Source organism: Oryx dammah, unplaced genomic scaffold, assembly GCF_014754425.2.
Source record: "Oryx dammah isolate SB20612 unplaced genomic scaffold, SCBI_Odam_1.1 HiC_scaffold_11, whole genome shotgun sequence".
Classification (NCBI taxonomy): domain Eukaryota; kingdom Metazoa; phylum Chordata; class Mammalia; order Artiodactyla; family Bovidae; genus Oryx; species Oryx dammah.
In genome coordinates, this window is record NW_024070195.1 from 27,809,900 (window position 1) to 27,954,078 (window position 144,179).

Sequence of the window (144,179 nt, forward strand, 5' to 3'; positions counted from 1 at the left end):
TGTATTTAGAGAGCAATCTCATTCATCTCATTGGGCTTCCCTGGTGGTAAAAAAATCTGCCTGCAATGCAGGAGACCTGGGTTTGATCTCTAGATTGGGAAGATCCCCTGGATAAGGAACTGGCAACCTACTAGAGTATTCTTGCCTGGAGAATCCCATGGATGGAGGAGCCTGACGGTCTTCAGTCCATGGGGTCACAATGAGCAACTAACATTCATCCAACAGTGTTAAACTTTATGGGAAACCCTTATTCTTGGGAAACAACAATGTTTAAGAAATCCTCCCCCTCTTCTGCTTTCAGGAAATGCATTACTACCAAGAAACACTCTTCCCCATGTGACTTTGATAAGACCCAGGTATCCGCTCACCGACCTTTGGCCATGCCAGACACACACCCTCCACATTCTGATTCCTTGTCTCAAAAATGATGAGTTGAAAAGTTTGTACCCACTGACTAATCTGAACAAAATACCTGACTTGACCAAAGTGAAGTGAAGTTGGTTTCTTCCCCCAAACTCTCGAACTTTGGGTTACTCTCAACCTGAGCCAGTGTACAAGCCCTCCTTAACCACCCTTCCGAGAATCAGCTGACCCAAAGAAGAGCCATTTCTGGATGAATTGTCGATCACTCTATGTCCTCCCCGACCCCAGACTCTTTCTAGCCTTATTTACTCCCTATCTCTTATTCAAGTCCTTTTCTGCTGGACCATTGAAATCCTGCAGATCTTCCAGCTGGGGTGTCTCCCTCCTGCAAGAGGCCCCCCTTCCCATTCTGCAATGATCTCTTTGAATGAAGTTTCTCCTTAACTAAGTTCAGATCAGTTTTTATTTAACACAGGTTTAGTCTCCAATACTGTTCTTTTTACCCCTCTTTGAGGAAATTGTCGACCTTGTTTACATAGAAAATTAAGTTCAGTTCACAGACATGTTCAAAACATTCAAAACACTTGACCGTGGATGGTTGGGTGTTAACTAGGACTACCATGATGCTCATTTCACAATATATACAAAATCCGGTCAGTATAATGTACACATGAAACTAATAAAATGTTGTAAATTATATCTCAATTAAGAGCAAAACAAACAAAAACACACTTGACTATGGTTTCCAAAAATGCTTGGAATACATCTAAAATGTCAAGTTCATATGAATTTCTTGGGGGTTCAGTGGTTAGAACGCCATGCTTTCACTGTGGAGGGCCCTGGTTCCATCCCTGTTCAGGGAATTAAGACCCTGCAAGCCACACAGGACAGCCAAAAAATAAAATTAATAAACATTTGAGATGAACTTTTGCTGCTGAATACTTGCTAGTGAAAAGTCAAGTTCACTTTCTAAGGAAGCCATATACTAAAGATAAAACATGATATGGCAAATACTTGAATATCAATTGGCTGTCAGACCCACTCCCAGCCAGTGCTCCTGGGGAATTTGAAACTTCAGACATCAAAGAAAGTGGCTCTGCCATGATCTTTGGTTGGGTATCTTCACTGAGGACTTCAGCAATCCTGGATTTTGAAGGCGCAGATTATCACGCTTACCCCGAGGTCTAAGGGGTAGGGGGCTGGGCAGCCTCCCTCTGGAATCTCAGCGATGCTCTTTGTCCACCTCTTCCTACAGACATGTACCTGCTTTTCTAAAGAGATTTTAAAACATTTTTTTCCAAGCTCCCAAAATTATTTACCTGTTTCCAACTAGAAGGGAGCCCTAAAAAGAAAGGAAAACATAAAGAGTTCTAAAGGACAGATAGGAAGAGGCTTTGAGGACTGAAAACCCCAAATGGTTTCATCATTTTCTGGATTAAAAACTCTCATTGGCTCTCTACTGCACATACTATGCAACACAAGATCTAGAGTTGGACCACAGGTTTGGAACATTCCTGCCACCTCATCTCCACCCCTACTCGTGGCTCATCTGGTCCTAACTCACCCCATGGAAGCCACACTGGCCTCTGACAGTTCCTGCAGATGCTAAGCTCTCTTCCTCCTCGAGGGCTCAGCACATGCTGTTCTCCCACCAGAAATGATCTTCACTGTCCTCTTGGATTAGTTAAACACCACAATCCTTCAAGTTATTCTCCGTTTCATTAGTAAGGTTTACCTTCTCTCTCCTTGCCTAAATTAAATCTTTGTCATCTTGTCTCCATAATAGTACTTTACATTACTTGTCAATTCATTAATTCATTTTGAATAACTGAAGTGCTGAGGTTGAGAAACTCTAATTTGCTGAAAGAGTGTTGTTCATTGTTCTTTTCCCAAAGACTTTTTGAAAGACTTTCCCCCTCTTAATCTAAGTGTCAGAAATAGTTGTATTTCTGCCTAGCAATTGTTTTGGCTTAGTCTTAGGTGCAAACACAGTGAATTGAATAAATGATCAATTTCCATTTTGCTATTAAATTATGTTTGTTACCTACCTGTGGTAAATGGGACTTCCCAAGTGGCTCAGTGGTAAAGATCTCCTGCCAGTGTAGCAGAGGCAGGAGATGAGGGTTCGATCCCTGGGTCGGGAAGATCCCCTGGAGAAGGCAACGGCAACCCATTCAAGTATTCTTGCCTGAGAAATCCCATGGACAGAGGAGCCTGGCAGGCTACAGTCCATGGGGTTACAAAGAGTTGAATGTGACAGAGCACACTTATAGTAAATACTCATAACTCTATTTTTAATTTTAGCTTCATTTCTGGCTCTACTTTTGATGATCAATTTGTGTCTCCCAGCTGTTTCTAAATTGTAGTATGTTATTATCTGTATAAGTTCCTGAAAACTGTATTAAATCTTATTTTTAAAGCATCTAGGGGTATAAATGAATAAATGCATAAAACAAAATAAGGTATTTTCATGCTGTGATCAAGGACTTACTAAAAAATAAGTACATAATAAGAAATTCTACATAGCCACTGGAAATGAGCATGAGTATCTCAGGTTTAGGATTTGAAATTAATATGAATCTTTAAATATTTAACATAGTGACTAGCATGTACTAAGTTCTCAATGAGTATTTGTTGACTGAATAAATAGATGAATGAATTTGATTAGTCTCCATTCTCATCATGACATTGAAATGATTTTATAAGAAGAATTTCTGGGTTCAAGAAAGTCCGTTATTCAATATGATCTATTGCTGAAAATTAGAATTTTAGCTTGACCGATTTGTAAAGAAATCTGGAATTCCCAAAGTTACTATTATTTGTTCTAGGAGTTACATGTCCGTATAACAGTTAAATACATGCTTTCATTGAGGGTACCCAGGTGATAGAGGAAAAACTTATACACAGTGTGCTCTGAGCATAACACTGCTTTTTCTTACATGTTCTAAGAAAGTCACACGCAATCTTCACCAAAACCCTTTCAATAAAACCATTATAAATCTTCTGTTTCAAATCCGTTATAATAGCTTTATAACTTCTAGGATAAAAGGCTATAATTTTCAGTGAAATTCTGTCATTCATTAAGAAAATAAAATTTATCCACTATAAAATGGAAGTTAACTAATTAGAGAAAACATTTAGGAAGTCAGAAAGAAAATGCAGCTTTGCCATACCCTCTCCACTACTCCAGAAAAAAAAGAAAGCATCTCAACTGCTAGTAAATAGGCTTTATAATTAGGATAATTAGGAACAATAAGCATTTATACCCATTTCAGTGCTTTTTGAGGATATGATACTATGTATCAAGAATGCTCTGCTGTGCATGAGATAATAAGTTGTCAGTTTTATTTTGCATTGCTCTTTCATTTAAAATCTTGGTTTTAGCACCATGCTTACAGGATTTATACACTGGAGGGCGAATGTGACAGTGACTTTTTCTGTGTTAATGCAGGAGATATTTTGCTACTGTCACTTTTTTGCTGGCACTGTGAATCTGAAAACACTTCTAGGGCACCCAATAATTTATGATTGTCCATTTTCTTAGAGTCCAACCTGCCCTTTTTGCCAGCTACCTGGGTTGCTTCTGGTGTGCTTGAAATATCCATTTTTTGCTTCATCTCTATGAGTTGCCAGAATAGCTGCTGCTTTTGTTTTCTGCTCACATGCATCTTGTCCTGGTCTCTCCCGGCCATGCTGAGACTCTTCTTGGGAAACACCCAGTGAGGCTGTCTGAAAACTGTCTGCTTAGACACACTCCACATAGCACCCCAGCTTCTGCTCAGGGCTGGGTCTTCTTTCTCCCTCCTGCACCCCCAGGATGTGGTCTCATCTTAGAGGGATGCAATGATCACTAACCTTTCTTCAATACTTCTTTTATCCTCTCGTTCTTTTGTCAACCTGAGGACTATTTTTGGGGGCTGCCGTATGTGTGTGTGTGTGTGTGTGTGTGTGTGTGTGTGTGTGTGTGTGTGAGTGTATGAGGAGAAAGATAAAGGTCCTGACTGACTTTTAAACCTCAAGTCCTAGGACTTCCCTAGGTTAGGACTCCACGCTCCCAGTGCAGGGAGCCCAGGTGCCACACCTGGTCAGGGAACTAGACCTTGCGTGCTGCAGCTGAAGATCCTGCATGCCACACCTGAAAAAACCAAAACAGAAACCCGCAAGTCCTCCTTAGGGCCTAGGATTTTGCAACTGAAAACTTGTATAGAGATGCAACACCTTTGCTGCCTGCATCCACTTGGTCCTTCCCTGAGGCAATATGGGCAACTTGTTAGGTGCCCCTGCAAATGGAGGAAAAAATTACCAGAAATACAAGCAACGTCAGTTAGTTTTCAAAAATCACATCCTGCCCTAAATGTTTTTAACTTACCCAGAACCGTAAAATCTCCTATTTCTGGCTTCCACCTTTCCCTTCCCTTCCACCTTTACAACCCCTTCCTTGATTTCCCTCCCTCCCCACAATCCCCTGGACCTGGGTTTGGTTTGTGTCGGGGTAACTTGAGCACATTTACATCAGGATGCTAACCATATCTTAATGGCTGGGATCATCATAGGAGACTGCAAGAAACTCTCAAGAAAAACACTTAATTCCACTATCTTCAGTCTCTCAGACAGAGCCTGACATATATAATAGAAGGGATTCAATAAACTGAAGAGATAAAAAGTATGGTTTGTCCCAACTCTAAGTATTAATGACAACAACTAATACTCAAGTAGCAGTAGCTACGCCCCTACTCTTGGCAATTTGGATATGTCAACTCTTTGATTCAGACAGTAATTCTGTGAATAGGTATCTATTATTATCCTTATTTTACAGATGGGGAAGTGGAGACACAGAAAGATTCAGCAACTTGCCCAAGATCACACAGAAGCAAATGAAAGGTCCATGACTGGAACCCAGGTAATTTGGCTTTAGAGTCTATGCTCTTAGTCACTGTCTCAGGCCACCTCTCATATATTGACTTGGCTTTCATAGGGAGATGGCATATTCATTGTGTAAAAGATGCTGATACATTTTAAAAATTACTGGTCAAAAACACCTCCAAAGAACCCAAAAGAAACAAAATATAGGGCATTTAAATTGGTTATTGAAACGGCTTTAAAACAAACAGTTCTTTTTGTGGGAGTTTGACTCCATCTTTCACAAGTTTATTAATTCTAAGTAATTAATGACAGATTTGGACAAAATGCCTGGGCCAGTAATAGTTAATCTAGAAAGCCTTTTCATTGCTTTCTTACTAAAACATTGAAAATCAGACTTTGGTGAACTTTCTTCCTTTGCTATAAATTATGATACTGATACTGATCATAATTTTACTTCTGTGGACATTTTGATACTTACCTTGTTGCTTTTATTGTTTTATATTAAACGCACCTAATTGCAACTAATGTGATAGAGTGGAAATACTTTCTTACTCAAATAAAAAGTGTTATCCATAAACTGTCATGGAAGAATCCAGCCAGACTGAAGCAACGGGTTTCAAAAAAAAAAAAAAAAAAAATCAAAAGTTAAAGTAAAAGGTCCTTTGGCCCATTTTGGACAAAGAACACACACACATTCATTTACTCATTTATTTAAAAAGTGTTGAGTACCTATTATATACAAGGTAAAAGTTGGCATGTTAACAATGTCTATTAAATATGATAAATAATTACTCTGAACATGACCAGTCCATTAATTCATTTATGTCCTAATGGCTGGTTAAGTTAAATAATGGGTGCTGTCCATTTAAGGCTCTGAAGACACCCAAAATCCTGGTAAATAATATGTGCTGTAGTTATAGTTATACTTCTGTTTCCAAAGTTAATAAATATAACACCCCACTGAGGTGTTAAGAACCCCAACTAGTTACGTCTATGGGTGAAGTAAGCTGGTACTATAAGCCGGATCTAATTTTTTTGTCTGATTATGGGTGAACATTTGACATGGTATATAACTACATTAATCACCTAGCAGATATGCATATCAAAACGCCGTATTAAGTACATATGTACGTTAATAATAAAAGGAATAAAAGTCAATGTGGAAATTTCATTAAGGAAATTAGTAGCCCGCATTATCTGTATATAGCTTTCCTACAACTTATTAAACTGAAATAGTCATTTTTTGTTTCATGTATATATTTTACAATATGGGAATTTTCATGTAAAATGGAATCAATTTATTTTGTGATGAAATTTGGAACTGCAACAGAATCTCAGCTTTTGTTCTATTTTATTTAAAAAAGTTAAAGCCATGAATAATGGTAAGATTTTAAAAAATGGAACTAGAGAAACACACGAAGTCACAATGCATTATTTTACATTTTCTTTAAACTCTTCTACTGTGTAACTATAAAACTGCTTTATTATAGAATTCCTCATTAGGGTCTTCTGTTAACTGAATTTAATCTAGAAAATTTAAATATTCATTGGTTATGTTCCTCTTTTCTGTACAAGATTGAAGATAAAAGTTAAATGATTTTAAGAATTATCAGGTAAAAAACATTTTCTTGTGATCTCTTGATGAAAACTCTCAAGCAATTTCCTTTCCATTAAAAATAATAATAATATTCCTTATGGGGTTATACTGTGGCTGAGACTTTCTGAAAGTAAATGATGTATGTTAACGAGAGGAGAATATTTTCATGCTAAACAATGTCAGGGGTTCACGTATTTTTTAAATGATATTTTTCATTGACAATGACCTACATTTTTATTTGCTTACAACTTTGAAAACTGTTAACAGTAGAAAGGTTAGTACTATGTGGTGCCAGTTAGGTTTCTCTGCACATTCAGGTTTTAATGGACTGAACTTTCATTCTACTAGCCCCTGGACTTTGCAGCCAGGAACCTCTTGTTTTCAGTGTTTTAACTAAAGGACAATAAGGCTTAAGAACAAGCTATGAAAAAAAAGGAAGCATCTTAAAAGCAAAAGTCTTCTCTGATCATTGTGTTTTCGTTTTCTTTATTGAACACAGACCTGAATGCTTTGAGCCTCTAAAGGTTTAGAACACAGCTACTGGGCAGGTGGAACAACCACAAAGGTAGACAGGAATAGTGGCTTTCACTATAACCGTACAATCATTGGCCGCCAACACTTCGAGCGGCCTCCACTAGTTCCCAGGGCTCCTCTCCTATATCTGAGGGGCAGGGCTTCCTGGAAAGTGCTGTTCCGATTCTCATGCTTTTCCAGGTAAGACAATACCACAGCTTTTCTTTAGAAGCCTAAGTAGCCAAGCTACCCTTTCCTACATCCATCTTGCCCGCTATGTGCAGTCTGTTTCCTTAAACTGTTAGGTTGGGAATGGGAGAAGATTGGATAGAAGAGGTCATCTCTTATCTCTTAAACATTCTGCTGAGCTTTTTCTTTTAAAAAATTGGTCTTAGGATGGGGTGGGAATAATCATACAAAGAGGGGATAGAGTTTTTTGGAGTTTTTAAATACCACCAAGGCACTGGTAGTTAAGTGGGCTAGTCGGTGACCAAGATTTTTAAATTGCTGTCAATTTACAGGACAAAGATTCATGAATGCCCTTTTCAGTTCCCAAAGCATTTATTGATGGATTGATCGCCAAATTGGTCTATTTAGTGGAAAGAGGCACTCTTTCGTTATAGGGGATTAAGTCGAGAAAGACGGGCGCTGGTGGTGGGTTCCAGTTTGGTCATGCTTTCTGATCCCTAACTACAGAGTTGGATAAGAAAGTGCATCAGTTAGATGTGAAAAAGCATGTGCTGCCTCTCCAAAGTCCAGAAGTGCTTAAAAATTGTGATGTGTATAATTCAGAACAATAAATTACGTGCACAAAAGGAGTTTATCATAACATAAAATTAAAAAGTGACAACTTCATCACACAGTTACACTGCTGTTTTCCTTTTTTTTGTCTTTTTTTTTTGATTTTGTCCTTTTTTGTTTCATTTTTCATTTCCGTTTTTGTTTTTTTATGGAGGGCTGGGGGAGGGCTGAGATTTTGTCCACTGAAGATTAATCACCCTCAATGATATATAAATTAGAAAAAATATCAGCAGCAAGACTCTCTGGAAATAGATTCTGTTTGATGTAGTTAGTCTGTCTTTTCTGTTTTGCCCTCTTTCACGGCTGCCTCTGAAGTTTTCCGCAGGGGGGCTTTCTCCGAGGTGCCATGTCCTTGGCCAGAATCTGCCGCTCCACCATTTTTGTGAGTAGTGTGTTTTTCCAAGTAGTTCAGCATTTCACTGAGGACTGTTTGGAAAGTGCTTAGGGCTGCACATATTGCTGGGGTCCCAAAGCCATGAGTGATCAAACTGGAAATGAGAAACAGTAGGAAAAAGAGATGAGCAATTTGCAGTATGATGTGGGATAACAAATCATCCCTCCCTCCCCATTCAATCTGGAACATTACATTAAAAAGCATTTATTGTGTTCCTAAATGGTGCCAAGCATTGCGGAAGGCAGACGCAAGTCAATGTATTGCTCTGAATGATAAGAAATTTAGGTCTATTTGTTATAATATGTCATTAATAGACTTGATTTGTTGTTGTTTAGTTGCTGAGTTGTGTCCCACGCTTTTTCGACCCCCATGGACTTCAGTTTGCCAGCTTCCTTTATCCATGGGATTTCCCAGGCAAGAACACTGGAGTGGGTTGCCATTTCCTTCTCCAGAGGGTCTTCCTGAACCAAGAATTGAACCTGTATCTCCTGCACTGGTGGGTTCTTTACCATTGAGCCACCAGGGAAACTCTGATAGACTTGGTAGGCACTAATTAGCATTTCCAAGTGTTTGACACATGCCTTGACTCTGAGTCTCTATATCATTAAGAAAGCCAGTAAATACAACTTTCTATTGTGAGACTCTTTGCTTTTAAGAATGGCACATACCCTTACATAAGCAGAGATCACACAATAAGAGACCAAAAGTGGCTGAGTGTGTCTGACGGTTAGCTGTTCCTCTAACTTCATTCTTTTCTCCAAAGTTATGAAGTTTTATCTGAGCATAAGGCATCCTGCTGGAGGCCACATTCCCAAGCTTCCCTTGCAGGTAAGTTGGACCCAGGACTAACCTTTCCACAACAGACCAAAAGAAGTGATGTCTGCAATTCCCATCTGCTTAAAATGAAAGGTACTGCCCTCTATTTTCTCTCAAAATAGCCATGCAGCTGTGCAGATATGAACGGAACAAGATGGCAGGAATCTACTCAACTCCTGTCTCCTATCTGTTTTGGGGGGGGGGGGCGGTTTCAGCAGGTAACTAATTCACTAATAACCATAACTAATGAGCCATGTAGGGAGGGCTGTGGCAACCTCAGCATTAGTAGCCCATCCAACCGTAACAAACATCCTCTCTAGTTGAACAAATACCTAAGCGTAGAGTCACTCTTTCTGCAAACAGAACCCACCCAAATTATTCACTTGTGTGTTGTTACTGAAGTGACATTGTCGGGTTGCTCCCCATTACTCATATCTTGTAAAATATAGAAAAACGTGTTGGATGTATATCTTGCACATGTTATTATATCCATTTATCTATAAATAACATAGCAGATAAATGGTACATTCAGTAAATGAAGTCATTAACTGCTTACAAGCCCTAGTTGTTACAGTTATTGTGACATTGTGCTTAGTCGCTCAGTTGTGTCCAACTCTTTGTGACCCCATGGACTGTAGCCCTCCAGGCTCTTCTGTCAATGGGGATTCTCCAGGCAAAAATACTGGAGTGGGTTGCGGTGCCCTCCTCCAGGGGATCTTCCCAACCCAGGGATTGAACCCAGGTCTCCTGCATTGCAGGCAGATTCTTTACCAGCTGAGCTATCAGGGAAGCCCATTGTGACATTAGCAGTTTTAAAATCAGTACTATCCTTCACAATATGTTAATTTGCTAGTTATCCTTCTTAGGGTATGTAATCTTAAGGGACAAAAATGACAAGCTCTTAAAATATTGTAAATGATGAATTTAGGATCAAGGCAGCTACTGATATGCCTCAATGGTGACAATAGTAAGATCCAGCACATGGAGTTATTACTTATATTAATACACACAAAGAAGGAGGATACCAGACTATTAGGAAGTGTTTCAGCAAATGGTAGAAATTGTTGGCTGTGGGATGTTCATGGTGAGGGTGAATTTTTCTGCATGTCCATTATATTTTACAGGTTGCTACTATCTTTCATGCTGGCATTTTACAAAGCCTACCTTATGCCTTAGTCATAACTAACACATTAAAAAGTAAAAACCAGACCTCAGTCACCAACTATTTAGAAAACAAGACTGGTTAATGCTTGGGCAACTATATACACCAAAGTTTGCCTTTTATGAGTAAGGCATCACCGTTGTTGAAGCATATACATATACATATCTCACACTGCTGAACAGGAAAACTGACTTCGGCTCCATTTCTACAATGATAACAGTTAGAGGGGAATCCAAATGTTTTAGAAGTTATCAGGAAGACAGAACATAAATGGAGTTGATTAAAGTGGTAGAAGAATTATTCATGGCGGCAACCACATAAAGAACAAATGAGGCCATCTATTAACATCTAGATGCTTGGCCCTGAGCTCAAACTATTGGGTTGACCAAAAAGTTCATTCAGTTTTTTCCATAGGATGTTATACATGCTAACGGGATACCTCTTTTCTCATGCTTTATTCCTGTTCAGGGCTCCTTGTACCTTTGAAAGTGAAAGTGAAAGTCACTTAGTCATGTCCAGTGTCTGACCCATTGAGACCCTGTGAACTGTAGCCCACCAGGCTGCTCTGTCCATGGAATTCTCCAGGCAAGAATACTGGAGTGGGTTGCCATTTCCTCCTGCAGGGGATCTTCCTGACCCAGGGATCGAACCAGGGTCTCCTGCACTGCAGGTAGATTCTTTACCATTTGAGCTACCAGGGAAGCCCATTAGATGAATTTATTTTCCTCTCTAGTGCCATGTCCTCTCAGTTTTGACTCCTCTTTCAGAAATTACAGAATTTAGTTCCACTTGGGTAAATATTAAGGTTAGTAGCCAATATCTGAGTCCTGACCATATGCCAGGCTGTGTTCTAAGTGCTTTCTTCTGCACCTCTGATATAATCCAGGCAACAAATCTAAGAAGTATTATTATGTCCATTTTATAGATGAAGAAACAGATACTCAGACATATTAAATAATTTGCCTGAGAAATTCTGTATTGACTCTGTGCTTATTTACATTCCTCTCAGGCTGTGGGTGTGTTTATGACTTCCTTTTGAGAAATCAGTCTGTTGACCGTTTTTGCTCAACTTCTCTAACTAAGCTTTGTTCTATGGGCTGGCTTATAGCCTGAAAGATCATTCTTACTCATTTTCCTGTTTAAGATCAGGATTCTAAACCGCCAACTACAGGAACTTCCCTGGTAGTCCAGTGGCTAAAACTCTGCTCCCAGTGCAGGGGGCCTGGGTTTGATCCCTGGTCAGGGAACTAGATCACACTTGCTACAGCTAAGCATTCACATGCCTCAATTAAAGATCCCACATACAGCAACGAAGCTCTAAGATCCTGCACACCACAACTAAGACCTGGTACAGCCAAATACATAAATTAAAAAAAATATTAAAAAAAATCTTTTTAAAGGCCAAGTACAAAGTAGATGGGTCTATATAAATGCTCCACTTCTCCATGTTGAGAAGAGTGGTTGCCATAATGAAAGATTCTCAGGTTGGCATCCCTCCTTGGCTGATGGTCTTTCTTGCTTCTAAAATATGTACCTGGTCTTTTGTAAGCTGCATTGTCCCATGTGCCCTGGGTTGAGAACTCTTTGCATAGAGTCTTCACACTGCCTTTGACCTTAGGCACTGTGTAATTTGTGGGAAGTTACATAGCCTTGTAAGATGGTCTGATGAAAATATCTGCAAATTTCTTTCCAGCTCTAAGCTGCAGTTCACGTGTATAGTGCTTATGGTGCACTTCTTAAAACCAAGGATATGACAGAAGGTTATGGACACTGAAAAACCACTTAGCTCAACAGAGAAGTCTAAAACTCTGAAATATTCAATGTAAGAAAAGGAAGGATCTGAAGTGTTATCTTCAAAACAAAAAATATACTGTAAATGTTAATTTCCTTGATTTCACATTACCTGCACATCAAAAAATATGCATGGAACACTACATAGGATAATGCTAAATGCAAAGTATAGCTCTGTTCTAGCAGTGTTCAGTGAGGTTTATGAATCCAAATAATTTAAAGTAATCTGATACTGTATGAGAATCACAGAACAAAGTGTAAAAGCACAGGATGATTAAAAGAATTTCTGGGGACGTCATGTTTTTCTTTTGGCCCCAACCATTTCAGAAAAATAGGTATATCTCTCATTCACAGTGACACACAAAAAGAAGAAAAGGAATAATGTAGAGTCTACAGAAAAACAAGAGAAAAACAGAAAAAGATGAGGCTGACTTTCAGTCCTAGACAGAAAATAAAATCATGTGTAAGGTAATACACCATAGTCAAATCTTCAAAATCTTTGATAAGGCCATATTTTTGCCCTTAGAAAATATTTTTTAGCCACAGATTTAACGCTTAAGTTATATTTGGCATTTGCATCTATTTTTATCAAATTAATATCAGAGAGCATTTCACAAGTAAATATTACCTGGGCTAAGTAGTAGCCATGATGGCTTGAAGTAGGCTATCAAAATATAAAAGTCTTTATAAATTCATATTCATCTAAAAGCTTGTCCTCAAGTACACAAGTGAGAAAGACAACCAACATTGTGCTAGACTTATCATCTTTGTGCCACACTTAACACATTTTGCTTGACCCTGGCAGACAATACAAAGGTTGTATCAGCTTTCTTAATGTATTTGCATTTTACTGCTCTCCTTTCTTCACTCTTTATAATCATATGTTCTATTATTTTATTTTTGAAAGGCTTATCTCTTCTCTATCCTTAAACCTACATGGGTCATTCCCACTTGTGTTTATCCTCCCCCTTTTTTTTCAAGCCAATCTAAAAACCACTCACCCTTCAAAGCTCCTTGGATAATATTGAAAAAATGAGTCAGTTTCCTGGTCCCCTCATTAAGACATAGAAAAGGATGTGCTTCTACCAAAGGACAGAAACTTGCCAAAGTGATGAGAAAACTTAACTTGAATTCTGAAGAGAAAGGAGTAACATTCCCCACCCCAGAATATAAAACTAGAGCCGAGAGAACACAATGAAAAGAAAATAAGTGAGGGCAAGATCTCATCATCAAAGAGGAAGCTATATGGAGCCATATCAGTTATAGCATAAGTGATCGTCCAAGTTTCAACTTTGACCATGCCTGAAAGGGCAGTCATGGAGGTCCTCCAGTACCAGCAGGAGGGCCTGGGCTCCTCTGGCTCCGAAGGGAACAGTAGCCTCCAGGTTCTGCCCTTGCCCTCAGGCTTCTAGAGACTTCTCAAAGCTATTCCTCAACTCTGGGACCCTTCCTTCCGCTCTGTGTACATAAGCTGTGAGCAGATACCAGCTCTCATGCATACACGTGTGTCTGCCCAGTGCAGGGGAAGATGGTGCTCGTGGCTTCCTCCAGGCAGCCCTCAACCCATCACTCCCTGCAGGGCCTCAGCATTTGCACATCCCCTGCTTGAGGCCTGAGCCTTCCTGCTCTCAGCACCCTGGGCTGTGGGCTGCTCCTAAGCCAGGCCCTGATCTCCCTTCTGCCTCTGGCTGGGTTGCCTGTCCTGGCCAAGTGAGTTCTGACAGTGCCTCCCCTTCCTGGGGCCTCCAAGAAAAGTATTTTTACACCTCTCTCTCTCTTCTTTTTTTATTCAACTTGTTAATAAAGAGCTTGTAGTGAGAAAAAAATTTAATATAAGATTTAGTATATTAATATAAAATCTATATTAACAGATTTTAATGTAAGCGGCAAATAAGATGTTAAATGTATCTCCAACAATCTGTGGCTTGAATTCTTACCATAAACTGGTAATCAAATGTTAGAGTCTAGCCTTCAAAGAAAACCAAAACAGAACCAAACCACCAGCCAACAGCAACAACAACTAAAATAAACAGGACTGAGCCGGAGCACTAGTATTGTCAACCTGCACTCTACTTGACATTGTCTGATTGCCACCATTTGGGTATTTGTCACTTCCAGGAGGCAGAGTCTTGAGGGAGAGGAGGCAGAACTCCCATATATGGAATAATTGAGTTAATGAAGACTAAAGTTTCCTTGATGAAAGTGAAAGAGGAGAGTGAAAAAGTTGGTATAAAGCTCAACATTCAGAAAACAAAGATCATGGCATCCGGTTCCATCACTTCATGGGAAATAGATGGGGAAACAGTGGAAACAGTGTCAGACTTTATTTTTTTGGGCTCCAAAATCACTGCAGATGGTGACTGCAGCCATGAAATTAAAAGACGCTTACTCCTTCGAAGGAAAGTTATGACCAACCTAGATAGCATATTTAAAAGCAGAGACGTTACTTTGCCAACAAAGGTCCGTCTAGTCAAGGCTATGGTTTTTCCTGTGGTCATGTATAAATGTGAGAGTTGGACTGTGAAGAAAGCTGAGCGCCAAAGAATTGATGCTTTTGAACTGTGGTGTTGGAGAAGACTCTTGAGAGTCCCTTGGACTGCAAGAAGATCCAACCAGTCCATTTTGAAGGAGATCAGCCCTGGGCGTTCTTTGGAAGGAATGATGCTGAAGCTGAAACTCCAGTACTTTGGCCACCTCATGTGAAGAGTTGACTCATTGGAAAAGACTCTGATGCTGGGAGGTACTGGGGGCAGGAGGAGAAGGGGATGACAGAGGATGAGATGGCTGGATGGCATCACCGACTCATGGACATGAGTCTGAGTGAACTCCAGGAGATGGTGATGGACAGGGAGGCCTGGTGTGCTGCTATTCATGGGGTCGCAAAGAGTCGGACATGACTGAATGACTTAACTGAACTGAACTAAAGGTTTCCTTGGTTTCATCCAGGAGTCTCTGCTACCTCAGCCTGTAGAATTTAATTTTTTTGGTTGTGCTGGCTTCTCATTGCAGGCACACAAGCTTAGTTGCCTTGAGGTATGTGGTATTTAAGTTCCCTGACCAGGGGACCTGTGTCTCCTGCACTGGAAGGTGAATTCATAACCACTGGACCACCAAGGAAGTCCAAGACCTATAGTTTGAATTTCTGTTCCAAGAATGAGGAAGAAGAACAATGCAGAGACAGGCTTAGGTGAGGGAGTACTACGTTAGCAAGTGAAAGATTAAATGGTAACTAAGATACTTTGCTTTCTTTTCAAAGAGGTTAATCTTTAAAACTGGCAAGGGTATTAGTGGAACTGCAACTTTTTTTTTTTAAGTATAGGAAACTCCTATTTAAAGATAAAGAAAACATAGGTGTTTGTTTCTGAGACACTCGAGTGGCTGAGTAATCTTTGAAAAATCACAGAAGATGGAACAGATGTAGTGAAATAGAATACTCCAATACACTGGCCACCTGATACCAAGAGCCACCTCATTAGAAAAGACCCTGATGCTGGGAAGGCTTGAAGGCAGGAGAAGGGGACGACAGAGGATGAGATGGTTGGATGGCATCACTGATTCAAAGCACATAAGTGTGAGCAAACTTTGGAAGATAGTGAAGGACAGGGAGGCCTGGCGTGCTGCAGTCCATGGGGTTGCAAAGAGTCAGACACCACAGAGCGACTGAACAACAAATATCTTAATAATCAAAGCAGGGGGGGAAAGAGACAGATTTTAGAAATTCTAAGTTATTAAATTACATTTAATTAGTCCCATAGTAAATTTCTTATAATGAGATATTTTTAAAAATCATGTATACCCAGTTTGAATTTACATACAGTAATACTAATCCTTTTTAGGGATGTAATTTGTTGAATTTCGACAAACTTACAAAGTTGTGTCATGACTACCATTAGCCAAAACATTTTCTTGTGATTCGTTTTGGTCAATGACACTTTCCTCACCCCAAGATCCTGGGAATCAGTGTTCTAATTTCGATCTATATAGTTTTTACTTTTCCCCTGAATGTTATATAAATTGGATCATGAAGTCTACAGGCTTTTATCACTGGCTCTTTTCACTTTGCCTAATAATAATTTTGGGATTCACCCAGATTGTGGTGTTTATCAATAGACGATTTCTTTTTACTGCTGGTAGGTTTTCCATTAAATGGAATTATTGCAATTTGTTCATGTAATGAATACCTCTAAGGGGCTAATATTTTTTAAAAATATAAGTAATCACTACACTACTGCATGGGTTCAGTAATAATAACTGAGTTAACAAAAGCTAAACGTTTCTCAGTTTCCAGTGGAATGCCGCAAGACTTTCTCATTAATCCTACTCTGCTCCACATCTTAATTGACAACATGATTGACAGTGTCATGGATTTGTAACTTAATGGCTGGCATTAGAATAGAGAGGAAAATTGCTGCATTGGATAACAGAACCAAAGTTCTGAAATACCTTTATGTGGTAAAAAGCTTAGTTGGTGGGCTAAATCAATGATGTGAAATTTAGGAGAGATTAAAGAAAACACATCCACTTGCAGTATATTGAGAAAAAGGAGACAGCTGACTTGAGCAATTTTCAGGGAAAAGGCTCACCAAACAGTAAATCAAACCAAAAAAACGAGGGTCAAAATGTGAAGTTTGGATGCTAGCTAGTCAGGCTTATAACTACATTCACCTTGAACTATTTTCTAAGTAGATTCCAGCTCATTGATTTAATTTTTCCATGACTAATTTCACACCGAGGCGCAGACAGGTTTTGACAACCACCTGCTGAGAAAACCCAGACTGTTGTAGATTACCGCACCCGATGTTCTAGAAAATGTAACTTATATTTAACAGTCATCTTCTTAATTTTACTCATGGTTTTAAAAACCCCTATTTTGCTAGACTCTTAATTGACATCCTCTAGAGCATCTTTCTGCCACATAAACCATCTTCAAATTGGCTCAGTTTAGGAAGGTAGGTAACACTTTGCTGGATCCAGAGGTGAAACCCTACTTTTGACATTGCCCCTAGTGTTAAAGTATGCTCACATCTCAGCAATGGGAGAGATACCAAATCGCAGAACCACCTTTTCTAGGGAGACTCTGTGTTAGTGTATACACACGTGTACACACAACTGACTTATAGTGTTTTTATTGACCTGAACACATACTACAGAGACAGATTTTAATTTTTTAAAGGAAAGTATATTGCAACAGTTCAAATTGTACTCTCTGTTAATGAGATTAAAAATGAAATAATTGAGGGACTTTCTGGTGGTCCAGTGGCTAAGACTCCGAGTTCCCAATGCAGGGGGCCTGGATTCGATCCCTGGTCAAGGAACTAGATCCCACGTCTCAACTAAGAGTTTGCATGCTGCAACTAAGACCCGGCACAGCCAAATAAAGAAATAAGTATTTTTTTAAAAAAGAAGAAATTGAGGAAAAATGAAAGCGGTCATAGAGGATAGTAGAGAAGAGATTGTTGCTTGAAAAAGAATAAATTATTATTCTTTATTCTTTCTCCCTGTGCAATTTTCTAATAAGACGTTATTAACAACCCATTTTTAACTCCAGCAGTATTTATGTTTATAAACTACTTGACATTAACCATGAGGAATTATCAGGAGACTTCTATATAATAGAAATTTCACAAACTCCCTGTGATCTCTGGCTAAATGAATATTTTTTGCTTGTGGCTAAATCCTTACGTATTTATCTTTAAAATCTCCAAAGCTTCAGTGCTTACTTGGAATATAGGTTAATATAGGATTCTGAATAAACATCTACCAGAGGAACAAGTAAATACAGTTTACATTTCAACAGCCTTGCTATCCGCTAGAGACGTGTTACAAAGCTTTTTCCATACTGCCCTAATTGTCCTTCAGAAATGCTTTATCATTACTTTAATTGATTTGTCTAAACTAATTTAAATTAAGCTACTAAGGTAATTTTCTAAAGCATGGCCTAAAGCAAATTTCCATGGAATCTTCCCCTGAATTCTTCCTATCTTGGCAAGAGTTGGGCCTGGCACATGAAAAGACGGATCAACACCACTAGTATTAGAGAAATGCAAATCAAAACAACAATGAGACATTACCTCACACTTTTCAGAATTGCTATCAACAAAAAGTCTGCAAGTAACAAATGTTGGTGACGATGTGGAGAAAAGGAAAACCTTATACACTGTTGATAGGAACATAGCTTGGTAGAAAATAGTATGGAGGTTTCTCAAAAAACTAAAACTAGAGCTATGATATATCCAGCAATTCCACTCTTGAGTATATATCCAGAAAAAAATGAAAGCACTAATACAAAAAGATACATGTATGCCAATGTTCACAGCATCATTATTTACAATCGCCAACATATGGAAGCAACCCAACTGTCCATCAACAGATGAATTTACAAAGAAGATGTGGTATAGCCACTGCAGGAAAAAATAAGGTCTGCCCTTTTAAGCAATGTGACTGAACCCAGAGAATATCATGCTAGTGAAATAAGTCAAAAAAGACAAATACTGTATGAAATCACTTATATGTGAAGTCTAAAAAGTAATACAAATAAATGACTGCTGCTGCTGCTGCTGCTAAGTCGCTTCAGTTGTGTCTGATTCTGTGTGACCCCATAGACGGCAGCCCACTAGGCTCCTCTGTCCCTAGGATTCTCCAGGCAAGAACACTGGAGTGGGCTGCCATTTCCTTCTCCAATGCATGAAAGTGAAAAGTGAAAGTGAAGTCTCTCAGTCGTGCCCGACTCTTAACAACCCCATGGACTGCAGCCTACCAGACTCCTCCGTCCATGGGATTTGCCAGGCAAGAGTACTGGAGCGGGCTGCCATTGCCTTCTCCAGTGTGACTATAACAATACAAAAACAGACTCACAGATATAGAAAACAAACTAGTGGTTACCAGAGGGCAGAGGGAAAGGGAGAGGGGCAGGTTAGAGTTATAAGATTAAGATATCCAATTATTATGTATAATAGATAAGCAATAAGGATACACTGTATAGCACAGGGAATTATACTCATTATCTTATAATAACATTTTTAAAAGTCTAAAAATACTGAATCACTGTGCTATATACCTGAAACTAACATAGTACTGTCAGTCAATTTTACTTGAATTTTAAAAAAAGTTGGGCCTGAGGGCCAACATATCCTTTCTACCTACTAAGTAAACATTCTCTAATGGCAGAAAGTGAAGAGGAATTAAAGAGCTTCTTGATGAAAGTAAAAAGAGGAGAGTGGAAAAGCTGGCTTAAAACTCAACATTAAAAAACTAAGATCATGGCATTTGGTCCCATCACTTCATAGCAAATAGAAGGGGAAAAAATGGAAGCAGTGAGAGATTTTATTTTCTTGGGCTCCAAGATCACTGTGGATAGTGACTGCAGCTATGAAATTAAAAGATGCTTGCTCCTTGGAAGAAAAGCTATGACAAACCTAGACAGCATATTAAAAAGCAGAGACATCATTTTGCTGACAAAGGTCCATATAGTCAAAGCTATAGTTCTTCCAGTAATCGTGTACAATGTGATAAGTGAAGCTGCTCTGTCGTGTCCAACTCTTTGTGACCTCGTGGACTGTAGCCCACCAGGCTTCTCCGTCCATGGGATTCTCTAGGCAAGAATACTGGAGTGAGTTACCATTTCCTCCTCCAGGGGATCTTCCCAATCCAGGGATGGAACCTAGGTCTCCCACATTGGAGGCAGACGCTTTAACCTCTGAGCCACTAGGGGAGATATACAATCTTCCCTGTACAATGTGATAGTTGGACCATAAAGAAGGCTGAGTGCCAAAGAATTGATGCTTTCAAACTGTGGTGCTGGAGATAACTCTTGAGAGTTCCTTGGAAGGCAAGGAGATCAAAGCTGTCAATCCTAAAGGAACTCAACCGTGAATATTCATTGGAAGGACTGATGCTGTAGCTGAAGCTATAATACTGTGGCCATCTGATTTGGAGAACCGACTTACTGGAAAGGACCCTGATACTGGGAAAGATTGAAGGCAAAAGGAGAAGGGAGTGGCAGAGAATGAGATGGTTAAATAGCATCATCGACTCAATGGACATGAATTTAAACAAACTCTGCAAGATAGTAAAGGATAAAGGAGCCTAGGGTGCTGCAGTCCATTGGGTCACAAAGAGTCAGACAAGATTCAACAACTGAACAATAACAACAGCAACAAGAAAACACTAATTTAACAGGATTAAAAGGAAAATGAAAGTCTCATTACTATGTGCCACTGAAGACTGCCTCACTTAGTTGTGTCTAACAACCAAGGACAGATTTTTTTGGCTTTCTTTTGGGAAACAAAAAGCTGGGCATAGCAGATATTATGCTACAAACTAGAAGAATGAAATTCGAGAGGAAATATCCTGGGACTTTCCTGGTGGTCCAGTGGTTAGGACTCTGTGCTTCTACGGCAGGGGCCACAGTTTCCCGGTCGGGGAACTAAGATCTTATAAACCACATGGCCAAACAAAAACCAAAAACAAAAAGACGAAAAGAAAAAGAAAATTATCATTTAGATAATTAGAGCAAAACCTGATTTTATTTTATCAAACTTTAACTTTCTATCTGGAAAAGTTTTGGTGTCTGTAAAGGTTGAAATAGTTTGGGCTACTCCTTTTGTTATGTTGCATGAATCCAGTGTGTGCTTGCTCTCATGTATCTTTGATTTCCTGCAAAGTTTACGGATGCCACTGTCACCAACCTCAGTTCTGCTTTCTGGCCTCCGGGAGGCATGCAGGTAGCAAGATTTAAAGGGAAGATAAGTCTTTTCCTTCTCTCCTGGATTATTCAGTGACTGCAGGTTTGGGTCCAACTGTAGCCTGAGGCTCAGTCTGTACTCCTCACTACAGTTTTAGGTGGCAGCTGGAAAAATGCCTCCTTCCACTCGTGAGAAAAGCCATGAGGGCAGGAGGCTGGGAAATAGCCACTGGAGAACACCAGCAAAGGATTGTGGGGCTTCTCTGCAAAACCTTAGTTCTTTTCAGAACCATGAGGGGAAGATGCTTCATGTCTCCTGAATATAGGTCATGGAGAGAGACCTCAGCCTGAGAAAAGCAGCTGGGGCCTTTGCACCCAGAGCTGCTTGATGACATCTGTCCTTTGTAGCCTAACTGGCAGAGGAAGCAGAGAAAAAGGGAACTGGCTGATTGTGCTTATTGTCTACATAAATTATATTATCCCATAGGCCCAAGGACTTTTAAAATGGAGGTTGATTGAGGTGCATAATTAAAGTGTATGGTTCTCTGGTAGTCCACTCATTAGCGAGGCCTGTCAGCACACACAAATGTTCTGTGGTTCCTTTGGGTGCTGGTTCTCAACCCTGGATACATGCAAAAATCACCCAGGGACCTTATTTTAAAAATGCCAGTGGTCTGGATGGGAGGGAAGTTTAGGGGGGAAATGGATACATGTATATGTATGTTCATTGCTGTTCACCTGAAACGATCACAACACTAGTCTCCTATATGCTGAACCTAAAACTCCACTGAAGTGTTATCAAATGACCTGCAATAGATGCTTGTATGTTCCGATCTCTTACAGCATTTGGTTTGGGGCCATGCACCTTGGGAAGTGGGCTTCCCTGGTGGCTCAGTCAGTACAGAATCTGCCTGCAGTGAAGGAGACCTGGTTCGATCCTTGGGTCAGGAAGGTCCCTTGGAGGAGGAAACAGCAACCCATTCTAGTATGATTGCTTGGGAATTCCCACGGACAGAGGAACCTGGCTACAGTCCATGGGGTTGCAAGAGTTGGACACGACTGAGTGACTAAACCACCACCACCTTATGAAGTATAATAAATGTTGGCAACTGATTTACACTTTAATTTCCTGCTTAACATTAAATGAAGGTAAGTAATTTAATGTAGATTCACAAAAGAAAGGCATCGTGGTTTCACTTGTCTGCTAAGGAAAACAGTCCTCTGTTTTATTTTTTAGTCTATATTTCTTTCTATTGAAAGTTTTACTTCAAGGGAAATGGGCTTTTTTCTCTTATGTAAATACAGACTATCCCTTTTAACTTAAGTAGTAAATAAGACTTGACCACTTACAGGTATGTTTTTCTTTGCAATTGTGAGTGTAAGTACATTGACTTTAAGTTCTAAAGTTTAATTTCAACCTTACAAAAAGGAGTTTAAGTTTGCAAAGCATAAGATTTTTTTTCCTTCACAATTTAGGCCTATTATTTTCGATATTCTTAAATAAAATGGTCTTCGAAGTTGCCTTGAACTGGCAAAACATCCTCAAGGAGGCCTAATGATTCTATTTCTTAAATCCAAGCTTAGTCATGTAATTTATTTTATGATGTTTTTCTTTGGGGATTGGAGGTTGGAGATTTAATTGAAATTGAAATTGAAATTACTTCTTGCCATTAAAAATGCTTTCACAAGATTAATAAAATAGCCCCTCCTAATTACCTTTCCTACCATTTTTCCATCTCGAGAAAATTTAAAAAATAAAAGCAAACAACAAAAACAGTATACATCTTAGGCTCCTTGGAGAGGAAGACCAAACGTGCTCACATTTAGTAGAGACACATATCCTATCTTCCACGTGTCGCCAAGCCAGAGCACTCAGAAAACACTAGTCAAGTTGACTGGAGTGCATGTTATGTGTGGAACACGAAGAAAAGGAAGATGAATAGCCCAGAAAGAGAAAACTCAGAGAGACATGAGAGCTGCCTTTAGAAATTGGAAGGGAAACAGGATTAAACTGACTCTGTAGGGCCCCCAAGGAGTGGAATGTTAGGAAGACAGATGTTGCCTCAGTGGAAGGCAGGCATTTCTAATAGAGCTGTCAGAGCTAGAAGGGATGCCGAGGCAAGAAAAGAGCCACCTATCATGGGAAGGTTTTCAGCCTGGAATGGGTGACAACTTGACAGGGATGTTGGAGGGACGATCCAAATGTTGAAGGAGAGAGGGCAAACTTGAGGGGCCTTCCAACACTGAGAATCAATGATGAAAATTTAATCACCAGCAAACACAGATATCTAGGAAGCCTAGGCATTTCTTATTTCCAAGTGTTACGGGATTTCTATTTCTAAGAAGAGGTGATGTCAGTACACTTTGTGACTCAAACGGAAGAATTTAAGTACCTTGATCATTTCACTTCCCCAGCCCATGGTTCAGTTAAAATACTATGGCCCTGGGAAGGAACCAAGGGAGAATACATACAAGACCTAACAGAGTTAGTATCATAATCTACATTTAGCAAAATATTTATTGGGCACTTACTAGTGCTAGGAGCTTCCCCAGTGGCTCAAGCAGTAAAGAATTTGCCTGCAATGCAGGAGACATGGGTTCAATCTCTGGGTCAGGAAGATCCCCTAGAGAAGGAAATGGCAACCCACTCCAGTATTCTTGCCTGGAGAATCCCATGGACAGAGGAGCCTGGCCAGCTACAGTCCATAGGGTCGTAAAAGATTTGGACACAACAGAGCACGCACACACATTCATTCATTTACTAGTGCTAAGTACTGTGGTTCTAAAGAGGAAATCTTTCAAGTACCTGCTGTATAGCACAGGGAACTATATTCAATATTTTGTAATAACTTATAAGGGAAAAGAATCTGAAAAAGGACATATATGTATATATCACTGAATCACTGTGCTGTACACCTGAAACTAACATGATTGTAACTCAACTGCACTTCAACTATAAAGGTATTTACAGTAAAAAAAAAAAAAAAGAGAAGAAATCCTTTCCGAATTACCCCAGGGAACTACCTGCACTCTGCTTAACCCTCTATTATAAGCTCCCTCTCTCTTGTATTTTATATCTTAGTATGTCATTGTCTTCCACATTAGAAGTTCTTAAAGATGGGACAATTCTTTAGCCATCTTTGTGCCACCTGCCATTAGCATGGGAAAATACAAGAAAAAATAGGCTCCCAAGGTGGGTGTTGAGAAAGAAAACGTCTTTGTTTTTCCGATAGGCTGTTTCCTGTAAACTAAGTATTAGAAACGGCTTCCCTGGTGGCTCAGTCAGTAAAGTCTGCCAGCAATGTGGGAGACCTGGGTTTGATCCCTGGGTCGGGAAGATCCCCTGGAGAAGGAAATGGCAACCCACTCCAGTTTCTTCCCTGGAGAATCCCATTAGAAACAGCCTAACTTCCTCCCTTTAAGTTGTTTGCTGTGCTTTCACTTGACTTCACATTCAAGGATATTATGAGAACATAAGAACTAAGAAGGGCAAAGTTATTAATTTCTTGAGCTCTCCAAGAAGGGAATCCTTATCATTTCAGAAAATCAGGGTTTTGGTTTCTATCTGAATGGTGTCTGTAGGGGCGTCTGCAGATTTTTATCAATCGTCTTCCCCTTTCCCATAGGTGTTGTGGTGTCTATGTTCTCTAAAGCAATATACACTTTGGATGGCACTCAGTAAATTACAAATAACGAATAAACCTGCCTCCTGTCATTTTGATAGAAACAAGCAGCATTCCAGGCTGTGAGTCAATCAGCAGAAGGGTCACTGCTCTGCCCACAGTTTCCCAGAGCACTCTGATATGTCAGCTACCAGACAAAACTGGAAGTAGTTATTTGGGCTTCACAAGGCCAGTTCATTTCCTAGCTCTACCTGGACATAGTCAATCTGTTGAAAGCAAGCCAGAGTTCTCCAGATATCAAAGCAGCCACCCTGGAAGGTGTAATTCAAGAAGTTCGCATTGGGAAGGAGATTTTGATTAAATAAAACAGTGTAGCACAACTTGATGCTGCTAGTTAGAGTTGTCTCTTTGCCTGTCTAATTACACTGCCTCTTTACTTCTTTCCCAGCCAGCACTCAGCAAAAACAGTGGAAATCATTCTCTCTCAATGGACTACTTTCAACGTCAGATGTAATATACTTTCTTTCTAAGTCATTTTTCTCTTGAGCTGATGCTTCTGTCAAAATTAAAGTTACCACTATCAGGAAATTATGAAATAGATACCCTCCACGCTAACACATTGCTACCCAGATTATTAGTAAGATAATAGATGTAGAATTCCTTTAATTCACTAGAGTACAAGATAGAACTTTACATAACTCTCAGTCACTTTAAAAATGAATTAGAATTATTTTTTTCTTCTAAGGGATAAAAAGCTAATAGCCTAGGAATATTCTAGGCCTATGGTTCTTTCAAGCTGTCTAACTATGAAAATCAACCAGATTTTGCAAATTATACAGATGCCTGACTTCAATCTGAGACTGACCTATTAAATCAGATCTTTAAGAATGTACATCAGGTTTCAAGATTCTTAAAAAGCTTCAAGAGAAAGTCCACTATGAAGCCACATTTAAGAGCTACATTTTTAAAGTGTAGAGTCTTTTTCCAAGGTCAGGCAATAAGCTGGACTTTACAGTCCTATTAAGATATTTTACTGAGGCTACTTTTAATAAATGCATAGTAAAAAACAAAAAACACACATTTAAATTCAGTTTACAGCAGGAAACTTAAAATTGGATTTTAATTGGAAATCTCAACCATGTTTAAACCCTTTGTTTAAAAGAAAATTCTTTAAGACATGCAAAAAAGTGAAGTTGGACACATCTTATACTATATACAAAAATTAACTCAAAATGGATCAAAAACCTAAACATAAGGCCTAAAACTCTAAAACTCTTAGAAGAAAACCTACTAGGGGGAAAGCTTCATGACACTGGAAATGGCAAGGATTCCCTGGATATGACACCAAAATCACAGGCAATGAAAGTAAAAATAGGCAAACTGAACTACATCAAAAACTTCTGTATATCAAAGGATAGCACAGAATAAAGAGGCAACCTACAGAGTAGGAGAAAATACAAATCATATGTCTAATATGGGGTTTATATACAGATTTATAAAGAATGACAACTGAACAACAAAAAGTAATCATATTTACAAATGGCAAAGGATGTGATATAAATATCTTTCCAAAGATATCACAGAAATAGCCAACAAGCATATTAAAAGATGCTTAACATCATAATCATTAAGGAAATACAAATCAAAACTTCAATGAAATATCACTTCACACTCATTAGGGTAACTACTACCCACTCCCCAAATCAAGCCACAGTGGTAAATAACAAGTGGGGGCCCTGTGCACTGTTGGTGGGAATGTAAAATGGTACACCCACATTAGAAAACAATATGACATTTTCTCAAAAATTAAAAATAGAACTACCATATGACATAGTGATTTTACTACTGGACATATATATAAAAAAATTGAAAGCAGGATCTCCAAGACATATTTGCACATGCACGTTCAGAGTAGCACTATTCACAATAGCCAATAAGTGGAAAAGCCAAGCATCCACTAAGGGATGAATGGATAAACAAAATGTGGTTTATGCATACAGAAGAATACCATTTAGTCTTAAAGAGAAGGAAATTTAACATGTGCTACAATATACATGAGCCTTGAGGACACTATGAAAAGTGAAATAAGCCAGTCACAAAAAGACAAATACTTATCAATTTACTTATACAGAGTATTTAGTCAAATTCATAGAGACAGAAAGTAGAATGGTGGTTGTGAGGGGTTTGGGGGATGGGGAAATTTGTTGTTTAATGATTATGGAGTTTCAAATTTGCAAAATGAAAAAGTCTTGGAATTTGCCTAAAAATGTGCCTATACTGAATACTACTGAATTAGAAATCATTAAGATGGTAAATTTTGCATTGTGTTTTTTTTTTTAAACCACATTTTTAAAAAATGATATAATTTAGGAAATTTGCTCTGGGGCAAATTTTGGTTAAGTGATTCCTAGTGTCATATTATCTGCCATTATGAAATCCAAAAGATTTCATCTAAATAAATAATCTGGGATGTAGTTAAAGCAAAATAAATGAAAAAATCTGACAAACATTAAAGAAGTATAGTAAATGAGAGTTAAAAGTTTCTGATGGCAAACTACTCAGCATATAAATAACAACACCAAAATTTTATAGATGTTACTTTTATAGGTAGATATACCAGGTAATGTTGAATGTTTTAAGACATGGTTATACATTTCAAATTGCTGTGATTGAGAATCTGCAGCCATACATCCTCTCGAGAGTTTTATACCCAAAATGTAATCTCTCCCTTTTTTCTTTAAACTGAAAATAAGGAGGGGGTAATTTACCATACATTTAGCTCTTCTGCAGGAAACATCCGATTAGTTTCTCTGGGTAATTCTACACTAGATTGTTACCATATTCTGCATGGGTAGGAACCAAACAGCATATAAAACACACTAGAAAACATTCAGCCCAAGTGTAGCAATGAACATTTTCTCTAAAGAGTCCTGAGACATTAAGCTGGCAGTGACTAAAAATTATTAACAAATCAGCAGATTGTGCCTGTGCTAAGCAAACAAATGGTTGCTGATATTCAATTTACACAATGATGTGTAGTCTGTTTTGAGCCTGATAAAGAACAGACCACTGTCCAATAAAAGGTGCAACATCTGTGATTGGAAAGGACAGAGAGCCCCAGTTCTCTGTATTTGAACAGTGAATTCCTTCTTAGAGTAAATTCGTAACTCAACAAATTTCCTTAAATCCAGAATTAAACTTGTATAAGAATTATTAAGTTTTTAATTGAACTTCTGTTGAAATTATCTTTTTAGTATGTACACAAATAAAAATATGGAAACTATTTGTACAGATATGATAGTAGAAACCTTGAAACTTGGGTCAGTGATGCAGTAAACACTGTATTATTTACCAAATGCTTACGCTATGTTCATTTTCTCATCTTAGCCCACTGCCACTATATAATGGAGGGGTTCTTATTCCATCTAAAGCCAGAGAAAGATAAGCTTGAGAAGAATACATACATTACCCCAGATAACCCAGATCAAATGTACTACGGGTCTGGATTTGAAGACAACTTCTCTTGACTCCAAAACCTTTTGCTCTTACCTCTGGGCACTATACTTTCTCCAGCTTTGGCACATTCACCTTCATTAATCCAATTGAATGGTAGGAGAAAAGTCCTGGGAACATATACTACATTTGATGCATTTTTAGAAGATAAATTCTAAGTTACAGAATTTAGAAGATAAATTCTGTTACATCTTAAGGAGCATTGCGATGCATGAAAACTTAAATATTATTTTTTGACAATCTCTAAATTGCTATGGTTTTCCCAGTGGTCATGTATGGATGTGAGAGTTGGACTGTGAAGAAAGCTGAGCGCCAAAGAACTAATGCTTTTGAACTGTGGTGCTGGAGAAGACTCTTGAGAGTCCCTTGGACTGCAAGGAGATCCAACCAGTCCATTCTAAAGGAGATCAGTCCTGGGTGTTCTTTGGAAGGACTGATGGTAAAGCTGAAACTCCAGTACTTTGGCCACCTTATGCGAAGAGTTGACTCATTGGAAAAGACTCTGATGCTGGGAGGGATTGGGGGCAGGAGGAGAAGGGGATGAAAGAGGATGAGATAGTTGGATGGCATCACCGACTGGATGGACATGAGTTTGGGTGAACTCCAGGAGTTGGTGATGGACAGGGAGACCTGGCGTGCTACAATTCATGGGTCAAAAAGAGTCAGACATGACTGAGCGACTGAACTGAACTGAACTGAAATTGCATATAAAATTCCAATTTACTTAATACCCACTACTTTATATAATGGAATATCCTCTTCAAAGGCATTATAGTCATCAAGAGGTATCAAAAACTTTTTAAAGTTTAATGTATGTTAGTCTTTCCTTAGCATTGTTTTTTTTAAAAAACTAAATGATAGTAATAAAAAAAAGAGGATAAATATTTTAATTGGTGAGAAATACCATGTTGGCATTAGAATTCTAGAGTTTTACAATTGGAAGTCACCTGAAAAATTATCACAATCTTTTTCACATAGCATTCAGGGTATAAATTAATCAGGAAAAATAGTCTATTCTCTTCCAAAGTATCTCAGACAATTAAAGATATGCTTTCAATAATTCTGGGTTCTTTAAAAGTATCCTGGGTTCTTTAAAATATGTTTTTGTGGTCTAACTTAAGAACCATTAACTGAGGTGTACAATTTCTAACTGCAGAGAAATCATTAACATAGTCCTGGAAAAATCAGTCTATGATAGCCTACTAATTTCATCTGTCCATTCAACAATTTATCTAATCAAGATAAAGAACTGCTTAAAGGACTTCAGTATCCTAATCTGAAAGTGTTATTGTTTGAAATAACAGTGCTCACTCTCAAAGTCACAAACTCTTGGAAATCACACAAAAATATAAATTTTCTGATCCAAAGTGCTTTGTGCTTTATTTATCTTTACAATTTGATCTCAGATGCTTGGAATTTCAAAAAAATCAGGCAACATCATATAAATATATGTTATCTCTAAATGGAACTGTGGCAGGACTACAAACATGCCTAGGTTAGTAAAGACTGTTTTAACAACTGAAAAGAGAGTCAACAGAGGGGAGAATGGGGGGAAGGGATAGTTAGGAAATTTGGGATGGACGTGTACACACAGCTATATTTAAAATGGATAACCAACAAGGATCTGCTGTATAGCACATGGAACTCTGCTCAGTGTTATGCGGCAGCTTGGATGAGAGGGCAGTTTAGGGGAGAATAGATACAGTATACGCATGGCTGAGTCCCTTCACTGCGCACCTGAAACTATCCCAACATTAGTAATCAGCTATCCCCCAATATAAAAGAAAAATTTTTTTATAAAGGGGAATCCAACCAAATTGGAAAACCAGTCTTACCTGAAATGGGTTAAGTGTCTCTGAATGTCAAGGTCTAGAATTGGAGTGGGTCTGGAGGATCCCAGCGGTGATCTATCTTGGCTCAAGAGGTCTTGAAACTCTTTACAAATTTGTCTAAAATGAAAGACTCAAAATTAAGGTTGAACTCTTTAAACAGGGTTTTAATTTCATTGCATGGTATCTTTCCAAAAGTTTGTTTTCTCTTTTAAAAGAAGGCTTGATAAAATTTCACAAAACAACCTCTAGAGTTGTTCCATCTACAACCTCTGTAGTTCCATCTACAACATACAGGTGAGGAGGGACGAACTGACAGAATAACACTGAAACATATACATTAACTTATGTTACATAGACAGCCAGTTGGAATTTGCTATAATGATGCAGGGAGTTCAAACCCAGCACTCTGTAACAACCTAGAGGGGTGGGAGGGGGTGGGAGGTGAGAAGGAGGTTCAAGAGGGACGGGACATATGCATGCATATGGCTGATTCATCTTAATGTTTGGCAGAAAATAACATGATATTGTAAAGCAATTATTCTCTTATTAAAAAGAAACATAGAAAAACATACAGATGAGGTTCACAATGGCAACTATGTCTCAAGTACTATAAGATGATCATTTAAATATATTAAAAAATTTAAATAGAGGTTAAAACATTGCTTTAGTTCTTATATTAGGATATTTGAATATTTTTGATAATTGAATAAACTATAAGTTGGCAAATCAACTGCCTTATTGTTTAAACAATAGAACAAGTTACGATAAAGTTAAAGCTGAGGAAGAAATGAGGAAAAAGCAAGTATAGAAAAATTTAGCTTATGCTAAGCAGTTCAAGTACATCACACATGAAGCTGTATCCAGAGAAGTTTCAGAATTTCAACCTTAATGTTTGATTCTTCTTCTTAACTCACTGATTTAGGAGAGCCTCCAGACTTAAAAACAGATGACAACTTCGTAGATTTCCTTTAGGCAATTATTATATCTTATGACAGTTACTGAGTTATTATTTTTATGCTTGATTTCATTCTTATTTAAATTGTTATTTATGAAGCTACAGTAAGAAATATTCTTATTTTTTAAGCAAAATGTCACACTATGAATTATGTAATGCACAAGATGATCTTTGATGAATCATAAATTCTAACTTTATCACTTACGTCATTGTCCTTAAGGACATAATTTTTTAGCTGATGTCTGAATTTAAAGTTCTGTTTTTCCTTTTGACTATCAATGTTACGCTATCAATTAAAACTCCCTAACTATTCTGCTTTACCCTAACACAGATCAGTGTTAATCATACTGAATTCTAAATTCAATGAAAAGGTTTATTCATGTTTTTCATAAATCAAATAAATGTTTTGTTGGGTACATTTTTCAATTCCCAAAACCAACTCATTTCTATTCCTCGCTTTAAATAATTGTCTAATTAATCAAAATATTTGGTTAATCAACAAAGCCCTGGGAACTATGAGGAGTTAGAAGGCTAATGGTATTTAACAAGCCCTTTGTACAACTGTATATTTGGCAATATAATTAAATAGAACAGAATCTGTTATTCATAGAGGTAAAATATGCAACCCAATGTGCCAAGGCAGATCAGTAATTGGGTGTCTCATCTAAAGAATTTTGAATTTTGTATATATTTTGGATACAGTTGTCACAGTCTTGTGAACAAAGGTGAACTAATCAGAATGTAATGAATACCCATATAGACTACTTCATTTCAACTTTGAACATTCTATTTGAAAACAGCCAGTGCTTTACTACTGGAAAAATTAGAAACTACTCAGAACATATGTTGGATGCACTAATATGTTGCGGAAAGGCATTAATTCCAAAACTCTCCTTACTTCATCTACTTATATTAATGACTACTTGTATTTAGTACATTTGCTATGACTGCATAATCTCTGGTTCTTCAGTTCTTCATATGGTCTAAAAAAAGATGGAATGGATATATGTAACCACAAAGACAAATTATTTTGTCTGTCTCTTAATTTCTAGATGTTTATAGCCTATCTACTCTTGTATAAAATAAGATAATTTGAATTAGTGAATTCAATTCTTGCTTAACATTTAATGGTCTGCTAATGTCCAGCTGTGGGTGGAGGGATCAAAGAGAGTTACATGTTCTTGAAATATTGTTTGAAATCAAAGTTCAAAATATCACCTAAAATAATATATACTACTTAGATCCCAGGTAACAGGGAAATACTACTCCTTATTGAATCCACTACTATAAAACAGATGTCTCTGTATAACTTTGACAAATATGAAAGCACTGATGCTTCCTTTACTTCTCCTAACTTCTTCGAATGTTTACTTCTATGAAAGCAAAATCTCAGCATCCGTTTGAATGCACTGGCTTCTAAACACTCAAACAGAGTGATGGGAATTCTTAAGAAAATGGGAATTTGTGTTTGGAATGGCAATGGTAGCATTGCTGTGGATGGTAGGGGTGGAAAGTTATAAAGACATTTCTGGAGGAAAGAGGACAAGGGTTTCTCTGGATCAGGGGAGGTGAAATTCTTGGAATATGCATGATACAACCATAATCAAGTGATTTTGAGGTATAAAATATGAAGGTGTTTTATTTTGGGTAATTAGTATTGGGGGATAATAGTATCATTCAGAGGTATCACATGGCTATATATATTAGGAAATCTGTAAAATCCTGCCAGTTACAATGCTTTGGGAACACTGAGAAGATAGGACCTAACTTCTAGCACTATATGTTTCTCTTAATCTGTAACAAATATTTATAGTCTCCTGAGATTATATTAAGGATAGAAATGAACAAATGACATGTGTTGGGTTGGCCACAAAGTTCATTCAGGTTTTTTGGTAGCAACGTTCAGTTCCTTCTGGAAAACCTGAAATATGGTGGATAAAGACCCCTCTGAGTCCAAAACTGTTGGAAGAGGGAAAGTAGAAACAAAGCAGAAGTGAAGATAACCAGGGACATAACAGCACAAAAAAATCTAGGTTTAGGTCTTTTCACTAACAAGTATTCAGGAACTTCCCCGCCACAAAGCTCATCTCAAAATTTTAAGTCCAAATGCTATATCCCTCACAACATTCTTTCTCTAACTCTTGGTCTTCATTCTCTTTCTGCTATTCCTTTCCTCTTTATCTCCTTGTTTTGTCTTTTCTTTTGCCCTACCTTATGTTTCCCTTCTCTCTGGGGGCAAGATGAGAGAGCTATCTAGTACTCTCAGAAGAGCAATGAGTAAATATATCTGAAACCCAAGCAGTGACAGCCATGAGCAGCACCAACACCAAATGAGGGGTTTGCATTTCTTGAGCAAGCCTGTTGGGTATCCCATATAAAGCTTTAAATTTTAAAAAAGACCTATCTTTCATTGGATGGGGTAGAAGGAGGAATATTTAGTTTTTGTTTTATGCATTTTGAGACCATTTACATTTTAGCCAACATATCATAAGGTCATTTTTTGAAGCAATGTTTCCAACACTATCTACCATATACTCTCTCTTTAGAAGTTTCCCCTAAATAAGAAACTAATTTATAAATGATAAGTTAATCAGCTGGAACTATTAGTTCTAAAATCTGAACATAGAGTTAGGAAATTAAACAAGACTATTAAGACTCTTTATGTAGCAATAACTTATTTTAGTAAAGAGAAGAGAGCAAGAATTAGCTACCACTTGAAAGATTTTGGTCTAAAAATCTGAATGTGACTTGAGCAGTACTTCTACTGGGTTTTCACACAGTAAATGGTAGTTCTTCCTTTAATTATCAAAAATTTTTCAAGTTTGAGGGAATATGGAATCATGTAAGCTTCCTCCTTTCTGCATCATTTCTCTCATTATCTTAATTCATATTTTAATTGAGCTTTTTACAAGTTGCAGAAGTTCTCATACATTCTATCTCTTGCTTTTTGACAATATCACATGAAAGCTGGGACAGTACAGGGATCATTTGCTTAATCATATACAGGAAAAAAATGAGGGCACTGAGGTCGATCCTGGATCCCAGAGGTCTCCCTGTTACCTCTGGGTCCTCAATTTTTGTCACACTCCCTGAACACTTCTAGTGTTTCAGATCTTTATCCCCATTTACTATGGCACAGTGAGTGGCTTAGACCAAATTACATATTTAATACCAACTAACTGGCATATCTGCCTGGAACTTACATCTTCTAAACACACTTTTCTCCTAAGAGTTCCTGTTATTCTGAAGAGGTTTTCTACGAACTTTCATCAGGGTCAATGGTAGCTCCATCACTAATACAATTGGCAAATCTTGCTACGGGTACCATGTTGAGGAGGTCCTTGTTTAATACATCTAGCTGCTGGTGTGGGAGACCCTCTTGTTTTAGAGAATGGGTGTTTTCTAGGCTGTTTTCCCTCATTCAAAGAAAATGAAAAAACAGGATAAAGGCACACAGAGGCTTCCCCATTCTGCTTACTTGGTGGCTAGGATCATCTTTTTTCTTGCTGTTTGTTCTTTCTGTTCCATATGTTGTCTGGCAAGATGTTCTCCGACTGCTTTGGCTGGAAACTCTGTTTCACAAGTGTAGCCAAAATCTCGAGCCAAGTGTAACGCCTCCCCTGTTGGCAGACAGTAAAAGTCAGTTTCTCACTGATGTCCACACTCAACAAGAGGAACACCTTCTTTTCCTCAAGCCTCATTCCTGGCTGTGGGTCAAATGGATCATTTTTCCCATTCACTGTAAACAATCCAAGAGGAAAGGAGCTTTGGAGGGTCGGTGAAGACACAGAAACAGAAGCTACTTACTAGGCAGGGGTATGTGGAAAACTGTAGGAGGAAAACCGGAACCACAGTCAAGCAGTTCTGACTCCCCATAAGGCTCTGACCATTAGACCAGACAGACATCAGAGATCCTATATCTTAATGCCCTGGGCAAAAAGCTCTATGGGCATGTCATTTTGTTGCTGCTCAACCTATAACTTATTCTCAATGCAACTGAAATATTCAGATATCTTTTCCATGATATCTTCCCTTGTGGCTTCCATAATAGCTTCCTTGTGGCTCAGCTGGTAAAGAATCTGCCTGCAATGTGGGGGACCTGGGTTTGATCCCTGGGTTGGGAAGATCCCCTAGAGAAGGGAAAGGCTACCCACTCCAGTATTCTGGCCTGGAGAATCCCATGGAATTCCATGGGGTCCATGGGGTTGCAAAAGAGTTAGACACGATTCAGCAACTTTCACTTTCACTTCACTGCCTTTTCCATGAGACCTATCAAAACATTGACAAATGGTCCACATAATTTTTCAAAGAATTTGGAACACTTTGGAAAGGCAAATAATCGAATTATGTCAATTTCATAACATTATGTTGCTAAAGAAAGCATACTGCATACTTAGAGTACTAGCATTGTCAGGCTTTATGGTGAGCCTCAGTACCTTTTAGCACTATACAGTGCTTCTTCAGTACATTATTAAAAATAATAATATTTTTAAGTATAGTATAATGATTAATAATGTTTGTTCTTTCATATAATCTGAACCCTGAGCAAACTTTTAAGACAAACGGTAAAATAACTTATCGGCAAAGTAAGATTTGGCCACAGATGTCAGTTTGGAAAACAACAGTATTTTAAAAACTCAATCAAGCCAATTCTTACTTGACCATTAAAACTTTAAAAAAGCAAGGTCTTGCTACATATGTACTAAGCACCTATTTTGTTCAAGGTGCAGTGCTAGGTAGGAGTAAAGGGGGTATAAAAGGACACCAAAGATTGTCTCTGTTTCTAGGAAGATGACAATCATATCAATCATAGTAGTCACAGCAACAATAAACCTAGAAAACACCTTAGTAGCACTTCATAAATTATATTGCATCTATATAAGCATTATCTATAATCTGTACATGTTCATTAACATTATACTAATATTATATATAATGAATGTTATCATATTGTATTACAAGTATCAAGTGACTATTAGAGATAAAAGATTTTCAGAGGAGGAGAAGGTGGTACTCATGGAAAGGTGACCAAACAGTCAATCAAATTTTGCCATGAAGAAATTAAAAAATAGTCAGGTTTGATGTGTCAAACCTCATGACACTTGTTTGGTGATTGGCCAAAGCAATGTATTTGATTCTGTTTTATATTCATAGAATAAATAGTAGTTAATAAATCAATACCAGGAAGAAATAAAAATGATTAATATTACTACAGAGAAGGAAGAAAAGTTTATAGATACATACACATAATAGGCTAACTAATTTCAATGAAACATCCCTTAGTAAAGATACTATTTTTTTTCCTCTAGAAACAAAGAGAAATATTAATCTTTCAGATTGGGAAGCTCATATTTATAAAAATGACCCCAAAATTATCAGCAACAGAAAACAAAAAAACATTTTAGGATAGTATAGAGCTGAAAAAATATAATCCTGAGAGTACTTTTCCCTTAAATTTTTCTTAGATACATTTTTTTCCCCTTAGGATCTTTAGTTGTAAAAAATGTAAATAATAATGTTCAATATTTGTTTGTGGGATTTTTTTCCTTGAAAGCTTCTATCTCAAAGGTTTCTCCTTATCTGTCTTAAGGAGAAGAAGGAACAAGACGAAGGGTTCTTTAATGATGGTTTAGTTATATAATTTACGCCCATAGAACTAATGGAAATTGGTAGGGTTCCTGCTCTTGTTTATTTCAGAGAAAGGCACACTTAGCCTATGGACAGCTCCACTGATTTGAAGTGTCAATGTGTACAAATATTAACCATACATCAAAATCAGACTTCCGTTTATAGAAGTGTGTTTAAATTGTATTTATGCTACTATGAGGCAAGAATGTTGCAATTCATCCTTTTCATTCATTCCCTGAGTCTTTAACAGTTTTTTTCATTCCCCAAACCTGAAAAGCCTTGTTCTAGGCCTTGGAAGAGTCTAATTTAATATAAAAATATGATAATGTGGTAAAATGCTAGATCAGATAACGCTTTGTGAATGATCCAGTCATAATTTTCCCCTTAGTCTCTTTCAAAGCAGCGGCAGGTCTTAAGTTAAGACTTTTATATTCATGTGGTAGAAAACATCATTTTTCCTCTATTCAAAATAGAAAAATGACAAAATGGATAAAAAAAAAAGGTCTCTATCTTGACTAGTTTGGGTAGTGCTAATTATTGGAGGGTCACACTTTTGGATAAAGCTGCAAGGTATGAGTAATATTTTAAAAGTGCTTATCACAGGAGTTGATCACCCTAACCAATTAGGAAAGAAAATGTGTGCTTATTTGACAGAAGAAAAGGCACAAAGGTTTTTTTTTTTCAAAAGGGACATTGTAGGGATGGCCCTGGAGGTCCAGTGGTTAAGACCTTGTTTTCCAGTGCAAGGGGTGCAAGTTCGATCCCTGGTCGGGAAGCTAGGATCCCACATGCCTCGTGACCAAAAAACCAAATATAAAAGGAGCAATATTGTAACAAATTCAATAAAGACTTTAAAAATGGCCCACATTAAAAAAAATCGTTTAAAAAAAGGACATTGTAATGCCACGTAGGATGATGACTTTTTCTAAGAAAATGACAGAAGGGAGATAATTCAAGAAATTTCACATGTGAGGTAAAAAATCTTAAAGCTTGACCCAGCAAAGAATGGCTATAGTACCTGATCAGAGAACAAACTCATGTGACCTTAGGACTCAGAAGTATTTTGCAACTAACACAAACACCTTTCACAACTTCATCCTTGTACAGCAAGTCGAGTTATATAAGTTGATATGTCTTCATATTGCAGTATTCACCCAGAAATTGATATTTAAATAAAAATTTAAGAGACTGTTATAGATACACACAAACATATATATATACATGGATATATGTACAATACATTTTTTTCCTCTACTGTTTGTGCAGTAGGAGGAGGAGTGAAACAGTACAGGGGAATGGCAGCATGCCTCTTAATTTTGTGCTAAAACCTGATTCTTGAGGATCTGGGTCATTTTATGCAAAGCTCTCACCGTGCGGAAGTTTTAAAAACAGGTTGGATGGAACAGGTGCTATTTACATTTGCACTGACAGCCAGATTCTTTCTTCCCTTAGCTCTGTTTACTGCTTTCTCCTGCTTGCGAGGTAACATTGTTACTGGATGTACAGCGATGCTACATCAGAAGAAGTGGCGAGTGAAGACACTGATGCGTACTAGTTAAAACGTGTGGACTGTGCCACAAAGCTTTGGGTGTGAAAACCCAAGAATGAATGACTAAATGGGTCCGTGAGTTGAAAGACACATGATATTCAGGAACAATGACAAATCTATAGTTCAATCCTGTACCACAGGCACCACAGAGTCAACAGGTTTAAGAAAAATGAAATATGGGGAGCAGAAAAGCATGTGAATAAGACATTAGGGGATTCAACCGATTGGTAACAATAAAGATCTACGAGCTTCTCTGTCTCTGTGGGGGGACGAAGTACCCATGTGAACAAGTAAGTGCAGTAACCTGGGGTGGCAGAGTGATCCCTGAAGGGTTATATCCCATACAGCAAACATGGCTGCTGTTGCCTCATTTCTGCGCATGACGAGGTAGGCTGCCCCATGGCGGCTGTTTTCCAAAGAGGATTTAATCTCTTCCTTTATTTCAATGCATTGTGCCACCTGACAAACCAGTAATAACCCACCCCCACTTTTTTACACCACCGAGGCAACACAGTAACTTTGGCAAATACGTCCATTGTTATTTCATGCCATTGCAAGAATTACTATTTTAGAAGTAGGTTACATGGGGATAGTAAGAGAGCTTAGAGTATTCTCAGTGCAAGGCTTTAGGCTCTCTAGGCCAAGGAGTGCCATCCTCCCCTTCCAAAAAAGGGGAAACCACTCAGGGTTTTTTATTTTTTAGCAGGAACAGCAGCAGTTGATGACCCACGCTAAGGATCTCTTTCCAAAAGTTGGTACAAGCAAAGTTACAGAATACGGGAAGAACATAAAGAGAGAATTTGCTCCCTGGTTTCAGGGCATTCGTTTTTCACACTGTAAGGCAAACAAACAAACAAACTGAAGGGTAAATATTAGAAAAAATGTAAATGGCAATTATTGATGCAGCCCAGAAATGGACAGTTAATGGAAAAATGTTTTTTGAAGAAAGTGAATTGCTCATTTTCCTGGCATTCTGGGTTTCCCAATATTTTACCTGAAGTAGATCTAAATGCATCTTTTTCAAAGATTTTTAAAAATTGGAGTATAATTGCTTTACAGTCTTGTGTCAGTTTCTCCTGTACAACAAGCATGAAATCAGCCATATGTATACATATATTCTTTTCCTTTGTATCTAAATGCAGTTTTAAAATAGAAATGAACACATCTGATTTCAACCTTTTATCCAGTCATTAAGGACTTTTTCTTCCTTTAAAATTACTGTATTTTAGAGGTAAATATATTTTAGACAACTATCAATAAATATCTAAAACTAGTTTGTACTAAAGATACTTCTACATTATTATTCACTGGATAATTCTCACCAAATGTCACTAACTACATTGCCTTAGAACCTATTTAGGTTTAACTTCTTACTGTAATACTCAATAGTATTCAATGAAAGCAATAATTCATATGTGTTAAATTCTACTCACATATCTACGATTTCAATTTTAATTACATGTATGGAAAATAATACATTCAAATCTATCTCTGGGATTATTCCAAGAAGTACCTATTGGAAAGCAAATTTGAGAATATTTTCAAATCTGGATAAGATATTATATTAAATAAGTTATCTTATAACATCAAGCTGCAATAAATCCTAAAGCTGAAGAACAGGTTTAATGTATCTGTTATAGGCATCCAGAACGATTCTGAAAGGAGTGCATTCTGTAACACTATATATCATACAACCTGGGTTATAGATAAGGGTCTTATAAGGTGGTAGTGTCTCTATTTAATGATGATTTTGTTTCAATACCAATACTTTGTTTTCAAAGTGATAGTTTTATTCCCCATTCCATGCCCTGTACTTAGTACAGTATCTGATTCATAATAGGTACTTAGTAAATATTTGTTAAATGGAAAAGCTTTCAAATATTTCATTGGCAAATTATAACAGTCTTGAGAGGTACCCTTTACAAAGATATAAGTGAAAAATTAGAACAAAAGAGAATTGCTAGAAAGAATGAAATAAAAAAAAAAACAGAGTATATCATTGTATCAGTGAAGCCATTTAATAAAATAGGTAAATTTAAAGGTAGTGTTTTTCAACCTTTGCTATTCCCACAACCGGGGAGTCTGTTTAATACGTATATATACAAGTGCACACACACACACACACACACACACACACACTCACACATACACACATCAGGGTTTCATCCTACATCATTTAATCTCTGGAGCCAGGGCATCTGCATTTTTTGAAACCTCTTGACCTCCTCTCAAGCCAGGTTTGAGAATTACTGTCCTAAGTTGAAAGGAAAGCATTATGTGGGAAGGAACTTTACACCTTCCCCCAAACCAGGATTCTGTGGCTTATGCAAAAGAAAGCAGTCGCTACAGAGTTAATATTAAACTGTAAAGACCTCTGTCTATCTGGGTTCTCTGCGTTCTGCCTTATTGGCTTTAACCCAGAACACACTCTAGAACCAAAAACGGCGATGTGATGGTAATGGAGACATAGCATTCTTGGGGGGAAAAAGTCATCAGTCTATTAAAAAGTACTTTTGTATAAGGAGATTTAATGTAAGACAAAACTTGCTTATCATAACAGTAGGAGAAAATGAATTATCAATAAAAGGTGTTGGGACAACTGGCTGGCCATCTGGGCCAAAAAAGCGAATAAAATTATATCATACATCCAACAACAAAAAACCTCTAGATGGATCAAAGATTTAAAGTATAGATCCACAAAGTAATTAGAAGATAATGTAGGAGAAATATTTTATAATCTTGGAATAAAAAAAGGGCTTTCAAAGTATTATAATAAAAGCTAAAAGCTATGGAATAAAATATGTGAGAAATATGATTATATCAATATAAAAAATTTCTGTATGATATTGACCTGAACAAATAAGCAACCAAACAAAAAAAGTCATAACAGCAAACAGACAAACCAGAGACGGGGTGGAGAGGCTTTGCAACTCATATCAGAGACATACAACCTGTTTTCCTTGTATATAATGAACACTTACAAACAAATGAGAGAAATGTCAAAAATTACCCCACCAGGACAAAGTGAAGAGACAAAAACGCTCATAAAATTCTCCTAAGAATATACTCAATCTCTTTCATAAAAGATGGAGTTTATTTTTTTCCAATCAAATTAGCAAAGATCAAAAAATTGATAGTACCCGGTTTGGACTAGTGTATAGAGGGAGGTACTCGCATATCGATACTTTTTACCTCCATCACTGACAAAACTGTAAATTTAAAACTACCGTAAAGAGCAATCTTCCAGTAATCTCCCAAAATTACAAATGCAAATATCTTTTGATCCTATAACACATTCTTAGGAATGCACTGAATAGATGTACTTGCATATCTGTAGAATTATTTATATAAATGTGAGCTTGCCCATTGTGCCACTGTTTGTAAGAGACAAAGATTAAAAACTCCTATATGATATCTAGTGGAGTACTGGTTAAATACGATGCATTTAAACAATGGAATACTGTGAATGTTTAAAAGAATGAACAACTTGCAAGAACTGAAATAAAAAGAACACTAAGATAAGGTGTGAAAAAATGTGTAGGACAGTATGTATAGATTGCTATATATTTTTTATTTATTAAAAATAATTTATTTTTAATTGAAGGATAATTGCTTTACAGAATTTTGTTGTTTTCTGTCAAACATCAACATGAATCAGCCATAGGTATACATATGTCCCCTCCCTGTCGAACCTCCCTCCTACTTCCCTCCCCATTCCACTCCTCTAGGTTGACACAGAGCCCCTGTTTGAGTTCCCTGAGACATAGAGCAAATTCCCATTGGCTTAGACTGCTATAATTTTTAAAATGAAAACCCAAACTATGCATACACACAATAAACACACACACACAATAAACACACACATACACACACACATCTCTTTGGAAGAAAACAGAGAAACCAATAACATTTCTTTCTTCCAGGAGGGGAACTAAATGAAGGATAAAGTGAAAAGAAGCTATTTCACTCTTTTGTAACTTTTGGGTTTTTACCATCTATATAAATTATCTATTTAACATTATAGTAATTAAAAACAAAACTACTCTCTGACCTAGATCTTAGAAAGTTTTTATTCAAAACTCAAATATTTGTTGCAAATTAAAACCTAAGCAATTTCAAAACTTCCACTACTATTCAATGGGCATTAGACATCACTAGGAATTATACAGTTTAGTTTTATTAGAATACCTACAAATTTTGATAAATCTAAACAATGGAAATAAGCAGAAACAGGAGTGTTTGAAAAGCATATTTGTTGGCATAAACTTTGAAAGAGAGTATAGTAGAAAACAGAAATGAACCTAGAAAAGTAATGAAGAGACATGCTTTCAAGGGAGCATCACGATTCATGAGAGTGAATACTAAGCTGGACCTAAGGGGTAGGGAAGGACTGAGCCAAAAAGGCTTGGATAAACTTGACTTTTTGTGCCTGAATAGGAGTAGGACTCTAAGGACCCCACAAGCACACAGTCAGACACAAAGGCATGAGTGTAGTAGCCTATTTCCTCTACCCCTACATGTAAACACCTTTCTCTCTGAAAATGAAAGAACCATAAGATTCAGGTCAGAGAAGTACTGTTAGGAAGTAAGCAAACAATTTAAGAAGATTCCTCTGAGATTGTGTCTATTTATGGATAATATAAGACACTGAGACCAATCATTGACAATTCTGATAAATATTAGGTCTCAAATATTAGACAAGGCTATCGGATTGTTATCTATCAATAGTCAAAGCAGAGTCTCTCAGATAGAAACTATTCCATGACTTAGAATAAGAAATATACAGATAAGACAATACCTATTAGTCTGAAAAAGAGCCATTTTCCAAGAAAGACCTTAAAATGACTGACTAACATAGGCTGCACTAGCATTTACTTATTGAGTCCAATTCCACTGGCATCTCTGAAATGCAAAACTGTGCCCAAGAAGACACGGTCAATGCCAGAGTGTGTGCAAAAGGGGATAGCAGGGTCCCCTAGTGATTGGGCTTTTCTAGCTGATCATATGACCAAAACGAGCACCAATGAGAACAGTTACAATATAACAAGGAGTCAATTTATGGTCTTTCTTTAATCATATACAGTTTTAGAAGAAAGCTAGACCTTGCTATCCCAGAGGAGGGACTAAAGTGGAAATACATCTGGAGTGGGTGGTGGAGACGTTATATCAGGATGCTGGTCCTTTCAGGCCTACTCACATGCTGTGAGTCCCTGGAGCTCACCCTTAAACTCCACATACCCAGAGAAATCCACTGTGGTACTTGTGTGAATATCATGGTAATATCAGCTTTGTCCTAAAGAGAAAACAATCCTGAGCGTACCCTGTGAGTGTATTATTAATGATACTAAAGGATTTTGGTGTTTTGAAGCCTCAAATAGTGAACAATACCTCTTCCAAACAGCCATGGATTAATAGAAAAAAAATCTGCTCCCTATTATCTCTTTTAAAGGAAAAGAATTCATTGTCAAGTTGATGGTTCTTTTCCCTGTTTTCTTGGAAATGCAGTCATACAGACTCAAGATTAGAGACAAAGGGAAATAGCACTAACTGATAGCACTCCTTTCTCCTATCTTTGGTTGGTTTGGCTGAAGTGGAAAGAAAATATTTTGTAAGACAGTCTAACTAGATTGGCATCCTCTTGAAAGGACAAGAGATACTTTTTATAATTATTCCAGAAAAATGGAAAGAACCAAGGTTTAATGTCATCTTAACTTTGAGGGATTAAGTGGCAGCAGATGGTATATCAGGATGTTAAAAAAAAAAAAATGGACAAGAAAGCTCAACAAACATGCTCAGGATTCCTACCAACATGGGATGTCCAATCCATAGTGAAAAACAGGCCAGCTTCTTTCTATTCCTTGGTTACACTGTTACACTGTTATAACTATAACTATAAATATACAGCTGAATTCAGAAGTAATTCAGCAATGCAACTGTTCAGAATCTGTATCACTAACATAAATTAAAAGCAGAGACATTACTTTGCCAACAAAGGTCCGTCTAGTCAAGGCTCTGGTTTTTCCAGTGGTCATGTATGGATGTGAGAGTTGGACTGTGAAGAAGGCTGAGCGCCGAAGAATTGATGCGTTTGAACTGTGGTATTGGAGAAGACTCTTGAGAGTCCCTTGGACTGCAAGGAGATCCAACCAGTCCATTCTGAAGGAGATCACCCAGGGATTTCTTTGGAGGGAATGATGCTAAAGCTGAAACTCCGGTACTTTGGCCACCTCATGCGAAGAGTTGACTCATTGGAAAAGACTCTGATGCTGGGATGGATTGGGGGCAGGAGGAGAAGGGGACGACAGAGGATGAGATGGCTGGATGGCATCACTGACTTGATAGACGTGAGTCTGAGTGAACTCTGGGAGTTGGTGATGGACAAGGAGGACTGGCGTGCTGCAATTCATGGGGTCGCAAAGAGTCGGACACGACTGAGTGACTGAACTGAACTGAACTGAACTGAGCATAAATCTGAGTGGAAAACACATGATAATGTTGCAAACCAGACCTGGATTCTCCTCCTTGCTGTTCTCATAATCCTGTGCAAAACGGTGAATCTCACTGTACCTTCCTTAGTTTTCTCATTTGAGAATAATGATCACTAAATTTAATTGACACTGACTTTGTGCTGGGAACCCTGTGAACCACTCTGCAAACATCCTGATTTCACTCCCATGGCTATCTTATGAGGAGAGTACTGTTATTGGTGACGGACAGGGAAGCCTGGCATGCTGCAGTCCACGGGGTTGCAAAGAGTTGGACACGACTGAGTGACTGAACTGAACTGAACTGTTATTAACACTTCTTAACACTGATGCTCAGAGAAGCTGTGTGTCTTTGCTTATAGGACACAGCTAGCAAGTGGTAAGTGGTAGAAGTGGGTTCATACAAGGTTATTTGACTCCAGAAACACACTGTTAACCAGAGGTACTATGACTTAGTGCCTTGGACTACTCAGTCTTCCATTTCCCTCCAGGGCTAAAGTTTTATGATTCTGAGTAAATTCTGCTATGAAGTAATACTGTTGTTTAGGGAGAGAAAAACGAGAGGACAGGTACTAATTTTTAACAGCTGCCTCTGTCCCCCATGACATCAAGTGTTTAGCAAATGGATTTAATGCTACAAAAGACATACAAGGCAGATGTTATGGAAGAAAGGGGTGCTGGACCGTCCAAGGTCTGTCCTTTCTTTTACACTACAGAGTTGTTGCTAAGAAGGTTCGGGACATGACATTTTCTAGCATATCTCACACCCACCTCTGGAATTAGGTATGGTCGTGGGACTAGTTATCATGGAACATAGACAGCAGCAGTGTAGGCTACTTCCTGGCCAAGTAGGTAGGAAGCTGTGTCCTTTTACCATCTGATCTTTCTTTATTGTGAGCTGAATGCACAGGGCTTCGAGAACCTAGAGGAGGGCATAGCTAGAGGCAGAAGGATTCTGGCCCCTGAATGAGACTATGAGAGGAAGGAAGGGTCCCGAGGAGGAACACTCATGTCATCTGTGAAGACTGAGAAATAAGCTTCCATTGTGTTAGTTCAGTTCAGTTTAGTTCAGTCACTCAGTCATATCCGACTCTTTGTGACCCCATGAATCACAGCACACCAGGCCTCCCTGTCCATCACCAACTCCCGGAGTTCACTCAGACTCACGTCCATTGAGTCAGTGATGCCATCCAGCCATCTCATCCTCTGTCATCCCCTTCTCCTCCTGCCCCCAATCCCTCCCAGCATCAGAGTCTTTTCCAATGAGTCAACTCTTCGCATGAGGTGGCCAAGGTACTGGAGTTTCAGCTTTAGCATCATTCCTTCCAAAGAAATCCCAGCGTTGATCTCCTTCAGAATGGACTGGTTGGATCTCCTTGCAGCCCAAGGGACTCTCAAGAGTCTATTGTGTTAAGCCCCTGAAAATTTGGAAATTAACTGTTATAACAGATAGCACTACCCTAACCATTACAGATAGTATGACCTTTGTCTGTATATAAGGAAAATGAAGCTTAGTCAGGTTAAGCAACCGACCCAAAGTCAGACAAAATGTCAAAAGTGATATTATAGGGGGTGTACAGGATAGGGTCTGGAAGCCTACTGATTTCTTTTTAACTAAGAAGGAAGCAACAGCAACAAAGGTTTTAGATTTGAAAGAGTGAATAGAAATCATACACATATTTGTAAATGGTCCCCTTTCTTTTGCTGATGGATATTTATACCCTTCCCTCCCCCTATATTGTTTTTTAAAATATATATGTTGTTCAGAAGCTCAGTTGCGTTCAACTCTTTGTGACCCCATGGACTGCAGCATGCCAGGCTTCCCTGTCCTTCACTATCTCCTGGAGTTTGCTCAAACTCATGTCCATTGAGTCGGTGATGCCATCCAACCATCTCATCCTCAGTTGTCCCCTTCTCCTCCTGCCTTTAATCTTTCCCAGCATCGGAGTCTTTTCTAATGAGTAGAATTTGACCTCTAGCCATGACAAACTGAAAAGGGCTTCCCAAGTGGCGCTAGTGGTAAAGAACCTGCCTGCTGATGCAGGAGATATAAGAGACACAGGGTTCGATCCTTGGGTCAGGAAGACCCTCAGAGGAGGGCATGGCAACCCACTCCAGTATTCTCACCTGGAGAATCCCATGTAGCCTGGCAGGCTACAGTCCATAGGGTCGCACAGAGTTGGACTGAAGCAACTTAGCATGCACACATACATAACAAACCGAAAGCCAAGGCATTTATGTTTAAGGACTTAAACTGTGCTTCAAACTCCTGGTGTTGCCTGAGAATGCTACATGAACTTCTGCAAGTTCAGCAAAACTGTCCCAGGAAAGCACCCCACTCAAGTAAACAAAACTTCCCTTCAGCAACACTCTGCAACTTTGACCATCTTGGAAAACCTCAAGTGAGGTGGGAGTGATGAGCAAGAATGATTACATACCTGACTCCTCATATTTGTTTTAACACCACGAACACTGCAAAGATTGTAAAACATAGAGGAGGCAGTTAATTGGTGATTCATAAATAATAAATATATAGCAAGGATATTAGAACTAGGATAATAATATTGGCCAATTCTTTGAATGCTTTCCAGAGATAATATTTTTCCCACTCTAAGAGAGTCTGGGATTATCCCAAGATCTCAGGAAGATCAATAAATTGGGTCGCTGCTGCTGTTGCTAAGTCACTTCAGTCGTGTCCGACTCTGTGAGACCCCACAGATGGAAGCCCACCAGGCTCCCCCGTCCCTGGGATTCTCCAGGCAAGAATACTGGAGTGGGTTGCCATTTCCTTCTCCAATGCATGAAAGTGAAAAGTGAAAGTGAAGTTGCTCAGTCGTGTCTGACTCTTAGCGACCCCGTGGACTGCAGCCCTCCAGGCTCCTCCGTCCATGGGATGTTCCAGGCAAGAGTACTGGAGTGGGGTGCCATTGCCTTCTCCGGTAAATAGGGTTAAGCAAGTCTAATCTGAATTTTCCAGAGAATGACAACTCTTTGGTATTATAGATACCAGAGTGGACCAAGAAGAAGTCATAGCAATGTGATTAACAAGGGGAAATAAAAAGAACTTCAGCCTTGCAATAAAGTGGATTAAAGAAGCTGTACCAACCATTAGTTATATATTTAAACCCTATTAAATGAAGGCATATGGGTAACAAGGAAACAGTTACATTCAGGGGATTAGTATTACATTTGGAGGATTCTGAACTCAAATACTTATATTTTATTGTAGATCAAATATATCTGCACATGTGGACCAAAAAATAAACCCCCATTCTAAAGATGTACCTTACTAAAATGTCCCCTTTCAAACAGCTTTAAAAGGTGAAAAAAGTCAGCCACTTTTGAGTTTATCCCATTGGTTACTAGGTGCAATGATATTTGTAACAAAGTTGTGAATAATTTAAATATTATAAATTTGCATGAAACAGTCCTCTCATATGTTCTTAAAACAGTCCCTAAAATAATGACTCTAATACATTGATTTGACAATGATACTAGGATGGCACTGTTAGTAGAGTGATTCCATTTAAAAGAAATATAGAAAGGAATGATTATAAAAATAATTAAAAACTAAATGATTGAAAACCCAAAGCAAACATGGAAATCTAGGAATATCATGATGAAACCACTACTAGATTAGGGACAAGTTAGTTGTTGGTTCCTTTTTTTTGATAAATAAACTTTCATTTGCTAATTTCAGTCCCCATCATAAGGAACCTTACTGTTCATTGTTTGTATCTTGACAATGGTTAAGTCATGTCTGCATGGAGAGTCTAGTTGGATCCCCATATACCTCTCTTTCCTTGTGATTTTTATCAGAATAGCAACAATGGAAAGGCTGAATTCAAATCATTCCCAGAAAGCAGCAGAGACGTACTGAAATGTCACAGATGGACCTTCAGGAGATGTATTTCTAAGTGTGGTCAATGAGGAATAAAACCAATCAGATATTACTTGTCTTGTTCTCAAGTGCTATACCAAAATGGGAAAGAGCTGAACCATTGCTGAATGCATTGGGCCATCAGGAAGTTAAATTTTTTCCATTTTCATATGTGAAAAGGATCACCAGTCCAGGTTCGATGCATGAGACAAGGTGCTCGGGGCTGGTGCACTGGGATGACCCAGAGGGATGGGATGGGGAGGGAGGTGGGAGGGGGGTTCAGGATGGGGAACACATGTACACCAGTGGCGGATCCATGTCAATGTATGACAAAACCACTATAATATTGTAAAGTAATTAGCCTCCAATTAAAATAAATAAATTTATATTTTTTAAAAAAGCATTCACAATCACAGTGTATTTGTAAAATGCAAATAAACTTGATTGAAAGTTAAAAAAAAATTCCAACTGATTGAAAAAAACTAGTATTCTTTCCTACAAAACCAGAGGTTTACAGGAAAGCTGATGAAGTATTTTTGACAATTAGAAATCTCATTTTAGAATTTCTGGAGAAATGCATCTAAAATGTTGCTGGCTCCTGTAAAAATGTTTGCTTGAGGGGCAAAAATATTACCCAAAGACATGGTCAAAGAAAGGTCCATGAATACCAACTATTAAATATGGTAAAGTTTTAATATTTACTAGCTAAAATTATGTAAGCAAAACATGCTTGAAATAACTAAATCAAATTCACATTAGCACCAAAAGGACCAAGGTCACAAAATATTAGGTTCTCCTCTTATTTTAAGACAACTTGTAGTTTTTAAAACTGTCAGTCATGACGTGTGACTCAACAGTGAGTCTTGAAATAAATTTGGTGGGCTTATGTTCAACATTTAAAAGTAATGGGTCTACAATTAGCATTCTAAAATAATACAAAAATATGAAATAGAATAAAAATACTATAATACATATTAATGTATATAATATAGTATATAAATGAAACTTAAGATGTGCCTGTGTGTGTGCATATGTGTGAGAGAGAGAGAACACACACTTGAAGGTCATAACATAATATGTGGAGAGTTGAGAGATACAAACAGTCCTTTTGCCCTTAAACCTCATTTTTTCAGTTCCATCAAAATGCCTGGCCTGGAATTCAACAAAAAAATATTTCTTTTTCTACATTGTGAATATCTTGGGGATTTCAAAAGCCTCCCGTGAAAAGTAAGACGTATCTGTGGAACTCTGCTCAATGTTATGTGGCAGCCTGGATGGGAGGGGAGTTTGGGGAAAAATGGACACTTGTGGCTGAGTTCCTTCGCTGTTCACTTGAAACTGTCAGAACATTGTTAATTGACTATACCCCAATATAAAATTAAAAAGTTTAAAAGAGAAAAACATAAAGTAAGATGTATCTGGGAAGAATAAAATTAAGTTTCATCATCCAAGGCTGACGTAACTCCTCTGTGAGCAGAGGTCAAATGAATAGAACACAAGTTAGGCATTTTTGTGATAAGAGAGGTTTCCTGGAAGAGTAGATGCCAAAACCATGAGTTTGGTCCTAGGATTTCACACATTTAACCTGTACCCTTTCTGGTAGCATTGCTCAAGGATTCCCTCACAGGGTACTTGGTGTTTCAGTTCAGTTCAGTTCAGTCGCTCAGTCGTGTCCGACTCTTTGCAACCCCATGAATCACAGCACGCCAGGCCTCCCTGTCCATCACCAACTCCGGGAGTTCACTCAGACTCACGTCTATCGAGTTAGTGATGCCATCCAGCCATCTCATCCTCTGTCGTCCCCTTCTCCTCCTGCCCCCAATCCCTCCCAGCATCAGTCTTTTCCAATGAGTCAACTCTTCACATGAGGTGGCCAAAGTACTGGAGTTTCAGCTTTAGCATCATTCCTTCCAAAGAAATCCCATACAAAGCAACAAGAAGAAATGTGAATATGTGCTTTTAGGGTTCTCAAGGTTTTACTGGGAAGCCTGGCGTGCGCAGTCCGTGGGGTCACAGAGAGTCAGATGTGACTTAGCGGAAAACAACTGTGATTATATTGTGCATCTTATACTATTTGCCTGTGTGTGCTGCCATTCCAGCATGTGAATATCCACATTCACAGACACTGTGAATAAAGGTCTTTCTTAGGTCTTTGCTTTTCATACTCACTACATGAAAAGTATCTCAAGGAACATTTAAATCAAGGATCCTTAAACCTCATTATATATCAGGGGGTGTTTTTAAAAAGATATGTGCACCATACCCCCAGAGACTCCATTTCAAGTGGTTTGGGAATGGGGTCAAAGGATTTTTAATAACCGCCCTCGGCTGATTTTACTGTGGATTTGGGTTTGAGAACCAATCAAGTTCTTCTATACATGTGATTCTTGAATTCACTATTATATTTTGAACATACTTTTGTTCTTTTGTTAGGTAGCTATAATTTTAATGATGTTTTTACTTAAATTAAGCAGGAATCTGCTTCTCTTTTGAATCAACCCATGAGTCATTTTTTCTACTTTGTTCTCCCTTTAGTACTTCCAACCCCTATGAGTGGATTATGAGTCAACTTCCTTACCATATGTCAGCTCTCAGTATCAGCACACACAGGCAAGTAGTTCAAGACGTACAATATAATAACAGTTGCTTTCGTTCAGTTGCTAAGTCACATCTGACTCTCTGTGACCCCACGGACTGTGCACGCCAGGTTCCCTGTTCTTCACTATCTTCCGGAGTTTGTTCAAACTCATGCCCATTGAGTCAGTGATGTTTATTAAATGTTCATGGCCAATAATAATATTGTGGTTGTTATCATTACTACAACTAGGAAGTAAAGCAAAGATACCTGTTAAAAGCAAAATCACCAAAGTGATTTTGTCAAGATCAACGTCAAGAACACACTACTTCACAGAGTTGTTCAATAAATAGTGTGTGTTGATGATCTGGAAAAGGACAAGATATTTGTTTTTGTGTTTCACTTACTTTTCACCTCCTACACTGCCTTATAGACAAGTGAGAAATCAATGCAAGAAAAGTGTCAGAGGTGTGTGCAGGTGAGTCTTGGCAAAAAGGTTCTTTCATTCATTTTTAAAACAATAACATTCTAGGTTATACAACTCTCCCTGACATTCAACGGCTCCTCTACAAGGTGTGAAAGATGTCCGATGATATCTTTTCTTAGAAGATTGAACGAGAATATGTAAAGTTTAGTTCTTACAGAAGAAACACAAAAGAAAAAATAAATTGAAAAAAAAAAAAAAAACTTCTGGGAATATGTTTCTACCTCTGTGTCTACCCCATTGGTTAGCCTTTTGGGTCAGCTCACTCGCTCATAAAGCTATGGAACTTCACTGTACCTTAAGAGATGTCTACAGGATCAAGACAATGTGCTCTCAGACTCGTGACCATGCACTGAGTGCTGTGAACTCCTTATAAAGGATTACTGGTTATCCTGTAGGTCATGCTGCACTGAATAACAATTAGTTAAGCCAGATTGATCTGAACTTTAAAATAAACAATAATAAAAAAAGCTCATTTTTTTGGCTGTTATGTGGGGAATACTTGTCTAAATATCAAAATCTTCCATTGCTTTCATCTTTCCTATTACTGCTAAGATTAGTAAATGAAATGATAGCTTATGAATCTACATCTAAGCCTATTAAGTCTAACTGAATCATCACTATCACAATTAGTTGGGAAATTCACCTGTAAATCAACTGTCTGTAACATATAGACAAAAATGAAATGGCATCATCAACAAACCTGAATTTCAAAGAACTGCTAACCTTCCATCATTACTTTGCTGTGCTGAAAAGTCCTACCTTCAACTAAGGAAGTGAGCAGGGTAACATTGGCTGCTTTCCGTCTTCCCGCGGGCAAGTTCAGACCCAGCCTGTCCAGCTTCTCCCTCAGGCAGCGACCCCCATTCTTGGATTTTGCTCTGCCCAAAAACAGACAAAAGCTAGGTTTTGCAGGTTGACATTTAGAGGAAAACAATGAGAAGACCTGACCATCTGAGGTGTTCAACATGGGACAGAAGATATAAGGACTGAGGGTTGAGGAGTGTGGTACCAGTACAGTTAGAAGATCACAGTGCCAGTGACTTCCCTGGCCGCCCCGGGGTTAAGCCTTCGAGCTGCCAATGCAGAGAGTGCAGGTCAATCCCTGGTCAGGGAACTAAGATCTCACGTGCCATACAGTGCGGCCAAAGGATAAAACACCCCTCCTCTCAAAACTACAGTATCAGAAAACTCCTTTGTCTTACCTTCTCAAAATGCCTCCCAGGAGTGAAGCGTTGAGGCATTCAGGGGGAGAGAGGCGTCTCTTCACCTCGGCAATGGTCACCTTATATTTGGAAGTAGAACTGAGAAGGGACAGACGACCAGGGACAGAGCAAAACAAGTCTGTGGGGTTGACCACACAGGTGCCACCTTTGGAGGGAAAAGTATATTATATATTAATGACCATGAGCACAGATACTGATAACTATATAAAACATAGTCACTATCATGGTACTACTTAGGATTTGGAAATACACAGTATGATTTTTCTTATACATTCACCACCTGGGTCATCTCAGAAAGCTGCTCTGAAGATGTCTCTTCCAGTAACACTCAAGCTTTGGTTTTTAAATATCATACAGAAAATGTTTGTGAGGGTATGATTTTCATTTTAGCCCAAGTTAGCATCCTCTGAAGTGCTGGCTGGCCCACCAATGTTCATTTTGCCATCATCCACACCGAGAAACACTTCAATTAGTTAAAAACCTCAAACTATACCAACTAGCCCACAAAGGGTAGGTATGATATAGCCATGGCTTTGTGTATGTGTGTGTACACACATATACACAATGAATAGATATAATTGTATCCATAACTTACTATATACATAAAAGTTTTGAAAGCTCTGTTCTAAAATGATTGAGAACCCCCATCTCTCTTCCCTCGTTTATCTGCCAAGTACAGGCACCAAAGTCATTTAGTCCCCAGGTACCATTAACAATCACGTGCTCATTGCCGGATACTTCCAACCCACATGTGCATGCCTGCACGCTAAGTCGCTTCAGTCCTGTCCAACTCTTTGCAGCACTATGGACTGTAGCTCGCCAGGCTCCTATGGCCATGGGATTTTCCAGGCAAGAATACTGAAGTGGGTTGCCATTTTCTCCTCCAGGAGATCCTCCGGACGCAGGGATCGAACCTGCATCTCCTTTGGCTCCTGTATTACAGGCAGATTCTTTACCGCTGAGCCACAGTGCAAGGAAGCCCTGCAACTGTGCATGGAGCACACGAACTTGAGTTAACAGTAGAACATAGTAATACTAACGTATAAAATGCTAGTGGCCACTAGCCACTAGCCACAACTAGTACTGCTGTGCTTGTTATTATTACTACTACTAGGGAACAAAGCAAAGATAACTACTGTTGGCAAAAATCACCAAAGCAATATCCCCCTGCTGATGCTCCTGGAGTAGAAGCCTTCTGTCTCCAGGATCCAGAAAGCCCCTGGAGCTTTTCTGTTCTCCAGGAATAACGGAGAACATCCCCTAACTTCAGGCAGCTGAAGTAGACTGAGGACCCAGAGCAATCCATCAATCATTAGTGGGGAAAGTTTCCTATTGTCAGACCTTCCTTTATTGCAAAAATCCTGAGCCAGTGTCCACACCACTGCATAGCCCCAGGATGCAAGGCTGCATCCCCGGGCACCAAAGGCAGAGCTTTGGAGGTTCAGTAGCAAGTTCACATTCAAAGGTTAATTTTCTGAGCATACACTGGATTTCTTGAGTTATGGGCAATTTTAAGACCCATCTCCAGAAAAGGGTCAAGTTCAATGTGGTTAATGAGAAAAAAAAAAGAGAGAGAGAGATGACAATTAAAGAAAAATGGGCAGGAGAGTGTTGGCTAATATTTTTACTCAAAGGGTGGTTCTCAACTGGCAGCACTGGCATCTCCTGAGAGCTTGTCAGAAATGCTGAATCTAAAGCCCAGCCCCAGATCCTGAGTAGAGTCTGCATTTGAACGAGCCCCTCAGGTGGTTCTTTAAGTTTTGAGAAGCGCTGGCCTAGGGCTCACCACCTGCCTTCCTTTCTTTGACAAAGCAGCTCAGATGGAATGTTATGTCCATCAGGTCTGTGGCATTCAGAGTCAGGTGTGTTTTCTAGGCACAGGGGTTAAGGAACCTGGGAGGATCTTTAAAAAGCTAAAAGAGGCCCTGGACCTGGATGCAGAGAACAGACTAACTTTGCCCACTCTTAGGGGATTTCTACCCCTGTGCTGTCTGGAATTCTTCCTGCTTTCCTAGGGTTATCCAAGATTCTCCTGAAAGTGCTGGCACCCACCAAGGTCTTTCTCCTGAAGCATTCCAAGGCTATAAATCACCCTGAATGCCTCCTACCCCAAAACACAAGAGAAGATAATAAGAATATCCAAGCAGCCAGCTCGCTACAGGTTGGAAGATGGGCCATGTACACTTGGCTAAATTCCCAATGCTAGAGTTTGGAAACTTGCCCTCAGTTTGAAATCTGAAAGGTAATAGTTTCAATGATCAGATTTGAAATCTTTTTCTTGGTAATTAAACTTGTAGCCAATATAATAAAAAAACATACAAATGCCTGCCTCAGGAGCAGGGAACACAACTTCAACTGTGCTTCTTCACCTCATATTCTCAGAGAAGATTTTAAAACCAATAATAATAATAGTAATAATAATAATTTCCCCAGATGTCTAGAAGTGGATCCCTGGTTGCTCAGATGATAAAGAATCTGTCTGTAATGCAGGAGACACTAGTTCGACCCCTGGGTCAGGAAGACTCCCTGGAGAAGGAAATGGCTACCCACTCTAGTATTCTTCCCTGGAGAATTTCACGGATAGAGAAGCCTGGAGGGTTCCAGTCTATGGGGTCACAAGAGACTCAGACAGGACAGAGTGACTTTGCACACAATGGTCTAGAAACTACCAGTATACTTTCACTGATGCTCTCACTTTGTACTTGTAGATGCAAAATGTATTTTAAGGACTTCCCCAATGGCATATTGGATAAGAATCCACCAGCTAGTGCAGGGGAGACAGGTTCAATCCCTGGTCCCTGGTCCAGAAAGATGCTGTGAAGCAATTAAGTCCATGTGCCACAGCTACTGAAATCTGCGTGCCTAGAGCCTGTGCTCTGCAACAAGAGCAGCCATCACAATGAGAAGCTATGTCGCCACAATGAAGAGTAGTTCCTCGCTCAACACAAGTAGAAAAAGCCCACGTGCAGCAACAAAGACCCATGCCCTCCTCCAGGGGATCTTCCCAACCCAGCGATTGAACCCAGGTTTCCCACATTGCAGGCAGAGTCTTTACCATCTGAGCCACCAGGGAAGCCCAACAAAGACCCAATGCAACCAAAATTAAATAAACTCAAGCAACCACTCAAAAGTTGAAATGAATAAGAAAGTAAGTTAGGTATCAGTGAATCTGGATTTTATTGTCATGTAAGAGTCATGACACGGTGAGCTTCAGAACTTGGGTCATACTGAGTTCATCTGAAGCAGGAATAATAAGAAGATAATACCCTGGAGGTTCAGTGGGTTAGGACTCTGTATTTGCACTGCTGGAGGCCCCATGACACGGCCAAAAGCAAAAAAGAAATGAAATGATAATGTTTTTACTAAAAATTCACACATTTTCACCTGAAAATGAGCCTTTCCCTGTGGTCACTATGAATCATTAGCAAATTTATGTTCTTGCATAAATCTTCGTCTCTTGCACACTAGCCAGTACACAGTGGAAGACACAGGAATCTCACTCAACTGGTCTCAAGTTTATTATAGGTGTATGTGTTGTTTTCCAAGAAAGGAAAGGGCATAGTTTTAGAACTTTCCTATCTTGGCTAATCTATGATAGGTGAGACATGAAATTTAGGGAGCTGCAGAAGATTGTAATTTTTCTAAAAATTAAAAAAAAAAAGTTAAATTGGGCTTTCTCCAACTGGAAAATTGCTCCCTTTGGACAAAGTGAACCCGCGTGCTAAAAGCCAGCTACTTTCAAGGAAGTCACTGAGTCTGCTACCTAACCAAAGGTGAAATCCCTGAACCCTAGGCCTTCTCTCCTGCATCCAGGTTAGTCTTCTGGCTTATGCTCAAATAAGCATTTATTAGGTAAGTCACACAGGCTGCATATTAAGAATATGTTTTATGCACACACAAATTGCCTGGAGGATTTATTTTGTATTCAGGATTAGCCATCAACTCCAGAGTCTTTTATTTTTTATGTCACAGCATCTTTAAAGGGAATTTCTGTTACTTTGATACTTGGCATTGCTGCAGCCTTGGGGAACTCTCTTGTCCTGGCTGAAGATTTGGCAACTTGTAGAGTTTACAGCAGCGTGAGGAACCTGATGTCTTTCTTCCCAGTGCTTTATTTTTTAAGGAGGAAGAAAAGAGTCATAGGTCAACTTAACTAGAGTTTTGCATTTGGAATGAAGGTGGGACATCTCTAAGGGGATCCAGACTACAGATGGCAATGATGAGATTTCAAAGAAGGAAAGGCATGACAGGGTCAAGGATGCCAAGCCATGGACAGTGTTCCTCCCCAGTGTCACTAGCTGAAGTTCCTCATGGTACCTGCACTGCATGTCAGCTCTGATTAATCATGCAATATTCATTCTAGATCCAGCACTCCAGTTAGGGGCATCTCTGCTGCCATGGCCAAAGTCCTCATGCCCAGCTCTCTTTTCCAAAGAGTACATCTCTTTTCCCTGTGCAGAGGCAATAATACTTCCACGGGACTTATTATTTTAAAAATCGAAATTTGGAGATAGAGATTCCTATTTCCAGTGAGGCTTCAAACTCAGATGGGTAGCTATAGTAACAGCATAAGAAATCACCTACGCAAGGTCACTTGTCTAGGACATGGCTATCATAAAAGGGATAACTTTGCCACAGCTATATTGAAAAGTCAGCCAAAGACGGTATGTGGGGCAAAACCAGCACAAAACACAGAGAGGCAGATCCTCCAGCTGCCAGACTTTGTCAGATCCTATGAAGCTAAAAACAGCGCGGGGAGGGAGCTGCGCCTCTCCTGGTGTGGCCGGGGACGGTGTCGGGGCGGGAAAGAAGTAAAACTTTGGCCAACTAGTGAACCATGCCACCTTAGGGGAGTAGTTCTGGGCCTCAGTCTGCCCATCTGAAAAGTGGGATGCTCACATCTGCTCTATTTAACTTGAGGAGGTAAACAGGCAAAACGGAGGCACACGCCCTCAGCATCCTGAGTTTAAGCCACTCAACCCCACCATTGTGCTGAGAAGCCGCCGCGGAGCTGGGTGCAAGCGGTGGAGCGCGACAAGGCTCCGCCCACTTTGTGCGCGGCTACGGAATCGGAAAGCCAGGCGCCGCTGCCTGGGCGCGCTTTTTCTTCTCCTCCCAGGCAATTAGGGCCGAGGAAACAGCCCGGACCCTCTCTCAGGAACTGCGGCTCCCCTGGAGCCCCTAAAGCTGCCTCTAGGCTACTCACCCCCACTGGGTGCCTTCCCGTCTCGGAACCGAGCGGGTGATGGCTAGAGGCCCCACGCGCTCTGCAGGTGCGATCAATACTTCCCGGCGGGCTTCCGGGCGCGGGCCCGTGCGCGCAGCCTCTCCAAAGCCGCAGCGCCGCCCCAATCGCCGCCGCCTCGGTGTTGACATAATTAGACCAAATCTTGAGAGCAAAATAAATGTTCTGTTCGCCTTACAGCCAAACAGATGTTTACAATTCAAATGAAAGAAATACAAACGGCAGGGATTTTTTTTTTTTCCCTCTCTCTCTCTCGTTCTTCATCTCCAGTGATCGCTCGTTTTTTCTGACACATTAAAAAATGTGTAAGCGATTACAGGAGTTTCCTGTCCCTGTTTGTTCTTCGGCTGCATTTCTGCGAGGTGCGCGTGTAAATGGGGTGGGGTGGGATCGTTCTCGGCTGCTTCCTCTCTAGCCTCTCGACCTTTTCCATCCCCAACCCCCCATGAATCCCCTTCCTCCACGCAAAGCCGATGTTAATTGTAATCAAACACCAAAGGGATAGGGGCTTAACTGCAATTAAATAGGCCTCAGGATACTGTATCTGCAGCGAGTTGCAGTGTTTAGGAGAAGGTTATGTAGTAACAGGTATTACTGGATTACCAGGCCTGAGTGCGCTTCTCTGGGTGCGGATTCCACGCAGAACAAAAGAAAGGGGAAGTCTGCATAGAGAAACTACTGTTTTAAGGTGGCGATGGATGTGTAATGGTGTGTTTTGGCGGGGAGTGGGGAGGGTGGGGGTGGGGAGCAGGGGGTGAAATTAATCCCCATTCACCAGCGCAGAGAGTGCTTTGGCTTTTGGTGATGTTCAAAGCAATAACGAAATTAACAGAGGCAGCAGTAGGCTATGGAAAAGTAGCACTTCCTCCCCGTAAAATAGATTTCCTACAAACCAGGCCTCTAGATCCTTTCCTACATGAATTTTAAACTTCTTAAAGGAGACTGAATCCTGGGTCTGCAGCATCTGTATTTGGGTAATGCAAGACAGGTGAAGCTCCTGGTGTATTTCTGACAATATTTTCACAATGGATGAGCCACAGAAATGAGTTTTGACGATTTAAGAGCGATTCCCTGGGCTCTGACGAAAGAAGAGGAACAAGGCTTCTCAACCCGCTTCAATCTTACTCCTTTCAAGAACTGCTGCAAGAGCCAAAAGGCTCTCTCTAACTCCAGTTCCAAAACTCAGGACCCTCGCGAAAACCGAAAAAGCAGAAGAAAGTTCATCTTCCTGCCCAAGCCGCCTGTGGGCAGCCATGAAGGCTGCAGACAGGAAGAGCGATCAGGCCCATCCCCTGTTATTGGCAGACTGGGCGGCTGATGCTAAGCTCCATTTCACGGAAGCTTTTTTTTTTTTTAAATTAAATCAGATCTGACAATGTTTGTACCGTAGCGTAAATGCCTCCGCTGGCGTGCCAGTCACCTCTAAGCGATCTGACAAACTCCAACTCTCTTAAAACGTGCAGAGTTCAGATCATATTAATTCCCCAAAAATGTTTTGATTCAAAGTAGTTTGTATTTTGTGTAGCCACGGGCAATCCGGTAAGCGCTCCTGCCTGCCCGTGGCCGGGTCCGCTCCCTCTCCGCGCGGCCCAGAGGCTACGGCGGTATTTAAGCTTCTGAAATTAGCCTGGGGCTGCAAGGCAGAGTGATCACAAAGCGAAACAAGGGCGCTTCCCCTCTTCATTTTTTTCATTTTTTTCTTTCTTCCTTTTTTTTTTTTTTTTTTTTGAGTTTGCCATCCCGATTTCACACACAAAAAAGACCAGGGCCAAAATGTCACTTTTTCACCCAAATATGGAAAAGCTATGTCTTCTCTTCTAATCTCCATTCTCTTCTGAAAGCCAGGAGCCCCTACCCAATTGAACCCCTACCCCCGCGATTTCAATCTGGATACACTCATTATTAGCTTCATCATCATCATCGTCGTCATCAACATTGTTCTCCCTCTATTAAATTCTCAGAGCAAGAAATGAAAGGGACCAGCATCTGACAAAGGGGAGGAGGCCATGAGGGAGCCTCAGAAGATTCATGGGGAAAAGAAGAGTGGTTTTTCCTTTCTTTCTTTCTTTTTTTTAATGATTAAAAACACAGACGACTCCTGTAAATAGAAGCCTCATTTCTTCAAGAGATGCCTTTTGAAACCCACTATCTGAATATTCAACGAAGGCAAAGCTCCACTCTGTACGTACAACATTAATATGATCTCTGCAGAATTTGCTACTCAGAAATATTAACATATCAAAGCCGATGCCGGAGGCGAGAGAAGCTATCGATACGCGAGCACAGGGTAAAGTAAAGATTATTGGTTCTGATGGTTGGAGTGGCGGAGCTGCGGGCAAAATCGTGCACACCATTAACCGAGAGTGAGCGCGCGGGGAGCTGCACCTCCGAGGCGGTGGCAAATATTTTATCTAGGTGGTAATTACCTTGCCGCTGCCCCTCTTCCCCTTTCTTTGGCTATAGGGCTTCATTATAGGCAAAAACAATGTAACTACTACTTACCAAAGTGAGTCAGGGAAATGGTATTTTGTTCTCTGCAAACAGAAGTGGCTAAATTTAAGAACGGAGACACCACTGCTCCCCTACCCCCAACAAACCCGCACACACAGCACTGTAAACAGGACAGCCTCTCCCTGGTGAATTTGTGTAGGGCATTAAGGGATCTTTTTTTCTAGAAGAGCATCCAGGGGTCTTGAGAAGTAAAAGAGAATCTCTATTTTTTTTTTCCTCCCATTGCAAATTCTAGAAATCATTAGTAATTTAAGTTTATCCAAGAGCTCAGCAGTAGAGAAACAATGGCAAAAAGTTGTGCTTTTCAAATCATGTTTCATATGGTGAGTAACCTGCAAAGCATGGATTAAAAGAGAAACAGACTTTTCTATCTGAGCTATATTGCACAGTGTGGTCATATAGCAGAGCACTTGAGTTAAAGTCCTCCCAATTCTTGATGAACAAAGGTGACTTGAACTATGGATATTAGAATGCTGTGTGCTGCCATGACAATAGAGGCAAGAAACTTCCTTAGCTGTTCTTGACAAATGAGTCCTAAGATGAAGGACGTGGGCCGGCGGCAGGATAAACACTGCCTTTTAACACAAGACTCCCTTGCTATCCATTTGTAAATTGTCATGAACATTGATCGTTTCAGAGTAAACAGACACACAGAGACACACTCCCTGGTCTCTGAGGCACAACCAAGTTAATTGGTCTTTTTTAAAGACACGTGGAAATGGAATAAACTCAGCAGCTAAATTCTGAATTCCTTCGCATGGAGGGGGATGGATCAAGCTTAGCCAAACAATAGAGATGTAACCCCAAGTTACCTCCCATTTTTGCTTGGAGCCCTGCTGTTCTTCTAAAAGATCAATATTTGGTTTAAAATACATTCAGCTGTGGTTTTTAGGTGAATGACACCGAATTCTACAAGAGCAATCAAACATCACCTAAGGAAAACCATTTCCGTGGCTCTGAGAGGATAGGAACGCAGTTCCCATCTTGTGGTGACTGGAGAGCGTTGGCCTTTCTTGGATAGCTGGTGAAGCCTATTCCGTAAATCTCTTCAAAAATTCAAGTCACTGCACAGCAGCCTGTGCAGCCTTTCCAGCTCCCGGCCTGGGTCTCAAATAATTCTAACCCCTTGTCAGCTATCGTATGATCTGATGCATTTGAAAAGGTGGTCTTGGAGCAAGCGCGGAACTGGACGCAATAACGCAGTAGCGCGAGTCGGGCTCTGCGAGGAGCCGGCTCCGGGCGCTAATTAGTGGCGCTGTCCTTCAGCACCACCGACATCTTCGTGCGCCCTGACTGCTTGGCGTCACCTTTAGAGTGGCCGCCTCAACACACTTGTCACCTGGTCCCTCTTTCACTGTGTGTTTTAACCCCCTCGCTCCAACAATATGTATATTTTATTTCAATTTTCACTCGTCTAGGCCTATTTCGTGTCTTTTCAATATGGCTGAGTATTGGCCTAGCTGACAAGCTTAAATCTGGCTCATTTTTTAAAAGTCTTCGTGGAACAACACTGGCAGTGGCCGGGGGCGGCCCCGCGGACAACTTTCAAATCTCCATAGGGTGAAACAACAGATTTAAATAGCCATTTTCCATGTAATGGAAATCCCAAATATCCACTCTGACAATAGTTTCTCAAAGGAAAACATTCTGTTTTCTTCCCACCTCAGTTTAAATGGAGTTTCACACTGGACACTGGGTTGTAAAACCTGTAGTTTAACCATGAAAGAAACCAATGCTGCCTATCCATGCAATCCTTTCTTTGGAAAAGCACTGTAGTCTTTCAACAAGCTTTGAAAGGGATGGAGAGGGACTGAAGAACATTTATTTGGTGCCATCAGGATTGACTCAGTTTTTAGTGGTTCAGTTACTAGAGACAACTGCGGCCCTGGAGCTGGAATTAGTCCTGGTGAATAGGCCATGTCTTATTAATTCGTATGAAGTTGGGATAACAGCTGGTCCCCCTTGCCTTGTGTGCTCCTCGGGTTACTCAGCTTGCTAGGAAAATAAGCTTCAGAAGCTCTGAGTACAGTGAAGTGAGGAAGCCAGTGAAATTGGCATTGCCTTGAGGCTCATAAAATGTCATAGTTCAAAACCTTTTGTCAAAATGGAACGTTTGAGATGCAGCTGTCTTCAGTGTCTGGGCCGAAATCAACAGCTCTCCATTCTTGCCTTCCCCCCACCTTCCCATTCCATGGGTAACTCTGGGTTCAGATGTTTTCCTCAACAGATGGGAACAAGAAAGCTTTATCTGGTACAGTTAACACCACCTCCTCTTCTCACCCTCCCTTAAAGAAAGAAATGTTCTGGACATTTAGAAAAATAAGGGCAGTTACAATATTGGTGTTTCATTAGTTTTCCCTGAAGCCCAGTGAATTTAGCCTTTCATAGAATCCTTCAAAGCCTCAAGCTAACACCAACACCTCAAACACCCAGGCTGTGGCTGGCACATTTAGGGCTAAAAGAGACCAGAAATTCTGCTCGAGGATGTGATGATGGGGGAAGGGTTTGTGAGAAATATTTTTTTTTTCCTTCTTTTTGCTTTTCTCTTTTGCCTCTAACTTTGATTCTGTCACTGTTTCATTGAGGAAGAGCAAATCTCTTCTATCACTCTTTTGGGCACAGGCTAGTTTAAGCCTCAGTGGAGTAAGGGAAGCTTTTTAATGTGGGTATGCCTGCCTGGGACAGGCGTAATTGACCAAGAGTCATTGTTTTCTTTATCATTAGGTGAGGATCTGATGTTTAAAAGCACCTCTGGACTTTCAAAACAAAGTAACCAGTGAGAGAAGAATGTTTAGTTTCATTATGTTGTTACTTACCCCTTCTTATCACACCACCTTGGCCGTTGAGAACAAGCCCACATTGGGCTTCCACAGAGCCCTTAATGAAAGAAAAAGAAATACAATCACTCATGTGGATGCTAACAGATACATGAGTTAAGTGTTTCAATCTGCCCAAACGCTGAACCCCATATCCTCATTACCCCATAGTAGACATTTAAAAGCAACCATTGAGCTGAAGCAACTTTGGCAGCACACACTATTGTAAGGGGAAAAAAAAAAAATGCCAGAAAAACCACAGTCTAAAACTTGTATAAATCTTAAGGTATGCATTTTACAGCACCATACAATATTACACTTCAAAGCACCTGAGTGCCTTTTATCTTGGCATAAGAGAATGAGAAGCCCTTTAAGTCTCCATCAAGGCACATAGCATATATATAGACAGTTTCCACAGCGCTTTCTGCATGGAGCAAATAACACTATAAGTGTCAAGTCTGGCACTGCAGGTTTCTTGGGAGCTCAGAGGAGCTATTTCAAGTGCAGGATTCAAGGTATCTTATGAAGGTACTGTTTTACCCCAGATGTAGGAACATCCTATCATGCTACCCAAAATGTGTCTTATAGAGGGAACACCTTCAGCGTCACTCACTGTATATCTTCAGGCTCCTAGTGGATTGAGGGATCATTTGAGCTGGGAAGAAGGAAAAGGCCTGCTGATTTTTGATTAAGAAAAATAAAAATTTCTGTCTCTCTCTCTCTCTTTTTTCCCTGAATCGAAATGTGTTAAAGGCTCATTTTCCTTTACAAACAAACGAGGTATTGGACTTGAAAGAGGCCTTGAAGGGTGTTAACCTACCCAACAGCCCGTGAAGAGTTAAGTAAATGCGGAGAGAGTCGGTGCATAATAAAAACCCACTTTACAAAACAACCTTTACAGCCCTGGCTCCCTTTTGCTTCCCCATTTTCACCATATTGAGGCAGGCCTGTAAGACCCCCCTTTTCAACTTACTCACGAGCTCTTTCTTATTTTAACTGTTCTGCCTTAAAGTGATTATCAAATCAATATGAAAAAAAAAAAACTTAGAGACTGAGCATAAATTAAAGCGGTGATGGGAAAAGGTGTGACAGTTTCCTTTGTTGGCCATAGCAAATCTTTTTAGGGGACTCAAAGATGGAACTGAAGCCACAAGACTGTTTGCATCTGTTAGGCAGACTTAGACCGCCCTCCAAACCATTGGACTTTCACTTAAAATTCTGTGCAGGGAAAAGTATATTTACATTTGTTGCATTTGAAATGAGGCATATGCTGATGAATGTTTTAAAAAGGAAGAAATAAAAGGAGAGAGACGGGTTTCTCCCACACATCCCCTCCCCATTTCTCTTTTAAAAGTAGCTATGACTGTTTTTCTTTTTCATTTTGACAACTAAGTCCAGGAGGAATGGAAGAAAATAACTTGCCAGAATTACAACTTTCTCCATATAGTCCTATCTATGTCAAAAATGTATATAAACACTTCTATAGACATAGATACATAAATATATCATATACCTCTTTCTTCATTTCTGCTATTATCTTGGAGTGTGTCTCTCAGTATGAATTTTCCCTCAGTGTGAGCAATAAATGGGAAAAAGGAGGTTAAGAATGTTAAAAAAAAAAAAAACACACACTCACACACACAACAAACAGGATGAAAATAAATGTTTCAAAATATCTGAAATGGAGACGGTAGAGGCCCGGAAGCTCTCCAAGGGAGGAAGCCGCTTTTCCTCCTAGGCTCTGGCGCACTGTTAAGATGTTTATTTTCTTAGAAGAAACGAATCTTGGTCTCTTCACTTAACAAACTTTCCCCCCTCATAAGTAAAACATGTTGTTTGGTCGGATGACATTGCATAAATGACCAGTTGAATGGCACTAAGTCGAAAATTGGATAAACTACGGTGTTCTTTTGCACGGGATTCGCTCTTTGTCTGGTGCTTGCAAATGTTCTAATCCCCTCTTTTGAAAAATGCCCGGCTTTGTGCCTAGCACAGAAAAAAAATTTGTTCAGATACAAAAAAATCAGCAGCAGACGCGGCTATTAAAAGAAATAAATAGGTTTTAGTTGAGCTAAGCATTGAATGGCAGATTTTTTTCCTCTTGAGACATAAGGAGATCCTTGTGAAAAATGTAAAAATGCCCTAAGCGTATAAAATTATTTTGTGAATGTAAATGTAGAAAGTCAAGGTTTATGGAGCCAAATCTTTTTTCTTGTGCACCGATCTTGTGGCTTGGGCTCTTTGTTGGGACTGTAAGGGCTTTCACTTTAATTTTAAAATAATCCCTTGCTCAGAGGTAAGTGAGGGGGAAAGATTTTCTGTGCGCAACGAGGGATCTCTTCTGTCTCCAAACCGTGCTCCTCCAGAATCTCCCTTTTCGCTTTGGGGACCTTAGAGAAAGTAGCCAGCTTTGTGCAGACTCACAGGCAAAGCTGTAATTTCAGCCAAAAGAAGTTACAAATTTGTGTCTTCTGGGTCTGTTTGGGACATGTGTAGACTTGGAAATATGGCTGTGACAGTGTATCTACATAATTATAAATTCTATTGTTGGCAAACAATGTGCAAAAATACATAAAGAGAGAAAGTACATCATCTGATTGAGTCATGGCCTTCACTGTATCTGAATTCCTTCCTTCCTTCCTCTTTCTTTTTTCCCTCTTTTTCTCTCTACCTTTTCTTTTTTCTTCCTCCCTTCTTATTCATTTTCTCTCCCCCCCCCCCTTTCCTTATTTCATTTCCTTCTCTTTAAGGAGTTGCATCTTATATAAAAGTTAATGGCTTGGAGAGACAGGAGAAAAAAATAATAAAGTTGTGAATCGTCCAGCGGGTGACGAGAGTGGGCACTCCTCAGGCAGCGAGAATTAGGTTCAAGCCTGCACCCGGGTCAAACGCACCGTGCAAGAGGCTTTGACTGTGGTTCATTTTTGAGGATTTCATTTGGGATCCTTCACTTTTCACAGCAATCTAGAATATTGGTGAAACTTTCGCTGGAGCTCAGGGCTTCCCCCTCATCCCACCCCGCAAAGTGTTGGAGCAAACCAGCCCCCCTAGTTCTTAGTAAGCGCCCCACAACCTCAGTCTGGGACACATGCCTGAAATACGCGGGTAGACCCAGCAAAGCGCCGAGACTGAGGGTGCGATTGGTCATCAACTTATCGGGTCTTACTCTGAGTCCAGTTGGCTCAACCTCAGCCTCCTTGATCTCCCCCACCCCATCCCCTCGGGGACAGAAATGCGGATTCACAAAAGACCTCGGTGCAGACCGACGGGAAATAGGGGCCCCGAAGCTAGCCGGACTCCCGAGCGTCCAGGTGAAATGCCTGCTCCAATGAGAGGGACAGAATGGCACACGCCTCCTCTAATTGTTTTGATCACTTTCCATAAGTGGTGTGTGTGTGTGTGTGTGTGTGAGAGAGAGAGAGAGAGAGAGAGAGAGGAGACGGCTTACAGCCGGAGTATTAACGGTGCGGGAGGGGGAGGGAGGGGAGGGGAGGGCGCAGCCAAATTCGCCGCACGCTTATTTACCTGCAAGTCGTCGGCTCCCGCGGCGGCCAGCCCCAGGCTGGGCCCTGGCAGGAGTCTTTGATCTGGGTGCATTCCGTACTGAGAGCCGTGGCTCATGAGGGACAGGTCGTGACGGCGGTAGGCGTCGAGGCAGCCCAGCTCCCGCCTCTGCTCGTCCAGGCAGGACGACTTGAGCGCCCGCGCATTGTGCAGGTTGATAAAGTCGGCGGGCTCCCCGTGGTGGATCTGCTGATAGTACTGCTGCGAGTGGTGGAGCGGGTTCAGAGAGTAGGCGTCGGGGGTGACGGCCGGGTGGCTGTGCTGAAACTCGTAGTGGAAGGACTGGTGGTGGAGCGGGGTGTACTGGTGGTTAGTGGAGAAGTAGGGGGACGCAAACTCGGTGCCGGTGGTGGAGTAAGTTAGAGGGGAGGAGGAGGAATAGGCGACAGTGGAATTGGCTACGGACTCCAGACAGCCAAGCTGCATCAAACGGTAGCTGTTTGATCCGTCGTGACGTATCTGGAAGGAAGAGGGGGAAAGGGGAGAGCAGAAAAACTTGAGGTTTGTCATTTTGCAACCGAGGCGCGGCTCTCCCGGAGCCCGGGAGCTTTCTCTGGCTCTCCAAGCGGCGCGAGCGCGCAGGGCTCGGGCCGAGCCGCAGCCGGGCTCCGCGCCTTTGCCAGGGAGCGGCTGCGAGCAGGCGGACTGGGGGTGGGCGGCCTCGTCCTCCCAGTCGAGAGCGCGGAAAAAAAAAAAAAAAAATCCCCCACCCTATATAGGTGCGGTGACACACACACATACACACGCGCGCGCACACACGCGCGCACACACACACACACACACTCAGCCCCTGCCCAACTTGCGCAGGGCGCTGGGCTCGGGGAGCCAGGTTTGCCGTTGACTCCAGGACTGCCCGGAGCAGAACGAGAGAGTCCACAGGCGCCTCGGAGCCACTTCAGCCCGCGCCCGACAGCGAGAGGGCTCGGCGGTCCCCGCTGGGATGGTCTGCCAGAGCTTCTCTAAATCATTATCTATGTATTTTTTTAAAAAAAAATCCAGTCTGTGCAAATCGTCCAACTTACTCATTTCTTAACCTTTTGGGGCAAGGAATCCGACCCCTCCCCACCCCTGTTCTGCTTTACTTTCCTAGAATAAGTCCATTCCTAACCGGGTGCGTGTTCCCCAGCCCCCCTTGTCCACCTACCCCCCCCCCCGCATCAATCTCTTTACTTTGCCTTTCTGAGTATCTTTTCTCCATCTCTATCTCTTTCTCCTCACCCCTCCTCCCTTTCTTTATTATTAGGATTATGTTTTTCCCCCTCATTATGGCAAATGTTTCTTAACGTGGCAGAGAGTTGCCCTTCCTGGCGACAGATGTCATAACGAACTTTCCTCCCTTTCCTTCCCTAACTTCCCCCCGAAAGCCAGATTATAATTAAACGTAACGGTCCAATATAGATTAGAGACAGGGAAAGCTGCCACCGCCGCCGCCACCACCGCCGCCACACACACGCGCGCTCAAAAAAAAAAAAAAAAAAGTAATAATACCTCGGCATCGTGGACTAGTCCCGGAAAGGTAGTTGACATGTTGGGTTTCTCCGAAAGCTTACGATGCAATTTCCCCCTCCAAAAAAAGAATCGGGAAAAAAATCCAAACTTCTTGTATTTTCCAATTTTTTTTTAAGGAAAAAAAAATGTTCTATAGATAGAGATCTAAATTGTAATGGCTTTGCCCGGATCAGATAGCTCCTTGCCTCGTACCCACTTAAAAACCTGTAGGAACAAAATTTTCCCTCTGCACAAAAGCAGCTCCCTGGAACAGATTTTGTACTTGCTGAGTATTTCTTTGGCTGATGTCGTAGGTCCCTTGGTAATATAGAAGTTTTGAAAATTAAGCATCAGCACTGAGAACTGGGAGGACAATAGGCAGAAGAGATTTATCCCAGGAGACAAGGAATAAATATTGTATCTTCGCCTAATAAGGAACTGGAGGTTCTTTCAACATTTTTATCCATTTTTTCCAACCTTTATCATGCTTTTCTATACCGACTGAGGTGGGGACTCATCTCTGCAGAGAGCATTTGCACACGTTTTATTGTGAAGATAAAGATCTAGCCCCGCTGTGTGTATATTAGAGATAGAAATATATATTAATTAAAGCTTCCTTTTACAAGTAAGTGTTCATTCCTATTGGTTCCACTCCCTGGTTGCTGAAAGCTGCTTTTTTTTCCCCAATGAGCACCCAAATCAATTTCACCCAGATTGGGGTATCTGCCTTTGCCCAAGTGGGAACAATACTCCTCTCTCCACATTTACATGAATTTGGGTTCTTTCCCCTTTTTTGAAAGGCAACACCTGGCAGTAGCTTACACTTTCAGCAGCTTTAAAACAAATAACCATGATGGGCAGTCCCCAGCTTCCATCATAAAGAAATAGTGTAACTGGCAATATATTTAAGAAAAATATAAGAGAATAAAGACTTGTGACAAGATTCTACATTTAGGTGAAACGTTGTCTTCCAATTCTCAACCCAACCCATTTCCCCCTCTTTTTGTATTTTCCTTCTTCTTTTTCAGAATGATTGCTGAATAGGGGGTGGGTTGTGGACCATTTAGCACTGGCACAAGGTATTTGAACACCATCACCCCCTAAATAACCCTTATATGTTTGAATGTAATATTTTACAAAGAGAGGGCAGGAAGGAGGCAGTGCACACCTAGCTTGGTCTCTTTGGTGGCTTTGTCAACTTCCAAATAGTATTTGAGCTTTACTTCGTTCAAAATTCAGCTTCTCACACTAAGTGCCCTAGTGCCTGGAGCGGGTAGCTGTGGCTACAGGCCCTCAATACTGAGGCTCTGCTGATCCGCTAGCCAACTCTGCCTGTCTGGCCCCACAGACTCATCTTAGAGATAGAAGGGGTAATTTGGTCTTAATTGCCATTTCATTTGGTTAGCTTTTAAGTGTTTAAGCTAAGAAGGTGTCTTAATAATAAGCCGCAGGCAAACAGGCTTGCGGCTTTTTTTTTTTTTTTTTTTTAGGTCGGGGTTTGGGAGGGTTTATTAGGATCTGCTCATACAGGCTAACTGGGGCTGTCACTCAGCGCTCTTCGCTTTATATAAATGGACAAAGGCACACGACAAGAATTGAAATGCACTGTCTGAAATGGAGATCCGTGATGCTTCAGTCCTGAGCAAGGGTCAGCTGCCAACACTTGCTCCCCTTTTCAAGGTGCGCACGTGGCCCCCTCCCAACTTCTTGAAATTCCATATTTTGGTTTAATGAAACCAGCCCAATGAAGATGAAAAGCAAGAATGACCAACTTGATCTTTAAGTAGGAGGGGTAAGATAAGGGCCATTGCCACTGAGAAGATGACTTCCAAAAATGCTTGCAGTGAAATCTTTTGTTTGGCAGGACCAAGAAAGGCCTCTATATTCAGCCCACAGACGAAACAAGTGTCCGTGGGAGCCTGCTCCCACAATCTTCCCGCAGGAACCTCCCCCCCTACAGTACTTCCCCCGCAGAAGAAGAATGTGGAGGGCCTGCAGCTTATCTGGGGAATGACCAGACACCCTTTCTTTCCCTGGGTGACTGTTGGTTTCCCAGTAAGTCCCACCTGAGAAGGATGGCCCCTTCTCAGACAAGCTGCAAATCCCTCCTCCAGCTCCCCCACTGTCAAATACATCTTCACTGAAGGTGAAGGGACCTTCTTTCCCCAGCTTAGGTCCAGGCAACAGACGCAAAACCCTGTCCCTCAGGAATGACCACTCCTGGTCAAGATATCTTGGCCGCCTGCTCTGCCTGCTGTCCCAGTCTGTTTGGCCCTGCGCTTGTCCAGGTCGAGGCAAAGATCCACGGGCAGCCCTTGCACTTCTGATCCTCCTGGTGATGAGCTTTTGCCTCGAGATGAGTACATCCACAGAATGACCTCTGATTGTCTCGGCCATCTGAATCCTTCTGGACATCACCGAAGTCCTGGCAAATGTACCTCTCCCTTCCACTCCCTAACCCCTCTCTGTTCTCCTGAGTGACTTCTAGGTACCAAGTCAAAAGACGCCCAGGGCTTCATATATTGGGCTTCTTGACTTCCCTGCGACAAGACAATCCCCCACCGCCGCCCTCACCATGATATTAGAGGAAATTAAAGATCATGAAGGGTGAAGATAATAATAATAATAATAATAACTTCTATTTAAAGGAGATGACATGTGGAGGATAAAGTGCTTCTCTTTTTGCTTAGGAGTCTACTTTGCCAGGACCCATGTGTTCTTTGGAAAGTGCTCCTCTCACCCGACTGCCCCAGCTTCCCACACCAGCGTCTCAAAACTGTAGGGAAACCCCATTTGGCCAACTGCTTCCTCTCGCCGCATCCCAACTTTAAAAAAAAAAAAAAAGCTATTTGTCCCTGAAAGAGAAGTTGGGGGAATCATGCGTGCCATATGCACATACTGGTCAGCAACTCCCTTCCATCTGCTCTGGGGTTGTTCAACGTGCCCCTTTTCTAAAGAAACTCATCGAGGCAGGTGTGTGCTGTGCTTGATATCTCTGTGTGTGTGTGTGCTGTGTGTGTGTATGTGTCTGTGTGTGATATGAGAACACAGGATTTGTTTCTGTCAGACAACCCCGCCCCCATCTTCCCTTCCCATCCAATTAATAGTCTTAAGCAATTAATAAATGCCATCCTGCTTGATCCAAAAGGCTGGGCTTTTCAGCAAAGCTCATTCCTCTTTTTCTCTGCTTGGGCCCTTTCCGGGAGAGCGACTGGCCACACATTCTCCAGCGGGCGGCGTAATTGAATTAACTGGCCAAGGCGAGTTGGAGACACAGTGACAATCGCCTCGGGCTCCCTCCCTCAGGAAACCGATAGTGAGCATCCCAGCCTGAGCCCTGAGGCTCGGCTGGCTCCCGCCCACTCGAGATGGCTCATAAAAGCACAGAGCACCAGCCTGGAACCCTAGAAGCTGGAGAGGGTTTCTCTTAGCACCCAGCGCTTCTGTTCTGCCTTCTGATTCCATGCTCCACACTCCAGGAGGGATTGTTCCACTGCAGTCGCTTTACAGATCTGCAGGGAAATCTTTATATCTATCCTAACTGTTTTGGTTGGGATCCAGAGCTGGAGAAGAGAGTTTCTGAACAGTTTCCTATAGTTTCAGACTCTGATACAGGAAGCTCAGGACCTGTCCTGGGCTTCTGAGAGCACGCATGCTAAGTTTGACTCTGTGACCCCATGGACTATAGCCCACCAGGCTCCTCTGTCCATGGAATTCTCTAGGCAAGAGTACTGGAATGGTTTCCATGTTCTTCTCCAGGGTATCTTCTAGGCTGGTAGCATATTGGTCACCTCAGTTTTCATCCAATTCCAAGCATCTCCGTAGAAGAGGTCTGCCACCTACTGTGCATTTCAGTTTTGTAGACAATTAGCAACAAGCAAGGGCCTATCCCTAGTTTTATTAAAATATATTTCTCTTCCTCCTCCTGCTTCTTCCTACTTGGGATTCCTTTTGCTCCTCCAAATGGACTTTTTTTTTTTTTTCCTGTTGCTTGAATGGACTTTCCCTACAAAATTGCTTGCATAATGCTAAGTGAAGTAGAGTAGTTAAGGACTGTAATTACATGGGCATTTTCAACCAAAAAAAAAAAAAGTTCCTTGTATATTCACATACACCAACCAAGATTTCTTCCTTCCTCTCTCCATTTTTCCTCATTTCTTTTCTTTCTTCCTTCCTCCTTAGAGGAAGGTAGAGATTGAATTCATCAAGCTTTAAGACAGCATTGTGTACATTCTCTAATAATGAAATTTAGTGTGGTCTGTTCCCAGTGGGGGGATGTGGTTCCATAACCCAGACATGAGTTGGCAGAAGAGGAGACAATTTTTACGATCTCAAAGACCCTGGCTTCAGAACAATACTTGTACAGGAAGACAGCAAAACACTGACGGTCCAATATTTTCTCTCCACAGAGCGGCCAGGAGGTGTAAATCTGTTCATCGGTACCTCTCCTGGCCCTTTCAAGATTTTGAGCCCCTCTCCTTTCACTTTTTATTTCGGATGCACATAAGGAGAAGAGGTGCCTTTAGAGATTTTAAAAACCAAGAAAAAACAGTGTCCTATCTTAGTGGTGTCTTATCTGAGTGGTGTTTTGGTTCTATCTGCCCTCACCCTGTGAATCTCTCACCTTTTGAGCACTCTGAGCTGGATAGTCTTCTAAGACATCAGCCTAGAGTCTCCAAGAGCCAACCACACAGGGGACCCGGTTTCACAGTCCCTCAGGATTGAAATAACCTGGAAGCATCTTCTTATCCAAGGACCTACTCTGGTGTGATTCTCCTGGCATCTCCCCGTAGTGGGTAGGTGGGTGGGTGGCGGAACAATCCTTCAGGTGGTGGAAATGGAGACAAGCTAGGTCCACCAGACAGTATCATAATCCCTGGTTCATTCAGTTTTCCTAATTAGACAAGCTAGGGAGAGAAGAGTGCTCCAAATATCAGGAAAATTCGGGCGGGCGGGAGCCAGGAATCTAAAACTTGACCCAGTTACATGGACCAGGATATTAGAGGAAAAAGTCATGGCACCGTGAGTAGGTAAGGCGCTCGGGGTCAAATTCCCCTCCCCCTCCCCCTAGAGAAAAATGAGTAACTTGCCTTTCTTACTTCTGTTTGCCTAAGCTGGTGCCGAGTCTGGACGTCTTTCTAAGGGTCCCTCCCCTTGCCTTTCCAGTGAGGATTCGCGAACTCTTCTTCCTCTTGGGGGTATATCCCTACCCCCAACCCCATTCATCCATCCATCCACAAGAAAAGGGCCACTTTTAGAAAAAACGTTACCTTAATTGCAAATGAGAAATGGCAGACTATTTTTAAAAAGAACTGTGGGGTATTTAGGAGAAATTAACAATTCTGATAGACTCTCCAGTCATTTCAGTTTAAGGGTTGTCATTGACTTAAAAATCAAACAAACAAATTCTGTTTTCTTTCTCTTTCTTTCCTTTTTGTAAACTTTTTTTTTTCTTTTTTTTCCCCGATAAAACCATCAGGCAGGACCCTACCGCCCCGCCCTCTCGGCTGTTTGTCAAAAGCCTGACGCGGATCTGTATTCCGCCGTAGCCTTGCAGCCCACAGGAAACGCGGATTCCGTAATCGTACAGAGAAAATGCATTTGCAAGCAATTAAAAAGCCCCGCGAACGTATTAGTCGAAAATTAAGAGGCAGCACCCTCTCGTCTGAAGTCTTCCCTTTGATAACAGTGCAACTTGGAGCGGAGGCCCTCATCCGAGAGGGCGGACTCCTCGCCCTGCTGCAGCAGCTGCCGAGTTGGGCCGGGGCGGGGCGCCCACCCTCTCCCCGCGGCGCAGCCGCAGCCCCGCGGGTCTGGGGACTCTCACCCTAGGCAGCCGGGCGAGCCCTGAAGGGCGCGGCGCCCGGAGGTCTCCCGGCTGGCTGCGCTCTCCCTGGGCAGGAAGCTGAGGCCTTGCTCTCCCAAGGGAAACTTGCCTCTTAGCTAAGAAACTCGTTAGTTCGCAAACGACCGCGCTGCGTCGCTCGCTCTTCCCTGCGTTGGTCTAACCTTGGAGCGTGTTAGGGGTTTTGGAAAGTCCGCCGGCCGGAGTTCCCGTATCCTGAGCCCTCGTTTACTAAAGCACTTTTACAAGTGTTGACTGCTCTGATCCCGAGAGCACACTCTCTCCCCGTTACTTTCTTTTGATAAAGCAAAGAATAGCAATTAAGTAACAGCAACACTAACACCGAGCACTTCTATGTGTGAGCTCGGTTCCGAGCTCTTCAGGAGCGTTGTCACCGTACACATCCTTCCAGCATCCATACGAGTCAAACATCATGAGGTAGGTACAGTGTTACCATCTGTGTGAGACAGGTGTGAGCGCCAGCGAGGACCCTGAAGCGCTCGGCGGCTCAAGACTCTTCCTCGCCCAGCAGGAGGGCAAGCGGTGAAAGTGAGGTTCAAAGAGATTTGAGTGATCGCCTGGGTCAACTTTCGGATTCAGATCCAGATCTCTCTCCCCCGTCCCCCTCCCCACTACATCTTCTGGCTTCTACTGCATCTAAACTTTTACCAGGTTTTAATCTCCTCCTTTTATGCCAAGTCTCCATACCTTTCTAGATGTCTAACAGAACGCACCCACACGAGGTACCCACATCGAGGCCCCGGTCCAGTTTTTTTTCTGTAGTAGTAAGAGAGCGTCGTCTTGACACTCTTGGCTGCAAATCCAGGTTCCCAGATCTGGCCCCTCCCTTTACTGGTGTGGGGGGCTTCCTGAGCCTGGCTCCCATCTCCCCACCCCCAGGACGGTCTGTCCCTGGCTCTATCCCCGGGAGACGGTGGTTCTGGCCGGCCGGCCCCAGCAGGTACGCTCTGAGGCTGCGGCGCGAACCCGGAGCCAGGCCGCACGGGCGGCCAGAGGTACTCGCCAAGCTCCTCTTCTCTGTCCTTCCCAGTTCTGCGGCGGCTGTGGTTTTGTGGCTCCACCGCGGGCCTCCCGGGCCCCCTTGTAACTGAGATGGCTAATAGTGCTGCTGTAGAACCGCCGGATTTGGAACCACAAAATCTGAGCTTCAATCCCCGATTCTACTTGAGCAGGTTACTTCATTTTCTCACTTGTACAACGGAAGATGAATTACTGACACTTATTTCCTCTGCCTGTTGTGAGGCTGAAGTGGAAAAATAATCTTATTATCTATCTGTCCCTTTGATCAGTCTGGGCCGAGGGGAGCTTTTAGTAAATGTTGGGTATTATTATTTGAAAGGGAGGACAATTGTTAAGAAGGCCCCCAAAGAGAGGTTTTGTTAGTAGGACATCTCCGCTTCCTTAGGTTCCATTTTTGCAGCCCTTGGACAGATGGCACCAAAGAAAATCCAGCTGAGAGGGACTCCAGAGGCCACAAGATCCTATCCTTTGCTAAAGTGTAAAGTCACACAACTAAATAAGCCACAGGGCCAGGGCCAGAGCTGCAAATCAGACGCCTGGGCTCGCATCCACATAGTCCGGGGCCTCTCATTCAGGATCTAGGGAATGGACAGCTCACTCCCTCCACTCCACTTTCTTTTATGGCTAATAAGTATTTTCCCTTGATTTAATTAACATGTTGGTCTGTAAAAAATTTTGAATTTCATTTCTTCTCATTCACTCTCTCTCCCCTCTTTATTTCCTTCCCTTCCTCCTCCTTTCCCTCTACTTTTGCCCCAGGATCCCCATATGCTTCCTGGGATCCTGCTTATTTATCTCCCTCCTTTCTAATCTCTGGCTTCCCTGTGGCTCAGTGGTAAAGAATCTGCCTGCCAATGCAGGAGACAAGAGTTCAATCCCTGGTCAGGGAAGATCCACTGGAGAAGGATCCAGTATTCTTGAATATATTCTTGCCTGGGAAAACCTCATGGACAGAGGAACCTAGCAGGCCATAGGGGTTGCAAAAGAGTCGGACACGACTGAGCAATTAAAGAACAACAACAAACAGCTTCTAATTTCCAAAGGCTTTTGTCTCACCTTGGGCTCAATATCCTGGACATCTTCTCAGTGATGTGGCTGGGGAGAGGAGGGTTGTGTGCTTCTCCATCTTCAGTATTTCAAGTTCCGGTCACCCTAGTACCTATCTCACCTCCTACTTTCTAACTACCCCCTGTGGGTCTGCCTAGTTGCTGACCCCAAGCCCCTGCCTCTGCTTCTTCTCCCTCCTAGTAGCCTTGGGGAGCTTTGAGGCATCCAGGCAACCAAGGCCTCTTTTTTTTTTTTTTTTTTTTACTAAAAGAGCTTTGTCTGCTTCTTCTGTCAATTACCCCAGCAGCCTCTCAGAGGTCCTGTTTATTTTTCCATTGACCTTTTCTTCCTTATGTACTGGAACAATGCCTTATTATTTTATTTATCTTAATCTCTGGTGCAATCGCCCTTTTATTCTTCAACTTGGCTGTGCTAGTGTTTGCCTTTACACTTTCTTGACTTCATTATGTAATCTTGCCGAATCTCCACGCTCTGTGCATGCTGTTTAGACCTCACGTCTGTCTTTTACTTACCCTTGAATAGTTTTGTTTTGAAACTCCTAGTCCATCCATATTTACCTTACTCCTTTGTTTCCTACTATCTGTCTGCTGCCTGGAATCCCCACAGATATTGTCCAGAAATTTGCACTAATTCTGCTTTATTGCATATCTTACCTAACAGGATGCTCTGTTAAAAAAAATTTTTTTTTTCTCCTACTTTGGTCCTGCCATTTTTGGCAGCCTGTGATAATGCCCCTTCTTTCCAAGTCATTTCTGGTTATAGGGTTCATGTGGTCCTTAGACAATTGCTAAGTTTCTCTCTTTTGATTTCCCTTTGAGCAAGTGGAGGATGATAAAGAATGCATAGATCCTGCCACAGATTAGCTCTGTGACTTTAGACAAGTTACTTCACCATTCTGTTCTCTCTCACAACCAGGTTATGTTAAATGGGGGGTAAATATGTATGAACCAGCATTGTAACTGATAATGTGCTTTAAAATGATTGGGTATGATTTATTTCTGCAAATCACCTTCTTGCTGATAAGCCAAGTTGCTTCATTAGGTTTATATCAACCCTAATTGTGATGAGGGCTTCCCTTGTGGCTCAGCTGGTAAAGAATCTGCCTGCAATGCAGGATACCTGGGTTTGATCCCTGGGTTGGGAAGATCCCCTGGAGGAGGGAAAGGCTACCAACTCCAGTATTCTAGCCTGGAGAATTCCATGGATGTATAGTCCATGGGGTCGAAAAGAGTTGGACATGACTGAGTGACTTTCAGTTCACTAATTGTGATGAAGAGTGTTGTTTCTCTTCTATGACTCATCCTTTCCAACAGTAAATTCTGCTTTGTCTGTCTTCATAGAAATGTTTACATTTCTACTAATTTCCATATCAGAAGACTGTGTTCCAGAAGTCTAGAATTAGAAGGAGACACTTTTTGTGTCAAGTCTATTCTCCCTTCTGGAATCACAGAAAGCCTCGAAAGAACCTATATGCACCCTCTAAATTGCCAGTCTTGTTTTATTATTATTATTTATTTGGCTGCGATGAATCTTGGTTGCAGTTTGCAGGATCTTTGTTGAGTCATGTGGGATCTTTCATTGTAGCACATGACTCTAGTTGTGGCATATGGGCTCCATAATTCGAGGGCTCAGTAGTTGTGACTCATGGGCTTAGTTTCGACACATGCTCCACCGCATGGATCTTAGTTCCCCAACCAGGGATGGAACCTGAGTCCCCTGCATTGCAAGGCAGATTCGTAACCACTGGACCACCAGGGAAGTCCCGATTCCCTGGATCTTAGTGTTCTTTTTGAAAGATGGAGCTCGATTCCCTGGATCTTAGTGTTCTTTTTGAAAGATGGAGCTCGCAGTCTCAGAAACAACTCATCAACACTCCTGCCCTCTGGTAATCCCCTTCCTATCAATTTCCTTTTCCGCTCTCAACTACTCACTCCCTTTCTCTCTCCCTGTCTTCAGATAGAGAGTCTTAACTGAAGGAAGAAATTACCTCAGGAAAGAAGCAACCCACTTGGGGCTTTGTCCCCTGAGGGGTACCCCACTGGTCTTCCTGGGAGTAGATCATGTTATGGAAGGTCCATTTTAAGAAGTTTAGTAAAGTGGGACAGTATGGGTTAATGTTTTGTGACCTTTAGATGTGAAAATGATACCTCTCAAGCCTTCCCTTTTGGAGGAATTAGAGATTAAACCTAGCACTGAGATTCTCTCTGGTACAAGGCACTGGAAACATGTATAGACTGTGATGTATTAAATATGTGCCATATATTAGAAATATCTGTAATGAATGCAGACATTCTGATAAATAATACAGTGTAAGGTTCTTTGTGTGACTGAACACTATCTACTTCTCATATATTTATCTGGCAGCAGTTAAAGAGAACAGGTTTCTTTCCCTAGTTAAATACGTTGAAAAGAGTGTGTTCCAATCTGAATGCTAAGATTTAGATGGTGACAAAACTAAGCACATGTAGCTGCTCTGCTTTGGCACATTCGGTTTTGACTTAGAAGAGAAACTCTTCCATTAATTATCTGGACTCTGGTGGTGGAGGAGCTGTAGTAATGCAGAATGTTAGAGCAACATCATTTTAATGTTTCTTTTCATTGATGAGATCAAGTGCATTTCAGATACACTTGGTAGCAAAATTCAAAGTCCTTGAGATGTAGAAATTGTATACTTTGACAATGTCTTTACCATCATTGTAGAAAATAACTGTAGGAAGGTCATCCTACCTCTTCCCAAGATGGTATGTCTAACATGAGACAGAGGTTATGTTAGGACTCTTACTTGGTTGAGAAGAATGTCAGTAGGGTGACTTGAAATGACAGAGTTAGGGTTTTATGACATCATAGAATCTATTTTTAAGAAATGATTCATTGACTGGACATTCAGAAATGCTAAAAAGTAGAAAGATGTTTCACCCATTTATTGAACTGCTTTTGCAACTCCACACCAACACAGAAAACTGGGCCATCTTCACAACCCTAATTACAGAACTCTTCATCACATGTAATGTAGTCAGTATATTACATGATAGTGAAAAAAAGCTGATGAGAAAGAGGACCAAAGAAAATCCAGAGCTTCTTCCCTAGCAGTGAAATTTGCAAAATCTTTTTGATTCTACTGGAAAATATTTCCAGTCAATGTGACTCTGTAACAAATAGACACATTCAATTTCAGAGTCTGAAATAACTGCTGTCTTATGCAGTAATAACTAGCCACATGTGGCTATTGAACACTGTTATGGACTGAATTGTGTCCCCACCCCCCAAATTCATATACTGATGCCCTAACCCCCATGTGACTATAATTGAAGATGGGGCCTTTAAAAAGATAATTAAGGTTAAATGGGCCATAAGAATGACTCATGTCCTTATAAGAAGAGGGAGAGGCACCAGAAATGAGTACCTTCAAAGAAAAGGCCATGTGAGGACAGAATAAGAACTCAACCATCTGCATGCTAAGGAGAGCCTCCTGGAGAAACTAAACCTGCCAACACCTTAATCTTGGACTTCCAGCCTCCAGAACTGTAAAAAAATATATATATATTTCTGTCCTTTAATCTGCTCAGTCACTGATATTTTATTGTGGTGAACTTACCAGACTAATACAGGCACTTTGAGGAAGACAAGAAATACAAAAAACAAAGTGATCCTCCATTGTTCTAGTGTTGGACTAGTATTATCAGTTAGGCCCTGGTGTTGCTATTGGCTGGCCTGACTGACACTCACAGTCAGATCTGGGTGATCCGTTGAACACAAGCCTTCACAGAATGTCAACATCAGACAGTGCCACACTGACCATGATGGATTAAGACGGAAATAAAACTACTCTGGAACACAGAACAGAGAAGCACCCGGCATATACATCTCTTGGTTAATGCGGATTTCTGTTGCTTCCTCACCAATACAACTTTAGCTTTAGTTTTTCCTCTCTATAAAAAGTTCATTGGGGGACTTCCCTGGTGGTCTAATGGTTAGGACTTGGCGCTTTCACTACTGTGGGCCAAACTGGTTGGGAAACTAAGATCCCACAAGCTATGGCACGGCAAAATAAAAGGTTTATTGATATACCCAATCATAAAATTCTCTCTCTTTCTGAGAGCACTTTATCTAGTGTGAACCTCTGCTTCCTTGCCCATCCCTGAAATCACCCAGCCAAGACACATATCCTATAATAAGTTCTTCCTAATACCTTTCGTTGGATGTTCCACGATCCTTCTGATGTGTGTCCTCTCTTGCTACAAGTTATAAAACCAGTTTCTTCAGCTGCAGAGGTGTGTTCTGTGGTTTTTGACTAGAAGGCATTGACAATTTGAAATGAAGCTAGTCCAAACTAAGATGTGTTGTAAAGTGTAAAACATATACCTGATTTTCAAATACTTAGTATAAAAAAGATAATGTGAAATATCTCAATTTTTGTACTAATTGTAATGATAATATTTTTGATACAGTTATAAATACATTATTAAATGTTTATTTATTTGTTTCATTGCTTTAAAATGTGGCTACTAAATATTTAAAATTACTTTGTGACTTACATTTTATTTCTTTTGAACAGTGTTGGTTTATAATGTCCCCTAAAAGGTCAATTATTAAGAACTGGGCAGCTTACTGCAGGTTTTATTTTTCTTCTAAAGGAGTTTATTAGTTAAATTACAAAATGCTTCAATAAAGTAACAACTCCACAATCTCTGTGGTTGAACACAACAAAAGTTTATTTCTCTCAAATACACAATTGATCCTGGGTTTGGAGTCCTCCTGCTGCTAGCCTCTATCTCCATAGCCTCAGGGACCTACTGATATCCTTACCTCTACAATATCTCAAGGTGGAGGTTTGGGAGTGCTCTGCAGGGTCTAGCACTAGTAAATTAAGTAAATTATCCTTTGTTCCTTTGTTGGAAAAGACCCTGATGCTAGGAAAGATTGAAGGCAGGAGGAGAAGGGGAAGACAGAGGCTGAGATGGTTGGATGGCATCACCAACTTGATGGACATGAGTTTGAGCTAGCTCTGGGAGTTGGTGATGGACAGGGAAGCCTGGCATGCTGCAGTCCATGGGGTTGCAAAGAGTTCGACACCACTGAGTGACTGAAAGTGATCTTTTTTTCCAGAAATACAGTGGCCAGATCTAGTCATGTGGCACTGGTTAAGTATAAGGCTGAGAGAGAGTATAATCTTCCCATATGCTCAGAAAGAGGGGAGAACTGAAAATGAGGAACAATAGTAATTAATACCCTCCATAAGGGGAGAAGTATAAATAGAGACACAAGTTCTAGGTCTTAATTTAACACAAACTTGTGGCATATTTGATACATGCCTAAGGTATTTTATTTAGGAGACCTAGACTCAGAGAACATGTGCAATGTTGAGCACATGGTCCAAAAAATGCTTAAATTTTCCAACTCACATTTCTTTGATAACATTTTAAAGTTTCAAGTGAACTGAAGTCGCTCAGTCGTGTCCGATTCTTTGCAACTCCATGGACTGTAACCTATCGGGCTCCTCCATCCATGGGATTTTCCAGGCAAGAGTGCTGGAGTGGATTGTCGTTTCCCTCTCCAAGGGATCTTCCCAACCCAGGAATCGAATCCCGGTCTCCTGCATTGCAGGCAGATGCTTTACCATCTGAGCCACCAGGGAAGCTTTAAATGAACACAATGTGTGGTTGCCAATAGCTCACAATTCCTTACATCTTTTTTCTTATATCTAGGTGAACCTTAAAAGAAAGTTGAAACTTTGCTTGAAAGCAGTATATAATTGAATTAAATAGAAAAAGAAGAAGCTTTTCAGGATCATTAATATTCTTCAGTTGGGGATCAGGCTCTATGTCTATATCTATATTTATATCAACTCTATTTCCATGTCTCATTATACATATACATACAGATACACGCACACACACATTGTGTTTATGTATTGTGTATATTGTGTATATGTATTCACACACACATATTGTGTGTGTGTATATGTATTCACACACACACAGAGACACATTTCACCTGCATGTATTACTTTATTCAACAAGGATTCGTAACATTAAAAACAAATGTGATCCTGGAGATTGCATTAGTAAGAATCCTCCCATCTGCAGGAGGGATTCCTAAAATGCAGGCGAACTTGCCTTTTCTTATCTTCAAAGGTCTCCTCCTAGCATCAGAAAAGTTGTTTGTAGTAAGCCCAGGGGAGAGGGGAGGGTCTGACAAGCTTTCTCCTCCCCTTTTGTGGCTGAACTGAGCAGGCTTCTAGTATGACTAATTTTACCAATATAGATCAGTAGGTTAATTTCTGGAGGAGGCAAGCCTATGGTTGTGTGGGGCATAAGAAGCGGGTGAGGAGAGAGTCAGTACTTGTTCTCATTCTCCCGCCCCTCTTTCTCTTCTCTCTCCTGGGTCTGCCACTGCCCTCCTACACTGCTAGCCCCCAGCACACAGCCTAAGAGAAAGGAGCTGTCCGTTCAGTACCAGGGCCACGTGCAACCTGCCCGCCAAAACACAAAGAACTGAAATATTAATTAAAAAAAGCCAATCTGCTCAATCCTCCGCCCGCAGGCAGGCTCTAACGGAAAACCGCATATGCTTTCCCTTTCTCCTCAATAAATCTTCATCTGGGCATTAAAATACCTAAAAGGATTAGTCATTAAATGCTTGTACATTTGGCTTAATTCGCAAGAAACTGTATGTCACAGGGTTACATCAGAACTGCAGTTTAATCTAATTTGCAGTATTTGCGTAAGTGCTTTATTTCTTCTGCTCACTGTTGCAGGGGATAATATTAATATCACACGTGTCCAGAGGGAGAAGGTTAAAACACCAGCACGGAAATGAGCTGGATGCTGACTGATGTATAAAAATATCAAAGCTTCTTTTAAGGTAAAACACAAAAAAGAATAAATGGGAGTGTGGCTTTTCCTCCTCAAGCTGCATTTATTATTATTATTTATCATTTGATCCTAAGGTAATAAGAAAAAGGAGTTTTTTTTGAAAAGGGGTTTTGCACTTCAGTTGGGTATGCTGTCCGACACAGAGCATTCAAAAGCTTTCTATATAGAAACAGCAAACAAACTCTTCAAAGTCTTTAATTGTAGAGTTGTTCTTATTTTTTTTTCTGAAGAGTTCCTGTAGCAACATCCAGTCCAGTTATGTGAGTCATTTCATCCTCCCGCCCCCTGCCAAGCATTATCCTTCCACTGAACTACTGGATGGAGCCCATACTGTCTGTATTATGCATCTACATCTGGCCCTGATAATGTACTTTTTGGTGCTCCTACTTAATTTTGTGCAAGATTTTTATAATTTTGTGTGTGTGTGCTCAGTTATGTCTGACTCTTTGTGACCCCATGGGCTATAGCCTGCCAGGCTCCTCTGTTCATGGAATTTTCCATTTCTAGGCAAGAATACTGGAGTGGGTTGCCATTTCCTACTCAAGGAGATTTTCCTGGCCCAGGGATTGAAGCTGTGTCTCTTACATCTCCTCATTAGGCAGGTAGGTTCTTCACCACGGGTGCCACCTGGGAAGCCCTTTTCGTCATCATCATTTAGTTGCTAAGTCGATTCCGACTCTTGGGACCCTGTGGACTGTGGCCTGCCAGGCTCCTCTGTCCATGGGATTCTCCAGGCAAGAATACTGGAGTGGGCTGCCATTTCCTTCTCCAGCGGCTCTTCCTGAGCCAGGAATTGAACCCAGGTCTACCGCATTGCAGGCAGATGCTTTACTGACTGAGCTATGAGGGAAGACCCTTTACAAGACAGTAAATCCCCAGGCAAAAAGAGATCAAAGCTCTAACACTATCTTTAAAAAAATTTAACTTATTAAATGCATATTTATTGATCACATGCTCTGTGTGAGCGTTCACTTTGCTGATTTTTACACATGATGTATTTTCCAAACTTATGTTTTGATTACATATTTTGGACAATCCTAAATTAATGAAAGAAACTCTTAAGTTGGCTTAATTCTTGCTTTATCTTGCCAGAATGCACACAGAATATAAGCTAATATATTTTTAAAATATGCATTTAAAATTTAAAGTTTGTATTAATTTTAGTGAAACTAGTTTTTAAGGGTATGAGAGATTTGAATGTGAAGTCAGCACTTGATTGCTCAAACTGTATCTATTTATTCATAATAAGTAGCATCAGACTGGGGCTTCCCAGGTGGCACTAGTGGTAAAGAACCCCCCTGCCAATGCAGGAGACTTAAGAGACCCAGGGTTGATCCCTGAGTCAGGAAGATCCTGTAGAGGAGCTCATGGCAACCCACTCCAGTATTCTTGCCTGGAGAATCCCATGGACAGAGAAAGCATAGTAGACTACAGTTCAGTTCAGTTCTCAGTTCAGTCACTCAGTCGTGTCTGACTCTGTGACCCCATGAATCACAGCATGCCAGGCCTCCCTGTCCATCACCATCTCCCAGAGTTCACTCAGACTCATGTGGATCAAGTCGGTAATGCCATCCAGCCATCTCATCCTCTGTTGTCCCCTTCTCCTCCTGCTCTCAATCCCTCCCAGCATGAGGGTCTTTTCCAATGAGTCAACTCTTCTCATGAGGTGGCCAAAGTATTGGAGTTTCAGCTTTAGCATCAGTTCTTCCAATGAACACCCAGGACTGATCTCCTTTAGGATGGACTGGTCAGATCTCCTTGCAGTCCAAGGGACTCTCAAGAGTCTTCTCCAACACCACAGTTCAAAAGCATCAATTCTTCGGCGCTCAGCTTTCTTCACAGTCTAACTTTCACATCTACACATGACCACTGGAAAAACCATAGCCTTGACTAGATGGACCTTTGTTGGCAAAGTAACATCTCTGCTTTTGAATATGCTGTCTAGGTTGGTCATAACTTTCCTTTCAAGGAGTAAGCGTCTTTTAATTTCATGGCTGTAATCACCAACTGCAGTGATTTTGGAGCCCCCCAAAATAAAGTCTGACACTGTTTCCCCATCTATTTCCCATGAAGTGATGGGACCAGATGCCATGATCTTTGTTTTCTGAATGTTGAGCTTTAAGCCAACTTTTTCACTCTCCTCTTTCACTTTCATCAAGAGGCTTTTTAGTTCCTCTTCACTTTCTGCCATAAGGGTGGTGTCATCTGCATATCTGAGGTTATTGATATTTCTCCCAGCAATCTTGATTCCAGCTTGTGCTTCTTCCAGCCCAGCATTTCTCATGATGTACTCTGCATATAAGTTAAATAAGCAGGGTGACAATATACAGCCTTGGCGTACTCCTTTTCCTATTTGCAACCAATCTGTTGTTCCATATCCAGTTCTAACTGTTGCTTCCTGACCTGCATATAGGTTTCTCAAGAGGCAGGTCAGGTGGTCTGGTGTTCCCATCTCTTTCAGAATTTTCCACAGTTCATGGCGTCGCAAAGAATTGGACATGACTGAAAACAACTTAGTATGCATGCGTAGAGCCTTAGACTCGTAAAGAGTCCATTTCAATCCCATTTTTTCCTTTGTCCATGATGTGCTGGATGACATAAACAAATGTTTCCTCTAACAACTTGGAAGGTTAGCAGTAATACTTTATTGACATATTGTGCAGGTGGAGAATAAAGATGATAAATGGACAATCAGACATTCCTTGGAAAAGTAGATGTTTTTAGTTGATTCAAAACAGCAGCATTACAATTGAGCCCAAGTGCATTACTATTCATGATAGATGAGTGAATATCTGTATATTGTGCTAAAATAGCCTATAAACGTATAGAGAGTTTTTTACATTCTTGGTTTAGTCTTTAATTTTTCCATCTATAACAAATATCTTGGTCTCTGATGACTTACCTCTGATGTCAGGCCAGTATATTAGGCATTTTTCAGATTTTTTCATGCTCTGATCTTCTTTGAATTCAGCTCCTGAAATTTTCATTCCCTAGCCCATCATGATATTCTTATCTAAGTTAAAAGTTTTCTTGAGTCACTCTTTTTAGTTTATCTTTAATAAAGAGGCAATTAAATGCAGATTTTAGGTAACAGAGATGAAATCCCCAGAATTATTTCAGTTTTTACTTATTGTCTCTGACATTTACTTTATTTTTTTACTCCTATCTCCTTTAGGTGGTATTGTTGCTGAATAATTAATTGTTTGTCAAAACATAAAATGATTATTATTGATTTCTTAATAGTCAATCAAGGTTATGACTTGATGTTTTTATCATCAAAGTTTTGTTTTACTTTGAAAAAATTTGTTACACAAAATTAAACTGATTCTGATGCTCAATGCTATTTTTGACCCTATTTAAATGTAAGTTTAACATGTTGCTTCTCAATAATTTAATTAAATTCCAATAAAAACAATTACATAATTAGTAGGAACCTATTATATTTATATCTAATATGTTATTAAATAGTGAGGAAGGCACTAGGAAGTATATAAAAATAATTTTCAGTGGGGAATTTACAATCTAGTTGGGGAAACAGTATTCACGGAAAAAAGTAAATTAAGAATATAAAACCAATTATAATGAAAGGCAAAATGTGATAATAAAGTGCGACTCATGAAGTGAGTCAGAGGATGGCATAGGTTAGTTTTCTGGGATTTGATGAAGAGGGACATTCTAAAACAACATGGTCATAGCCTAGGCATTGATTAATGGCATTAAAATCAAGTTACAAAATCATAATAATTTATTCACATTTTCAACCTCTAATTCTTCTTTGACAGATAAAATTTTCTCCACTTTTATATTAGAACATGGCTATTATTTTGTCCTTTATATAAAGCCTTTTTTTTTCTCCCAAGGAACTCTCATGTTCTCTTTGCTCTAAGGAAGGAAATGATACTCACATTCAAAGCATAAACCTGAACTTCCCATGGGATAGCTTGGATGATAACTGGATAAGAGAATTACATTAGGGCAGAAGTGCAGGTCATCTCATATCAAACCAAAAGCATGAGGCGAGAGTCAAGTTTAGTGAATTTTGTTTGTATCTGATCATTTTCAGGTCAGCTCTGCAATTTAAGTCTTCCTAAATAAGGATAATATTCCTGTCATTGAACATTTAATTGAGTTTCTTTTAAAGTGATAAACTAGCACACAGAGTACCACAGACTCAGAAATTAGACTTGATCTGAAACAAATTGAAATGAATAATTCCTAATTAAAATAACAGCAACTAAAATATGGGAACCATAGAATTGATTAGGTGAGATTTTAAACTAAGCATATTGCTTTTTAACAAGTCCATCATTTCCAATGCACTGGCAATTCTAGGGAGAGAAGTTTGGGGAAACTTGTAATCTACAAGACTATTTAATATCATCTGTTGTCTACAAAAATACATAGCATTTACATCTAATTTGTATTTTTAACAATTATTTTGAGAAAGTTCTTACTATGACAAATGCTTTTTTGCTAATATATTCTGTCTGTTACATTTGGTACATATTTAAAAACTCTGAAATAGAGAATTTAGGGTAAAAGATGCCTTAATATAAATATATATATATATATATATATACACACACACACTACTTGCTATATAATAGTTTCATTTAAATAATGTTTGAGCTATGGTCTTGAGGCAGGAGATGGATGGGCCCCTTCTAGGGTAGATACTCCAAGATGAAAATATCAGGACAGTTGAGGGAGAAGGCTGAGGCCTGCCCAAATAGAAGATACGAGAACACATATCTCTCATTCTTGAAGTAGGAAACCTCTCCAATTACACATGTGCAGAAAGGCTCCTTAGAGGTCAAAAGAGGAGTAACACTAAGTGATGCTAATTATTCATAGGCCTCTTCGGTGGAATCCATCTTTTCTAAGAGATGCTTGTGCACACATGAGAGGATCCTGAAATATACACAGTAGGGACTCTGAACCAGGCAAGTCAAAAGACTGAACAAAAGAAACCCAGAAGAAAAGCCCCATATAAGTGATTTAACCTGCTACAAGGGTGATACTTCGTGACTGTCTCTCTGAGTTTGCCCACATATACTGTACTCTTCCCTCCCAATAAACACTTTCCTTGTTTCTTTCCTCTCTGTCTTTGTGGGAATTCTTTGTCTACAAAGTTGAAGAGCCAGGGCCTTGTCACTGACCATTGGTTTAGTGGCTAGTACTGGTGCTATTACCACCATGAGTCGACCTCAATCTGTGGCAGGGAACCAAAGCCCTACTTTAAGCTACTGCAGGCTGAGGCCAATGGAGATCAAAACCAGGACCTGGACTCCATTTCAATGCTCATTTTCATTTTGGTTTGCTTGAATGGAAATTACTAGCACTATTTTGTGTGTGTGTATGTCTAAAGAAAGTGAAATTTGGTTTATGTCCCCCACCTCCTTGCAAACTTGGCTATCATTGTGCAATAATAAGAAAATATATCTGGTTTCTTATGAATAGCATAGATAATGATGAGATTTTTAAATTTAATTTTGAGCCAACACTGAAATGTAGAGAGAGCAGCTTAGATGTGGACACGATGTGTCAGAAAAATTTCATGTTTAATTTTTATGTGGAGTAACAAGAATCTCTGCTTTCAAATAACGATTCAGGAGTGATTTGCTGGTTGGAGAGACAATATGCTTCAAACATATGTTATTCAAGATTGGAACAATTTTCAGAGTCCAGTCTTAAATTATTTCTGAGAATGTCCTGTGGAAGGAAAATGAATTAGAAAGGATCTGATAAGGAAAATTCATTTGCATCCCATGTACAGCAGAGAACCTGTTGAATGACATTTAAAAGAGGATTAAAGCTGATTTCTTACAAGCTCTGGGATAATCAGATTTCTAAACCACAGCAGAATTAGGACTTCCAATTCACTTACAAAGTAACTGATGTCCTTGACCAGAACCCTCGCAGTACATTTGCTTCTGGACAAATGATCCCTGCATCTTTTTATCTCCTTCAGGACTTTGCTTCTTTCCAATATATTTTGATGATGATGGTTTAGTTTGCTAAGTCATGTCTGACTCTTTTGACCTCATGGACTGTAGTCCACCAGGCTCCACTGTCCGTAGGATTTCCCAGGCAAAGATACTGGAGTGGGTTGCTATTACCTTTTCCAGGGAATCTTTCCGACACAGGGATCGAACTTGCGTCTCCTGCGTCTTCTGCTTGGCAGGCAGATTCTTTACCACTGAGCTACCTGGGAAGCGCATTTTTTCACAGTGGGGCTAAAGATGTTGTTTTGTGTTGCTGCTGTTACTGATGTGCAAACTCTAGCTAAGTGTTTTATAATCAAGATTAATGAAGCCATGTTATGGTTCCACAGGCTCCATGATATGTCTTGAACAGCATAGATCCTTCCATGAATAAATACTAGCTGACAGACATAAGCACACTATTGAATGGAGCATATTCCTTGAGTGAATAATGATGTTACCATTTTCATCTTGTCAATGGAATGTATACTTTTGAGACCATGCCACTTTCCCTCTGGAAAGCTCTGGATGCTGGGGTCTATTGGATTTCCTTGGGAATAGCTTAATGCTCGCATTATATTTTTTGTCTATATTTGTCAAACTTGACTCTGTTCACTTTAAAGTGAAAAATGCATCTTGAGTGTGATTTCTGGCTATTTGCTTTACAATGAGAATCTTTCTCCAGATTCCTTTTATTTTTTCCCCCTATTTTTGATTGAGATATAATTGAAATATAACATTGTTTGAGTTTAAGCCATATGATTGATACCGAACAGAACCCTGTGCGGCTCCTAGGCACAAAAGCCTTTCTCCCATTTCTTGATTACAGGATGGGCTTCATTCAGCTTCCATGATCTTCCCTAAGTTCAAATGGGGCAGGTTCAAATAGTTGCTTATTAGAGAAGGGTAGGGAAGCTGAGACAAGGAACAGTCAAAAGAAACAATAGAGCAGCCTTGGGGTTAAGGTCCTGGTTCCCCCTCAAGGAATATACATAGCATTATCTTTAAGCTGTTGGGCAGATACCTAAACCTCCACTAGGTGGGAGAAATTAACGATAAGTGCCGTTCTTGCCTGGAGAATCCCAGGGACGGGGGAGCTTGGTGGGCTGCCGTCCATGGGGTTGCACAGAGTCGGACACGACTAAAGTGACTTAGCAGCAGCAGCAGCCCACAGGCAAGTAGATCCCAGACCTTGTTAGAACTAGAAGGTTGATAATGTTGACTCCCATTCACCTCCCCACCAACTAATCAAAAGACTGTCCATGTGCTGATCACGCCCTCTTCGAATCATTACAATAAAACTCACTCATTACCCCTCCAGGTTAGTACACATAGGTTTGAGGCCATTAGCTCACTGTAGCCCCCTTTGCCTGCAAAGCAATGAAACAATTCTTTTAGACTTCCCCCAAAATTCTTTCCCTGAGATTTAAATAGATGTCAAGGTATAGAGGTTGGATTTGGCTTCACAATCTGTTTGTGTGATACTTTGATACACTGTAATACAATTGCCATCCTAGCATTAGCTAACACTGCTATCACATCACCTAATTATCCTCTTTTTGCAGTAAGGACACAAAGTCTAGTCTGTCAGCAACTCTGAAGTTTATAATGTGGTATTGTTGATTATAGTGACAGTGGTGTGCATTCAACCTTCAGAACTTACATATCAGCTGGTTGTCAGTTTGTACCTGAATTCTCCAACCCCCAGCCTCTATTGACCACCACCACCCCTGTCTGTTTTACAGCTTTGGCTTTTTAAGATTCCATATTTAAGTATTTGTCTTTGTCTGACATAGCATACTGCCTTCCTTTACATAATGCCCTCAAGGTCCATCTATGTTGTCACAAATGGCAGGCTTTCCTCTCTACACTGTTCTTTATTTTAAAATTCTCACCTTTGCTATCAGTTGTCATGATAGTCAGGATTATTGTTCAACATGCATTCATTCCCTCCTCTCACTGAGGGTAGAGGATGCTTTACTGCCCTGTTTCCTTTGACTTTGGCCATGTGACTTGCTTTGGCCAGTGGAGTGTTCTGGAAGTGTAATATATGCTTTCACAATTTTGCTTTGTTCCTGTACTTCTGCCATGACCATGATATCCTGGTGACTGCCGACCCTCAGCCTGACCCGAGAATCTGACCCATGGAACAGGCCTGTCCTAGCCGTTGCCCTAGAGCCAAGCCCAGCTGAGTCTGGGCTTTCGCTCCCAGGAATGAGAAAGGTAAGTATTTGTTGATATAAGACACTAAAAGTATGCGATTAGTTGTTATTCAACATTATTGTGGCAATAGCTGATTATACTGATGGGTGAAATCACTGATCTAACATTTTGTGACAGATACATCAAGGCAAGGAAAAAGGATTCTCAGAGCATACATGAGTTGTGACACTGGGACTATCACTTTATCACTTTGAGAGTAAATTGCTTATTTTATTTATTATGGATGATGCTCAAAACTAATCGAGTACTTGCTATAATATATATCCTGCACTTACTAGATCCTTTCTATGGGGTATATTATTTATCAAAAAAATTGTTTTTTTAAAACATTGAGTTTATTTATTTGGCCATGCCAGGTCTTAGTTGGGTACATGGGATCTTCAATATTGGAATGGGTCGCCAAGCCCTCCTGTAGGGGATCCTCTTGACCCAGGGATCGAACCCATATCTCTTAAGTCTCTTTCATTGGCAGAAAGGTTCTTTACCACTAGCACCATTTGGTAAACACTTCTATCTTTTAGTTGCAACATTAGAACTCTTAGTTGCAATATGTGGGATCTAGCTCTCTGACCAGATATCAGACCTGGGCCCCATGCGTTAGGAATGTGGAGTTTTAGCCACTAGATTGTCAGGGAAGTCTCCTGGAGTATCTTATTTAATTTTCACAATAACTCTGAGAGGTAGGCCAAGTCATTACTGTTTTAGAGCTATGAAAATGAAGGCACAGAGAGGTTTAGTAACTTTACCACAATCATTACTGGTTAAATGGTGGAAGTGAAGTGAAGTGAAAGTTGCTCAGTCATGTCCAACTCTTTGTGACCCCATGAACTATGCAGTCCATGGAATTATCCAGGCCAGAATACTGGAGTGGGTAGCCTTTCCCTTCTCCAGGGGATCTTTCCAACCCAGGGATCGAACCCAGGTCTTCCACATTGCAAGTGGATTCTCTACCAACTGAGCCGCAACGGAATGAGCCCTAAATGGTGGATCTAGGATTCAAACAGGCAAGTGGGATTAAGACCATACTCTTGACATTGATCTAATAAGGGAACATCTCTTTAGGTTAGTAAAACATCTCTTTATGCATGTCCAGTGATACCACACTGATAGGAACATAAAATAGTGTTTTGTGTGAAATTATCATGGTCTTCATTTACTTTCAGTAGGAAAAAAAAGAAACCTCAATGATATATAACCTGATTTCTTTTCTCTAGCTGTAGGTTTATCATTTTTATCTCTTTCCAATGTATAAATCTTCTAGTTTATGCCAGTACTTGATGAAATGTGTATCATAGATTTACTGCTCACAGTGGTTAGTGGTTTATCCTAAAAACAACTCCTTCAAATTTCATGACTTAGGTCCTGGTTTTGAAATTTTTGAATTTGGTGACAAAGTCTGATTAATCTTACTTATAACTTTCTATAAATTGCAAACCTTCACACCTTCTCAAATTTTGTTTTCCCGAGATTCTCCCATGTCCTACTTACTTTGATTACTTGGGTTATATTTCCTCCAAACCTTTTCTCCAGGGAGTAGTCCTTATTTTGCACTAGAGTTAATTAGTACTTTTGCTTTTGTTTCCTACTGTCTTCTGGAAGATCTCCAGAATTATTCTGAACCTTCAGCTTTTAGCCTTCTCATCTTTAGGAATGTGTACATTTTAGATTTTCCAAAATACTCAGCAGTACTTAGGCCACATTTCACCAATGTTACTATACTTTTCCTAAAATAAGTTCTCTATAGTTCAGTTCAGTTCAGTCACTCAGTTGTGTCCAACTCTTTGTGACCCCATGAATCAGCAGCACGCCAGGCCTCCCTGTCCATCACCAATTCCCAGAGTTTACTCAAACTCATGTCCATCGAGTCAGTGATGCCATCCAGCCATCTCATCCTCTGTCGTCCCCTTCTCCTCCTGCCCCCAATCCCTCCCAGCATCAGAGTCTTTTCCAATGAGTCAACTCTTCGCATGAAGTGGCCAAAGTATTGGAGTTTCAGCTTCAGCATCAGTCCTTCCAATGAACACCCAGGACTGATCTTTAGGATGGACTGGTTGGGTCTCCTTGCAGTCCAAGGGCCTCTCAAGAGTCTTCTATAGTTATAGTGAGGCAGTTTTGAGTCACTTTCTCTCTCTAGTAGTAAGGATGCCCGGATTGCATGGTTTTGTTGCCTTGATAATGCAAATGTTGAGGGAGTATTCATATATGTTATAGGTACTTTTGAAACACTCTTGACAAATGCCTTGTAATAAGGGGGCTGTAAGCATGTCTTTGTCCAAGTGTATGTTTATTAGTGGGCTTCTCTGGTGGCTCAGTTGTCGAGAATACAACTGCAGTGGAGGAGATTCTGGCTCAGTCACTGTGTCAGGAAGATCCCCTGGAGAAGGAAAGGACAGTATTCTTGCCTGGGAAATCCCATAAAAAGAGGAGTCTGGCAGGCTACAGTCTATGGGTTATAAGAGTTGGATGGACACGACTTAGCAACTAAACCTGCCACCACCATGTTTGGTGGGGATGGCACGTTGTAGTGTGAAAATGAGAAGTGTGTTGTGTTTCTGCTTGGTTACGATCTTAACAGCCACAACAGAAACAAAGGAGGATACACAAATACCATGTCAGTAGTCAGGTGGCATTCCTGTTTACTCTGGCCTGTGAAAGCAGTTATGTACATTTGACAGCAGAGCAAAATCCAGTATATAGATTGGGTTGGGGATGGGATCTGGGTCAAGATGGAATGTGTTAATTATGACTTATTTAGTTTCCCGTTGCTTCACGTGGGAATGTGTTTGTAATCTACACAGGGATGAAGTAGATGCTGAAGAATTGATGCTTTCGAAATGTGGTGCTGGAGAAGACTCTTGAGAGTCCCTTGGACAGCAAGATCAAACCAGTCAATCCTAAAGGAAATCCGTCCTTCCAAATATTCACTGGAAGGACTGATGCTGGAGCTGCAGCTGCAATATTTTGATCACCTAATGTGAAGAACTGACTCATTGGAAAAGACCCTGATACTGGAAAAGATTGAAGGCAGGAGGAGAAGGGGATGACAGAGGATGAGATGGTTGGATGGCATCACTGACTCAATGGACATGAGTTTGAGCAAGCTCTGGGAGTTGGTGAAGGACAGGGAAGCCCGGCGTGCTGCAGTCCATGGGGTCTCAAAGAGTCAGACGTGACTGAGTAACTGAACAGAACCGAGACCTTCCAAAGTATATGAGCAGAAAGTAGCAAGATACACACAGACGCACTCACTCATGCACACATCCATACCTGGCCTGTGTTCCCTGTCAATTGGACTACTAACATAGATGACTATGGGCTTCTCCGGTGACTCGGTGTTAAAGAATCTCCTTACAAAGAAGGAGACAGAGGAGACGTGAGTTTACTCCCTGGGTCAGGAAGATCCCCTGGAGGCGGGCATGGCAACCCACTCCAATATTCTTGCTGGGAAAATCCCATGGACAGAGGAGCCTGGTGGGCTACAGTCCATGGGGTCACAAAGAGTAGGATTCGACTGAAGCGACTGAACACGCATGGATGATTATTCCCTTTGCTCAGCTTGTCACAGGCTTGGATTTGGGGTCTGAGAATGCAAAACTAGTTGTGTTACAATATTACCACTCTAGATAGTTTTTTTTTTTTTTCATCTCCTTTCTTGGCATATCACAGCACAAGTAGAACAGACTAATAAGTTTGAAAAATCAATTTTCACCCATCTTTAAAAAAATATATTTGTTTATTTGGCCGCACTGGGTCTTAGTTTGGGTCTTAGTTGCAGCATATGGGATCTTTCAGTTGCAGCATGCAAGCTCTTAGTTATTGGCATGCAGGATCTAGTTCCCTGACTAGGCATCAAACCAGAGTCCCCTGCACTGGAGGTACAGAGTCTTAGCCACCGGACCACCAGGGAAGTGTCTTCACCCATCTTAATGGCTAATATAATGTTTACCTTTTATATTTCTTACAATCTTAAGAAAGATGTATGGCCTTATATGAAAATATAGGGGATGTGACCGTCATTATATGGCAATTTGACCTGGAGTGGAGGCTTTAAAAGTACAGAAGTTCGAGGTTTTCACCTCATCCACCAGTGGAAATATACAGGGATAGAACCAAAAGAAAGAAAGGAGACCTTATATTCTTTCAATCCAAAAAAAGGAGGGCTGCAGCGGTTGGAGAAATGATTCTCAGCATGATTTTTAGTACTGTTGGCACTTTAATTGGGGATGGTTTTGGGTGGAGCTAGAGATGCCACACATAATGATGGTTTCTGTGTAAGGTTATGTAAAAGCGTTCTTGTATGAATCTCTTTTCCTGGGAAGAGCAGGGGCCTTGCAGTATCTTTTGTCTGTCACTCAGGTTTATGACTAACTAGAGAGGAAAACTGTAGGAACTGAAGGGATGTTCTTCTCCCTGCCCCATCTCTCCTGGGAGACATTCAAAGAGAAGAAAGTCTAAACCACTAGATATCCACTACTTAGTTTTGTAACTGTAGCTAATTTCTTCTGCCTGTGACCATCGACCTTATATCCTTCCTTTCATCTTCCTGTACGCACCCCTGGACAATACTCTGAAAAGAAGGACAGAGGGTGCTTTGATGGGTAAATGAAAAACCATCTACTAAACAATAGATTCACCAGCAGCTTTGAAAGAAAATAACAGAATGTCCGGAGGAAGGGTAAATCACTAACAAACAGAAGTAGCGAGTCGCTTCCCCCCAAATTTCAATCAGCAACCCCCATTTTGAGCAGCTTCATGGCAGTTCAAGAGCTCATTTGAAACCAGGAGAGTCTGGCCCTCTGGATTAAGAACTAATTTCATACTTCTTTTTCTATTTTAAACCCTTTTTCTTTGTTTTCCTAAATCTCTCCAGATTTTGCTGAACTTCAGTTCTCCACTGTCATTCTAGCAGCTTACATTCAGAAGCTTCCCTCCAGGCTAAGAGATCACCTGAAGGTGGGCAAACATCGTCTTCCCTCAAAAAACTAATGATTGCATTTCTTTTCATTTAACGTCCACTTACATTATATGATGAGAAGTTACTAACCAAGTTGCCACCCTTTCGCCCCTTAATATCCAGAATGTGGTTTAAAATTTAAATTCAGCTTGTATTCATGACTTTTAGTTTTCAGAACCTTCAATATTTAACATAGCTGCAGTAGTAATTAAATAAGGTAATTCATGAAGGCAGTGCCAAAGTAATAACATCGTTCCTTAGAAAAACAGTAAAACAAGCAAAAAAGAAGGCCTTACATTTTATTCTATTTAGTGATCAAATCTGTTTCTTGCAGAAAATTATATAATTGGAATAGATATTTTAAATTGTTTTGGAAAATATTGTGGTTATGATATGAAAAATGGTTTGAATGGTAAATTATAAAAAATACTTTACAAAATAATAATGCATATAATGTACTAGAGGAAGGGAATTTTGATGTGCTTTTTCCCTACTATGAGTGTACTAGGAAGGTACTGTATGTTTTGGTGTGTTATCTAATTTTTTTTTCTTTATTGGATAAAGATCCAATTCAAATTACAATTAAATTTTGTCCTCTTCTTTCTATTACTAGGTCTTCTTAGAGAAAAAGAAAATTCCAGCTTAAGTGTGAGTGTGTAGCAAAGATGAACAATTATTTTTTCTGGGTAATTTTCACTGGTTACTATTTCTCATTCTCAAGGAGCATTTTTTTTTTTTTAATTATCTTCCCTGGACTCTGCCCTAGTGCCTTTTTCCTTGCTGTTTTTAATCTATATTCTTTCACTCTCATAAACAGTAACCCTGAGTACAACAGCTCTTCTGAGTTCTTTGAGTCCTCACAAATTACTGAACCTCAGTGTGATTTTGAGGGCCCTCAAACATACCTCTCCAACAAGTGTGACTCAGCCCCACAAGTGGAGGAGAAAGGGAACCCTTCCTTGGGCATTCTATCTCAGCTCTATGAGCAGCATCTGTTCTCAAGAAGCATTTTTTTCCAAATGATTTTTCAAACTGTTTTAAATAAGGTGTTAAGAGCCACCAGGGAAGCCCAATAGCATCCAGTAGTTTTCAAAAGGCTTATGTGCTAATTACAAATAGCTCTCATCTATTAATTATAGAAAGACTTTAGAGAACTGAGGCAGTGCTTCATGAATCTGAGATATGCAGGTGTGTGTGTGTGTGTGTGTGTTTGTGTGTTTGCCACATCATGAGACATATGGGATCTTGGTTCCATCCCCCAGGGATCAAACCTGGGCCCCCTGCAGTGGAAGTGTTGTGTCTTAACCATTGGACCATTAGGGAAGACTCTGAGATATTTGATAAAATGGAAAAGTGTCCAGTACATACTCTGTGTTAATGTTGCTCCCTTTCTTTTGGTTCACTCATTAAACATATATTTAACAGGATCTTACTGTGTTCTAGAATAGTGCAGAAAAGGGGGTTAGAGGCTGCTGGAGGTTGATGGGGTGGGGCTGAAATATTAGGTAGGGAGGACTGAGATTTTATTGAGCTGACATTTGATTGAGACCTGAAGGAAGTGAGGAAGCAAGTCACCTGGGAGAGGAACATTGTGGGCAGAGGAAACAGCAAGAAAAAAATTTGAGTAGGAGTGTACCTGGAGTCTCCAAGGGATAACAAGGAGGCCATTGTGTCAGCTGGGAAGATAGCAAGGAGGAATGGAGGAGATGAGAGGAGTTACAGGGGCTTGATCATTTTGATGAGGCTGCCCCTGACCCCACCCCTAGTGTTTTACTTTGAATAAGATATGAAAAGATTGAAGAATTTTGACCTCATGTGACATAGTATTAATAGATTCACTCTGGCTTCTGTGCTGAGTATTTTCTCTAGGAAAGCTCAGGCGAAAAAAGTTATTGCAATGATTCAGGTGAATGATGATGGTGTCTTGGGCCAAGAATGGTAAAAGTGGTAAAAAAAAAGAAAAAAAAGAAAGAAAAGGGTCCAGTTCAGGATATATTTTAAAGCTGACAGGACTTGATGACAGACTGGGGTGGAGAGAAAGACAGAAATCAAGCAAGACACCAAACATTTTGGTATGATAACTGGAATTACTGAATGAGAATTATGATAGAAAGCTTAAGAGAGGAACAGTTTGAGGGAGAAGTTTATGACTTTGATTCCAGGAATAACTGGGTTTGAGAAGATTGTCAGACTTCAAAGTGGAGGTGTAAAAGAGGCAATTTAATATTAGGAGGCAGGTTGGTGCTTAAGGTGTATATTTGGTATAAATTTTGGAATGATCAACATTTTGATCATTTTAAAACCCACAGACATGGCTCAGGTAAATACAAAGATAGGAAAAAAGAGTCAAAGCCTGAGTCTTGGTGTCTGCCACTGTCTAGAGTTTGGAAAAGGAGGGGAGATCAGCAAAAGGGGTTGAGAAGGAATGCAATGAGCCTGGAGGAGAACCAGTGGAGTGTGTGTCTCAGAAGATAAATATGAAAAGTTGTTTAAGGAAGCCCGTTGCTGCTGACAGATCCAGGAGGAGTATTAAGAAGTGCCAACTGTAACAGCAGGTGGAGGTCATTGGTGACTTTGATAACTGCAGATTTTCTTTAAAGAGAGAGAGAGAGATCTGATTGGATTCCAAAATGAAATAGAGCAGCAGGAAGAGGCAGAAGTAGGGTTAAGTACGAGCTTTCTTTTTAGGCTAAGAGATGTAATAACGTGTTTATATACTGATGGGATAGACCGAGTAGAGAGAGAGGACATGATGATTCAATAGATAGCAAAGGAAGTTATCAAAGGAGCAGTTATTTTCACGTTGGTGTGGGAGGATGGGATATATTGTACACGTGGATGGGTTGACTTGCCCAGGAGCATAGATGGCTCATCCTTAACAGTAGCAGGAAGACATATCATAAGGGGACAGGTGCTGATAGGAAGCGTATGGGAACTTGTGGATGTTTTCTTTTGAAGCAAGTATGAAGCAGGGGGTGTTGGAGGATTGAGGATAGAACATGAAGTCTAAAATAGACATCTACAAGTGTTGCTTGAATGAACCAGGAAAAGATAGTATAATCTCCAAGCAGTACTGAGGATCTGCTTGAGATTTGTGGTCATACATTGGAAGTGAAATCAAGTCAGCAGCCTTTTTTTTTTTTAGCCTGAATACACTGTTCAGGTCAATTATTTAAAATGTTATTTTTTTCATGCTAAATGTCATGTACTGGGGATATAAAAATGACCAGGCAAGCATACCTACCCCTGAGGAGCTCATAGTCTACTGAATTTGAAGGGCTTTTAAACTAATATTTCCCTGGTGGCTCAGACAATAAAGAATCTGCCTGCAATGCAGGAGATGTTGGTTTGATCTCTGGGTTGGGAAGTTCCTCTAGAGAACGGAATGGCAACCCACTCCAGTATTTTTCCCTGGAAAATTCCATGGACAGAGGAGCCTGGTAGACTACAGTCCAAAGGGTCACAAAGAGTCAGACATGGCTCAGTGACTAAAGCAGCAAAAAGTAAAAATATTGGGACAATTTATATAGTAATTATATTAATATAAAGTGTGCTCATGACTTACTTTACACTGAATGGAACTCAGTTGTTTACATACCAGTTGGTCATAGCAAAATGAAAAGAAAAAAAAGATCTTCAGAGAATGCTTATTCATTTTGATATTTGGCATGTCTGTGTAAAATATATCTGTGGTATTTGTAAATGGTTGCAAAATACATGCTTTAAGGAAATCTAGGGAAATTGTTAGGGTTACAGAAAATCAGAGCTGGACTGAAACATATGATTCAGTCTCTTACTTTTGCAAATGAAGAAGCTGGATCTCAGAGAGGGAAAGCAAATTGCCTTAAAGGACAAGCCTGGTGACTCTCAACCAGGACTCTTTCTGTTTCACCACCTGCTAGCTCCTGACCAGGACTTCACTCAACCCAAGGCACTGTAATACTTTTCATTCTATCCAGTTTTATTCTAACTGGACTTGGTACTGAACTTTTCTCCTTTGCAAGACTTTCCACTCGTAGTTTCAGAACAGAAATTGCTGTGGTTTACTTCAGAGATTAAACTCGAAAAGTACGAAAGCAACCAAGAAGTGAAAAAGAGACAAAAGAAAATGTATGAAGCTCTTCAGGACAGAGTCATTCCAGGGGATTTAAATCTTTTCTAAATTTCTGCTTTTCCTCAACAGAACACATATTATTTCAGGATATCTCATCAGGTATTGTGAGCGTATAGAAAAATACAGAAGATTGACACCTTTGAGAAAGTTAAAATCCCTTGGCTTAGCAGGCAACCCTACACATCCCTCCATTCCATCCTCCTTCCTTTTGTAGATTTCTCCATCCATACTCCACCCTTACAGACACTCCTAAGTGAAAGGAACCATTATCTGTTATGAACTCAGTAACTTTCTCTTAACTCTCTGAAAACATCAGTTAGGTTTAGGTAAAAATTACACCAGAGAAAAGAGGACTTTTTTTCAGCCTAAAGGTCATAATAAGTACATATGACAATCCAATCAGCCCAATTACTCAGTTAATTACTAAAGAATTAAATCAACATTTATTTAACAAGTAAATCAACATTTGAGTGTCCATTATAGGTGCTCAACTGTTTTAAAAGCTAGAGTATATGTATCAATTATCCATGCATAATATAGAATACATAAAACATGAACACTGAATATTGATAATGAGTCTAAGTTAATAAAAATATACTTTAAAAGTTTTGGTTTCTATACTTGGGTAAGAATCTTTGATTTCTATTTTTGAGTCATAACAAAATGAACACAAGTTGGAAATGTATGTTTGTGTATATATGCTGTTGTTTAGTTGCTAAGTTGTGTCCCACCAGGCTCCTCTGTCCATGGATGTCTCAGGCAAGAATACTGGAATGGGTTGCCATTTCCTTCTCCAAGGAATCTTCCCAACCCAGGGATTGAACCCCAGAGTCCTGCATTGCAGGTGGATTCTTTTACTACTGAGCCACTGGGGAAGCCTGTGTGTATTTATACACACACACATATGTATGTATACACACACACAGTGGAGGCTGCTGGGAATTAAAGGGACAACTTCAGCATGAAGTGCATGAAAACCCCTTCTTGAAGAGTTTTTTTTTTTTTGCTACATGACAGAGCATGTGAGATCATAGTTCCCTGACTATGGATAGAACCTGTTCCCCCTGCAATGGAAACACAGAGTCCTCCCTGGCCTGCTAGGGAAGTCTCCCAAAATCCCATCTTAATGATCATAAACAAATAGCTGAATGAGATGTTTATTATTATTATTATTAATTTTTGGTTTGTATTTCTCTAGCTGTAAACAGAACAAGAAAATTGGAAAACCACATCCATCTTGCACCATTATTCTTGCTTTTCCTCCTGGTGAACAATCTTCCTAGTTCTCCATCCTTTAATTGGTCCTTGGAGAGTCCTCTCAAATCTTTACAATGACATTCAGTGAACAATTCTGAGTGGTTCCAAGACAGAATCTCTGTGATAGCTCACAAATTACAGATTGAACTAAAGCTGTATTACTTCCTTTTGCAATGTTTAATGCATGAGTTTTCTTATTTGGTAAGGCTAAGCTGATGACATACAATCTTTCTTTTCTTCTTAAAGCTTCATGAATTTCAGGGAACATGGTTTAAACTATATTCTTTAAAAATGATTACACGACAAACCTTTCCTTCTATTGTTTCCTTTGCACATGGTTTAAAAAGTCAAATGATTATATATGAATGATAAATTTTCAAAAAAGTAGAAATAGTCTCAGAAGTGGATTTAAAATACTTTAAAGTCACTGATTCTGCTTTGACAGTTCCACACAAATAAAAGTGAATTTGGGAATATTTGCAGATTCCCAGATATTTGCATCGCCACCTCATAAATGAAATAAAAGGCATATTTTGGTGCTTATATTACATCAGATTGAAAATATCTTCAGTATTGACTAGATAAGCTTCAGATGTGGGAGAAAACTTTAAGAACTTTTTTGAAAAAGAAGAAGGAAACAAATTTTCAAATGTTACTCCTAAGTGATTATTGTTTTCTACTTGAGTCTCTCCTTATTTCAAAATTATGGAACATATTATGTATAAAAATCCAATAGATGTTATTTTGAAATCACGTATGGACTCATTGGATAATATGCTTCCATCCCCCTTATACTTCTTAATTCTTTTTAGCATTTATGATTTGGGGACATATTTTATATATATTACATTTTCTGTTGACTGACTTTCTCTAATGACTAGCACGAGAGCTCCGAGAGGCAGAGGGATATGGTCTAATAATATTTTGCTGACCACTATATCTGAATAGTACACAGAACAGAGGCTAGGGAGGAATGAGGTTGGCTCTATCTGAACAATACATAATAGATTTTCCATTGGACAAGAGGAATTTTTCCAGGAGTTGAGTTGCTAGACAGACAAAATAGCAGTCTACTGTATTTGAGGGACTTCCCAGGTGGCGCTAGTGGTAAAGAACCTACTTGACAACGCAGGAGAGGTTAGAGACACGGGTTTGGTCTCTGGGTAGGGAAGATCCTCAGGAGGAGGGCATGGCAACCCACTCCAATATGCTTGCCTTGAGAATGCATGAACAGGGGAGACAGGTGGGCTACAGTCCATGGGGTTGCGAGGCGTCGGACATGCACACACAGCATTGCACCTAACCCGTCACACTGGGCATACATACAGTAGCACATGTGTGTGTGTGCTTTTCCCAGCTATGATTTTAAGAATCATATCAGTTGCAAACAGAAAAGCACTCGATCCTCCCCAGTGGGAGACCTGTTCTCACTTCTGGCTACTATGTCTCGTCCTCATTCCAGTGGATATGTTTTCCTTGATGTGGATCCAGATATAGCTCCTCAAGATTTGACAAGGAATAAAATATAAATTTAACTGTCCCTAACACTCTCCTGGGCTTCCTGCATAGCTCAGTCAATAAAGCATCTACCTGCAATGCGGGAGACCTGGGTTCAATTTCTGGGTTGGGAAGATCCCCTGGAGAAGGAAATGGCAGCCCACTCCAATATTCTTGTCTAGAGAATCCCATGGACAGAGGAACCTGGTGGGCTAAGGCTCATGGGATCGCAAAAGTCGGACACAACTTAGCGCTGTCTTTCTTTCTAACATTCTCCTGGGAAGAACAAGGCATCTCTGCCTTGGCAAGGGAGATGACTTCTTGGTGAGTCCAACAGAAAATTCTACCTGGCTCCTTGTTTTCCAGGACTGCAGCAGAACTAGATAGACAGGAATTTCTCTTGTAGAAGCTGAACCTCTTTAGACTCTCATCTCTATAATGTGTGGTTTGTTGGTGGTATGGCAACAGGTAGAGAATGAATTACCTTAAGCCCAGGAATGGGAAATGGGTGACAAGCTTCTGTTTGTCACACTTAGACTTTTTTTTTTTTTTTTGGCAATGCAAATGCTGTATAGCAGTCTGATCAACTGCTAGTTTATTGAAATTCTTTTCTGTCAGTTGTTCAGGGTGTTCTTATCCAGTTGTGGTCCATAAATATAGACTGCCATCAAAATCTTCACCCTTGTCTCCTTTTGTAGTTCCTGCCTCCTTAGCAATCAGCTTCAGAATTCTGCCCATTTCTCTCATCTTTCTAACACTGGCTTTAGTCTTGACTTGTTCCTTCAATCAACAGGAAAGGACAGGTTTCCCCAGGTTTTTTCTAAATGGAAGGAATATAGAAATTGTTGTTTAATCACTCAAATTATCTACCTATCAAAATATTTAACATATGCTGCTGCTGCTGAGTCGCGTCAGTCGTGTCCAACTCTGTTCGACCCCACAGATGGCAGCCTACTAGGCTCCCCCGTCCCTGGGATTCTCCAGGCAAGAACACTGGAGTGGGTTGCCATTTCCTTTTCCAATGCATGAAAGTGAAAAGTGAAAGGGAAGTCGCTCAGTCGTGCCCGACTCTTAGCGACCCCATGGAACGCAGCGCACCAGGCTCCTCTGTCCGTGGGATTTTCCAGGCAAGAGTGCTGGAGTGGGGTGCCATTGCCTTCTCCGATTTAACATATAACATTGTATAAATTTAAGGTATTGTTGTTGTTCAGTTTCTCAGTTGTGTCCAACTCTTTGTGACCCCAAGGACTGCAGCATGCCAGGCTTCCCTGTCCTTCACCATCTTCTTGAGCTTGCTTAAACTCATATTCATTGAGTTGATGATGCCATCCAACCATCTTATCCTCTGTCATCCCCTTCCCCTCCTTCGTTCTTTTCTTTCCCAGCATCAGGGTCTTCTCCAATGAGTCAGTTCTTCGCATCAGGTAGACAAAGTATTGGAGCTTCAGCTTAAGCATCAGTGCTTCCAATGAATATACAGGGTTGATTTCCTTTAGGATTGACTGGTTGGATCTCCTTGCAGTCCAGGGGACTCTCAAGAGTCTTCTCCAACACTACAGTTTGAAAGCATCAATTCTTCAGCTCTCAGCCTTCTTTATGGGCCAGCTCTCACATCCATACATGACTACTGGAGAAACCATAGCTTTGACTATACAGACCTTTGTCAGAAAAGTGATGTCTCTACTTTTTAATATGATGTCTAAGTTAGTCATAGCTTTTCTTCCAAGGAGCAAGCATCTTTTAATTTCATGGCTGCAGTCACTGTCCACAGTGACTTTGGAGCGCAAGAAAATAAAGCTGTCACTATTTCCATTGTTTCCCCATTTATTTGCTATGAAGTGATGGGACTGGATGCCATGATCTTCACTGCTTGAATGTTGAGTTTTAAGCCAGCTTTTTCACTCTTCTCTTTCACTTTCATCAAGAAGCTCTTTAGTTCCTCTTTATGTTCTGCCATAAGGATAGTATCATCTGCATATCTTAGGTTATTGATATTTTTCCTGGCAATCTTGATTCCAGCTTGTGCTTCATCCAGCCTGGCATTTTGCATGATGTACTCTGCATATAGGGGCTTCCCTGGTGGCTCAGATGGTAAAGAATCTGCCTGCAGTACAAGAGGTCTGGGTTCAATCCCCAAGTAAGGAAGAGCCCTTGCAGAAGGGAATGGCAATCCTTTCTATTATTCTTGCCTGGAGAATTCCATGGACAGAGAAGCCTGGCAAGCTACAGTTCATGGGGTCACAAAGAATCGGACATGACTGAGTGATAGAGTAATAACACAGACACACACACAGTCTGCACATAAGTTAAATAAGCAGGGTGACCATATACAATCTTGATGTACCCCTTTCCCAATTTTGAACCAGTCCGTTGTTCCATGTCTGGTTCAAACTGTTGCTTCTTGACCTGCATTCAAGTTTCTCAAGAGGCAAGGAAAGTTGTCTCATATTCCTATCTCTTTAAGAATTTTTCACACTTTGTTATGATCCGTAGAGTCAAAGGCTTAAACAAGTTTAAAGTATATAGCATGTTACTTTGATACAACTATATATTGTAATATGATTACCATTATAGCAGTAACACCTCTATTATGTCACATTTCTTTTTTGTGGAAATAATAACTGGTTGGAAAAATGAAAGCAGAGACAATGGTCTTTGCTGACAAAGGTCCATGTAGTCAAAGCTATGGTTTTTCCAGGAGTCATGTTTGGATGTGAGAGTTGGACCATATAGAAGGCTGAGGCCTGAAGAACTGATGCTTTTAAACTGTGGTGTTGGAGAAGACTATTGAGAGTTCCTTGGACTTGCAAGGAGATCGAACCGGCCAATCCTAATGGAAATCAACCCTGTATATTCATTGGAAGCACTGATGCTGAAGCTCCAATACTTTGGTCACCTGATGCAAAGAGCCTACCTATTGGAGAAGACCCTGATGCTGGGAAAGATAGAAGGCAGGAGGAGAAGGGGACAACAGAGGACAAGATGGTTGGATGGCATCACCGACTCCACGGACATGAGATTGAGCAAGCTTCGGAAACGGTGAAGGACAGGGAAACCTGGTGTTCTGCAGTCCATGGAGCTGAAAAGAGTTGGACATGACTGAGCAACTGAACAACAGCAAGCTGTTTCTTGACTGTACCTCCCTTCTCACTGTATCCCCTCTCTCCCCTGATTAATGACTATTTGAGCTACCTTTTGGATCCCAGGGAAGCTCCTGGAGGCTGAAGCCCATTATCAAACAAGCATGGGGGACACAGGAAGGCTTCTTTGTCCAGGAGCCCCACAGGATCCTGCTCGGTTTCACTAGCTCCATGTTTGTACCGTTAAACATCTCTCCTACTCTTAATCTCTGGCCCCTACCCTCACCCCTGGGAACTACTGTTTTGCTCTCTGATTTTATGAATTTGGCTTTTTAGAATTCCACATATAAGTGATATCATGCAATCATTTTTTTTTGTCTGCATAGGCAGTGTTTATAATGTAGACAATTATTACTTTTGTCAGGCTGGCGCACATGGCTGGAGTTTGGAGGGGCCTGTCAGATCATGACCCCCCTTTCTCTAGCTCTTCCCATATCACAACTTAATTTTCCCCAGTTTCTACCCTCCCACATCTAATTTTTGCTTATGCTTTATTTGACTCAAAGCTACCTAATGGGCTGAAAAATGCATGGTTAATATAACCCTTAGCAGTTTTAGGTTTCTCGCTCCTGGCAAAAAAGTTCTCTTGCAACAAAAGATTCTTACTGTTATGTTCTTTCTTTTCAAGGGATGACTCAGCCTGAAGAGCCTTCCTTTTTGTAATTCCTCACTGAAGTAGCCAGCAAATTCTAATATCATGATATTTTTCTACAGCATCTCTCAAGTTTCTAGTCTAGGTATAAGTATGGGTTGCAAGATATTAATAAAATTTCTACAAAATATATAAAGGTAAGGCTATCACAAAGCTAATTATACTTTTCTTCTGGTCATAGTAAAACAAGAAAAACTCCATAATTCTTATAATGAAACAAATATAAACTGATATAACAACCTGAAAAAAATTGAACCAAAAAGAGAACTATAGCTTATCAATGCCAAACTTGTAAATCAGATGTTAGCAAACAGATTCTGAGGACCCTTAAAAATTCATCATGACCTAGTGGAGTTCACTTCAGGAGTGCAAGGGTAGTTCAACAAGAGGAAAACCAGTAATATAATTCAAAATATTGATAGAGCTAAGGAGAATAAATATATTATCATTTGACAATAAAAAAGACGCTTGATAAAATTCAACAGTTATTAGTATTAAAGGTACACAATCTGTTACATTTAGATTTATAAGACTTCTTAGACTAAGTTTTGTGTAAGATGTGAATCAGAGATCAATATTTGGACTTCCATGGTGATTCAGTGGCTAAGACTCCATGCTTTCACTGCAGGGGGTATGGCTGTGCAGCATGGCCAAAAACTTACAAAAAAAAAGAAGAGGTTAAGATTCACTTTTTTTTTTTTTTTACCAGTAACATGGATATCCATGTCCCAGTGCCATGTATTGAAAAGATCATTCTTTCCTTACAGAAATAAAATAATCTCTCTCTCTCTCCACCCCCCACCTCAATTTTCCCCCCATAGAGTCAGTTCTCCAGGTAGCAATCAAGGTGATTTTTAAAAATTGTGCTTCATATGATATGATTTCCATGCTCAAAATTCTCCAATAGCTTCTTATCACACTTTAAATAAAACTAGAGAATCTCATGACCCCCAGGCATCTATAGTATCTGGTTTATACTTTATCACTTTTGACCTAATGCTCCACCAGAATCTTTGCATCATTCTACTGTAGCCACACACACATTAGACCCTTGCTGTCCCTTGAATTCTTCAAATATGTTCCGGTTCAGTAGTGTTTCAGGGCAGGAGGAGAAGGGGACGACCCAGGATGAGATGGCTGGATGGCATCATGGACTCAATGGACGTGAGTCTGAGTGAACTCCGGGAGATGGTGATGGACAGGGAGGCCTGGCGTGCTGCGATTCATGGGGTCGCAAAGAGTCGGACACGACTGAGCGACTGAACTGAACTGAACTACTCAGAGCGTCCATCTCCAGGTATTTGCATGGCTTATTCTACTGCATTTCCTCTAATGTCATTTCCCCAGAGAGGTTTCTCTTCAAAGATTCTTGTAAATGGTCTAAAATAGAACCATTTCTCTATTCTTATGCTGCTTAAGTTTTCTTCATGGCACATTTTGCTACCTGACATTAATACTGTTTTAATTTGTTTTTATTTAATTTTGTATATTTCAGTTGTGTCTCTCAGCTTGCAGTATCTTTGTTGCCCAACCAGGGATGGAACCCAGGCCCTTGGCAAGGAATGTGCTGGGTCCAGGGAATTCTCACTATCCTCTTATATATACTTGCTTATTTGTTTATTGTCTGCCTAACTCCCACATTAGAAGGTAAGCTCCATAAGGGCAAGGACTTTGTTTTATTTACCTCTGCCACCCAACACTAGAATAGCACCAGATATCGTTAGAAACTCAATCAATATTCATTAATGTGTTATTGAATAAATAGCAAAATAGAAATTGATGTTAAGATGTTGAAACACATGAAGGACGCAGAGAGAAGAGGGCTGAAATTGCACTGCTGCTTCTTACTTGTGCTCTTCTTGTCCTTCATATAGCAAAGGACAAAAAGATTTGAGTTCAAATATTGGCTCCATATGTACCATTTCTGTCATCTTTGACCCTGAATTTCCTATAAAATAGAAATAAAAAAATCTCTGCCTCACTGTGTCATTATTGTCCGTTTCTAAATAATTCATATAAAACACCTTCCCAAAGATGCATATGGAGGATTAAAAATACTATAACTATTTTTATTATATATTATTTCCTATTTATAAATTAAAAGCAATCACACTGATTAAAAAAAAAAAATCTCTGTACATCCTCCAAAGTTGCTAGTAGAATTTTTACACTTATTAAGAGTACAACAAATGTTTGCTGAATAAATGAATAGATGCAGACAGGCTCTTAAGAACTAAAATTGTAACAGGAGCCTGCTTTCTTCTTTCTCTCTGTGTCTCACATTGATTTATTGATTAATAATGGAATTAATGTGTCCTTGGGCTAATTAGGAAAGTCTCTGGAGGAAAAAATATTCCCATTTTATCAGTACATAGACTCCTAGTCCTGATATATATTATAAAATATCTTCTCTAATTTTAGAGCTAGACCTTTGGATTCCTCAATATGCACAATTGTATATTTCAGTTATTTTTTTTTCAATAGGCAAAAATCCTTCCCCCCCTTCCCTTTTCACTTCTCAAACCTCACAAGCTGTTCAAATGTCCATCCCTTCTGCTCCATTTCCTCACCAAAATCCTATCACATACCATATGAATTTTTAACCCTAACACCTGTCTACCCACATGGTTTCAGGGGGGTAAATAAAAAAAAAAAAACACCCACAACAATAAAGCCCTATGCAACTAGCCCACAAAGTCTATAAAAGATAGTTTGTCAGCATGGATTGTCTACTGTATATGTAACCCCAGGGGCCAGAGGAACACACATGTTCTGTACAAGAATCACAATTTTTTTCCATTTTTTTGGTTCCTGACCAATGATTCTGCTACTCTTCAATTTGTATAGCTTCAGAAACCTTGCATTTATTGCTTTTGCCTCATTATCCAGGTGCCAAGCTGTCCTCCAGGCTGCAGAGAAAGCTGCTCTGTGCGATCTGCTCCTGCCTTAGGGTGTGGTGCATGACAGAAAAGAACAAGGAGGAATTGTGTTATTGCCAGTTTTAATCTGATTCATTAATTACACAAATGCTGAATGTTATCATTTTCTTATTCGTGTATTGGGTGTGAGTAGGAAAACCTTTAAAAAAAGCTTCTCTATGAAGCCCTTAACTCTGTGGATATTTGAATTTCTATGTACTGGGAATTGTCAACTCCCCTCTAGGGTACCTGGAAAGATTGACAAGCTTCTCCATGTAGCCTTTATTGTCCCATACTTCTCCATATTAACTTCTTCTTCTTTTTTTTTTTTTTTTATCTGATGACCTAGTTGGGAACCAAAGGGAAAACATAGGTGGGGGCAGCCCACTTTGGCAGGGAGGAAGAGTATTACTGACATCGTTCAGAATCTAGTACATGGTAATAAAAAAAAGCAGATCAACTTTTAGCTGGATTTTTATCACTGTTGTAAGATTTTCTGTAGACAACACAGTCTTTTCTTGCTGGCACCCAGGGCAGATCATTCACACTCCCTACTCTTCCTTGAACACTACTGATAGCTTGACACAGTTAATTTCTCATGAGATATTGAAATATATCATTGGAAGGTCAGTTCAGTAATGAGAAGATGACTGTTTTGACAAGTAGAAAAGTCCTCTTTTAATAGCACTCCAAGTTAGGTATGTTACTTAAGAAATTGCATTTAGCTGTTTTTCTTTTTCCCTCTTTGCTCATTCTGGTTTTTTTGTTTGTTTCCTTCCAAAGTTTCATGCTTAGGAGTTATGTTGGTAAAGAAGAGTCCATTTACTAATAATTTAAGTAGTCTGATCTAAACTTTCATTTCTGTTTCAAAGTTCAACAAGGAAGAATAAAATAAAAACAAAAAAAATTGGTAGAGCAATTTTTTTAAGTGGGGAAAAAATGACTTTTACCAGTGATTAATGTAAGCACTGGCTCTGGGAGTTGGTGATGGACAGGGAAGTCTGGTGTGCTGCAGTCCGCGGGGTCACAAAGAGTCGGACACGACCAAGTGACTGAACTGAACTGAATGTAAATCTAATGAGGACAAGGTTAGAGATCTTAAATAACTGATTTTCATTGCTATGTTTTATAGCTACAGAGAAAAGTCTAATTCTAATCTTGATTCTTTATCCTGAGAAATTATGCCCTTTTTATAAGTGTTCAGGGCTGTAATGTGCACAGATACCACTGATTCTACAAATATCTTGTTAAAGAAAAAACATCAAAAGACAGTGACATACCACATTTTAGTGTATCCAAAATGTCTTTTGATTATAAGTGAAGTCTCTCAGTCGTGTCCGACTGTTTGGGACTCCAAAGAGTCCCTGGTGGGACTGTAGCCCACCAGGCTCCTCCATCCATGGAATTTTCCAGGCAAGAGTACTGGAGTGGGTTGCCATATCAGATGCTCCTTTATTTCATATACCATAAAGAAAGAAAAATATAATGCTAAGCATTTATGATACAATGGTTTCTTATTACTAAAATGTTTATTTTCTATTTATCAAAAATAGATTTTGATATCTATTTAGACACAAATTTTATATTTTATCACACTTGGATACAACATATAAAAATAAATTCAAGATGAATTGTTCAAGATGTTTCTAAAGTTTTTTTACACTCCAAGTCTAGTCTACTTGGGATGACTTAAACTTAGGGTTGTCGATGTCAATATTTTTCTAAATAATATCGTCCTTTGTGTCATCAAGAGTTTTAGTGATTTAGTAACCTTGGGCAGTAACAACCTGCCTGAATTTAGTTTCCCTGCAGATTATGTGAGGATAACAATACCTCATTCTAGGTACAAATATTCAATGACACTGTATGTTACAGTACTCATGTGACTCATAGAGAACAGTAAGTACTTAGTAAATGGTTGTGATGATGGTGGGGATCATGGTTTGATATGTAAGAGAAATATTTGTAATAGAAAAACCATCAATCAATCTTAAAATTATAGACAGAACAAAAGCAAGAAGGAATTTTACAAAGTTCCATTTGAGAATGTATTAGAGTATCTGAATATGTCAGACATGCAGAAGTTGAATAGTTCATCAGCAATAGACCTTCACAATATTGCAGCAAGTTCTTTAGGCAGAAGGAAAATGATATCAGATGGAAATATGAATCAACATAAAAGGATGAAAAAATGGTAGCAACATAGATAAACCCAATTTTTTCTGGTTACTCAAATCATTTTACAAGATAACTGGCTATTTCAACACAAATAATCAGTGTTGTGAGGGATTATAACAGGATTAAGGTGAAATGTATGACAGCAATAGCATAAGGGTTGGGAGTGAACAAACAGAAATCCAATAATCTAAAGTTCTTACATTGCATATGGTATACTTTCACCTGAAAGTAGATTATGATAAGTTAAAGATCTATAAAGATGTAATAAGTTAAAAATATAAGTATTTAAAGCAAACTATAAAGTGATTAAAAAGTTATAGCCAATAAACTAAGAAAGAGGATATAATAGAATTATTATTTTTTTAAAATCACACAAGCAAGAAGAAGGCAGAAAGAGAGAAAAATTAGCAAAAAAAACAGATTGGGCACCCTTGTCTGATTTAATCAATGTGCCTCTACTATTATATATTACACATAGTGAGTAATAGTTCATCTTAACAGTCTCACTTGGCTTTAGAAATGGAAAACAAAAACTAAACTTATCCAATCATCTCACTTACACATGAGACATAGACTGAATGTGAGAATGTTTATTATATCAATCAGAGTAGGTTTGATTATGCTGTAACTATAAACAAAACCCAATCTCAGTGGCCTAACATAGTGAAGATTTATTTTTTGTTTTCCTTGCTGCTCTTCAAGATTAGCAAGAAGGATCTTTAAAAAATTTCTATTCAAGAACCAAAGTTGATTGAAGCTTTCTCTTAACACATGCTTTTAGGATTTATTTGACCGAGGAAGAAAATGTGGTAAATCACATGCAGGATCTTAAAGCATCTTTGTTATCTTTGCTCATATCGCAATGGCTAACCTATGTCACCTGGGCATGCCTCACATCAAAGGGAGCAAGAAAGTTAAATCCTACCCTATGCCTACAAAGAGTTGGCATATCTGTAATAAGTCCTAAAAACTATCACTGTTAAGAAACTTGACCAAGATCACTCAGCCATCTTGGTCTTATATAAATGTTTATTATATCTTCCCTCTCTGCTCTTTCGGCTATAAGATAGATGAATACTGTACCGAACCTGGAATGAACTGTGGAGTTCTTTGTGGGTTTAGAGGAGAACAAGAGCAAGAAAAACTAAACAAGGCAAGAGAGGTTTTCCTTGATTATTCTTCTTCTCCCTAACAGATCACCAGTCCAGACCTCTGCTTAATTTCCTTGTCTACAAATAAGCACTATTTGTTCTCTATTCAAACAAAACTGTGCTCTATCCTCTTACCTCCACTAACTAAAGTCTTATTATTTTTTTAAAAAATTATTTACTTATTCTATTTATTTGCCTGTGCTGGATCTTAGTTGCAGCATGTGGGATCTAGTTCCAGGACCAGGGATCAAACCCAGGCCCCCTGCATTGGGATTACTGAGTCTTAGCCACTAGACCACTAAGGAAGTTCCTAAAGTTATTTTTTTGCTTCCATTCTCCTCCTCACTCTAGTAACATTTGGCTCTTCTATTTTTTTAAAGTTCTGACTGTTTCCTCTCCTGTCATACTTTATACTACTCTTCTGAGTGCTAATTGAGTACACTTTACAGACAATTTATTTGCCCACAATGACTCCAAGATGAAAAGAGAAGTGAAATTATGTTTAAATCCCAGGTCTAGCCTCTACTAGTGTGAAAACTTGGGTATGTTAATTCACTTCACTAAGCCCACTTTTACTTTAGTAAAAATGGTGATATTACTCCCAAAACATTTAAAGGGGGATTATATGTGAATGAACTTGGTGAATAATAGGTACTCCCTAAATGTTTTCCTGTTTACTTTTGTTTCTCAAACTCCCTACTTCAGACTTTATTTTCTTCTGCCAAAACTACTGAAATTTTCTCCAAATGGACTTCTCTGCTTAAAGTCATTCTTGTTTAATTCATTTAAACTGTTCTACCAGACTACTCTGCATAGGATTTAAAAAATTTTTTGAGTTAGAGAGTAATATTATAAGATTTACTTTATGAAATTAAAGTTCACATCTACTCAGTCTTTCTGTGAAGATGGCACCAATAAGGCCTCAAAGTATGTCTTCTACCATAATTTCCTCATTCTCCTAAAAGAACGCTTTACTATGATAGATTAGTTTGTTGTGAAATTAAATTCTATATGCACAGACTTTCCCCTACCCTGACTCATCTCTAGAATGCCTTCCTTGTTTTTTCTTATTTATTTTAGTTTTTCTTCTTTCCAATACCATTTTCCTTTGTGAAGTCGCCCAGGGTTACCCCAGTCTACAGAGATCTTGTCTCCTCTAGACTTGTAGAGTACCCTCTGTCTGTACCACTGATATAATGGTAAAAGTATCTGAAAGTATCATAATGCATGTACTTTCATAAAATAAGAATGTATGAAATATGACAGACTAATTGTTGTAATAAGCAACCTCAAAATCCTAGTAGTTTTACAAAGTAGTTTAGTCTTGCTCATGTAATAATTCACAGAGAATACTTTGGAGGTGGCCTTTGATGTAGTGACTCAGAAACCCCACTCCTTCCATCTTAGGTCTCTACTGTCCCCTAGAGCCATGCTGTCCAAAATTGTCATCAGGGGCCTGCATGTGGCTATCAAGCATTTGTAACGTGATGTACTAATAAACTGAGATGTATTGCAAGTGTGAAATACACATGGATTTTGAAAACTTAGTGTGATAAAAAATTGATAGTATTTTTTTATTGATTACATGTAAAAATGGCAATATTTGGTATGTAATAGATTAAATAAAGTACAGTATTAAAATTAATTTGACTTTTGTGTGTGTTAAAATTTCACATGTGACCATATTGAATTTCTATGAGATTGCACTGTTCCAGAGTTCTCTTGGTTCCCCTGTAGTTGGTGAAAGACGGAGGAAGAAAAAGAGTGCTGATGAGTATAATAAGCTTTTATGAGCCAGGCCTGCAAGAGACATATGTCACTTTCATCCCAATCCCATGGCCAGAACTGAGACATGTGGTCTTACTTTTCTGAAGGAGGGCTGGGACATGAAGGTAAGTGTCCCAGCTCAAGAGAAATAGAAAATGGATTTTTTTTTTTTTGGTGGTCTCTTATTTCCCTGTCCAGGATCGAACCTGGGCCACAGCAGTGACAGCACTGAGTCCTAACCACTGAACCACCAGGGAAATCCCTAGAAAATGGATTTTAACCATAGGCTGTCTTTTCTGTATGTGTTTGTGTGCATATGTGTGTGTGAATACATGTCTGGTTACCCATGTTAGGGACCAGCTCCTTAAATCTTAACATTTTTGACAGTTTCCTTGCTGGGCTTTGTAAGTCATTTAAGCTGAATCTCCATAAATATTTTTAGACTGATCTGAAAAATCAGAGGAAACAAGTAAGCAGAGATGAAAATTCCTGAATTGGGAGTCAGTGAAGATATTGGCCTTATTGAAATGGGTGGATGTATATGAATGGGTGTAGGTTGAGGGATGGGGTAAGAGAGAGATGAAATACTAATGGAAGAATAATTTGAAGTTTGACAGAGGAAGGGTTTATATGGACGGCAATGAATACCACGTAGAGGAATATAAACTCAATGCTATTAAAAATAAATTGATTAAAAATTAATTGATTTAATTGATGGTGAGAACATTATTGAAGAAAATTGAAGTTGTGTGTCTGATGCATTGGAGTGGAGAAAAACTTTGAATCACGGAGCTGTGGGGAAAGAAGGTTATTGATGATGTATTGAGGTCAAGTCAGGTTATTGAAACTGTGTATTAGGAGTCAGAAAGAGAAAGGTGCTGTGTTACTAACCTACTATCTCCCCATCTTAAACTTTGCAGCTCCTCTTTTCTAAACAAAGACATTATTTTTTTTTTAACACGGTTTGCCACAGAGTTCTGTTTATTTATTCTTCACATGCTAATTGCCTCTTGTTTTCCAACCAGTCTGCTCATTTCAAAGCTGACACAGGATAGATGGGAGGCTTATGGCTTTATACCCTCAAATAACAAGGAAATACTAAAGTTTCTTCATTGTTAGAAAAACTCCATGTGTTGTGCCATGAAGTCAAGCTGTGCCTGTGTGGTGTCAGTCTCTTTTGTCATACCAATTGTTTTGGAAACTTCCTGCTGTGGAAGAAGATGGTAGAAGTCCCTGTCTTTGAGAAAGGAGCCACTGTGGGGTCTGGGGATGCCCAGGTGGGTTGGTAGGGGTGTCAGTAAGAGTTATGGGTACTTGAGTGTTAACCTATCTGTATACTACCACCTGTGAAACAGATAATATATAGCACAGGGAGCTCAGCTCGGTGCTCTGTGGTGACTTAGATGGGTGGGATGGGGTGGAGGTGGGAGGGAGGTCCAAGAGGGAGGTGATACATGTATACATACGGCTGATTCGCTTCCTTGTATAGCATTAAGTAACACAACACTGTAAGACAACTACACCCCAATAAAAAAAGATTTAGATTTGTTATCTTTTATCATTTGGTGATGTCTAGAGTACAGACAGTGGAAAATCGGCCCACTAACTTAGCAGCAGCAGCAATGTGTGTGTAAGCATGTATGTGTATGTGTGTGTGTGCATGTCCACAGCAATGTGTGTGCACTTTAATAAAGGATATTCTACACTCCACAGTCATTTTGGATAAAGGCTAAGTAGGCTGTGGGTTGAATGCATTACCATTCTTTCCAATATTGTGATCAGATAACCCTACGTCAAAGCATCTAGATAAACTTTGTGTCTTTTTTTTTTTTTTTTTGTCATTAGAATGTATGCTTTGTTAGCCCCTCAGTCATGTCCGATTCTTTGTGACACCATGGACTGTAGCCCCCAGGCTCCTCTGTCCATGGGATTTCCCAGGAAAGAATACTGGAGTGGGTTGCCATGCCCTTCTCCAGGGGATCTTCCAGACACAGGGATCAAACCTGGGTCTCCAGTATTGCAGGCAGATTCTTTACCATCTGAGCCACCAGGGAAGTCCATATATGCTTTAATATTGTTTTTAAATAACACTTTCTACTGTTATAAACACTGTGACATCTACTGTGTCATTTGATCTTTGCATCCATCCTTTGAGGTAAAGATAATATAATTGTTTCAATTTAACAAGTAAAGAAATGAGGACCCAAACAGGAAAAGTGATTTACTATGGTTTATGTCACATAATTGGTGGTAGAGCTGAGACTTATGGGGATGGATGTTCTTGCTTCGTTTTTAGAGGCAGACAAGAGAAAGCAGGTATCAGTTCAGTTCAGTTCAGTCACTCAGTCATGTCCAACTCTTTGCATGGAAGACTTGCTTCAGAGTCATTTGGAATGTTTGTTAAAAATTCATATTTCTTAGCTCAAAAATCTTCTGAGGCACAATCCTCAAAAGTATTATCCGAGCACCTGTGTCTGTAAAAACCATGAGGGCTGATTTTATGCATGCCTAAGTTTGAGAACCACTGGAAAGCAGAGTGCAGTCAGCCTTGGAATTTAGTAATTCTAGATATGGATCACAGCTCTTCTACTGAATTTTTTGACACGGAGTTTCAGTTTTCTTGTATTTCAAATAGGAGTGATAAAACATAAAACTACAGAAAACTTTGCTTAATGTACAAGAGGAATTGCAGTGGAAAAATGACTTTTGAAAAAATGATGAGTATAGCTTTATGTCAGACATGAGTTTGTCCTCTTGCTGATGGACACAAATTCAAACCTTTTCTTGTTACCGACATATGACTAAAAACAAAAAGAAAAATTAGTAAAAAAAATCAATAAAGAAACTTTGCAAAAGAAAATAAGCTAGGATGCCTGCAATGCAGGAGACCTGGGTTAGATCCCTGGGTTGGGAAGATCCCCTGGAGAAGGGAAAGGCTACCCACTCTAGTATTCTGGCCTGGATAATTTCATTGCAGTCCATGGGGTCTCAAAGAGCAACATGACTGAGGGACTTTCACTTTCCACTAGGTCATGCAAACTTCTTTGGGTAACTTAAGAAGCCATTTGAAAACCATAAGCTCCAAGTTTAGAAGGCAACATAAAACTGAACTTCGGAGTTTAGGTTGTCTCTAGCACAATATAACTCTGATCGCTTGCTTGGTTAAATTTTTTTTTTAAATTCAATTCCCCTGGTAATCCTAGAAGCAGGGCATGAATAACTTTCAAAAGAAAAAAATCTTTGTTGTTTGCATAGCACAGCTTTCCATTCAGTTAGAAAAATTACTAAATTTTCCCTTGAAAAGCAGTGATTGAAATGTTCTAAAAAAATTCAAAGAACTTTTTTGAAAATATCAGCTTCAAAACAAAATTTCTCAAGGTTTTTATAAAACCAAAATACCAAAACCCTGATGGATGCTCTCTTATCTCTGGCCCTTATGTCGTCAGCTCATCTGATGCTTGAATATTTTGGGGAAAGGAATTTTATGTATCATGGAACCAGATCTTCCCAGTGCTTTAGCTTAATGCTGGGATTGGGCCAAACATGAATAGAAACTGTTTTATTTCTGTCAGGCAGAAAAGTCAATAAGAATAATAAACCCTTTCAGAACCCATAGTTTGTGCAGACACTGTACCAAGCACTTAGAAAGCATGAGCTGAATAAAATAAGGTTCTTACTCTCTAAGCACTGACAGTTTCATAGTCTATAGAAAGGAAACTGAGATCAGGGGAATCTATATCAGCATCTCTTACTACTTTCAAATCTTTTAGGTGCTTTATACATGGAACTGTCAACTTAGTTTGGGGGGTCTTTAGGGATGAAAGAATTATCACAATATCCATTATGCAAAGAGATGTTTGATGAGTGGTTTAGATTTGGTCACCTGGAGATTAAGAATTGAGGATACTTTTTGGCTTTGACTCTCACAACCTGTGTCAGCAAGGATCAGCCTTTCTGATATTTCACCCAAACTTTAGGGAAAAAAGTTACATCCAAAACATTTAAATCATACATTTAAAGATGCATTTTTGCTGAACCAGCTGGCTAGTACAATGCTCAAGAGAGGGATATTATTTAAATTGAATAAATGTTATTGATGATAGTTGAGAAAATTGGTTTAGAAAACAAAGTACATATAAAAAATATTATTTTGCATATTCTGAATGAGATATTGCCTCATTTGAAGAAAGTCCAATGAAGACTGCTGGTTGATTACTATCCTAACTGGTTTTCTCTATGGGAAAATTTTTTAGGTATACATTAAATTCTTCAAATTTGCATTTCAGTTCTATCATTGTGGTTACTTTTATCCTATATTTGATGAGGAAAGTGAATAATAATTGCACAGTTGATAACAGACAGCCCCAGCTCAAAAATAAATCATACAACCTAGGCTCTAAATCAAGAAACAGAACTGAGATGTGACTTGTGTATAAGATGTCACATGGCTAGTCCTTCTGCTGCTAATGGACACATGTGCCCTGTTTCACAGGGATCCTGGAGGGGTAAGTGAAGGAGAGTTCTTAAATAAATGAAGGAGAGTTCTTTGAAGGCTGAGAAAGTAGCACGCAAATTTTGCCTATATTTGTAAAGCTCTTAAAAGTTGGCATGAAGTTGCATAATAACCTATCATGGCTGTGTTTGAAGAGAGAATATCACCAATGATGGAATCAAATGAACTAAAATGTTAAAAAACAATTGAAATCTGCAAAGCCAAATTTCAGTGAGATGCCATGCGAAATTGTTTGCTGATTTTCAGACTTGAAGTGGGCTTGGTTTTAAGAGTCTAAATAGGTTCCAAGAAACATTATTTCCCCAATTTACCCTGGGTTAAATGGTCAAAATGGCATATGCTCGTGCTCAGCCGCTTCAGTTGTGTCTGACTCTGTGACCCTGTGGACTGTAGCCTGCTGGTCTCTGCCCATGGGATTCTCCAGGCAAGAGTACAGGAATGGGTTGCCATGCCCTCCTCTAGGGGATCTTCCCAACCCAGTGATAGAACCCGTGTCTCTCATGTCTCCTGCTATGGCAGGCGGGTTCTTTACGACTAATGCCACCTGGGGAGCCCCCAAATGGCCTATACTTCTCTTCAAAATTCACAATGAACATAAAAGTATTATTGATTCTAAGTCCTGCAAAAAGAAAAACCATTGTGTTAATTTGTTTAACATTTCTTAAATTTATTTGATGAGAGAAATTTCCACCTTTTGTTTTTTTTATTTTCAGCAAAGGGTAATACCTATTCATATCTGTTTTTGTTTGTTTGTTTGCTTGTTTTTTTTTTTTTCCTTAGATGTAAGCTCATCCAAGGAGTTTTGAAAAGTTAATTAACAAAAGTGAGATAATTTAAGTTAGGGAATTACTTAACAGGCAATCCTGTATGGATTTCTTTTTTTTCAAGTTATGTCAATTGCTATCCCACAGGATTTAAGATGTAGAGCACTCCAAGAAATACTGGTCTCTGTTAATGGTCCCTGTCCATTGTGAAAATCGACGCTGACCACCTTGAAAGCCATAGCAATGGGTAGAATGTTAATTCCTTTGTTTATTAAAGTCTTCATACAAGTGACTGTTTACTTTTCCCATTAGTTTTTGCCTACCAAATTCTTTTAAAACCTTGTTATCTTGTCTTTTACTTCTTTAAAGATATTTGAATACTTGCTTTATGGTTGGAACCCTATTGTTCTCAAGGAGCTTTTTGTCTGCTTTTAGCATTTTGGTTCATCTGTCTGGCTTTTACCCACTATAAGTTCTAACACTGATATTCATATCTGTTTTCGTTTGTTTGTTTGCCTGATGTTTATTAATTCCTCTATCATTTTTGGATTCCCCATCAGTTGGTATAGAATCTGCCTGCAGTGCAGGAGATCCAGGTTCGATCCCTGTGTTGGGAAGATTCCCTGGAGAAGGGCATGGTGACCCACTCCAGTACTCTTACCTGGAGAATTCCATGGACAGAGGAACCTGGTGGGCTACATAGTCCATGGGATCTCAAAGAGTTAGACATGACTGTGCAACTAACTTTAATGGCTCAGAGGGTAAAGAATCCACCTGAAATGAAGAGGACACAGTGGGTTCAGTCCCTAGGTGTGGAAGGTCCCCTGGGGGAGGAAATGTCAACCAACTCCAGTATTCTTGCCTGAAAAATCCCATGGACACAAAAGCCTGGTGGGATATAGTCCAAAGGGTCACAAGGAGCTGGACATGACTGAGTGACTGAACATGAGCACAAGTAGCATTTACACAATTGATCTTTGGCTTTCAGCCCATTCATGGTACACACTTGCTTACCCAACTTGGTATGGACAACTAATTTCTCAGCCCTGTTGGGATCCCACTTTTGTCTCAAGTCTTTTCATTTGTCTTGGCTACTCAGTCCCAAGGGAAATGATGAAGTGGATGAAGGCTGTATAACTTCATCAAACAAGGTTTTGGCATCTACTTCCTTGATCTTGTCAAATAGGCAGAATATGTGTCTAAGATGATCTAGGAGTATTAATATGTGTTTTTTTAGTGGCTTTAAAGCAATTTTTGTGCACAGGAAAGATTCTATGTTTCCTTAGTCTTTTAAATTGCTACTACATTTATTAAAATATTAAACTCAAAATCTTATTTTTCTTAAGTTTTTGACATTCATATGTATTTTATTTGCATTTTCATATCAATTTTAGCCATCATTTTAGGGAAATTTTGATCAGTTTTCAATCAACTTAGAAAAGAATAAATACCTTTAATATCAGTCCATTTTCAAAGTTTATTATGAACTTGTTGAAAATGGAACTAATTAGTTCAACTAAATTTGTTCAACCAATCAATCATTAGTTTGATTTCTTTAAACCTTTAAAGCTATATTTATGCAACCAGAGATTATCATAGTAAATGAAGTAAGACAGAAAGAGAAAGACAAATATATGATATCACTTACATGTGAAATCTAAAATATGGCACAAATGAACCTATCTACAAAACAGAAACAGATGTATAGACATGGAGAACAGACTTGCGGTTGCCAAGGGGGAGGGGGGATGGGAGAGGGATGGACTGGAAGTTTGGGGTTAGTACATGCAAACTATTACATTTACAATGGTTAAACAACAAGGTCCTACTGTATAGTACAAGGAACATTCAATCTCCCAGGATAAACCATAATGGAAAAGAATATCAAAAAATGTAGACATGTGTATAACTGAGTCACTTTGCACCACATTGTAAATCAACTATACTTCAATTTTAAAAATAGAGAAGGAAATTGTATTTATAAATTCAATATATTCAACTTTCGCTTGTAAATACTTCAAATATTTAATCTAACAAGTAAAACTTTCCAAGTACGGAAAACTGATCTATCTAACAATTAAAACTTTCAAACATATTGAATCACATTCTCTTAATCATTTCAAGGTTTACAAACATAATTAGATGATCTTATGCCTTTCAACTTGAAATCAGAAAGCTGAAATCAATTATTTAATTACATATTTTGCATATTTTATTATATAATTACAATTATATATTCAATAATAATGCTGAATCTTAAAGATATTTATCTAACTTTACAAATAGTTTAAATACCAAATCTGCAGATAAAGTTTCACACAAAATGATGAACAACGTTTTGATTTACTTAATGAATATATTTAATTAAAACAAGACTTTAGAGTTAATATACTCTCCACTAGTGAACAATTTTATTTTTTCAAGAAAGTTGTGACGATCAACCCAAGAAACAGAACCAGAGAATTTTGGCCAGGACACAAAACTTAGGACTACAGAGCTACAGAGTAATTCTTATTAGACTACTGACAGATGTGTTGGGTCCTTACCTGTGGTCTCCATGACAACAGCAGCTCCATGTGCTGAAAAAAAGTTAGTCCTATAGTCTGTAGTCCTGGGCAAAAGTCCTCTTACTAATTTTGCTGTCTGAATTTATTAAAAGAAGTCTATTATAATTTCTTCTGGGCTCCCCTGGTAGCTCAGCTGATGAAGAATCTGCCTGCAATGTGAGAGACCTGGGTTCGATCCCTGGGTTGGGAAGATCCCCTGGAAAAGGGAAAGGCTACCCACTCCAGTATTCTGGCCTGAAGAATTCCATGGACTGTATAGTCCATGGGGTGGCAAAGAGCTGGACATGGCTTAGTGACTTTCACTTTCATAAATTTTTCCCCTGCTGGTTTGAGTTTGAATCCTTAGAAGATAAACCTGGCTCCAAAGATACCCAACTGTTCTTCCATGGATAGTTCACATCCTTGTATACATTTTCAACAAATAAGTTTTGGTTAAAAAATTTTTTGGCAAAATACACATAACATAAAATTTACCACTTTGCCATTTTAAGTGCACAGATCAGTGGCATTAAGTACATTCACACTGTGTGCTACCATGACTACCATTCATCTCCAGAATATTTCATCTTGCAAAACTGAAACTCCATACCTATTAAACAATAACTCCCCATTCTCCCCTTTCTCCAGTCTCTGGCAATTATCATTCTATTTTCTGTCTCCACAGGTTGGACTACCTAGATATCTCATCCAAGTGGAATCATAGAATATATGTTCTTTTGTGACTACCTTATTTCACTTAGCATAATATCCTCAAAGTTCGTTCATGTTGGAGCAGGTGTCATTTTGCTTACCCATTTATCTGTCAGTAGATACTTGAGTTGCTTTCATCCTTCAGCTCTTGTGAATAATGCTGTTATGAACATGAATGTATAAATATCTCTTAGAGTTTCTACTTTCAATATTTTGGGGATATATATCCAGAAGTGGTATTGAATCATACAGTAATTCAATTTTTAATTGTTTAACAAGTGGTCTCACTGTTTTAACCTTCTTTAATTTTATGTACTGATTAGGGAGAGAGAAAGCTGCTCATCTCTTGCACTCCACCAAAATTTCTGCTAACTTTTTAAACTTTTTTTTCCCCCTTTTTTTGGGCTTGCCATGTAGCTTGTAGGATCTTAGTTTTATGACCAGAGATTGAACCCAGGCCATGGTTGTGAAAATGTCAAGTCCTAATCACTGGACCACCAGGGAACTCCATCTACTAACTTAAAAAAAAAATTAATTATTGTACCGACTGATTGAACTCTTTTGATAGTATTTATTGAGTATAGAACCATATTGACTGGTTCCTTTACATCCCTCATGTTTTGCCTCCATTTAGAACTGGGAAAAAAGCTTGAATTTTGCTGCTTAAAGTGTGGTTTATGGACCAGAAGCATGAATATTAACTGAGAGTGTTCTAGAAGTGCAGAGTCTGAGGCCCCAGGCCAGAGCTAATTAATCAGAATCTGCATTTTAACCAGACCCCAAGGTGATCCTTAGACACATTAAAGTAGCAGAGGAGAACTGACTTAGATGGTTTCTCTTGACCAATTTTATTTTAAAAAATCTGTAGCCTTCAGATTATTGCCAATATTATTATCTAATGTTTGCTGAGCATTTTTTCTTCTTTTATTGGGTGGGTGCCAGAGCTCAATGGATTAAGACTAAAAGAAAAACCTTGTGATCATAGTTCATAGCAATGGTGAGGTCTGAAACATCTAAGATTCAAGATGGCTGGGAAATCATTTGGATGATATTAAGCTCAGGGTCAGTGACCTAGGAAAACACAGATGTGAAAGTAAAATATCTGACAGAGTAAAAAAAATTACCAAAATACAATAAACTTTACAAGGGTAGGAATCACATCTTATTTCCTCAGCCTAGTGCTATATGTGACACATAACAGTTGTTGAATAAAAGTTTGTTGAATTGAGTTTTTGCAGAACAAATGAAAACCAAGTCTGAGCTCTAAAATGGTGGTCTGTAGTCACAACAGTTGAATGGAATAGCTATAGAGTGTCGTAAACAGTACCATTAACCCTTCTGGAGACTGAGACCCTTTTGAGGGTAGATCTGGACATTTATATCCAGCTGTACTTTGACCTGAAGCAGGTCTGCCTTGGGAGTCTGGAGAATTTTAAGTTCTGACAGTGAAGCTGGACTCTAAATAGAAAAAGGTAGTCTTGGTCTTTAGGAAATCACTTTTTAAAACAGAGCCAATGGTTGCAGAGAAAGGTGACCTAGCTTTGAGAAAACCCAATACATAACTATCAGAACTGCCAAAAGAGATCAATGTTACTGTCATGAAACTGCCTTAAATTTCCATCCCCAAACCTTATTTTAAAATAGTTTTATTTTAAAATGTTCTCTTCTTTAGGAAGAACATAAACTCTTTCAGGAAACAGCTCTGGGAACCCCGTACTAAGACAGGTTGGGAACTCAAGTTATTACTAGAGTGTTTCTGAAAGAATTTCTATTGAACATACAATTCAAGGTCATCTAGTTACTAATTCTAATAAAAGAAAACATAGCTAGGGTTTGTAATGTTTCCTTTTAATAAAGAAAAAAGGTAGTACTTTTCATAAAGGCTCTGGTGTTGGATGTTAAGAGAAAGCTTATATAGCAAGCAGGAAGACTCATGGGCAAAGAGGGGTCTAGGATTGGAAGAATCTCTTTAACTGATTCAAGTAGTAGGGGAGACAGAAGAGAATTCAACTTTCTATTGAAAGAGGCTGTCCATTTGCCTCCCCAGTATGACTGAGTATCTCAAGGAAGTGTCAATACCTCAAGAAATAATGATTCCAGCCACCCAGATTTTAACAATGTGACATTTAAATTACTTTTAAACTATAATGTAGGAAATTTGACTTGAAGTTAGAAATCAGGAGAAAATCATAAAGAAAAGTCAGGAATCAATTAAAAAAGGTAATAGTTATAGGATTTCCTTTTAATTTTTTTCTCTTAAATATGATGTTGGAATGCATTAATTCCACTAATAGTCACTGAATATCCTGAAACGGTGCTAAGGGCTATGGGGGATTAAAACAAGAGATTAGTATTCAATTTAAGGCAATGTATAAGAGCTACAATTGTGCTATAAACAGCACTACCTGGTTATGGCAGGGGGGATCACTTCCTGCTGGGACAATGATGGAAGAGGTGACATCAAAAACTGAGCTCTCATTGAAGGATTTTTGTAGTTATATAGATAGAGGAGGTGTTAAAGCCATTTAGAAAGGATTGCATGAACAAAGGCTTACAGTTAGCATTTATTTAGCCTTTACTATGTACCAGGCTCTATACTCTGGAATTGTTGAAAAATGAATATGATACAGAAGGGTAATGAGAAAAAATAATATGCGAACAGACCAGACTTGACATAGCAAGTGTTTCTCATGCAGGGAAAGTGGGAGAGAAATCTGAGAAGGAAATTTAAGACTGATGATAGGGATTCTTGAATGCCAGACTAAATCTGATTATTGAAACAGCTAAATATAAAGAACAGAAGCAGCTATATTCCCGCAAGCTAAGGGGAAAATCATTCCTAGTTTTGATCTCAATCTCAGAAGCACATATTGGAGGGACCGCCAGCCAGTGGCAGAGTACTTACACTGCATCATGCATCTATGCATGCTCAGTCTTGTCCAACTCTTCTTGACCCCATGAGCTCTAGCCGGGGTCCTCTGTCCATGGAATTCTCCAGGCAAGAATACTGGAGTGGGGTTGCCATCTGTTATTAAGAGATGAATAAACATTCTAAACATTGAAAATGGTGAATCTTTATTTATAAAATGATAAAGAATGACCAAAAAATGAGATGATTATTCATTGTATAGAAGTCTTCTCAACCAGATTCCTTTCTAAAGAGAGAAATTCTTGACAGCATCTAAAATTATTTTTCCTGACAAATCCCAATATATTTTTAATAGGAAAAAATGGTGAGAGTAACTTCTATTTATTTGTCCAAATTATTTTGACAATTAATTGACAATTATAATTCTACCAGCTGTACCAGAGTGACACTAGTTGTAAAGAGTTTCCTACTCTGCCAGTGCAGGACATGTAAGAGAGGCAGGTTCTGTCCTTGGGTTGGGAAGATCCCCTGGAGGAGGGCATGGCAACCTACTCCAGTATTCTTGCCTGGAGAATCCCATGGGCAGAGGAGCCTGGCAGGCTACAATCCATAAAGTAGCAGAGAATCGGACATGACTAAACCATCCTTATGGCAGAAAGTGAAGAGGAACTAAAGAGCCTCTTGCTTGATGAAAGTGAAAGAGGAGAGTGAAAAAGTTGGCTTAAAGCTCAACACTCAGAAAACTAAGATCACGGCATCCAGTCCCATCACTTCATGGGAAATAGGTGGAGGAACAGTGGAAATAGTGGCATACTTTATTTTGTTGGGCTCCAAAATCATTGCAGATAATGACTGCAGCCATGAAATTAAAAGACACTTACTCCTTGGAAGGAAAGTTATGACCAACATAGGCAGCATATTAAAAAACAGAGATATTACCTTGCCAAAAAAGGTCCATCTAGTCAAGGCTATGGTTTTTCCAGTGGTCATGTATGGATGTGAGAGTTGGATTGTGAAGAAAGCTGAGCGCCAAAGAATTGATACTTTTGAACTGTGGTGTTGGAGAAGACTCGAGAGTCCCTTGGACTGCAAGGAGATCTAACCAGTCCATTCTGAAGGAGATCAGCCCTGGGTGTTCATTGGAAGGACTGATGCTAAAGCTGAAACTCCAATACTTTGGCCACCTCATGCAAAAAGTTGACTCATTGGAAAAGACTTTGATGCTGGGAGGGATTGGGGGCAGGAGAGAAAGGGGACGACAGAGGATGAGATGTCTGGATGGCATCACCGACTCAATGGACATGAGTTTGAGTGAACTCTGGGAGTTGGTGATGGACAGGGAGGCCTGGCATGATGTGATTCATGGGATCACAAAGAGTTGGACACAACAGCGACTGAACTGAACTGAACCGAACTGAAAGAAACTTGGCACGCACACACGTCTAATGACAAAATCAGGAAAAAGATTTAAAAATTTTATTTTGAAGGTATTTTAATCTGAAATAAACATTTTGACTTTTTATAATGAAATTTGCTCAATCGTGTCCAACTCTTCATGGCCCCAGGGACTATAGAGTCCATGGAATTCTCCAGGCTAGAGTACCATAGTGGGTAGATGTTCCCTTCTCCAGGGGATCTTCCCAACCCAGGGATTGAACCTAGGTCTCCCACATTGCAGGCGGATTCTTTACCAGCTGAACCACCAAATTCTATCAAAGAAAAAGTTTATTTTGGAAATTAAAGGACATTAGGTGTGAACATAATATCCATTTTTTCTTAAATAAAAACATATCCAGACTAATGCATTTTGTTCTCATTTATTATGTATAAATTTCTTTTTTTCTCTTTGAACTAAGTTTATACATTGAATGAAATATTAACATTAGCAAAAAATCAGAACAAATCAGACAATTAAAATAAGTATATAGATTTATTGTCACTCAGCCCATGCAAATGGCACCATTTTAAAAAAATCCATTTACCATTCATTCATCCACCCACCATTCATCCACTCAACAATTATGAACAAGTCTCTGTTCTGGGTGCTATTTAACAATATAGATTAGTGAATAGTGCAGCCTGTGGTGACTTTTTTAATTTATACATTTCAGTTCAGTGCACTCGCTCAGTTGTGTCCGACTCTTTGCAACCCCACGAATTGCAGCAAGCCAGGCCTCCCTGTCCATCACCAACTCCCAGAGTTCACTCAGACTCATGTCCATCGAGTTGGTGATGCCATCCAGACATCTCATCCTCTGTCATCCCCTTCTCCTCCTGCCTCCAATCCCTCCCAGTATCAGAGTCTTTTCCAATGAGTCAACTCTTCACATGAGGTGGCCAAAATATTGGAGTTTCAGCTTCAGCATCAGTCCTTTCAATGAACACCCAGGGCTGATCTCCTTTAGAATGGACTGGTTAGATCTCCTTGCAGTCCAAGGGACTCTCGAGTCTTCTCCAACACCACAGTGCAAAAGCATCAATTCTTTGGTGCTCAGCTTTCTTCACAACCCAACTCTCACATCTATACATGACCACTGGAAAAACAATAGCCTTGACTAGATGGACCTTTGTTGGCAAGGTAATATCTCTGCTTTTAAATATGCAGTCTAGGTTGGGCATATGTTTCCTTCCAACGGGTGAGCGTTTTTTAATTTCATGGTTGCAATCACCATCTGCTGTGATTTTGGAGCCCCAAAATATACAAGGGTTCCCTAAAGACCAGCACTGGCTCAGAAGATGTTGATAGAGATAAACAAGGAAATTACATTAGTGACTACTTCAAAATATTGTAGTAAATGAACTTAAAAAATTTTTAATTAATTTATTTTAATTGGAGGCTAATTACTTTACAATATTGTGGTGGTTTTTGCCATACAGTCACATTAATCAGTCATGGGTGTACATGTGTTCCCCATCCTGACCCTCCCTCCCACCTCCCTCCCCATCCCATCCCTCAGGGTCATCCTAGTGCACCAGCCCTGAGTGTACTGTCTCATGTGTTGAACCTGGATTGGCAATCTATTTCACATATGATAATATACATGTTTCATTGCTGTTCTCTCAAATCATCCCATGCTCGCCTTCTCCCACAGAGTCCAAAAGCCTGTTCTTTACATCTGTGTCTCTTTTGCTGTCTCGCATATAGGGTTCTCGTTACCATCTTTCTAAATTCTATATATATGCATTAATATACTGCATTGGTGTTTCTCTTTCTGACTTACTTCACTCTGTATAATGGGTTCCAGTTTCATCCACCTCATTAGAACCAGTTCAAATGCATTCTTTTTTAATAGCTGAGTAATATTCCATTGTGTATATGTACCACAGCTTTCTTATCCATTTATCTGCCGATAGACATCTAGGTTGCTTCTATATCCTGGCTATTGTAAACAGGTCTGTGATGAACATTGGGGTACATGTGTCTCTTTTAATTCTAGTTTCCTTGGTGTGTATGCCCAGTAGGGGGATTGCTGGGTCATATGACAGTTCTATTCCCAGTTTTCTTAGGAATCGCCACACTGTTCTCCATAATAGCTGTACTAGTTTGCATTCCCACCAACAGTGTAAGAGGGTTCCTTTTTTTCCGCATCCTCTCTAGCATTTATTGTTTGTAGACTTTTTGATAGCAGCCACTCTGACTGGCGTGAGATGTAGTTTTGGATTTGCATATCTCTGATAATGAGTGATGAGCCTCTTTTCATGTGTTTGTTAGCCATGTGTATGTCTTCTTTAGAGGAATGTCTGTTTAGTTCTTTGAAATGTCTGTTTAGTACCCATTTTTTGATTGGGTATCTTATTTTTCTGGAATTGAGCTGCAGGGGTTGCTTGTATATTTTTGAGATTGATTCTTTGTTAGTTGCTTCATTTGCTATTATTTTCTCCCATTCTGAAGGCTGTCTTTTCACCTTGCTTATAGTTTCCTTCGTTGTGCAAAAGCCTTTTAAGTTTAATTAAGTCCAATTTGTTCATTTTTGCTTTTATTTTCATTACTTTGGAAGGTGGGTCATAGAGGATCCTGCTATGATTTACGTCAGAGCATTTTGCCTATGTTTTCCTCTAGGAGTTTTATAGTTTCTGCTCTTACATTTAGATCTTTAACCATTTTGATTTTATTTTTGTGTATGGTGTTAGAAAATGTTCTAGTTTCATTCTTTTACAAGTAGTTGACCAGTTTTCCCAGCACCACTTGTTAAAGAGATTGTCTTTTCTCCATTGTATATTCTTGCCTCCTTTGTCAAAGATAAGGTGTCCATAAGTGTGTGGATTTATCTCTGAGCTTTCTATTTTGTTCCATTGATCTATATTTCTGTCTTTGTGCCAGTACCATACTGTCTGCTGCTTTGTAGTTGAGCCTGAAGTCAGGCAAGTTGATTCCTCCAGTTCCATTCTTCTTTTTCAAGATTGCTTTGGCTCTTCGAGGTTTTTTGTATTTCCATACAAATCTTGAAATTATTTGTTCTAGTTCTGTGGAAAATACCGCTGGTAGCTTGATAGGGATTGCATTGAATCTATAGATTGCTTTGGGTAGTATACTCATTTTCACTATATTGATTCTTCCGATCCATGAACACGGTATATTTCTCCATCTATTAGTGTCCTCTTCAATTCCTTTCACCAGTGTTTTATAGTTTTCTATATATAGGTCTTTAGTTTCTTTAGGTAGATATATTCCTAAGTATTTTATTCTTTTCATTGCAATGGTGAATGGAATTGTTTCCTTAATTTCTCTATTTTCTCATTGTTAGTGTATAGGAATGCAAGGGATTTCTGTATGTTAATTTTATATCCTGCAACTTTACTATATGCATTGATAGCTCTAGTAATTTTCTGGTGGAGTCTTCAGGGATTTCTATGTAGAGGATCATGTCATCTGCAAACAGTGAGAGTTTTAGTTCTTCTTTTCCAATCTGGATTCCTTTTATTTCTTTTTCTTCTCTGATTGCTGTGGCTAAAACTTTCAAAACTATGTTGAATAGTAATGGTGAGAGTGGGCATCCAATGAATTTTTTATATGCTTGGCATATAAAAAACACTATGGAAACATAAGCTACCATTATTATCATTATTATCATCATTAACTACTAGAGTTTGTCTGGAGTATTTGACTGAAATGAAAGTAGCATGGCAAGATGATCACAGAATATAGAACTATAGAACTTCCATTTTTCATTCAACAATCAATTTTGAGTGCCTTTGACATGCCAAGCACTATTTTGGGAAATGGGACTGGGGGAAAGAAAAGATGCTCCCCACCAATTTTTGCCCTTATATAACTTACATGTATGAGTATTTTGGAGAAAAAAAAAAAAAAACCACCAAGATAAAGATAAACTAATTAAATTTATTTTCACTTATTGTTTTTTTTGTTTGTTTTGCCTGCACTGCACAGCATATAGGGTCTTAGTTCTTCAACCAGGGATCGAACCAGCATCCCTGCATTGGAAATTAGCAATCTTAACCACTGGAACACCATGGAAGTCTCATTTAATTGTTTTTAACTAGCTTTGTTGTGCTAGATGGCAATGAAGAGAGTGGGAGATAAGACAGAGAGGTTTAAGACTATCTCTGTCCTCAAGAGTCTATGGTATTAATAAAGAAGAGGTGCTTTCATAAATAAATAGGATAAAATAAGAAATTGTCAAAATATATGGTACAGATAAAATATTTAAAGGGTGAAGTAATTGTTGAGGATCATGGTAACCAAATAATTCAGCCTGTGGGATCTTAGGTGCCTGATCAGAGATCAAGTCTGCATCCCTTGCATTGGAAGCTTGGAGCTTTAACCACTAAACCCCCAGGGACATCCATTACTGTTGTTTACTTGAATGAAAAATCAACTTTATCACCTGTTTATAGGTTTGCCTGTTAATGCACATTCAGTGCATTTAATGGCCTTTAATGCACTGTATAATGTGACCAGATTGACTTTGAGTTTTTTTGTTTATTTTTTTTAGCACAGTTGATAGTATATTGGCCCATAAAATACAACATTCAAACTGTAGATTAGCTGACAATATTCAATCTACATTGAGGTTATGGGGGGAGGGCGGTGGTGGGGCTCCTGTATGATCATTAACAGAATCTGATAAATTCAGAACTGAAGATTCTGTGCATAAATCTTTTGTTGAGATATGAGTACAAATGGGAAAAAAGGAGATAATAATTGACTAGGACCTTACACACAAAGAAGCAATTGGAAAAAGTCATCATTTTAAAAAAAGTTTAAAAATGACTTTACTTAAAACTATGAAAAACGTAGACAGCATATTAAAAAGCAGAGACATTACTGTACCGAAAAAGGTCCATATAGTCAAAACTATGGTTTTTCCAGTAGTCATGTGTGGGTGTGAGAGTTGGACCATAAAGAAAGCTGAGAATTGAAGAATTGATGCTTTTGAACTGTGGTGTTAGAGAAGACTCTTAAGTGTCCCTTGGACAGCAAGGAGATTAAATCAGTCAATCCTAAAGGAAATCAGTCCTGAATATTCATTGGAAGGACTGATGATGTGCGGGGGGTGCGCCACAGAAAGAGAGAGGCAGTGGAACTTCCCTCAGCAAAGCCGAGGGGTCCCGAGGAGAGGTGAGCCTGCTGTCTGCCAACCCAGCCCCTCAGCAAGCGAGAGACAATCAGACACGACAGAGGTTTGGTCTGAGCAGTTCCGCTTTATTGCCACAAGCTCTTGGTTTATATAGACAAGCAGGGGGGTTTTGCGAGGGACTTTCCATAGTTGCAACAATCACGTTAAAGGTCAAATCGTCATGTGCCATAGTTGCACCAATCACATAAAGGTCAAATCGTAATATGCCATAGTTACACCAATCACGTTAAAGGTCAAATCGTAATATGCCATAGTTGCACCAGTCACGTTAAAGGTCAAATCATCATTGCCTTCATTATAACAGGAGTCTATGGTGATCACACGCTGTCCACATGCACGGAGATCAAGAGAGCCAATCAAAAACTTTAACATAGACCACGCCCCTATCTCTTCCGCCAGGTACCATTTTAGTTTCTGACTGCAAAACTAACCCATCTTTTTAAGGTTTCCCATTTAGGGCCCCACATCTCCCCCTTTTTTATTTTATTTAAGCCCTCAAGACATTAGCACTGATGTTCTGTAGAGCAAGGCGTAAAGCTGTAGGCGGCCAACCTCCAGCCTCGCCAGCCCCTCTTGTAGCTGTGCCTGACTTAGGTTGCCCTCCTCTGAGGGTCTTACCCATCATTGGCTATCCAGCCACCTCTTGGGGGCTAGGCGGAATCTCTCTAGATGATGGGCATCTAGAACTCTTTTTATTTATCTAAGATAATCTCTTGAAGGGCTAAATTAATCCAGGGGTTTTGTGGGTGCCCAAAGTGGGGCTCCTTTTCCATGACCTGGGCAAGCATAACTATTTTTTGCTCTAAGTGCCTATTGTGGGCTGTGAGATTTTTTACCTTTAACATTACAACAAGCAGAATAACAAAAACAAGCAAATAGAAGGCATTTTTAAACCAGGTAAATGGACTTTGTACCCAGTCCCATAGATCCATTGCTCCCTTTTTCACCTGTTAGTGTCTCATTTAACACTGGAAAAGCTGTCAGACAAAATCTGAGGTATCTCACATCGCAGTCTATGCCAAGACACTCAACGTCTCAATCGCTCTTTCGTGGAGATCAAGCTGTTGTTGGAGTCCCGTTATGGTGGATCTCAGGTGTTTGAGCTGGTTTGAAATCCTTGAGCAGAGGCAGTGGATATGTTCTTTATAACCTCGATGGTCTGAGCTTGTTGAACTCCCAGCACGGATGCTGACACTGTTGTACCCTCATGGTTGATGGCCTTGTGTGTCATTAAACCCAGACTTTAAAGATTCTAAAAACTGTTGCACAGCCATGGCAATGACGAAGGTCAGCAAGGAGAGGATAGTTAATCCGACAATCACCAGGAGCAGTGTCCACCAGGGTTGCCACATCGATGATCTGAAAGGGAAAAAGATCGCCTCAGGAACTTTTTTTCTTGGGCTCAATATGTGAGTGTCTCTTTAATCTGTGTCAGATTTTGAGATTTGACCTTTCTCTTGTGATGTAAATTTAAGATTCCTTGCTGGCACCCATATAGGGCTGGGGTCCCCAATGGGGAATATGCATCCAAACCCTCTTCCCATTGTAAGGAGTGGATCGGGCCCCTTCCACTGGCCAGTGATGGGGTCTTTCCATCTATCTCACTTGTATTTCAGGTTTTATTTCTTGGTTAGACCAATGTTTTTGAAAACATGGTATTGGTTCATTTTTTGAAAAATTTAAAATATTTAAAGAGTGCCATTCCAAGTTGCGGGTGAGGGCTTATTCCCCCTTTTTGTTTTTGTAATTGAGCCTTTAAATTTTGATGGTGGCGCTCAATTATGGCTTGTCCCTGGGGGTTATGTGGGATTCCGGTGTTATGACAAATGTGCCATTGTTGGAAAAATTTCTGTAAGCTCTGGCTGATGAAGCAAGGGCCATTATCTGTTTTTATTTGATGGGGAAGGCCCAACGTCACAAAACATTGTAAAAAATGGCTTTGAGCATGTTTTTCTTTTTCTCCTGTGTGGGCAGTAGCCCAACAGGCATGAGAGTAAGTGTCAATAGACACAAACATACTTAAACTTTCCAAAAGGGGAATAATGGGTCACATCAGTTTGCCACAGCACATTGGGTTTTAGCCCTCAAGGGTTTACTCCTGGGGGCTGTAAAGGCGGTACTTGTAAATAAGGAAGACAGGATTTACAAGTATGTATAATTTTCTTTAATTCTCTAATAGGGATCTGTGGGAACCTTTTATGTAGTCCTCTCCAATTTATATGAGTAAGATCGTGAAGATCATAGGCATCTTGTAAGTTACAAGTTTGGATTGTAAGGGAGACTGCTCTATCGGCCAGGGAATTTCCCATTGAAAGCAATCCAGGTAAATTTTGATGACCCACTAATATGGTGTACATAAATGGGGTTAACCCGTTCAAGTAACAGGGTATGGGCTTGTATCATAAGGAGGGTAATAGGATTGTTATCTAGCCATATGTGAGAATTTAGCAATCCTGGAAGCAAATTTACTACATAAAGACTGTCAGAAAACAGTATGACACTCTTCCTTGAAAAAGGCACACCATTTGATATAGGTGTTGCTGGGGAGCACTGCCTTACATAGCATCTTCCAGTCTTGGGTCGTACAAGGTTGATGAGCCAAGCCCTGGAGAATAGCTTGTGCCTATGGGGAATTTGGGCCATCCTCTGCCACTGCCTTTTTGAGCTCTTTTAAATCATTGGCCTCCCAGGGGTACCAGGCTGCCGGCTTATTCCCCCCCAGGTTAACATTTACAGGAAAGGCTTGAGTCAGGCCAGTAAAGGGCAGCGAGGATCCCCAAGGGTCCCCGGGATAGGTTCTCCCTTTCCAAGGTGACCTCATTGTCTTTCCCACCCAAGGTGCTCCCAAAACTTCCTCAAATCGGGGAGGCAGGGAGGGGCACAGATCTTTCCCCTGGGCTCCCGGTCTCAAGGCATCAGATGGGTCTCTATTCTCTTCCACCCCTTTATCATCCCCAAAAGGCTCCAATGGCCCACTATTCGCTCTAGAGTCTTTATTTTCCCTACAGTCTCTTTTGCTATATTTTAGTCCAACATGACTCGTTCCTCGTCAAACTTTCCCCATTGTTTTTCTGATTTTGAATTTGGGGTACCTGTATCAGTGACACGCTCCTCACTCCGTGAAAAGCAGAGCTTGAGGGCTGAAATGGTCAGACAGAACCCTAAGGGGGGCTCCTCGCCATATTAAACCTCTCGCTGCCTAGCAAGGGTTTGTACTCGATCCCAAGTGTCCCAAGAAAACCAGATTGGCCGAAGCAACCCAGGGGGCCAACCGTACAATGGTCCCCCAGACCTTAATGGCCTGAGCGTCAGAAATCTCAAGTCCCCTGCTTATGAGCATATATCTCAGTGCCTTGAGTGCAGGCTAATCAGATTTCCCGATGTTATTTCCCATGCTGCCAAGGGAGAATAGAAAGAAAAGTCACTGAGGACGACCACCAGAAATCCTACCGGGAGTGGTGGCGGCCAGAAAATTGGGCTTATGGTATGCTTTTGAAACTGTTTATGTGCCTGCATCGTTGCACGGAAGTTTTCTTGCTGGGGGCGGGCACCTAAAGGTTTCCAGCCCATTCCGTGACCCCCTTATCCTGTCACGGGAGTCTTCAAGTGGCAGGTGCCCTAATGGCCTTTAAGTGCCTGACCCGTGCCCACAGGGAAGATTCTAGGCCACGTCCTCAGTTAAGAATGATTAAAGGGGAGTTTCACCTGGTCGGGCTCTAGTTACTGAGGCTTACCTGTTTTGGGGCCTTCAAAGTCTGCCAGAGAGTGGTCCTAGCCAGGACTTATCAATTGCCTCCACAACCATTCACCTGTGCACTGAAACTCCCGAAAAAGGAATTAAGGACAGATCAGAAAAGAAGAGGAGAAAGAAAATAAGTCAGGAGAGTTTTTTGCCACTTCCTTCAAAATGGAGGGGGGCCCACCTTGAAGTCCGGCTTACCTAGGGTGATACTCCTCCGAAGGGGAGCGCCGTGCTGCGACCAGCCTAGGGTCCTTCATCACTCCTTCTTTCAGAGCCGCACGGTGTCACCACCTCCGTCCATCCGTTTCACGCCCCATGTTGGGTGCCAGTTTCTGCGGGGGGTGCTCCGCAGGTCCCAAGGAGAGGTGAGCCTGCTGTCCGCCAACCCAGCCACTTGGTGAGCGAGAGACAATCAGACGTGACAGGGGTTCCGTCTGAGCAGTTCTGCTTTGTTGCCACAAGCTCTTGGTTTATATAGACAAGCAGGGGGGTTTTGCGAGGGACTTTCCATAGCTGCACCAATCACATTAAAGGTCAAATCGTAATATGCCATAGTTGCACCAATCACGTTAAAGGTCAAATCGTCATGTGCCTTCATTATAACAGGAGTCTATGGTGATCACGCACTGTCCACGTGCACAGAGATCAAGAGAGCCAATCAAAAACTTTAACATAGACCATGCCCCTATCTCTTCTGCCAGGCGCCATTTTAGTTTCCGACTGCAAAACTAACCCATTTTTTTTAAGGTTTCCCATTTAGGGCCCCACAATGATGAAGCAGCCAGGCCTCCCTGTCCATCACCAACTCCTGGAGTTCACTCAGACTCACGTCCATCAAGTCAGTGATGCCATCCAGCCATCTCATCCTCTGTCGTCCCCTTCTCCTCCTGCCCCCAATCCCTCCCAGCATCAGAGTCTTTTCCAATGAGTCAGCTCTTCGCATGAGGTGGCCAAAGTACTGGAGTTTCAGCTTTAGCATCATTCCTTCCAAAGAAATCCCAGGGCTGATGTCCTTCAGAATGGACTGGTTGGATCTCCTTGCAGTCCAAGGGACTCTTAAGAGTCTTCTCCAACACCACAGTACAAAAGCATCAATTCTTCGATGCTCAGCCTTCTTCACAGTCCAACTCTCACATCCATACATGACCACAGGAAAAACCATAGCTTTGACTAGACGGACCTTAGTCGGCAAAGTAATGTCTCTGCTTTTGAATATGCTATGTAGGTTGGTCATAACTTTTCTTTGATAAAAGTTATCAAAAAGTTATTCCTTGATAAAAGTTGTCAAATAAAGCTTGTTGTTGTTGTTTAGTCGCTAAGTCATGTCACTCTTTTTATACTCCTGCCATGGACTGTAACTTCCCAGCATCCTCTGTCCATGGGATTTCCCAGGCAAGAATACTGGAGTGGATTACCATTTCCTTCTCCAGGGGATCTTCCTGTTGCAGGGATTGAACGCTTGTGTCCTGCATTGGCAAGCAGATTGTTTATTCCTGAGCCACTTGGGAACTTCAAATGAAGCTTACCAGTAGATAAATACAAATGTTTTTAAGTTTTCCTTTTGGTGTGAGTCTAACTCTTTCACTGACTTTATAAACCTCAGGTGATCATGTGAATGTATTTTCTTTTTTAACACATCATAGCTAGTGACATGCCTGAAAAGAGCATTGCATGCAAGATGGACTGTTCTGTGGATTCACACATAGGTGCTAAGTGACCATAACTGGGCAGGTTGTCACAACTGGAACACAAGGGAACAGATAAGAACAGTGGCAACACAGGTCTAATCTCAGAACTTCAAATTAGGACTCCTTATGTTTCCATTGCCTATTATTAATACTGACTTTTGACCTTTGAAAGACACTGAGTGTAAAGGGAGGGAAAGAATAGTCTGAATATTTTGTAGAGAAATGTAAGGGAGAAAGAGGTAAGTTTCAGCACACTTCTTGGTCTTTCAGTTAATGTTACATGATTAACCCCTTTTAGTCTGGAGGTGCTTCTTTGTTTAGACATAGCCCTAGTGTCTTCTGTTTTAAAATGACTCAGGCAATGATTACCCTCCAAAAAACAGTTTCTCCAAGATATGAACAAAGTTAAGGAGAGATTCTAATATTGATTGAGCTCCCTGTCCATATCATTGGGAACAGCTGAGAAGTCTCTATAATAATGAAAGAAACTATGTTGGAAACTTTTTTCAGAGATTATTTGCAACTACAGATGATAACTAAGAAGGTTTAGTTTTTGAGTTCTGCTAGGAACGCAGTGGAAAGTAATATGACTTTAGGCTATGGAGGCATTTGTGCTTTGGATGTCAGATGGGTTCCTAAAACAGAGTTCCAGGTCTTGCTGCCTTTTATTATGTCACCTAGAGAGTTGATGGACAGACAGATGCACCATATTCCTCATGTTTTTGTTCTGAGAAAAGTACTGCCAAAGCCACATCCTGTTACAATGCTGTGTCTAAGAGGATGCCTGGCACTGCAGCATTAATTAGGAAGTGCCCCTTCCACTACCCAGACCCCTCACTTGCTGTGATCATGCTGTCAGCTCTCTAGCCAAGGATCTAGCTCTGCCAGGTGGACCACAAGAGGAGGGAAGCTCTTTTTTGTTTGTTTGTTTTTTCACCCAACTGGAAAAGATGCCTGGGCTAAGCTCCTTCATGCTAGAAATTCACTCTTGCATATCTAATATCTCTCAATGACTCCTCCAAGGATTTAATTTCTTTCGACCTTAAGAGATCTTTGAGGAGATAAAGAGTGCTGATTATCAGGCAGTCACTTGAAAAACAATAGACAAAGGCGGAGGCATCAGAACACACACCAGTGCCTGCTCACATCAATGCCTTTGTTATGATATCAGATCACGGTAATTTTCAAATGTTGTAATTTGGCAAATTGGATCTTCAAATAGGTGAGGAAGTTCACCTTAAAAAAACAATACTTTCACATGGAGGCTGATTGCTCTTTTTTTGTAGTTTCTCTTCTCTGAGTGTTTGTTGTGCGTGTTTAAAGCTCAACGCTTTGTTTTCCCAGCCCCATAGAAACTATGCTACTCTCTGCTGGTTTCTGATGTAGCTTTGCTCATTGAGGCAGAGCCGCCCCTGGAACTGTTCAATACATCTGACAGGCAGATATCCTCAAGTGTAGCTACAAGACCCCCAGACACACTCCCTCCTCCTTATTCCTAAGATATGGCTGGAGTTAATGAAAATGGATTCACTTTTACTTGTTTCACTTTTATATCATCAAAGACAATCACATTTTTCTCAAACAGAACTGTTTTTCTTCTTTTATTAGTAAAATTAAATGATAAAATTATGACTAATTTACTTGCTAAATCCTTCTAAGATTTTCACCTTTGGCTTTTAAATAAAGGTACACATGTGTGCTATATTTTCAAGACAGATAGTATTAATTTCATCACAAATTATAAATATATATATATATATTGTAGTGTCTGAGCTGCTCTGGTTAAGTTGATCTGCATCATTTATTTAACACAAATAAATTGTCATATTCAATGATTAACCAAAGATAATCTGAAGGATTATCTTTTGTAATATCTAAAAGCATTAAATCTTATGGTAGCTAATCAAAGGGCTTGCTAATATTGATCATCACTCAGCCTGCTCTGGTTGGGTTTATATGCAAGTGAAGATTTAGCAACTGTAGGAAGTATCAAGTGATCTAGAATACGTGATGAAGATTGCCACTAAGGCTAGTCCTCACTCTTATCAAAGAGAATGGAAATTTTACCAAACCCCTTTATCTTTATTTTTAGTATGTAGTTAAAACCAAATGTGTAAGACCCCTGAGCTTCTTATGCTACCACACGATTATTTCCACAACCTTCGGAACTTTCTTGTTCTTCCTTTCCTACCTTCAATCCTCAATTATTGTGTCTTCTATAACTATTGCTCCATATCCAGCCAACTCTCTTACCGACTTAGCCTCAACCTTCAGACCTTTCTCTCTATCCTTGCTTCAACCAAACTCCCATTCAGGTACCATACCTTCTGAAGGCCTTCCAAACAGAGACTTTTTATTAAGAGTGGGTATGCTTGGTGTCCACTGATCCCCACGATCTCTTAAAACATTACCTCTCCCCCATCTTATACAATACCTGGATTCTGGAGGTGTATTTCACCCTCTTCTCAGTACAAACAGTCTACTTCACTACAGTCCATTTGTAGATCAGTCTCACAGAGTATCTTACCTCCTTTCATCCTGGGGATCTGATGTTCTTTGATGTCTTATTCAATACTATGATCTCTCAATTTCTCAAGCTGCCCATCTCCAACAAACTTCACTTCTTCATAGCTCACATTTAACAAAGAGGCAAATTCTCCTGCTTCAAAATCACGAGTTTAGCTCTCTGATCATAGGGTTTTCTTCTTTCTGTTGCTTGTTCCATACCTGTACCTCACCAGGACCTGTGGTCTACTGATCATTCTATATTTGACCTATTCATCAGTCTCCTTTTGTCACTCCCTTCCATTTTCAGCTTATATTCACATGGTTTGTTGTCTCAAAACACTCTAATGAATGCTGTGTAATTACTTGATCTTCTCTCCTTTTGTTCAACTCTTATGGAAAAATTGTAGTCTTATTCTTCTTGAAAAATTCTGTACACCTACATTTAGAAGCTAAGAGCTGTTGCAGAAAACCCCACCACTGGGATAAAATGTTTTCACTTGATCTCATACTTATTTTTAAATGATTGTCAACACTGACCAATAATACTACTGCAAGTCACTTTCTCACTTGCCATATGCTTATTTCAAGTCTTTTCTAAACTCTTTAAACCTGTGACTCTGGTTTTTACCCACCTCTCTTCACTTATCTCTAGTTTTATAGAGAAAATACCCACCATCTTTTGGGAGTTTCCTCATTTTCTCCATGTGAAGCACAAAACCCCATTAGCATCTGTCATTAGTCCATTCTCTTCATTTCTGTTACATGAGGGCACTCTCCCCCAAACCCCCTATTCTTTTTTTTTGGCTGAGCCATGTGGTTTTCAAAATTTTAGTTCCTAAGCAAGAAAGCAAACCCACGTCTAAGCAGTGAAAGTGCTGAGTCCTAACCATTGGACCTCCATGATATTCCCATTCTCCCTCTTCTTAAGGTTGATCTGTCCTTGGTTTTGAGCCTATCTCTTCCTCTGATCCTATTCTTTTTCTTTTTTTCCACCAGTTTAGATTGCAGTAGTTACTCCTGGTAGATGCTGCTGCTGCTGCTAAGTCGCTTTAGTCGGGTCTGGCTCTGTGTGACCCCAGAGATGGCAGCCCACCAGGCTCCCCCGTCCCTGGGATTCTCCAGGCAAGAACACTGGAGTGGGTTGCCATTTCCTTCTCTAATGCATGAAAGTGAAAATTGGAAGTGAAGTCCCTCAGTCGTGTCCGACTCCTAGCGACCCCATGGACTGCAGCTTACCAGGTTCCTCCATCCATGGGATTTTCCAGGCAAGAATACTGGAGTGGGGTGCCATTGCCTTCTCCGCCTGGTAGATGCTAAAGATCTGTAATTCTTATTTTTAGGATCCAGATGCTTTAATGCAAGTCTAGGGTGGCTTAGAACCCTTTTTCTATATATCTCTTAAGGAAAAGAATGCATTCATCATTCTGATCTTATTCCTTCTGTAAAATAAATACATCTTAGGTTATTTTCTTTCAAGACTCTGCCTTGATACACAGCTCATGACACTATTGAGTAATTGATATCTGATGACATTTCAGGAAGCATAATTGTTTTAAGAAAGATCAGTCTAGAAGGTCTTAATGGTGGGATACAGAGGGTATGACAGACTAAAGTGGGAGATTTAAAAAACTTGATGGAGGATATTTTGTGCCCTTGCAATTATAACTCACAAATCACACAAAATAATAGATAAACATGGCCCTCAAACTTTAGTTGATAATATGTTAAACATATGGTTTTCTAGAGCCATATATCCATGCATTCTTATTTTCCTGCACATATAACAATCTAACACAGGGGTTTCTGATTGGTGGGTGAATTTCCTCCATGTGGTAATTCAGGGGTCATTCTCCTTCAGTCTTGTGACTACGCTATTTCCTGAAGCACCAGTCTTCCTCATTCAATGGACAGATGGGGAGAATGAGGATAGAGATTGTATATTCATTCAGTCATCTGGAAGCAACACACCCCATTTCTGCCATTACATTGTCAAGAATGAGTTATCCGTTTCCTTTACATACAAAGAAACTGAGAAGTAATTCCGTCTGTCTAGGCATCTGAGCCTCAACTCTACACTATTGAAAGTGAAAGTGAAATTTGCTCAGGTGTGTCTGACTCTTTGTGACCCCATAGACTATACAGTCCATGGAATTCTCCAGGCCAGAATACTGGAGTAGGTAGCCTTTTCCTTCTCCAGGGGATCTTCCCAACCCAGGGATCAAACTCAGGTCTCCCGCTTTTCAGGCAGATTGAAAGGGGTGCAGAAATTTTTGATGAACCGTGGAGTCATTTCTGTTGTAGCATTATTACAGAAAGCTTCCAGAATATAAACTAATACATCTGGGGACTTCCCTAGTGGTCCAATGGATATGACTTCATGCTCCTAATGCAGGGGGCCCAGGTTCGACCCCTAGAACCTGGGATCTAGATCTCACATGTTTCAATTAAGAGTTTGGATGCCACAACTAAAGATAGCACATGCTGTCATGAAGATGGAAGATCCCACATGCCACATCTAAGAGCTGGCACAGTCAAATAAAAAATAAACGTTAAAAAAATACATCTGAAGAAGTAAACATGTATTCATATTTACTTACATAACTAAGTGTTATTTAACATTGTTGTGTAATTGTATCAGTTCTCTAACTTGGCATTTTCAGTGCTACATGGATTTGGTGTTAGTACCATTTTGTGAAGTACCACATACTCTAGTGTGCTAAGATATTTTAAGGATCTCTGTTGCTCTTTAATGTTTCACTGAATCTTTTCCCATGTTAGGAAGCCTGCTGGTAAGCTCATGGCTACTAAACATATAGGCTTGGGGTTTGACTGGAGAGAAGAATCAATTTATTTTTGTTAAAGTTCAGCTTTGGTCATCTATGTCATTAGATCAGACTCCAAGAAGCACATCTCTATCTGTGTTTCCTCTAGGCTAGATTATACAAATCCCTACTTGCTGGCCACTGAACAAATTGCTCTTGGAACTTTTATTTTTTTAAGTGTTCATCTGCTATTCTATCTTATGTAGAGGAACCATATTTTGTTACCATCACTCTATTTCATTATTATATGCTAAACTTTGGATAAATATCATATTTGAAGTTTCTAATCAGGATCATATGAATACTCACTCAAAAAATAAAATATTTTAAGAAAAATGGCATTAAAATGAATTTCAGAATTTATGTTTTATTTTTCATTTGGTGAATAATCCATCC

At 39.9% G+C, this 144,179-nt stretch overlaps 1 protein-coding gene across 1 annotated transcript; it reads right to left on the reverse strand.

The window, feature by feature from the left end:
• Positions 1-8,278: 8,278 nt before the first annotated feature.
• TFAP2D (transcription factor AP-2 delta) lies at positions 8,279-68,396 on the reverse strand. The gene is made up of 8 exons (XM_040249479.1): positions 68,358-68,396; positions 66,831-67,328; positions 63,306-63,366; positions 52,713-52,878; positions 52,270-52,388; positions 34,385-34,526; positions 29,955-30,068; positions 8,279-8,625 (listed from the first exon to the last, which is right to left on the reverse strand). Exons 1-8 carry the CDS (start codon positions 68,394-68,396, stop codon positions 8,406-8,408), a joined length of 1,359 nt encoding a protein of 452 aa, XP_040105413.1. The 3' UTR covers positions 8,279-8,405.
• Positions 68,397-144,179: the final 75,783 nt, after the last annotated feature.

What these genes read in the sequence shown, in the direction of transcription:
- TFAP2D (XM_040249479.1), bottom strand. Translation starts at nt 68,396, where the DNA reads ATGTCAACTACCTTTCCGGGACTAGTCCACGATGCCGAG. An exon ending in CGGGAGCCGACGACTTGCAG is followed by an intron (nt 63,367 to 66,830) that starts GTAAATAAGCGT and finishes TCTTTCATTAAG; the next exon opens with GGCTCTGTGGAAGCCCAATG. An exon ending in GCTCACTTCCTTAGTTGAAG is followed by an intron (nt 34,527 to 52,269) that starts GTAGGACTTTTC and finishes GTCTGCCAACAG; the next exon opens with GGGAGGCGTTACACTTGGCT.